The 144,179-nt window shown below is 43.7% G+C and overlaps 3 protein-coding genes across 7 annotated transcripts; 2 read left to right on the plus strand and 1 right to left on the minus strand.

The window, feature by feature from the left end:
* The first annotated feature begins 726 nt into the window (after positions 1–726).
* On the plus strand, positions 727–10,737 carry CNOT8 (CCR4-NOT transcription complex subunit 8). Of its 4 annotated transcripts, none has more exons than XM_083488518.1 (8): positions 728–913; positions 3,573–3,769; positions 4,430–4,612; positions 5,782–5,975; positions 7,138–7,299; positions 8,017–8,161; positions 9,327–9,437; positions 9,617–10,737. In XM_083488518.1, the coding sequence occupies exons 3-8, from the start codon at positions 4,496–4,498 to the stop codon at positions 9,764–9,766; spliced, it is 879 nt and encodes a 292-aa protein (XP_083344644.1). In that variant the 5' UTR covers positions 728–913; positions 3,573–3,769; positions 4,430–4,495; the 3' UTR covers positions 9,767–10,737. The 4 variants fall into 4 exon arrangements, with proteins under 4 accessions (XP_083344646.1, XP_083344644.1, XP_083344645.1 ...); XM_083488519.1 differs by lacking the exon at positions 728–913 and adding an exon at positions 1,008–1,138; XM_083488520.1 differs by lacking the exon at positions 3,573–3,769 and having other exon boundaries at positions 727–913.
* A 773-nt stretch (positions 10,738–11,510) lies between these two features.
* GEMIN5 (gem nuclear organelle associated protein 5) lies at positions 11,511–38,714 on the minus strand. 2 transcript variants are annotated; one of them, XM_083488306.1, is made up of 28 exons: positions 38,402–38,714; positions 37,473–37,627; positions 37,123–37,304; positions 35,048–35,199; positions 34,775–34,885; positions 34,004–34,136; positions 33,597–33,759; positions 32,420–32,632; positions 31,990–32,075; positions 31,284–31,366; positions 30,357–30,493; positions 26,483–26,556; positions 26,000–26,181; positions 24,730–24,869; positions 23,656–23,827; positions 23,109–23,336; positions 22,450–22,557; positions 21,606–21,734; positions 21,059–21,154; positions 20,539–20,676; positions 20,132–20,279; positions 19,242–19,361; positions 17,186–17,396; positions 16,025–16,282; positions 14,839–15,001; positions 13,234–13,747; positions 12,590–12,686; positions 11,511–11,915 (listed from the first exon to the last, which is right to left on the minus strand). In XM_083488306.1, exons 1-28 carry the CDS (start codon positions 38,697–38,699, stop codon positions 11,712–11,714), a joined length of 4,695 nt encoding a protein of 1,564 aa, XP_083344432.1. In that variant the 5' UTR covers positions 38,700–38,714; the 3' UTR covers positions 11,511–11,711. The 2 variants fall into 2 exon arrangements, with proteins under 2 accessions (XP_083344432.1, XP_083344431.1); XM_083488305.1 differs by having other exon boundaries at positions 34,775–34,888.
* Positions 38,715–38,721: 7 nt separating this feature from the next.
* Positions 38,722–51,405, plus strand: MRPL22 (mitochondrial ribosomal protein L22). Its single transcript, XM_083488548.1, has 7 exons — positions 38,722–38,833; positions 38,969–39,014; positions 44,081–44,216; positions 46,568–46,633; positions 47,637–47,714; positions 48,940–49,009; positions 51,129–51,405. The coding sequence occupies exons 1-7, from the start codon at positions 38,809–38,811 to the stop codon at positions 51,338–51,340; spliced, it is 633 nt and encodes a 210-aa protein (XP_083344674.1). The 5' UTR covers positions 38,722–38,808; the 3' UTR covers positions 51,341–51,405.
* The last annotated feature ends 92,774 nt before the right edge of the window (positions 51,406–144,179 follow it).

The raw sequence follows: 144,179 nt of genomic DNA on the forward strand, positions 1-144,179 counted from the left end.
TGCAACAGATCAATAAAGATCAAGCTTACTAGCTGCTTTGCTTCTCAATATTCTCTGGTTGGCCTCTGTTATTTTCTCCTACCAATAGGGAACCTATGTGAGGACTCTATATGGGCTCTTGGATACCCCATAAGGGAAAAGGGCATATTTTTATTTACAACACTTGGAAGCAAAGTCTTTACGGTTTCAAAATGCCTCGTGGTTAAAGACTGTAATGCAATTACTTGGGAATGACTCCCAGTGACCTGAAATGGATTTACTTCAAAGTCCAGAACCAGGTCTCAAGTGTGCTTAACATTACTGTCATGGCGTATTAGCATGCATTCTCACTCGGGAATAAATCTTATGGGAATGAATCCCACGGGGCTCAAGGAGGCTTATTATTATTCCCAAACCAGGCTGCTTTTCGGATTGCTGCCTCAATTGCTGAAGCAGAGCTTGCCAGAATAAAAACAAAACAGCTGGATCGCTTTCATAGCTGCCTCTCCTCCTTTCTGGGCAGCCTCTGCCGCCATTGAATCCTGCTCCATAACGCATAAAACAAAAAGCTCAGCCATCCCTTTCGACAGGACACGCGTTGCTCATTGGGTTTACCCAACGCCTCCCAGGCGCAGGCGCAGTTGGAACACAGCGGGGAGGAGGAGCCGCTGCAGGCAGCGTTCACGTGCAAAAGGGCGCCCTCTTTCCTCTTTCCGGCGTCTCTTACGGAAAGCCGGATGCTTCCTGCCCCAGAAAGGATCGCTTAGAGCGCATGCGTGTAGGGAGAAAAACAGAGCGATAGAGAGAAAAAGACGCCCAGCTCAGCAAACCATCGAGCGATGGAAAATCGGTAGCCTAGAAGGGACCCCACCAGAGGAAGACCAAGGCGGCGGAAAGGAGCAACGGCCCAGCGCTCGGTTTCCCCGCGCTCCTGGTGAGGCGTTGGGCTCGCATTTAGGCCTCAGACCAGGCGGGGGGAGGTTGGGGGCCGAGAGGGCGGGGAGGGGGAGGAGCCTCTGGAGGGTCTCGGGCGGGAAAGCTCCTTTGTTTGCTGACCGGATTTCCTGGTTGTGGGTGGTGTGTTTTTTTAAACCCTCCGTTCTCCCTTGCGTAGCTCCCAAGGTGGGGAAGGCAGAGCAGCGGCTCCAACACCTCAGAGGTTTGTGGCGCCGTCGTTTCCTCCTCCTCCTCCTCCCGCGCAAGGCACGTAGAAGCGAGGGCCTACAAGTTCCGCGCGGAGAGGTTTTTCTTGCATCGCTGGGGGCGGGCGAACAAACACACACGCACGCAAGTTGTCCTGCAAATGCTTCTTTCGTGAGAGAGAATATTCCCTCTCTGTTGGAAGGGATCAGGGACGAGAGAGGCTTCTGCTGCGAAGTCACATAGTCCAGGTCGGTCTAGATTTCGTCGCGACAAAAGACTCTCTTGCGTGTAGGAATATTGTGCTCTTTATTAAGCCGATTGGTGTCTTCGTCCTTGTTTCCTTACATTTCTAACCCCGGCCTCCTTCCCTGTTACGGAGATCGAAGGAGGCCTCGCATTTAAGCAGAAAATTGGTATTTTTTTACTCCAGTCTGTATTCCCGCTCGGGGGAGTTGAGACAGTAGCCGAAAAGTACAGGTGAACGAATGGAGGAGGGTGTTGGATGCGGGTGATGCTTGGAGGGGTGGAAGCTTCCAGGGCAAGGAGAGAACCAAAGATGGAGAGCAAAGGCTGCAAGAAAATACAGATATTTCTTAACTTCTGGGGTGGAGCATAGGAAGCTAATTCTGGCAAAGAAATGTCTGGGTGGATTGCCTTGTTAAAGGGGTTTGAGGGATGATTCAGAGCATAATTTGGAAATCCTGCTTTTTTGGATTTGTATAACTCACTGAAAGCAGAATGTGAAGTAGATTGATCAGTAAACAGTATTATCTGCTGTTTGGATGAGGCGGAACAGTCTGATTAAAATGATGTACTGTACAGTATTGTATTGCCTATTTTAGATGTAACACTGGAGTGTTGTGAAGAGTAATTAACAAATATACTAATATACTTGGAACTAGTGGACATAGTTTAAGAATTTTGAGATTGTTACATGAGGTTTTCTTTAAAGACTGTTGGGTTAAAAATGATTATACATAATGAAAGTTCTTAATATCTAAGATATAACTTGGTTTCATAGAATATTTTGGAAACAGCACAGTTTGAAGCATCTGTAGGAAGGCAAAGATTGTTCTTCTCAAACTTGTGAGGCAAAAATGATCCTGTTGATTTTTATGTATTTTTAGTACTGTTACTGCTACTCTGAAAAGCAAATATAAATAAGGAAATGCAAGAAGAATGTTCAGAATAATGGCATGGTTTTAGGGCAGATAATTTTACTGAAGGTTACTTGGGTTTAGAAAAAAATGCTGGCAGATTCATATAAAATAGTGAAAAGAATGTTCACTTGGTTGTGTTTAGGGACACTCAGAGCAGCAGGCTTAAAACAAAATCCTTGTTTCACAACAACCAATTCTGAGAAGCCTAAAGTTTTCATAGTCAAAAGGTTAGACAAAGTAGTGTGAAATATAGCACCATAAGAGAGGAAGCCAAGTTACTACTAGACCTTGAGACTGGAAGTACCGTATTTTTCGTCTCATAGGACGCTCCGTCCCATAGGACGCACCTAGTTTTTTGGGGGGAAATAAAGGAAATTTCCCCTCCGTTTATTTCCCCCCCAAAACCAGGTCGGGGAACAGCGGGTTGGTGCGCACCGAGCCCTCTTGCTCTCCAAGCTTCAGCGAAAGCCTATATTCGCTCCATAGGACGCACACAGATTTCCCCTTCATTTTTGGAGGGGAAAAAGTGTGTCCTATAGGGCGAAAAATACGGTAAATATCGTCACCAATCTTGTGGTAGTGAATTCCATAGTTTAACATTCTGTTACTGTATTACAAGAGAGGGAAAATGTGTTTTTATTTTTGATTTCTCTATACCGTGTTTAGTTTTTATAAACCTGTATTATGTTTCATCTTTCTTTTTCTAAATGGAAATATTTTTTTCCTGGTTAGTTAATACCAGTTCAGCCTCTATTGGTATATATATATGAAATTGATATTTTTTGCACCAAAGTTCATCATACTACTTTTAACAACTTCATTTGCCTCCTTCTTCTTTGGCGATCACTTGTAGCTGAGTAAGATTGTCTTCCATGAATATGGTCTTAATAGTGAGTCCATAAGTGACTGTGGAGGCCAATTCTTATATTGTTGTTTCACTCCATTCAGAAAGATCCTTTTGAAATGCTTTGTGATCTGTTTTGGTGTTCACTACTGTAAAAGAAATTGGTGCCACCCACAAACTTGGCCACATTGAATAACCCTGTTCTGTGAACCCAGCATAAATATTCTTCTCCCAAGTTCTTTGCCTTTGCATGGGAAGAAATAAGAGTGATTTTCAATGGACTTTTTCAGGAGGCAGAAGCAGCAATGCATGCCTTGTGCATTTTGAATTTCTTTTTTTAAAACACCAGTCTTTTAGGAATGTGCCTATCTTAACAGTCTTTTTGTACATTCTCTGGTCAAGATGCATATTTATTTACTAATTTTATATCCTATCCTTCGTTCCAGAGGAACCTGGGCAGCAAACAACAAGAGGCAAAACAGCAAAAATATCTTCAAAAATATCTTAACAACAGTTCTGATATGCACAAAATCAGACTGGAAAAGATCTCAACTTAAAAAGGCTGTTGAAAGAAGGTCTTCAGTAGTCACTGAAAAGATTACTGAAGACTTGTTTAATATTCAAGAGGAGGAAATTCCAAAGGGTAAGTGCCACAACACTTAAGGCCCAATTCCTGCATTGTGTGGAATGGATCTATTTAAATTGTAATATCCAAGATGCATTGGAAAATGTGTATGCTGTGGCAGAATTGTGTACAATGCCTGCTCAAAAAGAACATCCTGTGGCCAATATATAGAGCCTTGAAGGAATATGTCCTGTTTCTGTCTCTAGTTGCTGCAGTCTACAAGGATCCAGGGCACAAGCCTTATGCATAGTCTCTGGGGTGTTGCTGGAGAAAGCGGATCTGTCTTCCAGTCAGTATAAGAATTACACAAATGCTTGTTTCGAAACAGCAAAACACAAATGTAGAAAATGCAATAGTTTTAGTGTTTATACCCTTAAGGAAGATACAAAATACTGTAATAAACCACTGATAACCTTGCTCACCAGACAGTGGCTGCAGCTTTGCTATTGTTTCCCCTCAGAATCTGATCTGGGGGTTGGGGGGAGCCCCTAGAGCTGATTTTGAGGGTATGCAGGGAGAGAAAGGGGAAGTCTTGAGTGGAACTCTGCCATCTGTGACTTATTTCTAAGTAACCATGTATAGGATTGGACTCCCTGTCCCTGATGTTTTTCTCCCTGTTTTTCTCTGAAATGAATATCTTGCTGGAATAAGCACTTATCATTTTTCCTACATATTTAGGGTGGTTTATCTTGACATCTTGGTGTTCCCACCCTGCTCTTGTGATTGTGGTGCAAATCCCTCAGGATGCCAGCGGCACTTGCAGAAAACAGTCAGGTGATCTGCGAAGTATGGGCAAATAATCTAGAAGAGGAAATGAGAAAAATTCGGGAAATAGTTCTTAGTTACAGCTACATCGCAATGGTAAATATGTCTTCCAGTATTCAGCTTTCTAAATATAGGATTTATGGAGACAAATGAGTTATTATAGCTTAAATTGGTGTGTTCAGCTAATTGGTAGATGTGATATAACACCTGATGAAATTTAGGAGGATTTTCAGTGTCCTTAATGCAGATTGAGATATCAGATGAGCAAATGCCTAGCTTCATTGGTTTGGGCTGTAGGGGATAAAGCTATAAGCAAGTACAAAGTTCCCTTTGTAATGAGGTTAAACCTAAGAGAAGGTCCTTCCCAGCCAACTCATATGACGGCCTAGATTGATAAAAGACATGGTATGTGAAGATGCCATTAGCGTGCACCATAGCCTAGTTATTAAAAGATTGTAGAGTTTATGTAGATTAAATAGTCTCTAGTTCACTGAGTGACCACAACCTAAGATAACGGGTTCTTCTGTTCCAGAATCTGAAAATATGTAGTGTTCATGTGCGAAAGAGCCATGTCCTTTCCTCTTTAGCTTATGCAAATCCTATGTGAAACTGAAAAAATGTATTTCAGTCAGGAACAGTTCACATGTTCCGGAACATGGCTTAGAGTTGGGGGAGCAGGACTCTAATCAGTCTGAGGTTTGCTTTTTTACTTTTATTAAGCTAATTAGACTACTACAGTTTAATTTGTAGGCGAAGAAAACCTTTTTTTGTTGTTGTTGCATTCCTGTTGTCCTTCATTCCCTTGTCCCTCCCAGTCACCTTGTATCTCTACTCCTTCCGTTGAATTCAGGGGCAATGGCACATGAAGGATTCACTTTGCAGATAGTGCACAGATAGTGCCTGCAACAGGCTGGAAAAACAGCTGCCAAGGGCATCTGAATCACCATGTGACTCTGTATCCAGGGGGAGGAGTGGCTATGCAGTTGTAGTGCTGCAGGCATTCTCTCACTTTATCTCCCATTTTAGAATGGCTGGGGGCCCCCAGGTGTTTCAGCAAAGAAGGAAAAGGGCCACAAAAAGAGAAACTGCAGTTGGCTATAGGCATTATTTTATGCATGCTTAATTAACTTTTCGTGACGCTGATGCCAGGAAGCCGGCAACTGCAGAATTCAGGAGATAGTCTGTGGTGTTTATTGCATTGGTGTGTGTTATATCTGTGAATAGAACTTACAAGGTTTGGGTTGGACTTCTCTTTGTTTTTCTAGGACACAGAGTTTCCTGGGGTGGTTGTTCGACCAATAGGTGAATTTCGCAGCTCTATAGACTATCAGTATCAGTTGCTCCGATGCAATGTTGATCTGCTGAAAATCATCCAGCTAGGCCTGACCTTCACAAATGAGAAAGGCGAATACCCTGCTGGGATCAACACATGGCAGTTTAACTTCAAGTTCAATCTTACGTAAGTCTTCAAAGTTGGGGAATGTGTGAATCAGTTTTTCTCTGAAAGGTTGTTCCCACATAAGAGGAAGAGCTGTTTGCCAGCTGGGAAAAAATCCCATCTCAATATGAAGGGGTTATGTTTCAAATCAATGTGCCAAGCACAGAATGATGGGTTTTTTGTCAAAATGTTATAAAAAACTTTTAAACCTAGGATTATTGCCAAATTGTTCGGGCTTTAAGTCTTTAGCAGGCCCTTCACCCTAATCAGGAAAAAGTATTTCTTGTAAGTATCATTATAAATTTTTAATTTATGAATTGCCTTTTACATGCTTCTCATGGTAGTTTGGAAATATACCATACAAGCAGCACAAAAAACAATTCAAGGCAAATGTTTATTATTTTTAAACCTAAAGGAGATACTTTTTTATCCAGCTGGAAAATATTGTCAAAACAAAAATGTCTTCCATTTTTTTTTTACCCCAAGTATATGGCAAGAAGCTGGCATTTTTTATGGTAAATGTAGACATAGTGGCCCTGCATTTACTCAAATGTTCTGGGGCCTTTGTACTTACACACTCCCAGTCTCCTATTTCTTTGTGGACTTTCCTCTCTCATTCCCCAGTGAGGAGTTTAGGCTGGAGAGTCAGGAAGTTTGCACAGGGATAGCAGCTGTTCCTCATACAAGCCTGCCTGGGTTTTGATATCTTAGGGGGAGGCCCATCACCTTCACAGGCATGCTGTGTGGAGCCATGGGAGAGGGCCTTCTTGGTGGCTCCTCCCAGACTTGGGAACACCTTCCCTAGAGAAGCAAGACTGGCTCCCTTCTTGCTGTCCTTCTGAAGCAGGGTTGGGGTGGGTTTAAGACTTTCTTGCTCCAAGACGCTTTTGGGAATTGACTTCTTTTAATGAAAGGGCTACTGTCGTGCTGTTTCTGTTGTAATTATTTCCATGTTTTACCCTGATTTTATATATGTATATAGTTTTAATTCTATCAATATTTAATTGCTTTTAGATGATTGTTTTTCCCCTGTGTTTTTAGTGGTTCATGTTTTTATCTGTAATCTGTCTTGAGCCTCATGGGGAGAAAAGGAGGGTTATAAATAAATATTATAAAAGTTCCATTGATTCATTTAGGCACAGTGAAGACCTGATATATAACATTTATTTGCCCTTCTCACTAGGGAAGATATGTATTCTCAAGATTCAATAGACCTTCTTGCAAGCTCTGGATTGCAGTTTCAGAAGCATGAAGAGGAAGGGATTGATACCTTGCATTTTGCTGAACTACTTATGACCTCTGGTGTGGTGCTCTGTGACAATGTCAAGTGGCTTTCATTTCACAGGTTTGTCAAATAGCATTTCACTTCTAACATTTAGCCACTTTTATGTTATGTTGTGAAAAAATTATGCTTGATTGTAGAGTTTTGCATATCCCATAAAACTTACATTGGGGGCCTTTGACAGAGAAGCTGGGAGCAAGTGCTTTCCGCCCTCCCCTTCTGCTTAAGTCCCCTTAACTTGAACGGGTTATTGAGTGAGGTAATTATGAGAGATGGGAAAGGTGATGAAATTCTTTGTGCTAAAGTAAGACTCTACAGTGTAGGATTCTGCATCACTGTTCTGTGCCCTTTGCAAATAAATATAAGCTTATTAGTCGGCCCCCTGCAGAACAAAGCCTGCATTGTTGGGGGTTGACTAGATGACCCTCGGAGTCCTTCCAATCCTACAATTCTGTGAAGCATTGTCTTGTTTTTAGTTTTCAGAACTACCAGCACTCAAGTGCTTGCTGGTTGATTAAATTAAGTACATGATTCACTATGAATTCCAAAAAGACCCTATTTGGGAAATGTTCTTTCCCTGCCAGAAATCTGCAGTAGTTGAGCATTGAGCATGTACTGTTAATTAATGTTGATAATAATGATAACCTTGGCTCAAAGGTACCTTCTAGTAACTGCTTCTAGGATATCTCCTAGTAACAGCATTTTAGTAGTACCAGCCAGGTTTGAAAATAATGCATTTAAACCACTGGTTGATCTGTCTTTGCATAATTCCTTCCTCAGTGGCTATGACTTCGGTTATATGGTAAAACTTCTGACAGATTCAAGGCTTCCAGAAGAAGAACATGAGTTCTTTCATATCTTGAACCTTTTCTTTCCATCTATATATGACGTTAAGTACCTCATGAAGAGCTGCAAAAACCTAAAGGTACAGTACTTGATTTTATTGTAATTTGCAAAATTTGAGATACATTGGTTGCTGCTTTGTATAGATGTAAACAAAGTGAGCTGAAATATGGATTATTTGGTAGGTTTATGGCTTTTAAAATAATAAATAGTATAACAATAGTAGAATTGGTTTGAATTGCAACTCCCTCTTACTGCTGGGCTGGGTACATGACCAGCATCTTCACAGTGTTCCATCACTTCCTTCCTATTAACCAGACTACCAAATCTCCCTGATAGCAGAGCAGATGAGCTTTGCCAAGATGAGGGGTGTGTGTGGGAATCTTCCTTGCATTGAGAGGGTGTGTGGGCTGGTAACTGCAATGGAGGGTTGAATAGAGCTGAAGAAGGGACAGAAAGAGAGACTGGGGGTTGGGGACAGCTGAAAGCAGATAAAACCAAGCTGCCTTTATGCTTCCTTAGAGATGGGTATAGGGTGTGGAAAACAATGATGGAGAAAAAGAGCTGACACTGACTCAGCCTCAGCCACTGTTAATATGGCCCACAGAAAAATGGTTCCCTGCTACTGGCCTACTATTTGATGACCATTGTCACATGCTCCTAGCAATAAACAACCATTGTGTGAGTGGCAACCTACTGTACCATGGTGGCATTCAATACATACGGCAGAAGTGTGCACTCGATCCTTGCTCTCTGTGAGCAATCGTGCACATATGCCTCATTCACCAAGCTGTTTTCACACCAGTGTTATACGGAGTCTTCCTGTGATCTGAAGTGGTACTCTGAAAGAAGTTTGCAACTGGTCTCTGGCGACCTAGAATTTTTTTGTTTTGTTTTACATTTTGTGAACTGCACTTTTATTACTGTTCACTTAAATTTATGATTCATGGGTTGATCAAATTGAGTTTGGAGGCAAATGTCCAAATGCCAATCCTGAGGCATGTACTAAGATATGCCGATAGCAAAATTGAACTTGTTTGATAGCTCTGTGTTTGTATTGTAGTTTCTAAAGCTTGCTGGTATAGTAACTCTAAATTCTTGTCCAAGGTTAACCTTATTAATAAATACAAGTCTAACCCTTGGCCTTCGATTTGAAATTCTTGTAAAATGCTGTGAGCTCTCTAATTGCCATAGGCAGAGAAGACAAGAAGTGAGGTGGATTAGGTCTGATTTCTTCTCTCTTGCAGGGAGGCCTTCAGGAAGTTGCTGACCAGCTGGATTTACAGCGGATTGGACGGCAGCACCAAGCTGGATCAGACTCGCTACTCACTGGGATGGCATTCTTCAGAATGAAAGAGGTAGGCGTTTCTTGTCTCCTACCAAATAGTGAGAGTGTGCAGTAGCTTGCCAGCAAATTCTAACCACCTTGGTATCTCCAGCTTTCCTTTGACTAGACAGAGTTTCCCTTTCCATGGTTTCTGCAGTTGGTTAGTCATATGAAACAACTTGTGACGTGTATTTTTTTTCTGTTTTGCAGTTGTTCTTTGAGGACACAATTGATGATGCAAAGTACTGTGGGAGACTCTATGGCCTTGGTACGGGAGTGGCTCAGAAACAGAGTGAAGATGTAGAAGCAGCTCAAGAGAAAATGAGTATTCTGGCTATTATCAACAATTTGCAGCAGTGACAACAGAATGCTGTTCAACAGAACATGGGTCCATGGGGGCAAGCTTCCTCCTTTAAAGTGTTACATCTCAAACACATGGCAGAAGAACTAGCGTTTTTACAGAGGGCAAAAGGCATCTTTGCTATGAATCTTGGCTGATTCTAATCAGCAGTTTCATAATGGCTGGTAGAGTGTCATGCTCATAAGTAAAAACAGATACAAACTACAGTGTATATACCTCTTTTCTTTTAAAACTTGCTGAATTTGCAAGGCGCAGGTCATTTCAGAACTTTCAGCAGTGCTGCAGTTCTCTCATGCACTTGCAGATTTAGCTTTTGAAAGCTTATTTTAAACCTTTTTTTGCTCTCTGTGAGGGTGATGTGTTCCTAAGCCCTCTGCTAGCTTTTATCTTTTGTGTAAGTAATTCTGTGAAAGTGATCCATTCAGCCCTGGTGGTGGAGACATAATGCATGAGATGCTTACATCTTAGTAGCAGCCGTAAGGGTTGTGCTGGCTTGTACTATAGCTAGCTTCTCCTTTTAGATTGCCGGGCCATGTGTCATATAGCAGTATGCTTCATCTTAACTACCATAGAATCAAAACTGCCTGCATGATTGAGACTACAATAACAATGTGGACCGAAAATTAATTCCAAGTTACCCTTCTACCAAGTTGTTGAGTAAATGGATAAAATCGCACGTACCTACCAATGAAGGCTAGTTCAGCTTTTAGATGTCCCTTTTATAGTACTTTAAAGAGCAACCCAAAATTGTTAAATGGTTACAGACTAAAAGTGCATTTAATAGCAATTTTCATACAATCTTGAAAACCAAAATCTGTTTGAGGGAGAGACAAAATCCTGATAGTGTGGTATTTTTAACAAGCTTAATAACTCCCCATTATGTAAAAGTATTCACTGGTTGCAGTTAAATGCTCATGTATATATGATTGGTTCTTAATTTTGTAAAATAAAGAATTTTCTTAAGGCATGAGACTTTTTGACTTTTTCCACACTTCTTTTGAAATTGTGTTTTAAAAAGGTCTCCTAGATCAAAAGCTACAAAGCAAAGCTGGCAGCATGCCTTAATCTGCCAACTGAGTTCTGTGAGATAAGTTACCCCCCCCTTTCAGTAGTTTTAGCCAATTGAGTGATATCAAGCGAGTTTTTGGGATCTTTGGGGGTCTTAAAAGGCTGCTGTTTTCCACCCCGCCCTCAGCTAGTGGCTTCTGTCTCCTTAGATCTCCTAAGACTTGTGGCAAATATAATGTACAGTGGTACCTGAATGCCGCAAACCCAGAAGTGTTCCAGTTTGCAAACATTTTTTTGGAAGCCAAACCTCCATTTCGGCTGTTGGCATTGTTTCCGGGGCCAATTAACCGCACCTTGGTTTGTGAATGTTTTGGAAGTCGAAGAGACTTCCATAATGGATTGAGTTTGAGAACCAAGGTACCACTGTACTTACAGAAAATGGTATACTGAGGGGTGGTCAAGAATATCTTGCCTTACCTTATACGCAAGATTAATTGATATGCATACTACAATTAGCACCATCCATGCATGTTTTTTTTCTTTATTCCCCACCCTACGTTTGGTGTAAGATATCTTCACAAGGTTGCAACGATGAGCAGTCAACTGTGCTCTGTATCATCCATACTAGCATTTTTTAAAGGTGCCCTTGCAGGTCCCTTCGTGCAGCAGGCAGCATCCATCCTCAAATCTTTGCAAAATTTGCTTATGAAAGCAGTGTTGAAAAAATAAATTTCATTTTTAGAACATATACTATTTATTGGTCAATTGTCGTGCACAGAAAGTTCATAGAAACTATGTACGTTAGAGAATGTACATTGGAGAATCCTTCCACAGAGTATTGCCTCAAAATAGAAAATAAGTTGACAGCACTAGAAAAAAAAAATGGATACTTCTGGTAGGTTGGGTTTTCTTTCTGCACATTATTTCAGAAAGCTCTCACGGACCGACATGACTATGTAGAAGTATCTTGTTCATCCATTCTAGAATGATACATATTTCGTCCTTACAAATGTGAGTTCCTTTGTATTTTCTAAGTAGTTCTAATGACTTCTCCTGTAATTCTGGAACTACTTCATGGTGCTGGACACTCATGTGAAGCACAACAAGGCAGCACTCAAGTACGTCGGGGAAGGGAGAAACCTGGAAAAAAGAAAAAAAAAAGTATTTTTACACACTGGAAACTCCTATGTATAACTCCAAGCTGAGGTGATATAACGACATTGCCAGATTTAGTGCTATTCCAAAGAGCACAATATTTTAAAGCTACACTGTGCTGCTGCAGTAAGCAGCTTTTCAGCTGCATGGGTATCTTCAGTGATGACTGCTGCATATTTCAGGTGAACATAACTCACTCATAGGTTATCACACATGTATATTCTGGGGTCACATATTTTAGAATTCATTCACTTTTCCAACTTGAAGCTGTACAAGTCAGCTGTTTTGCCAACCAGTCATTGACATCATTGAAAGGGTAGCTTGAAACGAGTGCTATGCAGATTTTTAAACCAACTGATCTTGTAAAAAAACAGGATTTTGCCCTCCAGCTGTTGCTGGACTACAACTCCCATTCTCCCTGGCGAAATTGAATCTTAACATCTGTAGGGCCACAGGTTAGCCACCTACTGCTACAACAAAACAAGCATCTTCAAACATATCTTCAAGGAGACCCAAATCTCTTGATTTCCTTCTGTCAAGTTATAACAATAATCATTTATTATTTATACCCCGCCCATCTGGCTGAGTTTCCCACAAGCTTGTGCTGTTAAGTAAAGCAGGGAAACAAGGATTTTGCTCCATGTTAAAGTCAGACTTACCTTTATACTATCTGGGAACTCTGCCAGTTTCTGATTTGCTTCTGTTAGTTGTTTTGTCAAATCTAGCAGAGAAACTGGTTCATTCACTTGTTCCTTACTGTAAAGAAGTTTTAAGAGATCACAATGTCAAAAATACAAAAAAGTTAAATATTCCCAACCTGCCACTCACTTTAACTTAGAAATTAAAGTGTGATTATAAGGCTTGATAACTTTGTGTCATTAAACATTATGAAACTGACTTCCGTATAATAAATACCACTATAGAAGGAATGCAGCAACTTGTCTGAAGCAAAAAAACCAGATCAGTTTTTTGCGAAGTGTGTCAAAGGTTTCTCTTAGGGTTAGTGTATCAAATATTCACAGCCAAGGTCTCCCTGAAAAGCTCACACTGAGTGGAGAGACTATTAACACCTTTTCCATGTGTCATATCCAACTAAATCAATGCAAACATGGAACAACTTCTGTAAGTACAACAGAACTTCTCTCATCTGGTAATCCCAACCACACCATCAGAAGGTCTGAGGGTTTGCTTGGTTTTTTTTTACAACTATCACACAACAGAAATTTATGAATTGGGGCCTAGTTCAATGGGATTCCACAGCCAGCTTTGAGCACTACCATCATCACTAAAATGCACCACTTACTTCTGACTCTGGCTTGCTGGGGATTCAGCTAAATCCTGGCTGTTGGTGGCACTTTGGTGGAGGTTGTTTTTCTGATGTTGGTTGATCATGTCTGCCAAAGTCTGCTGAATTCTAGAGATCTCTCTCTTTGTACTTTGGATTGCAGCATATTCTTCTGAAAGGAGCACTCTACAGCCCCTCAGTTTTGCTTGTCTTTCCACTAAAAGGCTTGAGCTGGCTACTGAATCAGTCTCTGAGTGTGTGCAATTGTTATGTCCTCTTGAAAGCGGATCTTCAACTTCAGTTTCTTCAGGCAAAGAGACTCTTTCGATGTTACTCTGGCCAGGAGTGGACAGCTCAAAAGTGCAAGCCTCAGAGGTCAGCCCTGGTTGTTCCACGACACGCAAATCCACACGTTCCGGGTTCCACCAGAGATCGTATAGTTGCCCATAAGCTACAAATGCCTCCAGGCTTTTGCAGGCTGCCATACTTTGCAAATCTGTGCTGTCCAGCTTCTCTCTTAGATGAGCGCAACCTGTCAAAACATAATATATGCACAGTTGGAAAGGAACATGGGTTCACTTACCATACCTAGGCTGGCACAGTGAGGAAGGCATTCATGTGATGGGCTGCTTGCCCTGATTCACTCAGGAGGGACTACATGACAAGTGATTTAATGTAGAACTTCCTCCCCCTAGATACCCTCCAGTTTTTCATCTGTGACAGCGCTACAACTTAGTAGTATCCAAAAGAAGAAAACACAGAAGACATCCCCATCACTAAGCAGAGGCCAGTTCCCTTTTGACTGGTGGAAATGAAATACACAAGAAGTGTCATTGGAAGTGGCCTTGTAGATGCCTCACTATGCCAGCCTAATCAGGGCCAGATACAGAGTGGAATGTTAGTTATTTTTTAAAACAATGCCTTGGTTTACACAACAGAACTTCTCTAGAACACTGCGCTGATTATCCATAATCTGCATACTGTATAGAACAAGGAGGACGTAAGCAGTCCTCTCCCTTTCAACAGTTCAGTACAACTGCTTTGTTAATCTATTAATTATATTTAATTCTCTGCTAAACTTACTGATTGTGGTGTACCAGGGCAAAAAGTCATGGGTTGTATCCAACTAAATCATTACGTGAGCATGATGAAAATTTCCTTGCCTCTCGTCCTTCATGTGCCCTCACAGGGGAAGTTCCGATGCCCCAACAGTAGATGTTCTGTGTATGCAATGATTGAGATGGATACAAACTCATGGTCCTAGCTTCTGATGCAACACAGCTATCCCTTTCTTGATTTGCTTATCAACGTGCATCAAAGCTGGAGGAACATGGTTGCATGCAGAGTACGGTTTCTTAACCCAAGAACCTTGGCGTCCCATTACATGCAAATGCAGCCTCTGCTCAATATTGCTTAAGTGACAAATTGAACTATGCCCTTTTAATGAATAAAAGGGAAGCCAGAGGTGCCAATGATGGGATCCAAGAAAGCAAAATTCTTATAGGAAAGTTACCAGAATACCATCCTTGGATAGGAACTTTGTAAGTTGGGGGGCTCGAAGTCTTGATCTGTTCCAATGGATTTATATAAAAACTGACCTAAATGTGGGATGAGTTTTTATACCTGTAGGGAGGAGGAGGTTGCAGATTTCTTGCATAAGTCTGAAGTTTCCAGCATCGTAGCTACGGGTCACAGCTGCAAGAGTGGCTTTCACTGTCTCCTCCCAGGAAGCAGTCTGATGGCTCAGAATTGCCAGTGTGAGATCGTGGGAAATATGGAACAAAACCTAGAGAGAGAGGGGGGTGGGGTGGGAGGGACCGTGAAAACACAAAAGGTTTCTGAAGATCCGACATGGGGAACCTCTGGCCTATGGGCCAATTCAGGCCCAGCAGAGGTCTTAATCTGGTTTCCGCAAGTTGGTTCCTCCCCCTGAGTGATACGCATCTGCCCCAGACCCAGTGTCATGTGATGTCAGGTGTGGAACAGGCTGCAAAGGGACAACAAGGAGCCTTAAAATATGCCCCCAGTTGCTCCTTAGCAGTGAAGTTTGCATTTGGTGGCAACCTGGGAGCTCCAGAGTGTGGACTTTGACTGACCGTGGGTCAGTCAATGTGGACCAAAAAAGGGTAGCCACCCCTGCTGTAGAAAGTGGCTTGATGCTTTTAGCTGTGGTGATCACAGGGGCTGTTTTTAAAAGCACCGTTTTTACCAAAAAAATACGGTTTGGAAGCAGGAAATGAAGCTCTCTCTGTCTAGCTGTCTCTCCACTCCATGAACTATCACGCAAGCCTGTCCACAGGAGACAGTATGTGAAGGCTTGCACCATTAACTTAAGGGGCTGGCAACCAAAGAACCAGCCTGATATTCAGCAACATCATGCCTGCCTACTCAGAAGCAAGTCCCACTTAATTCAACAGGATACTGAATGTCCAGTGGGACATCTAGTCCTTGGGAGATGAGAGTCTCTTCACTTGGCTCACTCCTTCAAGACGCCCCTGCCTAGCAAACAACGCCAAATGATGGAAAACACGCAAGTCAAGAAAACTGATGCAAGCTCTCTCTCAAAGCACACAATGCATACATCATGAAGCATAAAGTCGCCTTACCAGTACTTTTCCTAAATACAGAAGGAACAAAATGGATTGATTGAAATGGGGATTTACAGCACTAACTTCTTGACCCATTTTGGAAAAGCATGGCTAAGAACTATGATTAATCCTGCACTGTACTCATGGCAGTGAGATCACCTTTCCTCACCCTTCTCTCCAATTCAGAGAGACCATACAGGCAGAGCCCACATGCAAATTACCTGCCTGGGATGACTATGGCTAGTAGCGGGAGGATACTCAATAGTTCGCAGCTGTTCAAGCAGGTTCTTGGACTGCTCAGCAGTATTGACACCAAATATGCTCTGCCACACATCGGCCACCATTTCTGTGAAAGGGCAGCCTTGCTTCACTGCCCAGCTGTGGTAGCAAGGTAGGGATGGGCTTCGGTTTTCCACCAGATTCTTTTCAGCAAGGCACTTTTGGAGCAATTCGTTGACGCTGAACACCAGCCTTTGTCCCTGTAGATTAAAACCATAGTCAGGAGGAACAAGGCACCCAGGGACCGATTCATTTAAACAGAAAAGGAAAAGCAATCCAGAACGTTTCTCGTAAAACTTGATGCAATGTATTCAATGGGGTTATATGGCTGAAAGGTAGGTGTCACATCACAAATACAAATGTCTCTTGGGAGAGTTAGGAATATTTTATCGGAAACTTAAATAATGAAGGTATTTCCTATTAGCAGAATTTTCCTATGGCAGGAACTGAAATTCTGATTTTACAACAATAAGGAAAAAATAAGACCACTGTATTGAATGAAGAGTACTTAGTAAGTATGTATTTGGACTGTAGCTTAAGGATTTCTGTTTGGCTCTGGTTGTATATATACACGTACAACAACTAAGTAGACCTGCATGAAGTGTCTAAAACTAATAAGCACTTCAGAGGCAAGTGCTAATAGTTGTGAAAACAGTGTTTCTACTTGAAGCAAGAAGTAGATTACCATGTTGAATGGTTGACTGTATTGTATAACTTGTCACATTTGAGATACTTCATCTCATAAGTTGTGTTATTGATAACTTTTCCATGAAAAAGCAGGCTTTAACTCTATTTGTAGTCATGGATTCTGTTTTCAAGCAATTAAGATGGTAGACTTTAATAAGTTATTTGAATTACAAAGAGATATACTATTTAAACCAATTATTTTAAATGACACAATATACATTAAAAAGAGCACTTTTAAAATTCAGATTTTTTGAAAAAGAAATCACTTTTTCACATTTACCCTGAGTAGGAATGATCACTTGGGCTTGCAAAGCTAACCAGTATCTCCCTCTGAACAAAAATGCACAGGACTGAACAGGTGATACAACTCCAGAGTCATCCATGGTGCAACAGTAAAAGGAGTAACACACACTGACCAACAAACTCTCATGCTGTTGGAGGACATCTTGTGCCCCAACCCAATTCTTGGAAGACAGAAGTTCTTGGGCGCATTTGAAGGAGAACATCGTTGACAGATCTTTCTCTCCAGCTATCAGAGCCAGCTCAGCAGCAGCTTTAAGGGAGGTGGTATCGGCCTTTTTAGCCAGCACTTTGGCTGCATCATAGGGAGAGGCAGCTCCCAGGTAACTGAAAGGGAACCATCAACAAAAGAAACTCTTATTTCACCAGCAGACACTTCGTTTCAAGACAACTTAACCACCCAAGTCAAAAGTTAAGTCTAATCTAGTGCAAAGAATCAATGCTTTCGAATTATGGTGCTGGAGGAGACTCTTGAGAGTCCCATGGACTGCAAGAAGATCAAACCTCTCCATTCTTAAGGAAATCAGCCCTGAGTGCTCACTGGAAGGACAGACCGTGAAGTTGAGGCTCCAATACTTTGGCCACCTCATGAGAAGAGAAGACTCCCTGGAAAAGACCCTGATGTTGGGAAAGATGGAGGGCACAAGGAGAAGGGGGCGACAGAGGACGAGATGGTTGGACAGTGTTCTCGAAGCTACTAACATGAGTCTGACCAAACTGCGGGTGGCAGGGGAAGACAGGAGTGCCTGGTGTGCTCTGGTCCATGGGGTCACGAAGAGTCGGACATGACTAAACAATAAGTGCAAAGGCCCTGTGGTTCAACTGCTGACTGGAGCAGAATATCAATGCCATGTTAAAACACTGCTGAAAGAATTGGACTCGCTACCAAGCTAGGTTCAGCATGCTGGTTCTGGTTGCAAAGTGCTACAGCAGCTTTAGAATGCCTAAATGAATGTCTCTCCCTTTAGACACCCAACCAATCTCTGTACGCTGCAGTGAACTGGACCCAGTGTGGCAGCACCCACCCTCTGCAACACCCAGCAGGTGCCCTCTCTTATTATCTTTACAGCACTTGATGAAGACCTTCCTCTTCCAGAAAGGTTTATAACTAGAGATTCTTATCCCAGTCTACATCTGTACCAAATCTGAAATTGTTTTTATTTTTAAAACATATGGGAAGCAATTCACAAATGAAAAAAAATCATTTTCACTTTCTTGAAGTACCTGATTTTATATCAAGGCTGGTTCAGGGGGTACTGGGTGACTCAAAATGAGATCACTAAAATGATTGCTTACGCTTGTCCAATTCTGATGGTCAAAATCAGATTTAAGATACATATGTGAATCAAGCTGGTTGAACAAACAAACAATGTCTGGCACCACCAGTGCAACATCCTGCTAAGACCCAGGTTCGCTTATGGCATGAAAGGGGCAAATCTTTATCTCCCTTGACCTTGATGGGCCAACTATTGACAGGTGAGCAGGACTACACACCTATCAAAAGTTGGCCCACCCAGGGTGGGGGGAGATACTCCTCAAGCCCATCACTGATACATGGGGAATTCATTCCTGTTTTATGCAGCATTTCCTGGTGGGAACTGGCTTGCATGATTCAACTGAGCAGGACTGATGTCCCTGCACAAAAGAAGCAATCAGAATAGAGGTATGTGTTTTAGTGCTCTTTGCTGAAACTTTGGGGCAATCCACACATTCCTAGAGGGAACGGAGCAGGATTCAACTCCTTATGCATCAGATCCATCCTGCTGTCTGCAGCTGGCATTTCTACCTTGCATATGATGTCAGGTGCAGGTGGCTGAATTTTGGAAAAATGACCTTGTGGGCCCAGTACGTCAGGCAACCTACAGGTTCCTCACCCCTGCCTAAGAAGCAGCTGAAGGGAAGCGATTCAATATTCACCATGGCCATTACTGCACATCACATTGAGGATGGCAAAGATCAGGTTGAAGTGAACAGCATTGAGCTGGCTGTCACATTCCAAAATCTGTGGATCACAGTTCTCCAGTACTCTGCACCAATTAAATGATTGTGCCCTCCAACATCTCATGTTGGAAGGAAGGCTCTCCAAAACAACCAAATTATTTAGCAGATCCTGGCTCTTAGGTTCAAAACAGCTCTCATTTAAAGTAAGAAAAGTGTTGCTTGCACCAATACCATTTGGCTGCCATGGAATAATGGCCGTCCTTCTCCAGCACTGCTGCCCAGCTGGTGTACAAATCCTTCAGAATGGGATCTTCAGGACGCAACCTAGCCTTGGCAACTGCAGTGGCTTCCCTGGAGGAAATGAGAAAACCATTTAGATACACCACACTAATGCACAGGAAAAACGAGCATGCTTCCGTTTACTTCAAAAGGAAGTTGATCCTAACAATGATCATGAATTGATTCTACTTCATTCAGATGCCAAGGCATTCACGAAACCAGCAACAGTCTAACTTGAATGACTTGTAGCACTGTTGCATTATCTGTGAACTTTACAGGCTCACATACACATGCACAGCAGTAGAGAAATCACACGATTGCTCAAAAGTTGGCAAGTCTTTCATGTATGTGTGAATTACTGTCACTGGAAGGATTTTATCTGCGTAGTAACAGGCATATATGACCTATCTATGACCATTCATCTGCAATGGTTCATGTACAAGCGAGTAATCACTTGATCTTTTGGGGCTTGAACACATGTGTGAATTGGGATTTACCAGGTGGGATAGAATACAGTGTTATTTAAAATGAGAAAAGCAACTACATCAGCTCCTTACGCAGCTCTAACACAACCGTTTATTACACCCTTGCGCTAAACTTGATATCCATCTTTGCCCACTGCCACTTAAAAGGCTGCCAGCTATGGATTTATCTGGCAATACATTTTCCTTCGTTACATATCCAGAAATGCAACTGAAGGAATGGATCTGAGTGTTCACTATTCCCAGGACTTTTAATATCTAGGATTTAATGTATTTTAGTTTTTAAGCGGCCGGGGGGGTGTGTGTGTGTGTGTGTGTGTTCTACATTGTAACCCATTAAAACAACAGGAGTATAGTAACCTGAAAAGGTTGTGTGATTTCAGCAGCTCCACAGCCTCATACACTTTATGAATGGAGAGGAGATGGGACGCGGCTTTAACGTACTGCTCTTGAAAAGAGAGCTGCTTTGCGAAGGCTTCTACAGTCCATGCCCAGGTCTGATAGCCAGCTGAAACAGTGACAGCAAAATTATAATACAACAATGAGGTGAACACATACAAGAAAGGACTTCCTACAAGAACGGAAAAACATTCTTGTCTTGTAGTGTAAAGATAACGCAGGATTCTTAACTGTGGGGGAGGAAACCACTTCTCCGGAGTCCAGCCACTAAGCCCTCAGAGTAGCCTGGTTTTGCTGTGTCTGGATTAAGCCTGCTTGGTAGCAAAGTAGCAGGTGCTTCTTTCGGGGTGAGGGATATCAAAACATACCCATTGGCGAAATGGCCACCAGCTGGTCTGTCAGCTCTCCCCTTTCTGCAGCGGACTGAAGAGCACTTTTCAGATCTCCTTTCCACAGCATGAGCTGCTGAAATAATTCCGGGTGTCCATTCTCCAAGTGGCTTTTTCCTGTGGGAAACAAAACGTGTTCCCTGGTTAGCGCCACAGAAGGAGAACGGAAAAATACGTACAGCAAAACAACGATAAAATATTCAAGTCACCACTGGAACACTTTCTACTATGAGCTCTTCAGTTTAATGGTGAAATTTTGAGACCATGCTGCCACCTCAGCCCCTTAAACACCCACCCTACCCACACCATCCTTATTTTCTGTAGTTGGAATGAATATTAGGCAATTTGTCATACAAGCGTACAAGAGAATGTAGAGGAGCCACTTATTTCAAGGTTAAAGCTTGATGGATTCACTAGGTACTAAACAGCCACACAAATATCACCCCCTCCCCCCCAAAAAAGAAGGTGGGAAAACCTGAGTTAGGATTCAAGGACTAACCTTCTGCTTCTATCATTCTGTACAGGGCAGGTCTGTCTGTGAATAGCCCCAAATGGATAGGATCCTTTGAACAAGAGGATATATCTTCATTCTGAGCTATAAGAAATAAAACAAAATCACCTTCTGTTTCACATATACGTTTATGTTCCTCATGACAGGGTAAAATATTTTGAGTAGTTTTACAGTTCTCGATTACTTATAAAGCACTATTAATATGCAAAGAACTCAGTGAAGTTTGCGGCCCGGCCTAAAACCATAATTACTTTAAGAACTCCCCCCCCCCACCCAAGAACAGATTCCAGATGACCACTCAGATTGAGGCTCTCCCATACACACATTCTTCTTATGTTCAGTTTGATGTCCTTTTATTCGCAAGTAGATTTTCTGCTTAATATCTGGAATGGCAATTTACTGTTTCATATGTATTCATCTATTAAAGACACCCTGGCCTACTTTGCATATTTTCAACCCGTGTTATTTAACAGCACACACATTTCAGCTGAGCACAGTCAAGCGTAGCCATCATTACTGAATTTGCTGCCCATACCTTTGGAGTGCAAGAAAGCTGCTAGTCTCATACAGTCCTGGTGCAGGTCTTCTTTTGACCTATGGTCCATAGATGTGCTGAGAGGTAGGATGGAGCGAGGCTTTTTCCTCTTCATAGAAGAATCTGATCCTGAGAAGAGAGTTGCCATAATATCGTTCTAGGCTACAAGTGGGAATCTCTAGCCACAGGCTTCAAGAAATTCATTTCCAAAACACACTGGACAGGATTTATGGGCACAGCATGCTGACATATTCACTGAATGGGAATAACTAAACTCAGGTTTGCCTACCATAAAGTACCATTATTTGAGAGCTAAAGTAGCCTTCCCTAACCTGGTGATCACCAAGTATTTTGGACTCCTATAAGCCCCAAGCAGCATGGATGACGGTCAGGTGCACTAAACCACTATTAGTAATACAGTGGTGCCTCGCAAGACGAAAAGAATCCGTTCTGTGATTCTCTTCGTCTAGCGTTTTTTTCGTCTTGCGAAGCAAGCCCATTGACGGATTAGCGGATTCGCGCTATTAGCGGCTTTTAGCGGCTTATCTGCTGATCGGATCAGCTGATAAGCGGCTTAGAAAAAGGGGCGGGGGGAGGAAAAAACCCCCGCAGGAACTCGCAAGGCATTTTCGTCTTGCAAAACAAGCCCATAGGAAATTCGTTTTGCGAAGCACCTCCAAAACGGAAAACTCTTTCGTCTAGCGAGTTTTCCGTCTTGCGAGGCATTCGTCTTGCGGGGCACCACTGTACAAGCAAATGTATTTCCTTTTTAAAGCAAAGAAGGCTTAACATGTCCCCATCCTATGTAGCCTCCCTAGATTTCTCCTACAGGATGCATACCTACCTGGTTTAAACTGATCCTTCCTCACAAGCGGGGTCTTGTGGATCACAGGTGGTTTTGGAATATCGGTCACACAGGCAAGCGGTGAACACACTGGAGAATCCTTATGAACTACAGTGAATAACAAAACTACATTTGCATAATGTTTAGCATAAAAATGGCCAACTTTATACATGCTATGGAAAAACCCCCTCAAAAAATAAATAAATAAAAGCTGGGCAAAATAGAACTAATGTTCACATGCTTCTTATTTCCTATGAAATATTTCATGGCCTCTGGCTTTCAACACTGGTTGAAAAACAGGGAAAGTGTAAGAGAGCTGAGAAGTGTAGGCCAACTTCCAGTTCAGTTTAGTTTACCTCAAAGATAACACAGTCTGATTTCAGAGCTACAGAAACTAAGAGCCCAGAGATCCTACTTGTGCCAGATGTCAAGGGTTCATCCTACTTTGTTTTCGGTATTCAAACTTCAAATAAAATGAATGAAGATGACAACCATTCTCATAACCACTTAAAAGGTAATCTCCGCTCTTTGAACTACTATGAAAATGATTATATCCACAGTTCCATTTGCAGACCAGAGAGGGACCTTCTGTTCTTTAAACAAGATCTGGGGAATCTTTGGACAGATGGTGTAAGAAAACGTAGAAACGAAGTAGTTACCTTCCATGGAAATCCTCTCAACTGTATCCTGCTCCTGTTGCTCCTTTTCTCCCTCTTGGTCTGACAGGCCATTCTCCTCTAAGAAAGACTCTTTTGCGTTCTCACCACCATTCACCCAGTCACTTACATCCGATATTGAAGGCACCTTTCCCAACGGCTTCTTCTTTTTCTTGGCTTTTGGTTTGAGCTGAGTGTTTCTCTTTTTCTCCAATTCAATGTTCTTCTTACCTACAAAATAACAGAAACGTCCTGAAAATAAAAGCTGTGTGCGTTCAAAATGCGCTTAGGAGAATAGCCACACACCCTCACTCAAGGAGGGTGCACCAGATGAATTGCACTGATGAGCTGTGCTCACCATCATTCTTTGGAGCTCTGTCTATGCTGCCAGGTGAGCTCTCATCTTCATCACACTTCATGAGGCCTCAATTCTTGCTGACTTAGGAACACTCACCAGGGCTACGTTTGAGAAACACTGAACTAAATGCATCTACTTCCCCTCACCCCCTTCCTAGTCCCCCTGGTGTCAACATATCAGCAATCTACTGACCTTGGGGAGGGCGGCTGTGCTCTTGCTTTGTAGCTACCCATTTATGAACACAGAAGTCATCTGCTCCAGTATAAATGGAGTCCGCTTCCACAGGTGACCACTGCACACAAAGCAGCCGGCCCCGGTGTCCCCTGTAGTTGTGCAACGGCTCTTCCTTCAGAACATTCCAAACCTGTAAACATAACCTCTCATTAAGAAAAGCAGTCAAAACTTTTCCTGTTTTCAGTAAGAAGGCTAATGCAACTGGGTCACCTCAGAGGAGGAGCATCTGAGTCTCCAGACCCCTCCACTTTGGAGTACAGCAAGCAGCACTTCCAACAGAGTCTGTGCAAAGATTGCCTACTATCTGTATAGGCATTCTCTTTACCCACATCCCAGTTTTCTTAATTCGGCATTTTTTGCTCATGGCATATTTGTACAAGGTCAGTTTCCTCTCTTTGTGTGTGTACCCCCCCCAAAAAAAGTACACTTCCTGTATTCTATATTTACACATGCACCAAAGTACAGTGGTACCTCGGGTTAAGTACTTAATTCATTCATAACCTGAAGCACCACTTTAGCTAATGGGGCCTCCTGCTGCCACCGGCCGCCGGAGCACGATTTCTGTTCTCATCCTGAAGCAAAGTTCTTAACCTGAAGCACTATTTCTGGGTTAGCGGAGTCTGTAACCTGAAGCGTATGTAACCTGAAGCGTATGTAACCCGAGGTACCACTGTACACTTAGGAAGAAACTTATGTTGTTTTTTCTTATTACTTATGTTTTGCAAGAAAGACAAAATACAAGAATGCACCCGTCTATAAAAGTGCTGATTTCACCTACAAAATATCATAAAGCAGGACCCTTTCATGGCAGCTGCCTCCATTTATTTACACAAGTGCCTCCTTAACACCTAACAAAGCACACAAATATTGCGTACTCTGTACAAAATGTAGCAAAAAAAGCCACTATTCAAGATACAACTCTCCCTGATTAAAAAGAAGAGCAAAATAGGCATCCCTAAATCCCTTATCTATTTAATTAGCAGCGGCAGAGGGAAGAACTGTACAAAAATCACAACCCTTTCACAATCATACCTGGGCAGTGCCATCATAGCAAGCAGATACGAGCCGCCCGTCATGATGTGGGCTCCAAGACAAGCTAGTAATCTTAGCTGTGTGCCCCGCCAAAGTACGGAAAGGTTCAGTTATTGTCACAGGTCTCTCTGGAGAGTTTTCTAAAGACAAAATACATGGTGTTGGAAGCAGCTGGACAAATGTCCCTAAACGCATGTCAGAGAATAAAAATTGCTTCTAAAGGTGCCAATGTTTTTTGGTCAGAGACCCTCGGCAGCGCAAGCACAAGGGAACAGTAGCCCATGTCCACACTCTAGAAATCTTCTGTCACAATGGCTAATGCCATACACACCAATGTGCTGTTAAGTAATGTGTTCCCAAGGATAGTTTTCTTGCACAGTTCTCTCAAGACAGCAACAATATTAATGCTTGAATTTCTGAAGAGTTTGACTTCAGTGGATTTAACACAACAATACTGGGGGGAAATGCAACCATCACAACATAAGGGAAGCAAAGCGTACTGTCAAAGCCAGGCATAGGCAAACTCGGCCCTCCAGATGTTTTGGGACTACAACTTCCAGCATCCCTAGCTAACAGGACCAGTGGTCAGGGATGATGGGAGTTGTAGTCCCAAAACATCTGGAGGGCCAAGTTTGCCTATTCCTGGTCAAAGCTAATGGTGACTCAATAACAATATACCCCTTGCATCCTATTTGCTCAGCAAATTTGAATCTACCAAGATTAATGGTTTCATCTGAGCAGGTATTACCAGTCCAGGATCACAATTTTGGTTGGGCATAACATAATTTCTGTCAAATCTCTGACTGCACAATCAGCTCCTGAACATGCTAGTTCTGTGTTACTGTCATCATTTCAGTTCTCCGTTACCCCATTAGTTCCAGTGCCCCCTCCCAAACCCAAGACAACATGCTAACATTAAGGCTAATTTTATCATATAGTTTACAGCTTTTTCAGAAATCTCCCATGAATGCCAAACTTCACTGAGAAAATAGTTTCACAGGAACACAGGTTTTTGCTGTACCACACAAAAAAACGAGGTTTCCAGACTTAGCTGCTGTTATCTCTTGACACTTCCATAAAAGCAGATCTGTGCAATGACACACATACACACAGAGCATTGCTCAAACAAACGGAGAAGGAAGAATCCTTTAGTGTTTGAAGCCACGAAGGAACCAACACTGCCCAGGAAGAGGAGAAATAGCAGCACCGCCAGTTTGCTGTCTGAACAGAGTGATTGATGGCAGGTTCTAAAAGCATGAGCAAGAGTTACCTATGACACTCTTGATATTGTGTACATAAATGACAGCATTGTTTGAGCCAGAAGCTATCATGTAACTCAGTTCTGGCTGTGCCCCATGATCGTGATGCCAGCGAATAGCATTGATGAGCTTGTGGTGCTGCTGGATGGTGCACAAGAGTTTCAAGTCAGGAGCCCGAAGTATTTCAATAGAACTGCAATATTAAAAATAAAGGAGGGGGAGAAAGGAAGAGATGATCAATTAACAAGTTGAATAATGTGGCAAACAAAAACGTTTGCCACCCGCCTTCCCAAAACAATATATGCAATGCCTTAGGCTAGCAAAAAAATAAATAAAAATTAAACAGCTTAGTACGTCCAAGTAAGCCACTTCTATTTTTGTCATGTTTAAAATTAAGTTAGATTTGGAAGGTTAAGTGCACCCTGTGCTGACCTTCAATCCACAATGCCTACTGCATATATAAAGTTAGCATGAACTTAAATGTTAGTACATACCCATCTTCATTACCAATAGCCAAGATGCTGCCATCTGGTTTCCAGCTGATCTCTGTGTGTGCTGGTAGTTTGTGCTAAAATGAAATAGACAAAGAAGTAGAGAGCTACCTCAATAGTCCCAACACTCTTTTTATATAACCAGCAAAAAAATAAAATACACAAGAACTGATTACTATTATTATTTGAATTCATATACCGCCCTATACGGTATAAGTCTCAGGGCGGTTCAAATAATAAAAGCAATGTATGAAACCACAAAATACACAATCAAAATGAAAACAACAACCCATTAACACCCCCCCCCAAACAAAAACCACACCCCACATTTTGAAAGGGCATAGGATGTCAATCAAATCAACCAAAGGTCTGGTTAAAAAGGAACATTTTTGCCTGGCATCTAAAGGTGGATAATGAAGGTGCCAGGTGAACTTCCCTGGGGACAGCATTCCACAGACGGGGAGCCACTGCAGAGAAGGCCCGTTCTCGTGTTGCCACCCTCCTGACCTCTCGAGGAGGAGACACACAAAGAAGTGGCCTCAGAAGATGATCTCAGGGACCAGTTTAAGTTCATATGGAAAGAGGCGGTCCGTGAGGCACTGCGGTCCTGAGCCATTTAAGGCTTAATTGGTCAAAGCCAGCACTTTGAATTGGGCCCGGAAACTAATTGGTAGCCAGTGCAATCGGACCAGGATCGGTGTAATATGCTCAAACCATCTTGCTCTGGTGAGCAACCTGGTGCTGAATTCTGCACTAGCTGAGGTTTCCAAACTGTCTTCAGAGGCAGCCCTACGTATAATACATTGCAGTAATCTAACCTTGAAGTTACCAGAGCATAGACAACATTAGTTAGGCTATCCCTGTCCAGATAAGGGCGTAGCTGGGCTACCAACCAAAGCTGATGGAAGGCACTGTGGGCCACTAAGGCCACCTGAGCCTCGAGCGACAGCAAAGAATCCAGGAGGACCCCCAAACTACGAACCTGCTCCTTCAGAGGAAGTGTAACCCCAACAAGAGCAGGTGATCTGCCACCTATCTGGTCTAGAGAACCACCCACTAACAGTGCCTCAGCTTTATCTGGATTGAGTATCAGTTTGTTGGCTCTCATCCAGTCCATTACTGAGACAAGACACTAGTCCAGCACTTCCACTGCCTCACCTGCAGATGTAAAGGAGAAATAGAGCCGAGTGTCATCAGCATACTGCTGACAATGTACTCTAAACCTCCAGATAACCCCACCCAGTGGTTTCATGTAGATGTTAAACAATGTAGGGGATAGGATTGAGCCCTGCAGAACCCCACATTGGAGGTTCCACGGGGCTGAAAAGCATTCCCCAAGCAACACCCGCTGGAAACGACCATCCAAGTAGGAATGAAACCACCACAAAGCGGTGCCACCCACCCCTAGTTCGGACTGTCGCTCCAGAAGGATACCATGGGTCGATGGTAAGAGCTGCTAAGAGGTTGAGAAGAACGGGGACATGTTTCCCTCGTCTCTCTCTCTCTCAACAGAGGTCATTATACAGGGCGACCAAAGCAGTTTCTGTGCCAAAACCAGGCCTAAACCCCGATTGAAATGGATCCAGAAAATCAGTTTCTTCCAAAATTGCCTGGGTTAAGAGAGGGGGCACATAGGAGATGGGAATCCATGAAATTCCTGCACCAATTTTCACAAGTGAACAATTTCAGTCAGCCAATATGCCAACATGGCCTGGCACAAGAAACACCAGCGAGGAAAAGCCATTTGTGGCCATATAACTACCACCTCCCTACAATCTCCTGAAACCATTTGATTACGTTTTTCCATTTGTAGTTGGATTTCCAAGCCATACATCTTGCCGCAGATGTGTGAAACCTATAAAGCAACTGCAACTTCTCCCTGAATGTAGAATGCTATGACAAAAGTAAACAGGAAAATTCAGGAGACACACCATTGTCTGACAAGCCAAAAGGGGGGAACTCAAAACCTCTGTTCCACCCCTGTTCTCTGGCCTCTCATTCCTTGCCTTATTTCCTTAATTCGCCAGAACGGCGTTAAGGACATTTGCTCACGCCAAGAAGGAGGCGCACACTATAGCTTTGAAACTAAATTATGAGTGTTTATAGACTATGAAAAGCTTCAGGCTAGCACCAGCCAACACATGGCTGGCCCAGAAGCCAAAGTCATGTCAATTGTTCATCCAGGCTTTCCTGTGCAAATAGGTTACAGAAGAGTAAGAACAATGGATGGCAGCCTCACCACAAGAGACGATGCAATGCCCCAACATGCAGAAAGAGAGCCCCAACAAGGGACAGATGTGCTGAGGTTTGGGGAGGTCTTTAAAACATCTGCTCAAGTTCATAATTGAAGGTTTGGAATTTCAAGTGTGCTAAATCTACAACAGATTTGCAATTGTGGGATGGATGGAAATCAGAGTAGCAGCCTGCAGCTTAAGAACTGGAAGTGTGAAATTCAGCCCCTTCGCCAGCAGCCTCTTACTTTGCTCTTGCAGTAATCCTCTCAGGGTTACTAAGTCATAGCGCTGTAGTGACAGCTGATGGCATTCTCCTCTCATTCACTCATCTGTCTATTTGTATGTAGCTTTCTTCCACAAGATTGTGCCCCAAATGGTCCACAATGTATCAAATAAATGGCAAATACATTTTTTTAAAAAAAAACCCTATATATAGTGAAAAACAACACCTCAAAGTTTTGTTTATCAGTCATACATCTTATTTGTATGCTGGTTTTCCACACACACAAAAACCATGCTCAAAGCGGCTTACAACAAAACAACAGATCCATGCAATGCTATATAAAATACAAATAAACTAATAATAAATTTAATAGCTGAAAGCTAGAAAGGAGCCTGCTGGATCAGTCCAATAGCCCATCTAGTCCAGCATCTTCTTCTCACAGTGGCCAACCAGATGCCTATGGGAAGCCTGCAAACAGGACCTGAGCTTAACAGAGCTCTCCTCTCCAGCAGTTTCCCAGCTACTGGTATTCAGAGACATACTGCCTCAGAGACATACTTAGTCATCAAGGGCAGCAGCCATCAATAGCCATGAATTTGTTTAATTCTCTTTTAAAGTCATCCAGGTTCATGGTCATCACTAGCACTTGTGGGAATAAATTCCATAGTTGAAAATTTAGAATAAAGCCTGACCAAAAAAAAAAGTAGTACAGAAGACCAAAAAGATGTCTTCCGGAAAGTGTCCCTACAATTAACCTACACAGCTTTCACTTCAATTGTGGCTGCTTTCCTCCCAGCACCTCTTCTTTGATTTCATTCTTCATTGCTCAACAAGGAAGGAAAAGATGGTTCTCTTTCCTCAGAGCCCCATAGACACTCATGGCGATGACACTGTGTGCACACTCCCTCCTCCATCAAACTTCCATTCCAGCTCTGGAATCTTAGGCCTAGCGATCCTTTGATCCTTTTACTCCCTTTCCTTCCCAATGCCTTCCTCCTAGTAGTCCACAATTCCCATTCCCCCTCATGCCTACGCTATTTCCCTGCTGTTCTAATTTAATCATGGTTTCACTTTTCTTCAGTTCCATGTTTCAAACCCCAAGCCTTTTCTTAGGTCTTTGCTTTTCAGATCACTTTGTTCCACCTCCTGAACTTAAGCATACTAGGTCTTCGGAGGCCCTGCCATTCCCTTGTCCTTCCTTCAGCCTCTTTGCCTCTGGACTCCCTCAGCTTCCCAACCCCCTGGAGGCTCTTCCTGGCCCACAGTTTTAATTCCAGCTGAACTGACAACTCTCTTTTCCTTCAGAAACTGTACTGCAAATTGTTCGGTTCCCTGAGCAGCAGCACACCTAACTCAGCCCATCAGTATCAAAGGCTGCACTGCCACGGGCACAACACAGAACACGTAAATTCTTACTCACTTTGACTGAATTAGTTTCTCTGATTAGTTTGTTGATGTCATGGGCTTCATCACCAAGTTTCCAAGGATTGTGTTGAAAGACAATTCCCTCTCCTGCACAACTATACAAAGTTGCTGAAGGTCTGTCACCATCCCCTCCTGCAAGAGAGAAACAAAGAAATTAAACCGGTTAGTCTTTTTAAAAGCAGACACTTTGAATACAGCTGGCAGAAAGAAGTGTGCTGACCAGCTTAGCAAAACATATCGAACAGGATTCAACTAACTAAATCCTGCTAGCAAAACCCCATGCAATGATGAACATTAATGCAACAGGGCTCTTCTCTCCACGACAACAAAATCACTGAAGAATTAAGCCAGATGCACTACTGCCCCACCCGATACTTAACAGGCAATGGCAATTTCTTTGACTCACCATTCACACTTGTGGCAACATTTTTAGACAGGGCACAAGGAATACCAATTTCTTAAACGTCAGTTGTTTTTCTTTGACCACAGTAATGTTGGAGAATGCAGGGACAGACGTACAGTTCATAGAATGTATCAGAAGTCATAGAACAAGGGACTCAAGGGTCATCTAGTCCAACCCCGCCATGCAGGAATCTAAGCTAAAGCATCCACAACAGATGGCCATCCAACCTTTGCTTAAAAACCTCCAAGGAAGGAGAGTCCACCGCCTCTCGTGGGAGTCTGTTCCACTGTCTAACAGTTCTTCCTGTCAAAAAGTCTCCCCCCCCCCCGAATGCTTAGTCGTAATCTCCTTTCTTGTAACTTGAATCCATTGCCTCAAGTCCTACCCTCCAGAGCAGGAGGAAACAAGTAGTGTACTATGCTTTGATTCTTAACACTGGAGACTATAGACACCCCACTGTCTGCTAGTTAGCTTCTTAAAGGCTATTTCAGCGATCCTAGATGGATTCCCCAGACTCACCAAAGGACAACGGAAGGACGGGAGGTCCCCAGGCTAACGTGTACACCGTTTTCTTGTGGAAGGTGCTGGAGATCTGTGGGGGCCTAAAGGAGAATTTGGGTGTCATATTTAACAGAAAGCTCACTGAGCATGCATTATCTGGTGTAAAATGCAAAGCATAATTGAAAAAGATTGCAAACAGAAATAAAAGTGGTAAAATGGCTAAGCAAGTTAGGAAGCAAAAGTTAGAACGGCAGAACTTTTCAATATACTTTTGCATTCCTCCACGGCAAATTTTAGGAGACTGTTGGTGCTCTGTTTTGCATATGCAATTTTTTATGCCGAGTCTCTATTCAGAGAATAGTAAATCACTGTGAGCTTTCCAATGTCAGTTTTGCTCAGATTTTAACCTTATGAATTATTTTAAATGAAGTAAATCACCTTAACAAAAAAGGTTTACATTTTATATTCAAAACAAATTCAAAGCTTTATTCAGAAAATTATGTTTACTCAAATATCTGTAAATATTTTTGGCATGACATTTCAGGAGTACACAGTTCCTTTCATTGCATTAGAATGTGAATTTTGTAGACTTCTATCATATCCACCTATAATCTCCTTAAAAAATACTCCCCCCCACCTTTATAACATTTCCTCAATTATTTTTTTTAGTTTGGTTATAATCTGCTGACTCACACAGATCAACAAAAGCCAAGTCATTTCTTACTTGTTGGAGTAGGTGTCATAGATGCCGACCTTCCCATCATCTGTTCCAAAAGCTAAACAGCCTTCTTTCTTTGGGTGCCAGGCCAACTGCAAACAGAAAGAGCCACAAGGCTTTCAACACTTTGTGGATGTCTGGGATTCATTTATATCTATACAAGGTGCTGCTTTCCACATTCGTCAGGTTATCAAAAGGCGAAAATTTTAATTGGAAAATCAATCATTTTAAATCAGATTTTCCATTTTAGAAAATGTATTTATTTTTACTATTACAAATCTGCCAGGTATTGGACTCTGCTACTCTAGGTGCTTCCATACATTCCTGGTACAGCAAGCATTAGTCGTACCCCCATTTAGGTTGCTACCAATATCAATCTCGGAATAATCAGAAGAACTTTTTTAAAAAACAGAGAAGCATCAAAGCACACACTTACAGCTGTGACCTTGGATTTAATGCCCTGCCAAAAGGTTTTCACATCATAGTGATTGTTGATAGACGTGGTGTTCCACACCCGAAGCATGCCGTCCCCAACTCCTACAGCAAGGCAGCCTGTATCCACGGGGGAAAAGGCCAAACAGTACACAAAACCCCCAAGAGAAGGCAACGTCCAGCAGCAATTTAAAGTTGCCAGGTCCCAGCACTTCACCTAAAGAGAGAGATTTGGGGGGGGGGGGAAGTTAAAAGTTTGGGGGGGAATTAACAAAATATTTCTCCAGAAGCATGCCGTTTACAAAAGGGGAGCAGTGCTGATAAGCAGATATCTGCTCCAAAGATGACTAAGTGGCCCTATATGGAATTTTAAGAACTTGCAGACCAAAATCATTTCCCTGTCTCCACAAAATACAAGACAGAAAAAAAAAGGCCAGGCTGGGTTTGATTATTTCCCGGCTGAAAACTTAAAAGATTACAGGACTTTCAATCACTTTTCGCTTCTATAAAATTGACATTATCAAGGAAACTAATTCTCAGAAGACAGAAAACAATCTCCAAAACCACAGGTAACACAAAAGACAGACAGTTGTTTGCACTGATAGCTGAGCTGTTAACAACTGAAGGCTGAAAAAGGCAAAGACCAGAGCAAATCATGGGAGGTCCAGAGACAATGTTAATGAGACAATAAAGCTGGAAAGTGAGTCAAGGTGAATTATGGGAACAGTTAACCCTGAAATGCCCTTGACAGACACCATATTAATTCATTCAGCACCCTCCCCTTCCGGAGTTATTTACAGTGGTACCTCGGGTTACATACGCTTGAGGTTACATACGCTTGAGGTTACAGACTCCGCTAACTCGGAAGTAGTATCTCGGGTTAAGAACTTTGCTTCAGGATGAGAACAGAAAACGTGCGGCGGCAGCACGGCAGGCCCCATTAGCCAAAGTGGTGCTTCAGGTTAAGAACAGTTTCAGGTTAAGAATGGACCTCTGGAACGAATTAAGTACGTAACCAGAGGTACCACTGTAATTATTTTGGAGAGATGTTGTGTGCTTTTGCATAATGCTAGAATACATGCCTGCTAGGAACAGATTCATGGCTACTGACAGCAACTTAGCAGGGTAACCCTGCAAAACAATAAAACTCTGGAATATTTTAAAAGACTTTTGGTTCTTACATCCCTGTCCATTGAAATGGAGAGAAGTAGCTGCCTAGCCTCTACTTGCAGGGAACACAAATTGAACGCTATTCTGGAGTGGTTTTGTCCTTCGGATGAAGCTCCCAGAAGTTCCCATTTCCGCTTCCCATGTTGAGTCAAATCCCACTGCAGCAGCTCACCTCTGTGAAGAAAAGAACAGCAAGACATGCCAAAAAAAACACTAGACATGGTAATGGTAATATACACGAAATCCTTCCATTAAGAATGGGAAAGACTGCACAAATCACATTCTATATATGACTCAGGCTGCCGAGAAAGGAGGAAGTCTCCAGAAATGGGGAGGCTACAGAATGCCAAGGAATTATTCCCAAATCCCATGCTTGCATTGAGTTTTCTATTACTGTTGCACTGCATTTAGTACTCACCCAAAGCAGCTGGATAAGATGTGTGTGGGCTGACTTGGGGGCCAATGTAGTGTTAACCAGAGGCGTTCTTTCACAGGTGTTTCAACACCTCCACCTCTTCTTTTCAAAAAAGGCAATTTCAGAGTCATTACCACTGCAGAAACAGAAGGAATGGTTACAGCATGCTTACCCACAAGTGCTGCCAGGCTCCACTGATATCAGGACAAGGGAGAGAACAGCTCGAAACAACTATCTTCCAAAATGAAAAGCTGACTCCTCACATGTATTTGAAGTGCACTTATGAATAACCAGGAACTTTATGAAATGTTCTTGCCTCAGTTCTTAGAATCCAATCTAACTCCTGGCCCTTGATTTTCTGGAGTACAAGGCACCAAAGCTTAGGACTAGCTAGGCCAGACTTAGTAGGTTTCAATTTCTTGCACACTTAGAAGGAAGAAAATCCATAGAATGCTTATTTCTGACTGAACATGCAAAGGATTGCATTTTCGGTTTAAGAGTATCCTTCACTTCAACCAAGGAACTGCTCTGTCTTCATGTTTCACTCAGTCTTGGATGACAACAGTGCCAGAAATTACATGGCATCAGAAGAGGTTTTGTCATACTTGCTTAGGGAAGCAAAACATTGCACGTCAGGGGTGCTAAATGCAGTTACAACATGTCAGTACTATGCCGTGAACTGTCAAAATGGTAATGCACAAAGCAAGCAAACTGAGAAACACACACAAAGCATGCCTTGCCAAAGAAAAACAAATCAAATTTTTATACACTTACCTCTGCTTCTGGCGCAGCTCCACACACGGATAGTCTGATCTTTGCTTCCTGATGCCAAGTAATAGCCTTTTGTTACAGCTGCCTCTTCCGTCACACCTCCAACAGCAGTGTCTTCTTCCAAGAGTACCATGAAATCAAGTTAAACAGTACCACTTTATTTTTGAATGAAAGATCTTCTACATAGTCTTCAGGCGCTCTTAGAGCACCCGATACATACAGGGTGATGATCACAAGAACAAACACTATCCCTTTGCCCCATGTACAGGAACATACCTTGGAAGTCATCTTGTCGACCACATATACCTTCCTCCCCAAGCTCAGGGCACCAAGCCAGAGAGTGTATTTCATCATCATGACCTCTCAGTCGATGAACAACCTCCCCCTTTCTGCTGATGTCAATCACAACCACTATTCCATCTTTATAGCTTAAAAGAAAGGACATACGTTAGGGGAGGGATGCCTGAATTCTCAAGCTACCAATAATGCTTTACCGAGTTAAGTCAGTACAAGATGCAACCCATAAATATTTTGTGCAGTCTACTGTCCCTCCTCCACACGCACATTCCTCTTTTCCCATTATACAAGGAAAGAAAGAGCAACATGTGTCTAGAACAGAGGTGGGGAACTGGATACAGCCAGTGGAATCTATACTTGATTTCCCCGCTGTTCATGGACAAAATACTGCCAGTCACCCAACATAATAAAGATCCCAGGCAACTGACAGTTGTCAACATTCAAAGGAGATCACTGTAACCAGCAAGTGCCTTCAAAGTGGCTTGATGTACCCAAAGATCAGCTGATCAGCCATTACCCTTCAAAGTCCACTCAGAGGATACAGACAACTCTGTTGGTGGTGGCCTGTTTAGCCTGGCAAAGGGGCATCACCACCCAATCCAAACCTCCTCCCACAGACTGGTGCAAAGACTTTGGAACCATTGGTACCCAATAAGGGAGGATGCAAATATAAAAATTTATAGAACATGAAGAACAGCTCATGAACAGTTCATGAAGAACTACAAACACACACTGCTGCCCAATTCATGAATGTTTACAGTTTACAGCAACTTAAGTCCCATTGTGATTAACTGGATTTGCTACAAAGTGAAGTGTGAATGGGGTTGCTACCTTAAGTTTCCCTGGTCTGTCAGAATGCTAAAATCAACCATTAATTTAACAAAATTTATATACTGCTTGCCTGCAGTAAAAACTCCAAGTGGTTTACAAGAAAATTACTTTGAGTTATTTGGAGCAATGCTTACTATCCTGGCCCAGAAGAGGATGCTTGCCTTATGATGGAGTGAATAAAAATCTCTAGAAGTGTTATGTGACACAAAATCTGAACAAACCCTGGCATAATACAGATGACCAACTTGCAAAGTGGCATAGTTTTCTGCCATGTTTTTGCTTTTCATCTATATTGACGAAAATGAGGTGAGAACTGTACCACCCTGTAGTTACCACTTAGTAAACTGGCAGGATGTATTAACTCTGAAAAGTTTCATTGTAGTTTACAGAATCCAAAAACAGGTGCAAAATATATAAGGATATCTAGAATGTGACATGTTAAAATTATTTTCTCTCAAATCATTTTTTCTTTCTCTACCAATGCCCCCCCCCACATGTGTTATAGGCATCTTCTAAAAGCAAAAGTCATTGCAAAAAAAGGCAACCACGGATTCATGAATTAGGGAATGCCAAGAACAGAGCTGAGTCCTTAAGTTCAGGCACTGATGATCAAACTACCGTAGTTTCATCTACGTTCCCCTGGTGAAAACTGAGTGAAACACGTAATCACTCAAGTCAGTGAGAATTTCATTTACCGTATTTTTCGCTCTATAACACGCACCAGACCATAACACGCACGTAGTTTTTAGAGGAGGAAAACAAGAAAAAAAATATTCTAAACGAAATAGTGGATATATGATTTTTGTGGTTCATGCTGTGGCCACAGACATGTGATCTGACAGTGAGTTTGGAGTAGCCCAATGCAAAAATCCTGAGGATCCATGTGGATCCATGCTTTGTAACCATGGAGGAGGGAAGGAAGGGGAACCATGGATCCTCTGCTCACGACTGCAGGAGATCCCCCCCGCCACCCGCAGGCATTCGCTCCATAACACGCACAGACATTTCCCATTACTTTCTAGGAGGAAAAAAGTGAGTGTTATGGTGCAAAAAATACGGTATTCTGTATTCCTCTTTCTGCAGGGCCAAGTAAATAATCTAACAGCACAATTCTATATGTCTACTAAGAAGTAAGTGCCAATGAGTTGCTCCCGGATAAACTAATAAGATTTTTTAATATAGAGCTGCATAGTAAATCATGTATGCAGCCTTAGTATACTTACCCAATGGCTACCAAATTCTCGTGGTGCAGAGAACAGGTGAGACAGAATATAGTTCTGGGCTCTGGGAAGAACTGCTGGCTGTCATTTCGATTATGCCAGTAGCAAATTACTATTCCCTTCTCATCACCAGACACAACCAAGTCTTTCATTTTCGGCGACCAGTGCACTGCAGAAATTGTATTCTTGGGGACGGGGGAGAGAATTGAGAAAGAAGATTAACATGGATGCTTTTTGGAAAGCTATATTGTATACACTGTTCTGTAGAGTAGACAACAGCAGCAGTTTCCCTGGAGAATGCCGCCGATTCTCCATTTGTCAAATGACAGTGGCACCGCAGTCAACTGCTTTACCTGATGCAACGTATGTTCAGTCATGACAGTCAATGTTTGTGTATCCCAGATTTTCACGGTTCCATCATCAGAGCTGCTGGCGCAGAAGCTGTTCTGACCAGGATAGGAACAAAACGAGAAACCCGAAACTCTTTCGGTGTGGCCGACTAGCTCCCCTGTGATGAGAAAACATTATGGCTGTAAAATAAAGCAATGTTTGGTTTCAAGCATTTTTTTTGGGGGGGGGGGAAACAAAGCTTATTATTAACATAGGCCTATTGTCTACACACTTTAACATAACTTCCAAATTATGTTTAAAGCTTCTGAACTCTCTCTTCTCTCTTTTTATTTAAAAATTATTTGTGAAAAGTTACAACCTATCTCCTGCTAAGGGAGGCACAATTATGCAAATGCTCTAGTATGGTTATTCTTAACCTTTTGGTTTCGGACTCCTAGAGAGTTCATGGACCACAACTTAGAAACCCTTGCTCTAGTAGCTATTCAATGAAGTCTTCTCATACAGTGCTTCTTACCCTTCCCCACATCGGTTTGACTAATTCTATATTCCATTCACTGTTAATCTCATTCTCGAATTGCCCCCCCCCTTTAAAAATCAAATTGCCCCCCCCCCCCCAGTTGGGAACCACGGCTTTAGAGTTTCAGGCAGGATCTTTCCCTCAGGGGCTGAACCAGAGACCTTCCACACTTGCAAAGGAAGGCGCATGCGGTCCTAAGTGTGCTTAGGGCTGCTGCACTGTAGGGCACGCTGGAAATAAGAGAGGGATCCCAAGTACTGTATCTGGTATACTGCCTCTGGACAAGGAGGCTCTACTTCAGCCGCTCCCCCAGAATTGAAAGCCCGCCCTGAGAACTCGGGCACGGAAGGAAAAGCCCGAAGTTTGAAGGGAGCCCCGCGCAGGATGCAGGCAGCGGAGGCGCCGGCTCCGTACCGTGGAAGGAGGGCGCGGAGGGGCGGATCTCCAGGAGGCACACGCTGTTGCGAGCCGCGAAGCCGAAGAGCCGCCCGTCCTGGGAGGTGTCGCTGCAGCGGCTGCAGTACCAGTTGGGCGAGGCCGTCAGCACCCGCTCGGCTGCCCCGGGGCGCCACGCCGCCGCCATCCTGTCTCCTTCTTCCCAGGCGGCTTCCCCCTCACGTTTTCTTTTTCGCTGCTCGCAGCCGCCGTCGCCCCGCGCCGCCGCAAAGCGCCGCCCAGCTGCGGCTCCTTCCCCGCGTGTGCCGCAAAGCATTTCGCGCCGAGCTACGGCGGCTGTTTGAGGACATTCCGGAGGGGAGTGGGGGGGGGGAAGCGCCCTTCTCTGCTGTCGTAAAATAGGCAGACGGGTTGTGGCTGCGAAGATGGCGGCGCCCGCAATGCTCGGGGGTGAGTTTGGCGGTGGGGAGGGAGGAAGAGGAAAACGACGGTGGAATGTGCACAGGGGGGCTGAACATTTCTCCACCACCCCACAAAACAAAACCACCAGCTTCCTGCCCTTAATGATTCGTTTCTCGTTTTTAGGGGCCGCCCGATTGTGGAGCTTCTTCAACTCCGTCCGGACCGGGAGGTGAGTCTGCCCTGCGAAAGGGTCTGGAGGCCGGTCGCTGTTGTGGCTGCGGAGGAGACCGCAGTATCTCTCTCTCTCTTTCTCTCAGGGTGATGAAGAGGCCTCTGGCGCACGAAAACAGCTAGTGCAAAGCTGTCATCATCTTCTTTTAAGGGCACTTTTTGTGCATTTGGTGGTGTAGAATTATGGCGCCCAATGCAGCACTTTGGTCGTAGTCAGTATCCAGGAGTTCGAGCGCATGACCAGCAGCAGTAACCACTGAGACTTAACAAACAAATCTTCCAAAGGTTTCTGTACTCCCAACAGCCTTGTATAGGGATTGTGGCTTAGGCAGTGCTGTTGCCGTCAGCTGGAGAAGAAAGGGCTAGGCTGTTTGTGCCTCCAAGGCCCAACCTGCCTCTAGAATCATGGAATTGTAGCACCCTGCTTGTGGTTAACGCTTAGCTGGAATGAAATATTCAACGCAGCAACAGAGAAATTAAAATAATAATTTATTTGTCAGACAAATAAATAAGAGGCACAGTGGTATATGGTTACCAAGCTCTGGCCTGGCCTCCTGCCATTATGGCCAGCACTTATATTCCCTTAATCCAGCCCCCTTTGCTCCTCCTGTGGCTGCCTCTGTTCAATCAGCCTGATTGAAATTTCTATTGGCTGATTGCTATAACCAATCTTAAAAGATATACCCATATCCTCCTGTCCTTATATGGAACACAAAGAGCTATATATTGTTACATCTATAAATGACAAATAAGTAGTAATATATCTTACATGTGTCTCAACAAGGAATCTTAATTACCAGCTCACCTCTTGCCCTCCTTGCCCTATTGCCTTCTAAAACAAATGGTTAATAATTTTAAATTTTTATCTTGAACAGATGTCAGAGACCTTGGGTTCATATTCTCATGCATCATCAATGAAATATCTCCTTTTGGAGGTCTTTAAACAAATGCCCGACAGCCATCCGTCATGAGCGCCCGATTGGCGTCTCGTTTCTGGCAGGGGGCTAGGCTGGCTGACTTAATTTCAGGATAAATCTAGCATTTCTTAAATCCTTTGCATAATTACATTTAAGCCAGCATATTTAAACTTCCTCAAAGTAAAAAGGAAGGAACAGTAGGAAGGAACAGTTTACAGCCTCAAAATAAAATAGGAAAAAAGCCTTTTCCCCTGTTTACACTTCCCCCCCTTCTCCAGCCAGTCGCTTTGTTTTCCATGTGCTCTTGGCCTTTTGACCTTAGGCTCAAGTTTAATGGAGGCACATGGTTTTATTTTACTATTTACCCATTCCTAATTATGTTTGGTCTATGTAACCTTGCTCTTCAGCCTGTAATTCCAGCTTTTACGACTTTGAGAATTGTTTTCTGCTATAGATCAAGGGGGGGGGGCCTTGTCTAGGAGGAAAAACATTGCCTGTGTCCTTTAAACAGCTGGCCTTCTTGCCTGGCATGAGAGATACAGATATTTTAAAATATATTTTAAGCTCATTTTAAGAATACAGATATCTGATCAAAATATAAGCCTTGATTAAAAATGCAGTCTATATTCAGATGCCACAGAATCAGAATTGTAGAGATGGAAGGAACCCTGAGGGTCAACTAGTCCAACCCCCAGCAATGCAGGTACAGTAGTACCTCAGGTTACATACGCTTCAGGTTACAGACTCCACTAACCCAGAAATAGTACCTGAACTTTGCTTCAGGATGAGAACAGAAATTGCGGCGCGGCGGCAGTGGGAGGCCCCATTAGCTAAAGTGGTGTCTAGGTTAAGAACAGTTTCAGGTTAAAGATGGACCTCCGGAACGACTTAAGTACGTAACCAGAGGTACCACTGTATATCAACTAAATCATCCATGACAGGTGGCCATTCAACCTCTCTGCTTTCTTAAATCAGTGCAGGAACAGAAAACTTATTCCATCAGCAGCTACTAGGCTGCCCGGCTGAGGAATTTGCAGCCTTGAAGTGACAGTATATAAATGCAATCAATCAATAGGAGTATCCACCTGATGGTGAAATGAAACACCCTCAGATTGTGCTTGAGTACAGATAATATTTAAGTGAATGAAGGTATGTGTAGAACGTCTTCACTCTCAGGTTATCATGCCTTGGACGTCATTTCTTGGTAACCTCTAGAATGGACTGCCTTGAAGAGGGTCCAACAATTTCATTTAGTTCACAGTATAGCTGCCAAATTGCCAGAAAGGACCAGGCACTATAAGTCAATTGCTCTGCTTCCTGATCAGTTTCTGGGCTCAGTTTAAATCCTTCACAATTTTGGACCAGAATATCTAAAGGATTGTGTCTCCCCACGTGTGGTTAAGATATGCATTAGAGGTTTTTCTTCAAGTTGACGTGCAGCAGGTGATTACTCTGGAAAGCTCCCCCCCCCCATCATCACTGAACACAGGAGCCTTTGATAGGGTACAAAAATGTTTATGAAACTTCACTCCTTGTCCCTCAGCTGCAGAGTTACTAGGAAAGAAAAGTGGAGGCCAGCATTTCATTAGGTGACCAGGAGGGAGCACACTTCTACCGCACAATGATTCAGTAGGGTATTACAGAAGAACAGTAGGGCTCTGATCTTCGTTAATGAAGAATCACAGGGGAAAGATTTGGGAAGAATAAAAACACATGCACAGTTTTTATTTTTTATTTCAGTGGGATTACACTTATCTGCATGGTTAATGAATCACACCTTTATATAAGATGGCTTTAATGAGTATAATCCAAAGCCAGTATTTTGCATCCTAATGGCAAAAATAAGCAATAGTTTCCATTTGTTTACTTTGTAGAAGTTAATTCTAGAGTTGAAATTCTTCTGGAATAATTCTGCTACTGGTCCAACCAACAGGATCTAACAAACTTGGGCTGTGCTGGGAGACAGCTTGTGCCTGCTTTTAATTTTACAGCCTGACTCTTGGTATTTGAATACCATTGTGAAGACACAAAATACAAATGTGCATGTGCATATTTTTATAGATGGAAAAAATGAACATTTCAGGAAACTTGATATGTAATAGATATATATATATATATTACAGACATTAACATGATTTGATAGTACTAGCTGAGACCCAAGGTGGATAAATGCTTTTTTAATTATGAAAATAATTTAAAAGATATGTATCTGTAAATACGAATAGCAATAGGTATTTCCTGTGTTCTCTCTATAGTGTCTTGAGCACTAGAGGGTGCCATCACCTAACAGTTTCTTGCACACGGGGAATTTGTTTCTGTTGAAATGTGACTGGATATGGAGACAGTGGACAGAAACTAAAGAAAAAATAAATATTCCAGTGCCCAAGTTGTGTTTCTCAGACAGAAATTCTCCTATGCTATATGGCAGCTTGCTTCTGAAATTGAGGAGGCTATAAAAAGAATTTTGCAACATTCCAGAAGCTTCTGTGCTTCAGAAACGAGTGGATTTGTTTTGCTTGTTTTAAATACCATTGATACTGCAGAAGCCTTAGTTATTTCTATGGGTCACAGCTGTGCGAATGGATCACATGGAACTACTGGTTGCATCTCACAGCCTGTGAATTGCATCCTACACTGCATGTGGGGAGTTCTGCTCACACAACAGGACTTCCCTTTCTGCTGCTCTCCCCGGGCACCCTTAAAATCGGCTTTGGGGGGGTCTTCCAACCCTCTGGAGCAGATTTTAAGGGGGGGTGCAGGGAAAGGAGGGAAATGTTCAATTGTGCAAGTGGAATTCTACCACACTAGTTGAGCAGCGGACGCGGGTGGCCCTGTGGGTAAAACCTCAGCGCCTAGGACTTGCTGATCGTATGGTCAGCGGTTCGAATCCCCGCGGCGGGGTGAGCTCCCGTCATTCGGTCCCAGCTCCTGCCCACCTAGCAGTTCAAAAGCACCCCTAAGTGCAAGTAGATAAATAGGTACCGCTTTATAGTGGGAAGGTAAATGGTGTTTCCATGTGCTGCGCTGGTGCTGGCTTGCCAGAGCAGCTTCGTCACGCTGGCCACGTGACCAGGAAGTGTCTCCGGACAGCACTGGCCCCCGGCCTCTTAAGTGAGATGGGCGCACAACCCTAGAGTCGGACACGACTGGCCCTTACGGGCAGGGGTACCTTTACCTTTACCTAGTTGAGCAGCAGTGTTGGATATGGCCCCATGTGAGCGTTTTATTCAGCCTTGGGACCTTTCCCTCTTTCTGCAAGTGGCAAGAACTGATGATGTAGCCCTGCAAAGAACAACTGGGCCTGAATTCTTGCATAGTCATTTCTGGGCATCAATAAGTTCTTACCGTGTTCCAGAGGGAAACTTAAAGGGCCTTAGTCTTAAGAAGATGCCATGCACACTTTGTATCATTAACAAATTCTAGGTCTGTGTCATTATCTGAACAAAATTATAAATAACTTGCACATATTCTACATGGCACCTGTACGTGCCCAATAAGGTAAACTCCATATGCATTGGAAATTTGCCTTCTCATAATACCTTTCATGCTATGAATGCCTGGCAGCTTTAGTGTCCCTCCCACAACTAACCAGTGTATAATCTTTTTCAAGGAAGTAAGCAAAGCTGAATTATAAAAACTGCTAATCACTGAAATTCTTTCCTTTCCCCCCAGAAAGACCCAGCTTTCTTATTTTCCTGTCTCCAATCCCAGTCCAGAAGTTAAATCATTTAGTTGGAATAATAAGAGAAGTACTGGGAGACATATGCCCAAATTAAAACGTTTAGTGTGTGGTTTCTGTTAGTTACTTCAAGCTCAGCTTTTCCCATATAGTGTATCTAACTGAATCAATACCACTTCATTTAGTAATTGATATTGAATATATTATTAGGAGCATATGCCCATAATGTATAAATAGGATAGCATTATGGATGCTGCCTATTGGGCTATCTTTGCCCCCTTTCCTTGCATTAGGCCTACTGCCCCTCAAACCAGCAGGGCAATTGAGCCATCTTGGAGTATGTTGCTCATTGGTTAGGAGAGACAATGAAAGAGCACATTCTGATAAGTTGGGATGAAAAGCATCTAGCAATCAACCTCTTAAGTGATTATTATAATCTTGGTGGAATGACAAATTCTTGTCTCACAGGTTACTAGCACCTTGCAGTGTTCCTCTTCTGTCAAATATCCACACAAGTGCATCTCTTGGGGATATTGGAAGATGGGAAAAGAAGAATAGGATGGTTTATCCTCCACAGCAACCAGGAGAACCTCGAAGACCTGCAGTAAGACTTACATCTATATATTACAGAATTGTAGAGCAATGAACAGGGGTTCATTTTGTTTATTTTTGCAAGGCTGTAATTTCCAAGAACAAGGCTAGCACTGCATTTGTATCAAACACACAGGCTTAAATGTTGGAAGCAATGACCCCCATTTTTTAAAAAAAATTGTTAATTTTTTTTGGGAAAAAATAAAAATGAATTCACAAAAAAAGGAAGCAGTGACTCCCAGACTTACCATATCCCAGCAGCTCTTTGGCACAATTAATGACTGAAATAAAACATGATTTGTTCAGGATCATTACTCAGTTTTCATCCACAAGCCTCTTTGAGTTCTGTCAGGGGAAAAGACAGGGTATTATTATTATTATTATTATTATTATTATTAATTCCAGCCTTCCGATTTTGATTTTGTCCTCCGTAATAGCCAGTCAGCATTTTCTTGCTATTTAGCATGTCAGTCCTCACTGGCTGGTTTTTTAAAAAGATTTTTTTAAAGTTTGTTTTTTTAAATGTAAGGTCAAAAGTACAAACGATGTAACTTTGCCTAGTAACTGTGGTTATGTTTTTCTGGTTTGTTTGTACCTTAGAATTTATATTAACAAAAAGCTCAGTGGCCGTTATTTTGTGTGTGTGTGTGTGTGTGTGTGTGTGTGTGTTGTTGTTTTTTTTGTTTCACTAAAGATGTACGGCACTTCTGCAGACCTTGTGGTTTTCCTGAACATGTTGAAACCTCCTTCCATTTTGGCTACATAAGGATCCAGTCTCAGGAAATTGCGTTTGCTGTTAGTATCTAGGATATGTGTGCTTGGCTAGATGGCCAAGCACATCATGCTAAGTTTTTAAAGTATCATTTATTTTATTCTCCCCTCTGGTAAACAAAAGAGATGCTAGATCTTGAATAGACATCATAGGATAAGGCATATGTATCCCTAATTCTGTAGAAATTGAGTCTCATTCTGTCTGCTGTGTACAGCTAATGGGTTTATTCTGGCCTGAATTTCACTGTGATCGCATCCTTATTTCTCCTGCCTTGGGCTGTACTTAGGAAACTGTAGCCGTAGTGGTACCCTTGTCAGCTTCCATTGTGTGCGGAACTAGATAAACTAAATATTAAAAGGCTGGTCACTGCAGGAAAGAGATGCTATTTTTAAAAAAGCTTGAAATCACTAGCTGGTAGCATGATATATGGGGCACTTGGGAGACTTGTATGAAAACTCTTTCAAGTTTTCCCATCAGGTATAGTAATCTTGGTCTTGCATTTTTTACAGCTTTTCTTTACCTTTAAATAATGAATTTACTGTCAGATGGTTTGGCTTGCTGCTGAGCGCAGCTAAAATGAAAAATGGTTTCACTGCAGACACATACAGTATTTATTTTTAAGTTCCTCATTTTTGTCTTCTGTGCGCATTTATCGGCTCTGCGAGCAATATGATTTGAAGTATACACACTATATTTTTGAGCAACAAAGCACACATGAAATTTCACTTCTCAAATGATTAATGTATCTGGGTGAATTTTGCTTCTCTTTTACAAAGCTTTTTTAAAAAAATATATAAAAATGCATTCCCATTCTTTAGCTGGTACTGGACCTTACGTGTGTTAGCAAAATAATAGTTGTGAAGAGATTATTATAAGCAAACAAACAAACAAAAGGTTATAATAAAAAAAAAATGTTCGTAAACCAAAATAATTGTTCGTAATCCTAAAAAACCGGCCGTAATCCAATTTTTTTTTTGCAAACTGGGACGCACACTTCTGGGTTTGGATTGGTCATAATCCAAAATGGTCGTAAACTAGGCTGTTCGCAAATCAAGGTACCACTGTACTAATGTGTGCCCACCTGAGAAGGGACTATAGCTTAGAGGTAGAGTGCATATTTTGCATGCAAAAGGTCCCAAATTCAATTCCTGGCAACCTCCAGTTAAAAATAAAGATATTTTCTAGCAAGCTCAGAAAATATATTTTCCTGAGAACCTGGAGAGATGCTGCCAAGTAGGGTAGGTGGGACAGCAGTGTGATGCACCATTTCTGATACCTTTTTAATCTGCACCAAGCCATTGCATAGCACTGTTTAAAGGCAGGGACAAGTCAGCCAGACTATAGTTGGTGACCATAAAGCTGCCCAGCGTTATTTATTATGTAGTAAGAGACAAATGACACAACATAGTTGGAATTAGTTTTCGCTGCTTCCATTCTTGCCTGTTGCTGCCATGTAAAGTCTGTCTGACATAATTTTTGGCAGGTGAAGGAGGAAATGTTTTCTGTTCTCAAAGTAGTAGAGGAACTGAGGGTGGTGGGGAGAAAACAAAAGACATTGTTGTCCCCAGAACATAAACATCTCTTTTATATAGGAAATATACCACTGTCGAAGACACATTAAATACAGTAAGGACAAGATGTGGTACCTGGCAAAACTGGTAAGAGGATTGATTTTTGTAGGCTTAATCTTGTTAGGATTATGAGATTTCTTTTCTTGGTGATGGCTGTATTTTCGTGCCCTCTTTACACGTGGTTGCATTTGATTTTTTTTTAAACCCTCTTTCCTTGTAAAATCCCTGGATAAAATGTTACGTAAGTTTACTTAAAGAAGCAGAGGATGCTTTGCGCTACTGTGCAAGAAGATCCTGCTCTGCCATTTTGTCCCGGTTGGGGGTGGGCGGGGAATATACCAGGAGGAGATTTAGATAATATAAACTTTTGGTGGGATGCATGGAGTGTAGCAAATACTGAAAAATGAAGAATTGCTTAAATTTCCTCTGGAAAAAGCATTGCAGGATCATTTGCAGAGGTCAAGTCAGGTCCCCTGTATCTGTTGACTATGGCTTTCTCATGTTACAGTTTCCACGTGGAAACCTTTTGAAACTCTCTTCATGCCCTAAACTGTTATTTATGTGTGGGAAACATTCTTAGTGACAGCTTATGCCAGGTGAAGGCAAGCCACATAGTGGGGGCTGATCATACAGCAATTGCATAGGTTGCTGTGTCAAGCAGCTGCACATGAAAATAGTTTTAAATAGCCTTTTCCTTTCTGCAAAACGCCAGCCAGCATGGCCAACAGTCGGGGATAATAGGAGTTGCAGTCCTTCAGCACTTGGCACGCCACAGTTTAGCCATATGTGCACAATAGATTTGAAAGCCTTATTCATCAGAAGCTTTCTATTTATTTATTTTGCAGTGCATTTGAGATTAGGAATTTTTCTTCTCGGTATCGATTTGGTAGTCCTTAATGCTCTTTGTCAGAGTTTTTGTTTGTTTTAGTTTTTTGTACTATAGCACTTCTATAAAACTGTGTAAAGCAACTCAGTGTTGCATAGTTCGTCTACACTGAAACTGATGCTTATGATGCAGTTTGTTTCACTATATATGAATTATATACTGTATTGAGAATTTCTCCCATCTCTGTGTTGCTTTTCATTTCAGATACGAGGCATGTCCATAGATCAGGCACTAGCTCAGTTGGAATTCAATGACAAAAAGGGAGCAAAAGTGATAAAAGAGGTATGTTACAAGTTTCTCCAGAATTTAATTTACCATTCTCTATTAAATCCATATATTTCTATCTTTTAGATGATATTTCTGGGCTAGTTCATATTGTTTATAACTGGTTTATTCTTTTATAAGCCTTGGGTTGTATGCTGTATTTTTGAACAAGTTGGTGAACTGCTTAGAGAACTTTGTTAACTGCAACACACACACACACACACACACACACACACACGGGATGTGTGTGGCTGAGAGCTTGCATAGTATCTTGCAGAAGTCTCTCATCCTCACTCAGTGTTGTGCTAGTTGATGTGGGTATATCTAATTTTCCTGGCAGGATTTTTATGCCTGATCTCAGTGTCCGGGCTGAACGATGGGGGTGGAGACGCTCCTTCAGGTATACAGGACTGAGGCCGTTTAGGGCTTTAAAGGTCAGCATCAACATTTTGAATTGTGCTCGGAAACGTACTGGGAGCCAATGTAGGTCTTTCAAGACCGGTGTTATATGGTCTCGGCGGCCGCTCCCAGTCACCAGTCTAGCTGCCGCATTCTGGATTAGTTGTAGTTTCTGGGTCACCTTCAAAGGTAGCCCCACGTAGAGCGCATTGCAGTAGTCCAAGCGGGAGATAACCAGAGCATGCACCACTCTGGCGAGACAGTCTGCAGGCAGATAGGGTCTCAGCCTACGTACCAGATGGAGCTGGTAAACAGCTGTCCTGGATACAGATTTGACCTGTGCCTCCATGGACAGCCGTGAGTCCAAAATGACTCCCAGGCTGCGCACCTGGTCCTTCAGGGGCACAGTTACCCCATTCAGGACCAGGGAATCCTCCACACCTGCCCGCCTCCTGTCCCCCAAAAACAGTACTTCTGTCTTGTCAGGATTCAACCTCAATCGGTTAGCCGCCATTATATTGTTTGGCACCTGTGGCAGGGAAGCCTCTGACTCTGGATGCAGTGGCACAGAATGTAGAGCGATTTGGGGAACTAGACTGTTTGCAGTCCTACTTCTGTGTGGGAAAAGAAAGTTTTCAGTTTGGCTGGGGTTAAAATCTGCCACAGGACATGTTGCCATGAGGTAGGGAAGCTAATAAGCAAAGTACCCTAAGGCAAGCAAGTTGAAAAAATACATTGTTTCCTTTTTTAATTTAAAGGTGAGTAGGTATTGCTGTGCATATGAAAACTCCAGGATTAAAAATTTACATAATCTTAATTTGTAATTTTTCCTTTTTTACAATAGGTCCTTCTAGAAGCCCAAGAAATGGCGGTGAGGAAGCATAATGTAGAATTTAGATCCAACTTACACATTGGTAAATAGTTTATTATTATAGACCATCCCTTTCTCTGCCCTGCAACCACCTTTGCCCCTAGAAAAGCCTCTCTGGAAGGTTGACAGGCCATTCTGAACAATTAGGGATGGGTTACATAAGGTTTGGAGGGTGGTGAAAGCTCAGACTCCTGAAAGTGAACTTGATAAGGTAAGGAAGGTCCGTCGTCCCCCGGCACTTCCTGTGTCCATCTAACTTTGCTCAACGGGGCCCAACCAGAGCTTTGTGTATCCAATGTGTTCCATAGTTTGGCATCTCTGAGTAATAATAATAAAAAATAATAGCCTTGGCATGAGAAAATTTCTCTACTGGAAGGTCACATTAAAAAAATTCAAATTAAATGTTGGGTTTTTAAAAAATGTAATCCATGCTAAGGATGATTGATTGATTCCCACTCCAATCAAATATTTTGGTTCAAATATTATTGTTTATTGGAAAAACTTCCATTTGTACAGCAAGTAAAATACACACGGCATATCCCCCACCCCCAGTATGCTTACTAAACACAACCTAACTGATCCCAGGTGATTAAGGGCACCAGAAAATGTTGTGATTTTTTTTATTCCTGCCCCCCTCACAAAGAAAAATCCCACAAAAATTCGAAGAAAGCTTCAAAATGGAGGGTTTTGTATGTCTCTCAGTGTCCTGCAGTTTCTTGGTTTATTAAGTACTGAAATGTCATGAGAGCTATTACATAAAAATCAGTGGGATATGTCTAAGATGAGGATGTCAGATTCATTGTGTTGATTTTGAGTATCTGTGTGCTTAGATAGGGGAAAGGTTTAATCAACACAACATGTAAAGCCTACTGATTACCTGTATACACAAGACTTCACAAGTTTTACTGAGTGCTTTCAACTTCAATGGGAGTTCTTGGCCTACTAGCCATTTTATGTAGAGTACAGATTCCTTGGAACAAATATATTTCATTTCTCAAATTCTGGCAAGGAGTAGACTTGCCTGATGACATCTTCCAATAGATTAAAGATAGGCTTCTAATTTCCTAGCACTGTTGGGGATAGCAGCAATTTTACAATCAGCATACTTTACCGATAGCTTCATAAAAAGTAGGGTAGACCTTTTAAAAGTTATTCAACCTGCATGTGGATTAAGTATAACCTCAGTTCTTGCAGCTGTGGTTGTTTGACATTACTTGCCCTAGCATTTGTATACATGAAAAGTGCATTATTCCATATAGGTCTTAAACACAATAATCCATTTTTCATCATCAGCCCATTTCTGTTGGTTTGTAATTCATTTTGCTGTGGCAGGTTAGCCAGCAGTTCACACTTCACTTCCCAGCAACTGGTCATCTTTCAACCTTTAATTGAGGTAAAAAGGTTCTAAATTAAGTGCATTTAGATCTGGCATTTAGGTATAGCTCTCTGAGTTCTCCATATCAAATGGACCCTTTTAACTTACCTTTATAATGCTGCTGTCATAGGAAGCTCATTTCTCTTTTAAACATATGATGACAAAAAGCAGTATAGAAATGGCTTCTAGCAAAGGGGGAAATAAAATGTCACTTTGTCATGATTCATAACGCCTCGAGTGGACATTCTAGGGCAAAGTGACTGACCAGCTTAGTGAATTATGCTTTCCTAGGGGAAGGCTTAAAATGGGTGGGGTGGGTTTTGGCTGCACAAAAACCTTTGATAGATGAAACTCACAGTTATAGAAGAAATACTTAGTGAAAAATGAGTAACAGTAGTAGTTTTCATTAATTTGTTTAATGTTTTTGCTGCTGGTTGTCACAGGTCCTGTTTTTTCACCCATTTTTAAAAAATATATATTTTCTTGTGTACTAATTTCTTCTATGCCATGTTGTTACCACACTTCTTTAATAAAGTTAGTGGTCTGCCTAAATGGGGGTTGGGGCATTCTGAAGGTAAAGGATTTACATATATCTTTATTGTAGGCCCAGATAAATAAACAGGACCGGTACATTTTTCCATGGTTTGTTTTGTAATTTTTGATGTGGCACATTAAAAAGAGAATTCCAGGTCTGTCAAGGCATTGAGTGAGCCAGATTTTTTAAAATAGAATTTATGTTATGGCCTGCATTCTCCCTTTCTTTTAACGTCTATTTTATGTCTTCTAGCTGAATCCTTCTCTGGAAAAGGGCACTACCTGAAAAGGATCCGTTACCATGGCAAAGGCTTTTTTGGCATTATGGACAAAGTCAAGTGCCATTACTTTGTGAAATTAGTTGAAGGCCCACCTCCACCTCCAGAGAAACCAAAGACTGCTTTAGATCACGCAAAGGAGTACGTGCAGCAGCTGCGTAGCCGAACCATTACTAACACATTGTAATATTCCCCACTGCGTTGTTCCCTTTTTTGTGATAACCGTGTAAATAAAGTACATTTTAAAAATCAGTTTCTAATTAGGCTCAGGTGTCTCCTATAGACAGAAAAATGTGTACGGTGACTAGGAAAGAATACCAAGCACTAGGCACGTACAGTGCCTCAGATCTAGATGATACTTCAGAAAAGTGGTAGGGAATGGTCCCAAATGAGGAAACTACAATCTGATTTTTCAGTTTGCATCATTCCCAGTAGCACTTTCACTGGGAGTATTGCCTTTCTTGATCTTTTAGTCTGCAAGTATGCTTTAGCACATGCTGAGAATGCAAAAAAGATTTAATGGGATATCCAATCTAAAGGGGGCTTGCATTGACAGAAGTGCTTTTAGCTACTGGAATGATAGTAAATGGATTCTGCCCTAGTTCAATTAATGGTGGTTTGGGTTTGTAGCTATTTTAGATTTCCGCCCTGTAGTTGAAACACTTTTAAAGCATTATAGATCTACTTCATTAAAGTGTCCCAGCCTGAACATGGGGCATATGCTTAACGCTAGTTACAAATTTGTGAGGGGTGAATGTCTCAAATTACAATATTTTCTGAAGGCACTTGATTCAGCTGCCATGCTGTAGTCAAGGAGCTTTGGTTATTGTCAGCACCTGGATGAGAGACTTGCCTAGGAACTGTACGTACACACGATTTGAATTCCATCAGGAAATGCAGGGAATAAAAAGCAAACAAAAACACCAACTGTTCGTGTTCAACTAGCAGGCAAAGCTCTGTGAGTGCAACTGCCTTTTCTTCATTCTTTTCTTTTGCGTAATATTTCATTAAAGAATATGGAATAGGCAGTCAGTTTTGTTCACTGACAAGAATTGGCAGGGAATATGCATTTGGTTTGATGATTGCTTTTGATATCTTCTCATGCATCGCAGAAGGGGGGGGGGAATGTTTCCGAGCAGCTGCACAGTAAACAAGTAATGAGGAGAAATTTCAGTTTAGTACAGTGTAACTGCAGATAATGCTACTGTTCATTTTCTGGGGGTACATAAAGAAATATGGAAAACTTGCAGCCCTTCTTAGTTGCCTCTTGGCACTCAGTTGCACTAAGAAGTCCCTGATATGTGCAGAAGCCAGTTAATCTCTGAGGAAATGACATGCTTACAGTAATAGAGCATGTGCACCTAGATTACAAAAGGAAATTGTCAGTGATTATACAGTTCTTTATTTTTGATGGGAAGCAACTTACTCTATGCATTTTGTGCTCTTAGCTGCGTATAACAGAGCAGCCTTCTCTTCCAGCTCCAAAGTCGGATAATGATGCATTTTGTTTCAGGTCAGGGGTGAGGAGGCTTAGGGACCGAATGCAACCCACCAAGCCTGCCCATCGGGCCCCTGTGATTCTCCCTAGGCTACACTTCCTCAGCCGCACCTGTCTGTCTAGGTCCCACTTCCTACCAGCCCTACTTTTGAGTGTTTGCCTGGCTGGAATCTATCCTGGAACTCTGACAACTCCTCTTGCTTATCTGGATGGAGGATAGAGTGTAAAACTAACCTAATACACAAAGTTTACAATTGTTGCTCTTCCTACTTTGCCTCTGGCGTCACCTACCACTGCCATGGGCTCCAACCATGCTGACGGGAATGTGGGTTTCAGTCTGAAAAGTTTTCCTACTCCTGTTTTAGATGGTGAGGTAATCTAATCTACTTTTAGCTTTTTGTTTAATTGTAACCAGCTGGGTTAAAGAAAACGTATAGCTGTAGGAACTGAAATTTGTGTGACCTATATATTATTGAGCGACCTTTCTTAGTCTAGAGCAAGCTTGAAATCCTCAAAAGTTGGCTCGGGTAACTTGATTTTTGAGGATTTAAAACTTCCTCCCTCAAACAGAGACAGTTCTAGGGGAGTCGCACCAGGTACAGAGCTTCTGGGGCACCAGAGCAGGCGCCACCACTATTACTCCAATTGAAGGCTTGGAGGGGGGAGGCCGCCAGATTTTGGCGTTTCACCAGGCGCCCCTGAAATTTGAGATGTCAAGGTCCACCAAAGGCAACATGTGGAAGGTGCTTCAGGGAGAGTAAGCAAAGATAGTTTCACTGTGTTCCCATGTAAACTTCCAGGCCTTTAGCTAGAATCCTCCACAGAAAGCCTTTATATCCAGTGCTAGAACCACACTCTTCTCCCCACCTCCTTCCTTCCAGCTACCATAAGCTAAATACTGGTTTCCAACAAAGTTGTAGATTGTTCCATGTTGCCTTCCTTTTTCGTAAACAACCCAGCTTCTCAAAGTCTGAGGGGAAAGAAGTTATTCCTTCGCTCCTTGCCAAGTGCCTGCTAGACCACTGAAAAAATCCCTCCCTTTTGTAAATAGCTCTCCTTTGTTATTAAAGTGGGGTGTCTAGGAGTTTTGCTGCTGCCTAAACATGATGCAGAAAAAATAGAATTTTTTTATTTGCTAATCGTTGGTAGGCTGATTTCATCTGATGGCTTCCAAGGAAGCTGACAAGACAATGCAATAATTGAAAAATGACAAAACACAAGCAATAAAAAACAAATGGTAGAAGTAAAATTTATCCATGGAAAGGTAGGAACCTCTTTGCACAGTGCCAGAAAGCAAAATCATTGACAGCCAAGTGTCTCTCTGGAGAACAATCTACAACTGAGGTACCATCACTGAAAAGGTCCCATCTCTGAAATAGGGCTTCTGATGTAGATCTTGACAAACTGGTGGGCTTATATGGGCTAGGTGATTATATGGATGTGTAGGGCTTTAAAAGTTAATACCAACATCTTGACTGGAAACAAATTTAGAATTTGTCAATATTTTTTAATACTGGCAAGCTCTGTTCAAAATAGCCAGTGGTGGTTAGCAACCTGGCTGTTGTGTTTTGAACCAGCCTAAGTTTCTAAATAGCTTTTAAGGTCCACTCCTCCCCTCTGTTCCAATATACCGAAGCAACCTAGTTCAAATGTTTACTAGATCATAGATACCTGTAGCAAGACTTCTGTCCATGAGGCAATTTGTGCCATGGATATTATTTGGTAATATAAGTGAAGCACTGGATCTAACAGCATCTGCAAAAAACATACTTGATTCTAGGGAGAGTTCATTGCTCAAGAGCAGATTGAAGACAATCTCTAAAGCCCATCATCAACGGTACCTTCATCTTGACTGGGCTGGGCTTATTAGCTATCATCTAGTCAGTTACAGACTGCCGGGACCTGATCTACATTCCAGTGACTCACCTGGTTCAGCTGAGACCTGTTATCCTTGCAGAAAAATAGGTAAAAACAAGCTCTCCACCTCTTCAAAATATCCCCAGCAGCAGAAGGCAGTAAGCACACATAAGGCATCATTTTGCTTGCTTGCTTGCTTGCGTTGTTACTGGGAAAACAAATACTTTTCAAAAACCTTCAAGACTACAGTGAGAGGAGAAGTGTGCTGTCTGGTGCTGATTTTGCACTCCGCCAATACAACCAGCCACTAGGACTTTGCATTCTCTCACCTGTTTTCCTGCAAAAGGATCCTATACAGTGGGGTGCGGGAGGGAGGCTAGCCTGCTGCCTTCTAGATGTTGAACTCCCAGTTCCCATCCTCCTTAACCATTGGCCATGATGGCTAGGGCTGATGGGAGTTGGAGGCCAACAACCTCTGGAGGGCCACAGATTAACCACTGCTGCTTTGGGAACAAGGGGACCTGCCCTTTTTCATACAAAAAGGATTGGGCAGGTTTGAGGACTTTGGTGTTTGAGGATTTGTGCCCTCTGATGCATATCCGTAAGAATCCAAAGCCATCACCTGCACCAAAATATCACTTTGGTGTCAAAGAGCCTTCCAAGCAGTAAAGTGAAGATGGGAATAATTGGCTGCATCCTTACAGCCCAAATCCTTTCTCTCCCCAAAAAGCAATTTCTCCTTTCCTGCCCAAGGCTAATCGTGGTGGAAAGTACCACCCATGGATTTACATAGATCCCTTCCTTCCTGCATTCTTATTCTAATAATCACCCACAAACTAGGCTATGTTTTATTTAAAGCAATTTTGCCAGAAAGCAAAGGCAATTTGTTCGTATTTTCTGTGCACGTGTGGCAAAAACTCCCTAATGAGTACAGCTCCGGCAAGGAATTGCTTGTCAATCAATATCCATAATTTTCTTTGATCATCCAGTTTTTCAAAGTCATTTTCAGAAGGTTCAGCTATTTTTCTTTGATATTGACATACATTGAGCTTATCTTCAATAGTGGTCAATATTTTTTATAATACTCTTGTCACATGGGTAGGTTCTATCTGGATGAGGCATGTATATTTCACTTTTTCATCGTCAGGGCTGCTGATTCCATCTGAGAGATGCTTAAGCATGCAATATCTTTCCTCCGAATGTGTTTAGTTTATATTTAACAAGCACATCTCTGCCCCAAATTGTATTCTTACTTACATGTTTAAAAATGGAAAAATGTGAAGTGCCAACCTTCCTCGTGTCATTTTGCATTGCCATACCTCAGAGAGATTTCGGCATGATGAGACTTCAGAGGAAGAGGATCACATTCCATCAAATTACCCAGCCCATTTAGCCTAAGGCGTTTATTAGCATCCTCTAGTCAAGGGAAGAAAGTTGTCTAAAGTGCTTCTTATGCAACTAAAAAGCACAGTTTTAGTCACTGGTCAGGCAGATAAGCTTTGATTAACCAGTATTGTAGTTTATTGCTCGTAGTTCAATTCAACATTGAAAAGCTATTTATATCACACAATGTGATTGTTTTCTAAATTATATGAGCTTGCCACATGGGTGTAGCCAGGATTTATTTTTTGTGAGGGAGGGCAGGCTTTATGTTGGGGGGGAGGGGGACAGACCTGAGTTATCTGTGACACAATTGTTCAGTTAGTTATTTTCATTTATTGATAGGGGGCAGCTGCCCCCTCCTCCCCGTGGCTACGCCCATGCCTTTCCAGAATATGTGTTTGCCTGCATATGCATGGTGTGAAAATGGTATTCGTAATGGTAATATGAAAAGCAACCTGTGAATGAGGATGAGGTTCAGATAAATGGAATACCACTTGGGTGGTAAAGCTTTCCAAAATCTTGCATGTGGTAGGATGAGGACCTCATAGCTTTTGGAGGCATCTCTTATTAGATTTTTTTTGCCTATTATTTCAAATTTTCCTATTTCTAAATAAAAGCATGTATAATCATATATATATAGAGAGAGAGAGAGGCTTACACAAGTAAAATAAGGCAACAAAATTAAAAAACATAAAAAGAGTGAATAAAAACTAGCAGGAATAAAATTATCACAGTTTTAACTATCAAAAGCCTCAGACAAAAGGTCTTTCCTAAAAAGATAGCAAAGTTGCTAGTAGGTAAGCCTTCTTGGGTAGAGTATTCTGTATTCTGTCGTGGAGAAAGGCCTCTCTATGCTGCCACCCTAAATCACTTCTAACAGCGGAAGCCTCAGTTTATTATCTCAGCATATGAGCAGGCTGATATGGAGGCAGGCATGCCTTCAGATACCCTGTTCCCAACCCATGTGGGCACCACCACTCTAAATTGTTATAGAATCATGGAATCAGAACTGTAGAGTTGGAAGGGACCCTGAGGACCATCTAGTTCAACGAAAGAATATACAGCTGTTCCCATACAGCTTGGCGTTATTAGCCTCACACTCTAACCAACTGAACTATGGAGCATGGTTTTAACTATGGAAAGGCAGCATACAAAATGAAATGACGAGGATGATAAATTGTGCACAAAAGTGCACCAGTGGCTAAAGTTTAAGAACCTGTGAAATGTATTCCAGTCTCAAAGCCAATGCAAATAGATAGATCATGGATGGGATAAAAAGCTTAAAATAACCAAGCAGTATAAAAGCAAGTTTGCCATCTTGCCCTGAGTTGAAATGTTGAAAAATGCAAAGCTTGGATTCTCAGTGGTGCAAACATAAATGTGATTATGAGGTTTTAACATGGCACTCCAAGTGCATCTGTGAGATGTGTTCCCACCTATTGGTCTTGGTCCAAAGCCTTGCAGCTGCATTTAGGGAAATCATAATCAACGTCTTGTATACATGACCGGCCTACCCTCCTGATGAATACGCTCCTGTGTATCATGTTCAAACCTGAACTACAGAACATATGGCTCTTAACCTACAATGGCAAAGCATAGCTTGTTCAGCAGGAGTGTCAGTGGGGAAGACTTTAAACTGACAAGGGAACAAGCTATCTTGAATCTTCTTGTAGATATTTTATTCCCTTGTGATATACTTTAGCTGATAACACAGAGATAGGTTTCCTGATGTTCTAATTTCTCAGTCATTAACATGCCTGTATTTGAGTTGAGTATCTGAGTCCTAATTATGGAAGAAAATCCTCTGCTAAGAATGGTAGCAGACCTTTAGCAGACGGTGATCATTAATAGTGTGACCTCCAATAAAGGAGTTATTTCAAGAAGGATCCTACTGGGGTCAGTGTTTTGGGTCTCTACTGCCTACTAATTGTATTAATCAGATGCAGAGAACAACGTAGATTCAGCATTATGTATATCTGCTGATCATACAAAAATTGAAGAGCAAGCATGCATGAAGGCAGACTAGGCTTTGAGAAGAGACAGATTAAAGCTGTAAACTGTGCTTGGTATAATGAAGTTTAATGTAAGGAAAAATGAAACTTCAATGAAACTTCTATTTGAGTCTGATTCCAACTCTGACAGTCTTAAATGCTCCAGTAAAAAAAATCAATGCAATGTTATGCAAGTCTGTTTAGAAGTCCCATTGATTTCAGAAGGATAATCCCAAGTAAACTGATACAGAATTGTAGTGTGCACAACTATATGGAAGTTCCCTCGCTGCGAGAAGTGAGCTTACAGGGAACCAGGCAGAGGGCCTTCTCGGTAGTGGCGCCTGCCCTGTGGAACGCCCTCCCACCAGATGTCAATGAGAAAAACAACTACCAGACTTTTAGAAGACATCTGAAGGCAGCTCTGTTTAGGGAAGCTTTTAATCTTTAATACAGTATTGTATTTTAATATTTTGTTGGAAGCTGCCCAGATGGGCGGGGTATAAATAATAAATTCTTCTTCTTCTTCTTCTTCTTCTTCTTCTTCTTCTTCTTCTTCTTCTTCTTCTTCTTCCAACGAACTAAATAGTGCTTACTTCTGCACAGCTATTACAAGATTACACTGTTAACCACTTGCCAACAAAAAACACAAATCCACTGATTTCAGCGGGTCTACTCAGTTTAGGCCCCTTCACCTTGTCGTGGTGAAGGGGCTTGAATGACTCCAAGAAGCTATGATCTATGCCATACAGGGCCACCCAAGACGGACAGGTCATAGCCGAGAGTTTAGACTAAATGTGATCCACCTGGAGAAGGAACTGGCAAACCACTCCAGTATTTTGCCAAGAAAACTCCATGGACATTAAAAAGGAGAAGCTTTGAGAAGAAAGTGAGAGTTTCCAAGGCATGCTCTGGTTCATGGGGTCACGGAGAGTCAAACATGACTAAGACGTCGAAACAACTCAGTGTAGGACTTAGTTGGGTCTCACCTCAATTATCAATTTTTAACTGGTAATCATTGTTACTTATCACCTTAATATACATTTTATCCTCAAAACAGCCCAGTGAGGTAGCTTGGGCACAAAACCTTTTGGGTCAGTGGACACATTTGAAAACTTTAAAAAGTGCTGTGGGTGCCAGTCATAACTGGGTTGCTACAGGGGCATAGCATATTACAAAATGGCTGCTGTGAGGCATGACATGAAACAAATTGGCTGCCACAAAGAGGTGGTTTTAGCAGACTTTGCAGCTTGGGTAAATTGGATTGAAAAGATCACTTAGAGTTTCTGGGGTTCAAAGGCTTTACTCATGCAGAAGCTGTTTATAGGATGGGTAGAGACGAGAGAGAGGAACAGCAGACATCTTGCCTGGAGAGAATAACAAAATGGCTCAACATCTAGGGAAGAAGCTAACAGACAGAAAAGCTACAAACGGGGTGACTAGATCACTAGACCAACAGTGCCCTCTTGTGGGTTAAAGTAACATATGCATAGATTACAAACTCAGGAGAAGGAAATGTATTTACTTTTCTCCAACAGGTGGCACATCTAAAATAGCAGAAAAAGAGGAGAATTAAATGGAGTGAGCATGTAGCCCATCAGTAGGAAAAAGGCACTTGCATAAACCGCCACCACCATGCTCACACCCAAAGTGCTCTTTGCACCTTTCCTCTGTTCAGACTAGATGGGAAGGTGGGCATTCAGTCATGGCATCCAGTGAAATGTGGTCATCATGTTTATGGGGTGTATGAGTCCATGCAAACAGGAACCAAGGAGGAAGAACAAACAGTCTCTCTTTCACTGTGGATTTTTGAGGGCATATTCAGAACATATAACAAGAGCCTGCTGGATCAGGCCAATGGCCCATCAAGTCCAGCTTCCTGTTCTCACACTGGCCTTCCATTGGTGACCTTCCATGGGTGCCCTAGAAGGTACTGATGGGCCACAACATACTGGCATTTTAGTTTGCTTTCCTGGTGGTTCCATTGCTTCTCATCATTGCAACTCAAATTAGCTAGATATGAGTGGCACGCTGGGATTGACTCCTGTTCAAGTTTAGTGAGCCTGTCTAATTAAGGACCAACGTGCAGAGTAGCTGAAAACTGGGCTTGGCTACAGAGAGAGCCTAATGCACATTAGAGTACAACACATGGCCAGATTTATTTTCAGTTGCTAATGATACTGATTGTATTTCCCACACACTTCGTCATGGGCTGAAAATCAATTTGGCCCCACAAAAGAGCAATCAGATAACTACTTGGCTGTGCAGCAAGCTCTAATGCACAGTGAATTCTCTCAGCAGCCAGGGCTGGTTTTTTTGGTTAAATGCACTGGCCTTAAGAGTTGTCTTTGGCTTCCTTGATTACAGCTCGTATCTGTGACTGACAGTAGTAAGATCCAAGGATATAAAGCATTAGTGTCTGGAAAGGAAAAGCAAAAGTTCAGTCATAGAGAGAGAAAGAGGTCATATCTCCACAACTACTCTAGTGGGTGGTTACCAGATGTTCAACAGTTTCAGCACTGATTATTGTAGATCAAGTGTAAATTCTCTCTCCACCCCCCCACTAGGTATTAATATACAGCTGTTCACGTACAAGGAATGTAATAATCACTGGCTTGTTGAGCACAATTTTGTGAAGGGCCAAATTGTGTAGATCACATGCTCTGCATGCAGAAGGTCACTTGTTCCATCTGGCAGCTCCAGGTAGGCTTGGGAAAGATCTTGATTCAAAAATCTGGGGAGGCACTGCCAGATTCTACCAAGCTACAGCGATCAATGGTCTGACATGATAGAAAGCAGCTCCCTGTGTTCCTAGTAATGGGAGCTAGTACATCTACAGAAAAGAGGCCTTACGCAAATCATGTGGTAGTGTGTTTATTTACACATGTATGCAAAGTCAGTTATTTAGGCTATAATATATTTGGGTCCCAAACCATTTAGGGCTTTAAACATCAAAATAAGCACCTTGAATTGGTCCTGCAAAGCAATTGGCAACCAGCATAGCTGGTTTATTTATTTATAAATACTACATATATTTATTATAATTACTATAATACTTCTGCTCTTTCAGCCCCTCATGGGCTGGCAACATTTGCTTCTCTCCTCATATTAGAGAACTAAGGTTAATACAATTCAAATATCCACAATGAACAACAGAAATCAAGCATGGCAACTGTCACCACACACTCCACAAGCCTCAGAAATATATCCTCCTGTAATGTTGGCTCGCTCAAGAACAAAATCCTGATGGCTGAGCCACATTAATCCAGCTGCACTTCAACCACATGTAATTTAAAATAATTACTAATTAAACAGAAATAAAAGTGAGCCTATAATAACAACAATAATAATCAGTGCAGCTTTTGGTTATTACCCAAGTCACTGCTTGGAGACTTTCCTGGGGAAAATAACTTAAAAGAAAGGGAACAATAACAACAACAAAATGTAAATCTTTGGAGCTGGTGCCAGAGACTGATTTGTTGAACATTAACACTCAAATAAGAACCGGAATATCTCAAGGGCATGAGCTGCATCAACAGGACTGATTTTATATTCTGTGGACAACATCAACAATCTCTTCTTGTTTCAAGAATTCAAGCCCAGATACAAAGGGCAGGCTGCCATTGACTGGAGCAGGCACAGGACAGCTGTGCTTTCTCCTCGATGGTCTGCCATCCACCTCAGAGACTCTCACTGAGGAAAATAATCTCTGTCTAAGCACCTCTTTGCTGATTTACCCCAGACCTGATGCATCAGTCAGTGGGACTGGAAATGGTGCCGCCAGCTTGAGTTTCTGTTTGTCGCCACATTTGTACACCACACAAAAAGTCTGTGTTGGTTTATATTAATATTTCTAGGCTGCTTTTCAACCTGAGGGCCTGCCAAGTGGCTTACAAAGTAAACAATTTAAAATCAACTTGAAACAAAATAGAATCCATAGCGGGGGGGGGCACAGCGGCGAGGGGTGGCGAGGAAGTAAAATTGAAGGATACAACACAAGATAGAATGATAAAAAAGAAGAAGATAAAGAACTAGGGGACAAATAATTCTAAACCAAAAGCACCATGAACTAAAACGGTCTTTACAGACCATTGGGAGAAATATGAATTTCTAAAGGGAGAGAGTTCTATAACTTGCACTGTAGCTGGGTTGGGAATTAATGACCATGGGTCTATCTCAAATGGTCACCAGCCCAAGTAGGGCATACAATTCATGTAGTCTTTGCCCCAAGTGATATGAGGGGTGGCCTGAAGGTTGGCGTGTGCATGTAGTGCATCCTGTTGTCGTGCTCTGACCAAGTTCTGTTGAAGTTTGGATTGGCGGCGGCAATTCTGCTCTGCAAGGGCAGTAGACCTGTTCATATGGGCTGCCCCCAGAGACTGGTGGATTGCTGAATGCTCTGGGAGATTTTCCAGAAAGCTGATGGGCCTGCTGAAGCCCTGGTCTTGTCTCGCTATGGAATGGCAAGAGGTACACCTGCACCTTCAGTGGCAGCCGGTAGCAGATGCGGGGGGCGGGAGAGACCTCCTAGCAGAGGAGCCTCTGCTGCTAACTGCAAGGGAGAGGAATGAGGTGGTACAGAGATCAGTGCAAGCAGGAATGTTGCATTGTCTCCACTTGTGTGTTCACACCACACCAACCTCATTCCCACCTTGCCCTTCCCAGTAAGCAGTAGTTATTCACCTGCTGGGAGGTTAGGTAAGCGCCTCCATCCCCCCCCCAACCTGCTGCTTTCTGACCGCTTTGAATTGAGGTGGACTCCCAAACTTCATACCTGTTCCTTCATGGGAACCTTCACCCAGAACCAACCATTTATCCGATTTCTAGACTCAGGAGCCCTAGAGAAGTCCACTAATTCTCTTCCCTTGATCTTTATTGCTAACCAGTTTAAAGCATTTTTATTTCGGGTTGCGTTTCAGCTGGTTATCTGTTAAATATATGATGGCATGTTGCTAAGCATGCTTTTACATCTGTTTATTTTGTGCTTTCATTTTAGCTATTTGGCTATTTCAGTGATTTGGATACAATCCTGTACATGGTTGCCTGAGAATGAACAGAGCGGGACTTACGTTTCTGTATACACTTCACATCTTGCACCACACATCTTGTTTCATTCTATATATTTTTGAATGCTTTAACTTAAATTAGTTCGTATTTATCCATTTTGAATATTATTATTTTTAGAAAGCCAACTCATAAGTGGCTATGCGTATAAATATACATGCACAAATATATTTCAACTACACTGCTAAAAATGAGATAAAAAGCATTGAAAGTATTTCTGTACCTGCGTGATTAGTCCCCGAGTGTAACATTTTCTCATTAATTATTTGCTTCAGAAGATGGCAAATGCAATCCCTTCTTTCAGTAAACTGCCTGCATAAATAAAGATTGAATTAAATGAAAAATAGAATGGACTGCATGATCTACGACACTGGCTGTTAGAGGACTGCTCTTCATAATTTACTGGTTAAGGTGTCCGCACACCTTGTGCCTCTCTCTGCTTTTTCTCCTTCTCTACAGTAATTCCCAATAGGGCATTAAGATGAATGCTGTAGTTAGTAAATTCCCCCCTGTGCATTTTACAAGCTCAAGGTTATGGGTTAGGACAAGGGCTGTCATGCCATAAATCAAGCATAATAGAACAGCTTGAGAGCATGAGCCATAGTGCTTCACGCTGTGCTATATTTCTCAAAACGGAGGAGGCATTAACAAGCCCAGCTCCAATGCTCTGATTTTTCTAATTGTAATGTATTGTGAAATGCAGTGTTTGCAGCTTAACATCGTGTGAGGTCTAGAACCTTTCATCTTGGTTTACCAGTGGACAACTGGGGGTAGAAAATCAGTGCTGTTTTTATATTAGCATGCCTTGATTCTCTGAACAGAAATGAGTAACTTTTGTATTATGCCGATAATGTTCCCTCCTTGCTTCTCGGCCAGGGGTAGGCAACCTAAGGCCCGTGGGCCGGATCTGGCCCAATCGCCTTCTCAATCTGGTCCGTGGACGGTCCAGGAATCAGTGTGTTTTTACATGAGTAGAATGTGCGCTTTTATTTAAAATGCATCTCTGGGTTATTTGTGGGGCATAGGAATTCATTAACCCCCCCCCCTAATATAGTATGGCCTACCACATAGTCTGAGGGACAGAGGACCGGCCCGTGGCTGAAAAAGGTTGCTGACCCCCGCTATAAATAATAAATAAATATTTTTTTATTTATACCCTGCCCTTCCCTGTTCAGAAAACCGGGTTCCGGGTGGCTAACAACAAATTTAAAACACTTCATTTATGCAACAAAAAACAACTTAAAATACAGCATAAAAAGTGAATAACAATAAATTCAGAATTCAAAAATCAGTTTAGGGGGGAAATCCATCCAGTAAGCATTAGATTATCACCAGGGCTACCTGGCTAAATTAATCCTATTTGGGCCAGCGAGGAGACCAGGGGAGAATTAGCTGTGGGATCCCAGAGCGGGTAATCTTCATAAAAAGGGGAAGATTTCTATCCTTAAAGACTTTCTATCCTTATGGAAACCTTATCACATCAAAGAAGGAACGCCTTTCAAAGAAGAAACTCCTGAACATCTGACATGGAAGTCCTGTATGTTAGAGAGGATTTGGGAGCCAAATCATGAGGAGGCTTTTGGGTCTGGCAGCTGTGCATTGCAGAGGAAGATGTTTAAGGCTGCTTGTTTACCATCACCAACCCCTTTATATAAGACCTCTGACAAGCTCCAGAGGTTCCTGGGAACACAGTTTGAAAACTACTGTGATGGGAGACATCAATAACTTCTATGATTTGCACATGCTAATTTCCACCATGTAGTTCCAGAGACAATAGTGAGAGGAGAGGGGCCTGGAGTATATACATCATGTCCAATCACATTTCTGTCATGTTCCTTTCCTCTCTGAGAAAGAAAACTGCCAACAGACCAAAATCTGGTGATCCCATTTACTTATGCCTAAAGGATGATCTGGGTTTTATCCTGGGTTTTCTCTGGCTATTGCAACCCTCTGCCTCCCTCCAATCTGCACCTTGAACAGATTTGTAGTCTCTCATCCATAGTTTTAAACTTGGCTGGTTGTGTGGATCTAAATTATGGTCTAAGCATGCAGAGAGAGAGAAAAAAAAGGAAAAGAAGAAATGAATAAAAGGGGGAGAAAGGGAGCTTGACTTCACCAGTCTGGTTTACTTTTCAATGAATTACACTGAAAATTGGAAATTGCTGCCTGTTTCCAGCAGCAACGAGATGAGCTATTTTTTCTCTGTACCGTTTTTTGGAGCATATCAGTGTCACATCAGGTCCCATATTTCTTTATTCTGTGGGGGTAGTTGGATTTGAACAGATTACTTTGCTTGTCTCTCCCCATCTGTTCTTCTGCCAGATATTTGCGTCTTAGGGGCCTTCTGCGTGTAGAATGGGGATATTTCCCCCCTCTTTTCAGTGTGGAGAGATTTATATTTTAATGAGTATTTGTTTTATCTATCACATGCTAGACTTATTCATTTGATAGCTGTAATCTCCCCGCAACTTAGCCAGCTTTTGCATCTTGTCTTGATGGAGAGCACAGGGATTTTCATCCTTCTTTCGGTGGAGGGTTTTGATCAGATTGTTAGCAGAGATCAGTGTGATGTGGCTCTGAGTGCCCTGCCAGCCATGGTGGGTCACTGTGCAAATGCTTTCAAATTAGGCGCATAGCATTTGTAGGATTGTCACTTCATCATTCTTGGAGGAAGTGTCTTAACAGATTGTGATGCTATCTGTTGCTTCTCTTTGCTATGGTTGGGGCTTTTTCAAAAGTAGGACTTAAATCCACCTGTGTAATACAGTACTGTACAAACACAAAGCACTGGCAACAACATACATCCCCTTTCTCTTTCCTACCTTCTATGCCAGCATTTCCCAATCTGTGGGCTGCAACATACAAGTGAATCTCAGAGCCTCTGCAAGTGGGTAACCCAAAATAATGGCTTGCAATCTTTAACTGGTTTGACGAATCCCTTTTACAAACTGGCATTAACAGAACAATGAATAACTTTGTAAGTACTATAACTATTTCAACAAATTTCATTTTTAATAGGGGTGTTAAGGACATTATTTGCTTGGATGCCTCATGTTAAAGGTAAAGGACCCCTGACAGCTAAGTCCAGTCACAAATGACTCTGGGGTTGCGACGCTCATCTCGCTTTACTGGCTGAGGGAGCCGACATTTGTCCGCAGACAGTTTTTCCGCCTCATGTAGCGGCTATAAAATAGGCAGTCTTGAAGTTAAAATGCACAAAACCAATGGCTGCTGAAGACTTAAATCCAAATTCATGGGACAAAAAAATGTTAAGCCATCATACCAAGTGAATTTGGACTTCTGGATCACCATACCAAAAAGACTGGGAACTGGTGTTCTATATAATTGCATGGCTCAAGTAATGGGAAATAGATGGAAAATCACTCCTATTTAATGTTTTCTGTGAAAACATTCTTGGGGCTCTTTCAGGCAGCCTGTTTATTGAGCATTCACCCAGATTTGTATGCAGGGAGATTAGATGATGGTGGCTATTTGAGGAGGATTCCTTCTGATTTGTTTGCAGGGAGACTAGACAACACTGCTTCAAGAGCAAGTCTTATCCAGCACTTTCCGCCATCACTTTCCTTATTGCAAAAGTAAGAGGCTTCAGTGTGTTGAGGGCCAGCAAGATTAATTCATCATTAGAGACCTTTCTCTGGGTAGACGTAAATGACAGCAGCCTGTTGAGGAGTCCGTTTGAGCGAGCTAACCTTGCCCATGGAAAGCAAATAGAAGAACTTTGCCACGGTTGCAGCTGTTTCCAGGGAGAAGCCTATTTACTTGGAGGCTGTGTGTAACGAGAGTGAGGGCACCCCCCTTGGACAATTGTTTGTGGGTCGGCTTGTTCCTGGATAAGAAATGGGAGAAGTCGGGGTGGGTGACGGCAAATTTGATTCAATCTGATTTCCAAGTCAGTGCTAGAGATGTGTTTGCGGGACAGCACAAATTTAGTTCACAAATGTATGTGATTGATGGTAAATCTGGGTTTGTTTGTTTTTTGCTATGCCATATTTTTATTGATCTGTTGTATTTATTTACTGGACTTTTCTACTTGTAGTGGCTGTGTTTTCATTGCATTTTCTTTCATATTAATCTGTTAACCACTTGGGGGCTAAAAAGCAAGATATGAATGAATCAATGAATGGATGAATATATATATCTATATATCTGGAGGGCCGCAGGGAGAGGTTCCCCACCCCTGCCCTCTTGGAACTGACAAGCACATAACTGAGAGGTCCTTGAGAACTGCCTAGCTCTGTTCCCGTTTGACTCGCATAATCCATCCTTCCTCAACCGGGAAAGGAAATGGCATTATCTTCCTAATTGAAGACTGTCCTCCAGCTCCCCAGTGCTGTCAGCAGCAAAACAGCCTGATGTACTACTTCCTTCCTGTGACAGAGATGAAGTGGTTATTAAACGCAATAGAAACCATTCAGGCCCCTTTTCACTCTTATGTTTAGGTCTCAACATTCCTTGGAACCAAACCAGGCAGAATTACACGACGAAGTCGAAAATCCTAGAACGTTTGGTAACCTTTTTCTTTATACCAGCATACAGCTACCCTTTTATGCTGGGCTATGAAAGTCTTTGCCTCTTCCACATTCTCACACCATCATCCTGGGAGGCAAGTCTTTAGAATCTGTTGCTTTTAAGTTAGGATGAAAGCTACAGGGTACCTGAATGGGAGCTTCTCCTGCTTCCAGAAACCAAAGCTTGCACTGTATCCTGGATTATGTGGACAATCCCACATTAGTTTTGATACTCCATGGTTGTAGACATTGAATATTTTATAAACTGGGCTAGATGCATGCTCCAAAGGCGTTCTTTATAAGAAAAAGGATCTTTCACCTTGCCCTCCTTCCTCCCACTAAAATATGAAATGCTGCCAAATGCATAGTTAGCTACACCCCCATTTGGGTTTACTAATACAGTGGTACCTCGAAAGTCGAATAGAATCCATTCTGGAAGTCCATTCAACTTCTGAAATGTTCAGAAACCAAGCTCCTGCATCCAATCGGAAGCTGCGGAAGTCACGTCAGACATTCGGGTTCCAAAGAATGTTCACAAACTGGAACTCTCACTTCTGGGTTTGCGGCATTCGGGATCCAAAACCTTTGACTCACAAGGCGTTTGGGATCCAAGGTACGACTGTATGTAAATTGTATTGGGTTACACCATCAATCTTATATTCGGCTCTCGGCTTAGGTTTTGAGCATATTATTATTATTATTATTATTTACCACTTATGTCACAATGAATTCTTAGCAGTTTACAAATCAATCTACAGTTGAAATACAGAATAATATTTAAACACCATTTAATTAAACTATACATTAAAACAAGCAGTTTAAAAACAGTGGAACGGACTCCCTCGAAAGGTGGTGGATTCTCCTTCATTTTAGTTTATAAAGCTGACATTTGGTGGCCATCTGCCATGGATGCTTTAGTTGGGATTCCTACATTGAAGGGGACTGGACTAGATGACCCTTGGGATCCCTCCCAGTTCTACAATTCTATGATAATTGTTATGTACTGAAGTTCTCACCCTGGGCCAGCAGGGGGATACTGTAGATAGTTATGCAAATGAAGGATCGAAAAGTGACGTTCAGTGTTTGGATAGTTTTGTATGCAAATGAAGGATTGAAAAGTGACATTCAGTGATTGGATAGTTTTAGAACGTTGCAGCAGTTACAATTGTTCTGTAGCTCTATATAAGCAGGCTGACTGAGCTCCTCAGCTTAGTTCTGTTCCAGATTACAAAATAAAGAGCTGCTTTGGAGAAATCGCTGTGTCGTCTGCTATGTCAACCCACAACTTAACACTGGCGACGAAGGTGGGATCGATGAACATCAGAGCACAGCCAGATGCAGCCATCCTCTGAACTGAGCTGAATCACTGAGCTGAATCACAGAGCGAAATCACTGAGCAAAATCACTGGACAGAACCAATTCAGAGCTGACTGTTCTGGCTAGAGCACTGTGTTCCATCCATCGCCCTTCATGCCGGCATCGGAATCATGGCTTCACTTGTGCCTCTACCGCCGTTTGCACCAGCCTCTGAATCATGGGACTTCTACCTTGCTCGGTTCGACTGCTACCTCCAAGCCAACGAGCTGACAGCTGTATCAAAGGAACGGAAGCGGGGCCTATTCCTCAGCCTCTGTGGGCCTGAGGTGTTTGAGACGGCCCAAGCATTGGTTGCGCCGGAAGCAGTCCAGGCAACACCATGGGACACAATCCAAGAGAAGCTCCACAACCACTACGCGCCAAAGCCGTCCAAGATTGCTGCCCGCCATGCGTTTTACCACCGGAACCAGGCAGAGGGGGAGTCAATCAACAACTACACCACTGCCCTCAGACAAGCTGCAATGCACTGCGAGTTCCAAAACTTAGACGATGCCCTGATGGATCGAATCGTCTGCAGGGTCCGGGACATCCATCTGCAACGGCGTCTCCTCGCCAAGCCAGACCTCACACTACAGAAAGCCATTGAGGAGGCTGTGGCCTCAGAAGCTGCCGAACCCAGCAGCCCAGGAGATCCGCAAGTCCAGCAGCCCGCATCTTGCTAGGAAGCCAGTTCCAGTGCATCACGAAGAGGCCAGCAGTGATGAGGCATCCTCCAGTGAAGACGATGACGTGCACCAGACAAAGCGGGAGTGCAGGAAATTCCAACAGAAGTCCAAGGGCCAACCAGAATGTGCCGGCTGCGGAGGCAACCATTCCCGTGCCAAGTGTCGATTCAGAGATGCTATCTGTCGGAAGTGTTCCAGAAGGGGCCACATCGCTAAGGTCTTCCGATCGGCTCCGTCTGACACCCCCCCTTCACCAACTCACAAGTCCAAGTCTTCACTCCAGTCTGCCAAGGAAAGCTGTTTCGCTCTCACCAACTGCCGCTGCCCGTCTGGAACCACGATTGGCCAAACCAACTCGCCTACGCGACGCAAGCTGAACGTCACGGTGCTCATTGAAGGAGCTCCATGTGACATGGAGATCGACACCGGGTCTGCCCTGTCCATAGTGTCTTGGAGCTCCATCAAAAGACTGGTACCCAGAGTGTACAATAGGCAACTCGACTCTCACTGCGTACACCTGAGAGACTACCAGGGAAACAACATTCCCGTGGTAGGCGTTGGCCGGTTCCAGATCGCCTTCAAGGATTTTTCGGGCCTGCTCCGGTTTGTGGTGGTCGAAGGTCAGCGGCCAAGCCTTCTAGGGCTAGACTGGTTTGATGTCCTTGGCCTGGAAGTCACCGGCATCAACTACATCTCTAACGCAGAGACTGAGGGTCTGGTCAAAGACTTTGCCGAGGTTTTTGACGGCACTTTGGGACAATACACAGGTACGCCCATCTCCTTTAGCCTTGATCCACAAGTCGCCCCCATCAAGCTAAAGCCACGCTGGGTTCCCTTTGCTCTCAAGTCTAAGGTGGACAAACAACTGGACAAGCTGATCGCCCAAGGAGTTTTGGAGCCGGTTAACCACGCCAAGTGGGAAACCCCCATCGTCACTCCTGTCAAGCCAGATGGGTCAGTGAGAATCTGCGCTGACTACAAGTGCATGATCAACAAGGCACTTCAGCAGCACACTTATCCGGTTCCTGTTGTCCAACACCTGCTGCATTCCCTGGGTGAGGGTAAGGTCTTCGCTAAGCTGGACCTTGCCCAAGCCTATCAACAACTGCCCATCGATGATGCCACTGCTGAAGCCCAGACGATCGTCACCCACCGAGGGGCATTCCGTTGCCGCCGGTTGCAGTTCGGGGTGAGTGTGGCTCCTGGCATCTTCCAAAGCCTTATGGAGCGTCTCCTGCAAGGGCTTCTGGGCGTGGTACCATATTTTGATGATGTCTTGGTGTCCGCAGACTCACACCAGCAGCTGTTCGAGTGCCTCCGTGCTGTGCTGACCAGATTCCAAGAGGCCGGGATCAAGGTAAAGAGGGAGAAGTGCCAGATCGCCGTTCCACAGGTAGAGTTCCTGGGCTATCTTATCGACGCCTCTGGCCTTCACCCGACCACATCCAAGATCCGCGCTATCCAGCAGGCCCCCATCCCAAAGAACAAGACGGAATTGCAGGCGTTCCTGGGGCTGCTGAACTTTTATAACATGTTCCTGCCCCACAAAGCCATGGTGGCTGAGCCTCTTCACCGACTCCTCAGCACAAAGACGCCTTGGTCCTGGGGTCATCGGGAGACGGCGGCCTTCAACACTGTCAAGGCTCTCCTTTCATCGGACAGTGTGCTGGTACAGTACAGTGAATCCAGGCCGCTGGTCCTTGCCTGCGACGCCTCACCTTTCGGCATCGGCGCTGTCCTTAGTCACCGTTTTCCAGACGGAAGAGAAGCACCGCTCGCCTACTTTTCCAGGACGCTATCTCCAACGGAACGGAATTACAGCCAGCTCGACAAGGAGGCACTGGCACTTGTGGCTGGAGTGAAGAGATTCCATGAAGGACTTTTGGCAGGACTTTTGACCTCATCACTGACCACAAGCCGCTCCTGGGCCTCCTCGCCGGTGATCGTCCAACTCCACCGGTCCTCTCGCCACGCATGCTGCAATGGACTGTTTCCCTGGCTGCCTACCACTACCGGCTCGTCCATCGCCCAGGGAAATCGATGGGCCATGCCGACGCCCTCAGCCGTTGCCCTCTTCCAGCGTTTGTGGAAGACCCGGCTCCAGCTTCATCGCTCCTCCTGATTGAGGATCTTCCGGCAGCACCTGTATCGGCTGCCACTGGCCTCCGCATCTGCCCAGGATCGCACCATCAGCCGTGTGCTCAACTGGGTGTGGAGGGGGTGGCCACAAGGGCCTTTTGCATTGGAGTTCCAGCCCTTCGCAACCAGACAACATGAACTCTCGGCTCATTGCGGCTGTCTGCTGTGGGGAGACAGCATTGTGATTCCCCAAAGACTCCGTGAATGCGTCCTGTAGGCTCTGCAAGTTGGCCACCCGGGAATTGTCAAAATGAAGGCGTTGGCTCGGTGTTACGTCTGGTGGCCTAACATGGACGATGCCATCACTGCCTGGGTGTCCGCCTGTCAAGCGTGCCAAGAATCGAGGCCTGCACCACCGGCAGCTAAGGGACACACCTGGGAGACGCCAAAGACACCCTGGTCGAGGGTCACATCAATCTGGCCGGCCCCTTTCACGGCCGGACCTTTATGGTAGTGGTAGACGCCTATTCCAAATGGCTGGATGTGGCCCTGATGCCCTCCACCACTACCAAGGCCGTCATCCGGGTGCTGCGAGGCCTGTTTGGGATGCATGGGTGTCCTGATGTCCTTGTCTCCGACAACGGACCACAGTTCACGTCAGGCACTTTTGAGCGGTATCTTTGGGGACTGAGCATCCGCCATGCCCTAACGGCACCATTTCATCCATCCAGCAACGGGTAAGCGGAGAGAATGGTGCGCTCAGCAAAAGAGGCACTGGCACGCCTGGACCGGGGAGACTGGCACAAGCGGGTCACCAAATACTTGTTCGTGCAACACATCACCCCTCATGCAGCCACAGGGCTGAACTGCTTATGGGCCGCTGCCTCAGGTCACCGCTCGACCGGCTGCACCCGGACTTTGCCGTGGCCGAACCCCCAGGCTGTGCCAACGCGCCACGGTCATTTGTTCCAGGAAACCAGGTCTTTGCCCGGAACTATGTGGGGGACATTCCTTGGGTGCCAGCCACAGTAGTGGGAGTCACTGGACCTCGCTCATACCAGGTGGCACTCGAAGACGGACACTTGTGGCGCCGGCACATAGACCAGCTTAGGTGCAGGGTTGGGGACTTGGACACTACTGTGGTGCCCCCAACTGCGCTCATGGCTCCAGAAGAGACACTTACAGACGGCAAGGCTCCACCTACACCTCCCTCGCAAACTGCCAGCGTGGAGCCGAACCAAGCCACTTCAGAGGGTCTGCCAGACTTACCACAGGCTCAGACCACTCCACTTGCGGAGGCTCCACCCACAGCAGTGGATCCAGGGAATTTGGTTTCAACGCCACCTAGGGTCGCACCACAGCCTCAGCAAGAATTGTGTGGCCCCCCGGACTTGGCTACTAGTCCCCGGCGGTCTGGCAGAGTTTCCAAGCGCCCAACTTATTTAAAGGACTATGTTGTTGGACATGTATCACTGTTGGTCTAAGTATGGGAAATGTAACCGATATGCTTTTGTGCCTAATTGAACCATTACGTGTAGTGCTGTATATAAGGAAACTATTACGATTGTAACTAACGCCTTATCTCGGTGGGGAGGGGTGTTATGTACTGAAGTTCTCACCCTGGACCAGCAGGGGGATACTGTAGATAGTTATGCAAATGAAGGATCGAAAAGTGACGTTCAGTGATTGGATAGTTTTGTATGCAAATGAAGGATCGAAAAGTGACGTTCAGTGATTGGATAGTTTTAGAACGTTGCAACAGTTACAATTGTTCTGTAGCTCTATATAAGCAGGCTGACTGAGCTCCTCAGCTTAGTTCTGTTCCAGATTACAAAATAAAGAGCTGCTTTGGAGAAATCGCTGTGTCGTCTGCTATGTCAACCCACAACTTAACAATAACAATTGGAAGAGTTAAAATAATCAAATCACAATTTCAGTTGAGGGGAATGCTTGCCCAAACAGGTGTATCTTGTTCAAAACCCTTTATTGGTACTGATCAAAACCCTGTGATACTCAGCGATACAAAGCACTGAGAACTGCTGAAATGGGGTAGAGGGAAATGCAAAACATTGTGATATCACGCCTATGTGATATCAAGGATGAGGAGAGGGCTTAGCTTGTTTGGTGGAACATTAGCTTTGCTGGTCCCTGGTTCAATCCCTGGCAACTCCAGGGGCAGCTGGGAAAGACACTTGCTTGAATCCCTGGAGAGCAGCTGCCCATCAGACAATTCTGGAGCTCGATGGACTGTATAAGGCAGCTTCCTATGCAAGGAAGGGTGGACTGGAAACAAGGCCATTTTTGATAACAGGTGTGGATTGGATTTGTCCCTGAGTCCTTTAATAATTCAGTCATTCCCTGTGCTACCTAATGACTTTAAAATGTGTGTGTGTGTTTACTTTGCTAAGACAGCAGAAAATATCTTCCACCTTCCCTATTTTGATTTATTTCACACAGCGTCCCTCAAGCCACTCTCCCATGGGAAATAGCAAAAGCAACGGCATTGCCCCTCTGGCCTCTAAATTAAAAAATGAAACACAAATCAGACCAGAGCAACTCTATTTCAGTAAAGGACCCTCAAGACATGGTCTGCAGTTACCACAAAGCCGTTTCACTTTCTGCATTAGGGTTTTCTTTCAATGTGTGTGAGGGATACAAGATGGGATGTACTAATCAAAACGCTACCTCTCCAAGGGGTTTATTTAGATGAACAATGGACCCCTACAGAAGTAGAAAAAGTTGTCTCCTTTGTCAAACTCAAGCCAATTTGTTTGACCCTATCCTCCTTAATTTGGCAGTGCAGACTGGGCACAATAAGGTATAGAACTCTCCAGATTTGGAACCAATATCCTCTCTTATTGAATATACTCCAGAAAGCTGAAATGCTTGCACATTCTTCTTCCTCCTCCTCCTCCTCTTCATATCATCACCACATCACCCACCTATTCATTATTAAGGATGCATCTCTAAAGTTGATTTCACGGTGCTTCTGGCTGATGCTGGCAAGACAGAAAATCAGAAGACGATTCTGGGGACATTTCCAGCTCAATTTTTCTGGCTAAAGCACTTGGTATATTTAGGTCAGCCCTAGCCGGTAACAAATCATTTTTTTTTTTTTAAAAAAAAGCCCTCACTATCCAAAATGATGACATAGTTGTAAATAGCGCTCATTTCTTCCTCTAGCATGGCCCACGCAATGGTAAGGTGGGAAGCTGGCAACCAGCCAATCCATCTGTAATGCTACAGTTAGTCTGGTGTTGTGCGTAGAAAACAAAAACAAAGTGGTGCGTTGATCGCAGAAATGAATTTGCTCTCTGCCGCCTCCGTAGAGCATAGTTCATGGGAAGCTGTGCTGCAAGAAGATAAATAGGACATCTGTCAATATAGCGTGAATGAGACTTTATGATCCAATGGCACAATCAATCTGTTCTTTTAAAAAGACTAAGGTCTAGTACCTCAAGATTAATTTTCTAAGACCCAATTTCAAGTGCACTCTGCACATCAGAGACAATGGATACAAATTTGTCTTTTTTAGAATAAAAAGGTGTTTAATAATAATAATTCCCCCCCCTGAAAAATGTTATGCTTCAAGTAAAAAAATAGACCCTTTCAAAATGGAATTAGACTTCCAGGCAATTGGATTCAGGAGTGTGGCATGAAAGCTCCTTTTTGAAATGTATTTATTCCAAATGAATGAACTAGCACTATCTAAGCTGATGCTGGGTTTTTACAACTGATACTCCCCAGCCAACCTGTTTGGGGACCAGTTTCCTTCCTGACCAAAATCTCACATGTCATATATATATACCCTGATGATGCCTCAGGATGACAAACCTTTCCTGTACTAAATGAGAGGATGTCCCAGAGACCTCTGTGAGCATATAGAAGCCCTTTTGGTGTCCTTTCCAGCAATATGCAGGAACCCACCTTATAATGTGTCTGATCTCTGGTTCATTTAGCTCAGTATAATCTACATTATCTGACAATGCCTTTCCAGGATCTATTCTGACAACAAGGGAAGCTGTCGTGCTGAGCCGGACAAACATTGGACCATCTCCCTCACTATTGTCTGCACCAACTCCTGGGTTTCACACTGGGGTCTTTCCTAGCCTACCTGAGATGCCAGGGACTGAACCTGGTACCTTTTGCATGTAAAACTGAACTATAGCTCTCCCCCTCATTTTGTGCTAGGAAGGCTGCCACTAGCTTGACTTGGCCAGCACTTTTTTTTGGAACAAAGTTGTTGAAGAAGGTTGCGCTGTTCAAGTCAGCCCCTGCAAGAATCATGGTGTGCCCTGGTTGCAACTTCTGATCTTCTGGCCATTGCTGGTCTAAGTTGCTGGACACAGGGCTGGATCTAGAGCAGGCTTCCTCAACCTCAGCCCTCCAGATGTTTTTGGCCTACAACCCCCATGATCCCTAGCTAGCAGGACCAGTGGTCAGGGATGCTGGGAATTGTAGTCTCAAAACATCTGGAGGGCTGAGGCTGAGGAAGCCTAATATAGAGGGACATCATTTGCTTGGAGGCAGGTGTTTCTTTCTCAGAAAATGAGGACTTCCTCTGGAGGAAGCTCATTTGGATTCAGCTGATATAGGGCACCAAAAGGTTGGTGTCTGGGGTTTTATTCCTAGTCATGGTATCCTGTCCTAAACCATGTCCTGTCCTAAGTGCTGTCCTGTCAGGAGTTCAAGGCAACCTGCAGGACGTTGAAGAGCTCCCAGGATGCAAGTGTTATTTGTGTAAACATCTAGCTAGAACTAAAGTCTTGACATTGTCTGGACTTGTAGTGCAGTAAGACCTGCCTCCCAAGGGTTGCTGGCTGGCTGGCTATTTCAGGGCTCTCAGTCTTTGATTCTGCAGGGGTATGAAGGGAAACATCTCCTCTGAATCAGAGAAGGACAACAAAACTCTATCCTCTGCTTGGGAGGGTCTTGAGGACCATCCTGGCTGCTCTTTCCCCAGAGACAAAGTTGTAGCTTCATCTTCCACTGAGTGCATGGTCTCTGGGTTGTGGGTCATGACATTCACTGAATGTGCCATTTCATAATGGACATGCCATAGTGTGCGTTTTGTATTCAAGAACACAAGAAAATGCCAAGGACCAGAAGTAAAGGCTGTGCTGGTTCTTTGCCTCTGAGACTCCCCCATCTCTTCTGCTTCTCCCATTTCCCCAGTGTGTTGAATAAGTTTGGCGTTTATATTGAACTGTTTTTCTTTTGTAAGAACAATTGCATTCTTGACTCTCTGTTTATTACTAAAGTGAACTTCAGGTGAATTTTGCAGAGCGTCCCCTGGAAGGTTTGCCCAACTGGAGCTATTGAAGTGGCGGTTATTGTGGCCTTGCTGTATTGTAAATAAAATCTATTTCATGTAGCCTGTTGCAGTCTACTGGTGCAGAACGACTCTTCATTCAGGGATGAAATTAACTTGGGAACTCACATGGGTCTACTTTATGAATGATAGGTATGTGCAGCTGGTTTGGATGTTGTCATAGACGTCTACAGCAGGCCCTTGATCACCTCAGCGAGAACCTGCCTAGAGAAGCAATAAATCTATTTCCCAGTAAGTTGAATATAGCTTTTGGGACAATCTGCTCCTCTTTAGAAATTTTAAATAGATGCCAGATTGGAATGTTTTGCCATAGATTACAAGGCAGCTCGTACCCTTTTGTTCTTTAGGAAAACATGGCACGGAAGGCATTAGCCAAACTGCACACATTCAGATAAAGCAAGTACAGTGGGAAAGCAGGAAATATTTTCATGCAAATCGGCCAAATTAAAAAGCAAAGGGAGTGTCTAATATTATTCATGCATACTTTTGATGGTAATTACAGCAATTTCACAGCAAAGAACCCCTCAGCGCTTAGAGGAAATTATTGTGTATAAAGATATTGTTGATTAAACATACAGTTACTGGTTTGGAGTGTGGGTTTTTGTTTTTTGTTTTAATTTGCAAGAGGAGCTGTGTGTTGTGTTCAGTTTGAGGCCAATATAAATGAAAGGTGATACCATGAGGAAGGTGGCAGTGCATGGCTTTGAGACAAAGAGAAGCCTGATGTATGCAACAAGCACAGGAGGTAGCTACACAATTTGAAAGAGGGTATGACAGAATAAAATTTGTCTACCAATCTGGCCACTGGTAACCAGTAACATGGAGAGTACCGTATTGGCCTAAATATGAGCAGCACTCCCACCCCCCCAAAAAAATTCTGACCGTGGGAAGTTAAAGTGCAGCTTATATTCGCGACCTCACGGTATGCAGCCAGGAGCGTGGGGCAAACAGTGCCAGGAGCATGGCAAAGCGGCGCCTGCCCCATGCATAGTGGCCTTTCCTCTCCCCCAAGCCAGAGAAGGGAGAGAGCAAGGAAGGGGAACAGCCGCTGGCAATACAGCGCAGCCCCCCCCCCAGTACGCAGCCAGGAGCAGCGAGGAATGGAGTGGCTTATATTTGGGTATTTTTTCTTTCTCTCTCCCCCCCCCCCAAATTTTAAAGGTGCAGCTTATATTCAGGTACAGCTTATGTTCAGGCCAATACAGTATCTCTAAAAATAGGGGCACACCACACTCTCTCATCGTAGGGCGTCCTTGCATTGAAAGCAGGAAGGCAGTCATGCTGAGGGTTAAGGGCCATAGGTCAGTGGTAAAACAGGGGCAAAAGGTCAGATACTTGGCATGTATGAGACCAGAGGTCCCAGGTTCAATGCCTGGCTTCTCCACTTAAAAGCTCGGCAGTAACAAGACTGGGAAGGCATACCCTCCAACATGTCCAGGCTCAAAACTGAGACAGGCTATTGTGACCCTCTGAAATTAACCATAGAGTAAAAAAGGGAAAGGGACCCCTGACCATTAGGTCCAGTCGTGGCTGACTCTGGGGTTGCGGCACTCATCTCGCTTTATTGGCCGAGGGAGCCAGCTTACAGCTTCCGGGTCATGTGGCCAGCATGACTAAGCTGCTTCTGGCGAACCAGAGCAGTGCAAGGAAATGCCATTTACCTTCCCACCTGAGCGGTACCTATTTATCTACTTGCACTTTGACGTGCTTTCAAACTGCTAGGTTGGCAGGAGCAGGGACTGAGCAGCGGGAGCTCACCCTGTTGCGGGGATTCGAACCGCTGACCTTCTGATCGGCAAGTCCTAGGCTCTGTGGTTTAACCCACAGCTCCACCTGCGTCCCAACCATAGAGTAGCAAGAGCTAATTGAAAAAAGTCAGGCCAAAATGCAGAAGAGGCATGTATACAGTGCACATCTACATGTCTTCCACATATTATTATCATTATCACCACCATTTTTAAAGGAGAGGTTCCTTCTGAGAATCCTTCTCCTCTGAATAGCTAAACTGCTGTGAAATTTCGGCCCACTGCCTGTCACGGCAAAAATGGCCGCTGTTTCTTTAATGTGAATAAAGCTGGGTCAGCATGACTCAGCGGCTTGCAGCAGGCTGTATATATAGGTGAGAACTGTTGGCTGGTGTCGTGTTGGCTGGTGTTTGGGTTGGTTGGTGCTGGTGTGTTTCAGTCGTGGTATTCAGTCATGTTTTGCACAAAGACTTTTAATAAAACTCTGCAAGGATATTCCCGTGGACTCTTTTTGTGCCGACAAGGAGGCTGAGAAGATAAAGGGAAGTCAGAACCCTTTCCTTCTTTTTTTGCTTTTTTACAAACACTGACAGGTTATGGGCCCAGTGTTTCTGAGCATGTGCAGAGTGCAAAACGACTAACAGCATTTCAGCAAGGAGCTGGTGAGTCCTGGTGGTGTACGGAGACAGTGGCTGTGCGTTGGAGCAGTCGGTGGCAAGCTGTAACTGTCTGCAGCGACGCTGGAGCGGCTAGGATCTGAGGATCAGGAAAGCACTCAGCGTCGGCTACTGGAACAGTTTGAACTGCTAGAGGACCACAGTAGGCGACTCACAGAGCGGCTACACCAGTTGCAGAGCCAGGCGGGACCTGAGGGTCAACAGAGGCAGCAGCTAGAAGCCGGTGAGTGCCAGCCAGGACCATCTAGTTGGACTCTAAAGAGAGAGTCAGGAGAGATTGCTGGAGGCCCCACAGAAGGGGCTCAGCAAGCACCAGCAGAGATGGCAGATTTCCAGTCTTCCCAAGTTATAAATATTGGGGGAGGCATCCCTTTTGAACTTCTCTCAGAAAGCAACTGGCTGAGTTGGTCAATTAAAATGCAGCAGTTGTTAAGGAGAGATGGACTATGGGACTGTGTCGAAACTGAGGTTTTGAGACGGGACTCTGCTGAGAAAAAACGGCTAGATGAAAGGGCCCGTGCCCAAATTATGCTGTGTTTGAGCAACTCTCAGTTATTGCATGTAGCAAATGCCAGCACAGCGTTTGAGTGCTGGAATTTATTAAGGGCAATGCATGTCAGAGAAACTGCTGGAACTATCATTTCTCTGACCAGAAGGCTCTTCAGGACTGTTATGAAAGAAGGTGAGAGTTTGGCAACTCATCTTCAAACGCTGAAATCTCTGTTTCTTCAACTACAGCAGAGAGGTAAGCGTTATGATGAGACTGACCAAACCTACATTATCCTTTCAAGTTTGCCTGAAAGCTGGTTGCCTGTGATTAACAGCATGGAGAGTATGCGTCCCCGAGATCTGACCCTTGAGTATGTGGTTGGCAGATTGACCGAAGAAGCAGAAAGAAGGTCAGATAGACAGGCTGAACTCCAAGAACGGAGGAGTTACAGCCGAGGGGGCCAGCAGCAGAATCTGCCAATGGAGCAACGCCAAGGTTTGGACTTGGCCATGGCGGTGAGGAGATGCTATAGATGCAACCAACCCGGGCATCTCCAACGTCAATGCAGGGCAAGACTTCCAGGAGACGACATGGAGCAGAGACAGCAATCGACACAGAAACGTAAGCAGAAGGGGTTCTCTTCAGGGAAGAAGAACACGCGTTCTGCTCAGTTTGTGTCTGCATTTTCTCGGGAGGAGAGGAAGATACCTCGAGGAACATGGTTGCTGGACTCTGGCAGCAGCAGGATTATCTGCAATAGTCGGGAGGACTTTAAGACCCTGGAGAAGCCAGCTGATGGAAAAGACTCAATTTATCTTGCTGATGGTCGTAGAAGCAAGATTGATGGCCAGGGAACATGTTTCCTGCAGTGCTTGAACACTACTCTACCAGAGACTCTGTTTGTCAGCAGTTTGGACTACTGTTTACTGTCTGTAAGCTGTTTGATTAATGCAGGGTATAGTGTTAAGTTCACGCAGGATGGCTGTCTGATAAAGAATGGAACTCAGGTATGTGGCCATGCAAAGTTGGAAAATGGGTTATATGTAATGCAGGACAAGCCTGTTAAAGCAGCCCAGGTGGTTCAGGATAATTTGCCAGTTCATAAGGGGTGTGTACACCAACTGCACAGAAAACTGGGTCACGCCAATTTCCGTGTGCTTTCAGAAATGCAAAAGGTGTGCAAGAACCTAAAAGTAAATAGCTGTAACTGTTTCCTAGATTGCAATGTATGTAAAATAGCCAAATCTAAGAGGAAGCCTGTGGCTTCTAAAAGCGACAGAGTATCTAAAGAGGTTTTAGAACTTGTCCATTGTGACGTGATAGGCCCTTTTCCACAGAAGACTGAAGGGGGCGCCAGATATGCTTTTCTGGTAATAGATGACAAATCACGTTTTAGTTGGCTGTTTTTGTTAAAGCAGAAATCTGAGTGTTTCCCCACATTCAGAGAATGGGTTGCCCAAGCTGAAAAACTCTTCGCTCGCCCTGTTGTGCAGCTGCAAACAGATAGGGGCGGAGAATTTCTGAACAAACAATTTGGGGCATGGTTGCGACGTAAGGGGATCACTCACCGTTTGACTAACCCTTATAGCCCTGCTGAAAATGGTCTGTGTGAAAGACGTGGGGCTGTGATACAGTCAGTAAAGGACTGCCTGCTAGTGGATGCAGGATTGGGCCACAACCATAGGCTGTGGGGCGAGGCTTTTCTGACTGCGAACTTTTTGATTAATAGAACCTGGTCTAGCTCTATAAAAGATATTCCATATCGTGTGTTGTTTGGGAAAGAACCAGAGTGGACAATGCTCCATAATTGGGGTTCTTGGGCACATGTAAACATTCCCAAAGCTCAGCGTCAGAAAGGGGGCGCTAGAGCGCAGAAACTGCGGTTTGTGGGATACCAGTCCTATGGCAAAGGGTGGCGTTTCAATTTACGCCCAGGACGCGTGGTTCTGTCACGAAGTGCAGACTTCGCTGACCAGGACAGATGGACTGCGATCCATGCCAACCCTGATTGCCTACTGCCCCTGCAAGTAAGAGAAGAGGCTTCTTCTCAGCCATTGGCAACACAGGAGCAGAATGAGGAGGAGGCACAGATTTCCCCAAAAGATGTGGCAATAGATAATACTTCTCTAGAGGAAGAGGAAGAAGAGCCAGAGATAAGGGGGGAAGAAGAAGTAGTTGTGCCTAGGCGCTCCCAGCGTTCAAACAAGGGTGTACCTCCTCAGCGTTTGACCCTAGGAGGAGTGAGAGTATGCAGTGTGAGTTGTGTGGAACCACAAAGTTATAATGAAGTCTTAGACTTACCCCCTGGGGAACGTGCTTTGTGGGAACAAGCTATGAAAGAAGAAATGGACTCTTTTAAACGTAACAAAGTGTTTGAGGTCATAATGCCGCCACCTGGTGGCAGAGTGGTGTCATGCAAGTGGGTTTACAAAAGGAAAACCCTTGCATCTGGGGAACCACGTTTTCGAGCCAGATTAGTAGCCAGAGGGTTCACTCAAATTAAAGGGGAGAGTTATGATGAAGTGTTTTCTCCCACTGTAAAGAGTGAAACTTTTCGTTTAATGCTTTCCATTGCTGCTGTAAGACAACTAGCAGTGCACCATTTTGATGTTGAAGCAGCATATCTACATGCAAATTTAGACCATGAGGTGTTAATGAGACAACCCCCTGGGTTTGAAGAGGAGAATGGTGCAGTCTGGCGTTTGAGAAAGGCTGTTTACGGTCTCAAACAAAGTGGAAGGTGTTGGAACCAGTGTTTAAATGAAGCCCTTGTAAAACTTGGCTTTAAAAGGAGTGTGGCTGATCCATGCTTGTACACCAAGGGGACAGGCAACAAATATCTAATGCTCTTAGTCTTTGTTGATGACTTGCTTGTGGCAGGGAGTTCCACAGATGAGATCCAGAAGCTCACAAGTCAACTAGAAAAGAGGTTTAAGCTTAAAGCCTTAGGGCCTGTAAGCAATTACTTGGGAGTAGAAGTAAGGCAGGAAGCAGATGGAAGCTTCCTATTGAGCCAGAAAGAGAAAATTCTTCATTTGATAGAGCAGTTTGGCATGGAAAACTGCAAGCCAGTTCAGACTCCCATGACACCAGATTTCCCAAAGACAGTGTGTGATGATGAATTTGATCAGCCTGAGTTGTATCACTCAAAAATAGGATCACTGTTGTATTTAAGCCAGTGGTCAAGGCCAGACATTGCATGTGCTACAAATGTTCTGAGCCAACGTGTATCTAAACCCAGTACTGCTGATTGGTGTGCTTTGAAAAGGCTTATCAGATATCTAAAGGGGACATTAAATGTATGTTTAAAGATATCTAGTACACAAGATGAAAAACTAGAAGTATTTGTTGATGCGGACTGGGGAAGCTGTGTAGCTACTAGAAAATCTACAAGTGGAATGGTTATAATGTTTGCCAATTCCATAATTGGATGGAGGTCAAAGAAACAAGGATTTGTTGCAGCCTCATCCTGTGAGGCAGAATATGGGAGCCTGTCGCTAGCATGCAATGAAATCATGTGGTTTATACAGATACTAAAAGATCTAGATTGTAAAGTAGATTTGCCTATCCAAGTGTATGAAGATAGCCAATCGTGCATTGCATTAGCGGGCTCGGAAATAATGAAATCCGCATCAAAACATATTGCTATCCGTCATGCGAATGTGAGAGATTGTGTACAGAATGGGGTAATCAAACTGGAGTATTGTCAGTCACAAGATAATATTGCTGATTTGTTTACCAAGCCCTTGCCAGCAACATGCCATAATGAATTGATGACAAAACTGGGTTTATGTATATAATGTATTGTTGTAATGTATGGTTTCTGTTGGGGTTTTTCGCATTTAAGAAACAGAAGGGGTGTCACGGCAAAAATGGCCGCTGTTTCTTTAATGTGAATAAAGCTGGGTCAGCATGACTCAGCGGCTTGCAGCAGGCTGTATATATAGGTGAGAACTGTTGGCTGGTGTCGTGTTGGCTGGTGTTTGGGTTGGTTGGTGCTGGTGTGTTTCAGTCGTGGTATTCAGTCGTGTTTTGCACAAAGACTTTTAATAAAACTCTGCAAGGATATTCCCGTGGACTCTTTTTGTGCCGACAAGGAGGCTGAGAAGATAAAGGGAAGTCAGAACCCTTTCCTTCTTTTTTTGCTTTTTTACAAACACTGACACTGCCCAGTTTTTAAAAGCAGGATTCTGGATGAGATCTGATCCAGCCAGGCTCTTCTTATGATCTATCTATACTGCTCATACGTTTCATACATTTTGATTATTAGAGCAGGATTTTTGAGGAGCATGCAGGCTGCTGGGGTTCACAAATGGGGAGAGTGCTGTGGCTTCCCACTGGGATCTGGTTAGCCACTGTCAGAAATGTTGGTGGGTTAGATGGGCTTTTAAAGGCCTGATGCAGCAGAACTCTCCTTATACTTCTTTCCACGCTTCTCAATATCTGCTACTCTTCTGCTAAGATATTCTCCCTAATTTGGGTTTCCCATCTGTGCAGAGAGGTTGTTATTCCCCTGTCAGTATCGCTATGTTCTGCCACCTGTTCTGTAACCTAGCCTTCCCTCATTCTCTCTCCCTCTCCTTTTCTGCTGCATCGCTCCAGCCTTCAGATACAAGTCTCGTAATTCAAACAGCTCACAACCTTTATCAGCCCAACTGGTGTGATGTCCCTCTCCTGACCTTTCCACACATACACTTTGGAATTCACTTCCCCTCAGTTCAAGCATCCATCTTTGCAGAAACAACTCTACATATTGGCTGTAATCAAGAGGAAGAACTGTGTACTATTCTTTGTGTAGTCTGTTGTCATTGTCACCCCCATCCCTGCCCCCATTTTCATGAACCTCTTTCCATGAACCTTTCCCTCAATAATTTCCAACAAACTGTTTTCCCACACCGGCCAACTAATTTCCTCGGCAGCTAATATTCAGAGACATATGCTACAGAATGTAAGACATAGCTACTGTGACTAGTGGCCATTGATAGCCTTATCCTCCATGAATTAATGTAATCTCTTTAAAAGATACCCAAGCTACATCTTGTGGAAGCAAATTGCATAGTTTAACATGAAATCCAGTTTCACTTCCATTTGAATGATGGCAACTCACTGAAAACATATTTACAACTTCCATAGTGATTTGTGCTACAGATGTTTTCGACTTGTTCTTCAACACTGTGATTTATTTGGGAGACTTTTTAAAAAAGAAGATTAAAGATACAATAGGTAATGACAATCTTATTTAATCAGGGTGGGGGAGGGAGGAATACATTTCCCACATAAATAAGATCTAAAAATAAAGATACAAAAAATAATATAATCAACGGCAACAAACCTCCCTAAACAATACCCCCAATATTTCAGTCCACACGCCATATCTTAAAATGCTGTTGTTTTGAGAGGTAGAAAATAAAATGCTAGGCTATTGACTTGTACTGACTGATACTGGCATATGATGACAATTTGTTTACTGTCCAAAATGTTAGATCAATGGAAATGTAAAGAGATTGAAGGTACATTTTTTCACCTTTGGTGGACGTGCCCAAGGATCAAGGCCTTCTGGGAAATGATATATAATGAACTGAAAAAGGTCTTTAAATATACTTTCCCGAAGAAACCAGAGGCCTTCCTCCTGGGCATAGTGGACCAATCGGTGTTAAAGATGGACAGAACCTTTTTCATGTATGCTACAGCCGCAGCAAGAATTCTCATCGCAAAGCATTGGAAGACACAAGATTTACCCACCATGGAAGATTGGCAGATGCAACTAATAGACTACATGGAGATGGCAGAAATGACTGGCAGAATCCGAGACCAGGGAGAGGAGTCGGTCAAGGAAGACTGGAGGAAATTTAAGATTTATTTTCAGAAACATTGTAAAATTTTTGAATGTTGATGACATTGAAATGATTCGCAGGGGTTCTAGCAACAAAGTAAAATGTAAGATTGGATCAATAATAGATGAATTAATAGGATATGAATTTGCTGAATTAATTTTTAAAAGGGATACAATAACGGGAGACGTGAGGAAGTCGGGAAAATAAGTTAATTGAAGATGTGAAATTAAGAAAGAGGGAATTTTTGTTTTTTGTTATTACATGTGCTTTTATCACTTTTTTCTTTTCTTCTTTTTTCTCTTTTTCCTCCGTTGTGTTTAATGTTTGTATTTTTGTACTGTATTTTGTGACTTTGTATCCTTCTTGTTTTTTGTATTTTTTCTTGAATTTTTTCTTATTTGTTAAAACTCAATAAAATATTTATATATAAAAAAATGTTAGATCAAGTCTGACACACCACTATTATAAAGTGAATAAAAATACAGGAGATTTAGCAAGACTTTGTCATTTGGCACATGCAATTTCCTAATGGCGACCTCAGGCCAGGCAAAAGAGCTTTTTGTCCAAAGCCCTCTTGGTGGAAAAACACATTTTGGCATAGAAATGTCAGTCCATTATTATGACTGATTTCCTTTCCAAGCACCAGATTCTTAACATTTATAATTTAGAGCGCTTCAGAAGGAAATGACAATTTGTCTTTTCAAAAGCAAAGGAGAAAATGGGCTTTCATTAATTATTCTTTCTTAGGTGATGCCATACAGATCTTGTGATGGCATAAAGCCTTTTTTTTCTTTTTTTAGTTTAGTGGACAAACAAAAGGTCATTATACTGAGATGCAGAATAACCTGCCAGACACTTTTTGGAAAAAAATGAGACAAGGTTACTTTTGATTGACACCCACTCCAAATATACAATTGCCTGCCTTGAAACAACAGAGGATATTGTTCAGTGTTTCACAGCAACTAGTCTCTTTTGAAATATTTATTGACAAGTTTCTGCTTTACAGGACCCTAGGCATCTTCTTCCAAAAAAGACACCCTTTGGGAAGGTGATCCAATTTCTTGAGGGGTGTAGCAGCCATGAGCACCACTCCATAGAAACAAATGTTATTTCTTGTCACATCTGAAAAAAAGATGATCAGCCCTAATACAGATAATATAAACTTTTATATGTGCATATGCGAGGATGCAGCTAAAAGCTAACCAGCTAACTAAAACGTATATCTTGCAACAAGCCTAATTGCATATGAAATACCTTTAAACCAAAATACCTTATGATTTATTAATGTATATGAATGTATATTTACTCTTGCACAGCTTTGTGAACACAATATGACAAAGAGTTCTGTAGTCATTAAGCATATTTTTGTCATTATCAGAATGATGTCATCTGTTTTGGAGTCTGTTTTCCCAGTTCCCTTAATTTTGTGTATGTATGTACAGTGGTACCTCGGGTTACAGATGCTTCAGGTTACAGATGCTTCATGTTATAGACTCCGCTAACCCAAAAATAGTACCTCGGGTTAAGAACTTTGCTTCAGGATGAGAACAGAAATTGCGCGGCGGCAGCAGGAGGCCCCATTAGCTAAAGTGCTACCTCGGGTTAAGAACAGTTTCAGGTTAAGAACGGACCTCCAGAATGAATTAATTTCTTAACCCGAGGTACCACTGTATGTACGATATGTATGTATGTATGTATGTATGTATGTATGATAATCCCAGGGACTACAGTTGGGGAAGGGAGGTTAATGCTTGCCTCCCCAGCTGCATTCTGAAGGAAGATCACACCCTCCCTCCAATTAAGTTTGCTATGTGTGTAGCAAATGCATGTGTGTGTGTGTGTGTGTGTGTGTGTGTGTGTGGTGCCCATGACACTTTCTAAGCCAGCTCCTGCACAGCTAACAATTTGCAATGTTAATAAAGCTGTGGCCCAATTTTGTCCATATTGCCTCCTTATTCTGAGCACATGGACATAAATAGTACTCTCACTAATGTGACGTGTGGGGAGCTCCATGGTTCTGTCCTGGGTCTGTTGTTGTTCAATATCTTTATAAATTACTTGGATGACTAACTGTCAGGAAGAACTTTCTGATGGTAAGAGCTGTACAGCAGTGGAAGGAACTCCTTGAAAATTCTCCTTCTTTGGAGGTTTTTAAGTAGAGATTAAGTAGGATGCTTGAGTTGAGACTTCTGCATTGTAAGGGGTTGGGCTGGATGACCCTCAGGGTCTCTTCCAATTCTACAATTCTACGGTTCTATGTTGATGCAGATTGTCTATTATATTGGTTTGCTCATAAAAGATGAACTGGTCAGAAATCAACTGACAAAGGAGTTCTGTTTTCCCTCCAGCATTCAGCTTGCTAAAAAGAGAAGGGAAAAGAAAAGAAAAGATGAACTATAACCTATTTGTATTCCTGGAGAGATAGTTATTGTATACAAGGGCTTTTTCTTCATCACTGAAGAATCTGCCCCTCTCCATCTCATCTCTTTCCCTTGTCAGGTTCCCCCTGCAAGCCAGGTTCTTTTCTCCCCTTGCAACTAGCAGCGCTGAACAACCTTGTTCCTATCTAAGTTAAGAAGCAAGGAAGTTTCATCCTTTCTATTTTGTATCTGCTTTATTTGGTACATTAACCTTTAGCCGATGCACTTATTTACTTTGCTGCTGCTGCTGCTGTTTTAAAAAATAAGTAATAAGGTCACAATAAATTTTTGGTGTGTGTAGCATTTTGAATGCTCAAAGCAATAAATCATATACTGTCTCGTGCTTACCCAGGAGCTCAGGAACGGAAGAAATCCCATTTGGCCTATACCGCGAAGGCCAAATAACAATGGGTATCAGTGAGCAGAAGCTTTGATGTATGGCTCTGGAAGAAGAAGCTCCAGACTTCTTCTCTATAAATTAACAGCTATTTTGCAGTGCTGATGTTTGGAACAGATTCTGCCTCTGGCTTCCTTCCCTTTCCAGCCTCTTGATCTTTTCTGAAAACCTAAAAGGTGGGGGTGGGGAACCTTCAAAATCACACCAGTCCAAATATACTATTTAACACAGAGAAAGAACAGAGGATTATTAACAAATCCCCTGAAGCCAGTGTACCATCTTCAGCCTAGGAAAAACCAGTGGTTTACTCCAGCTGTGTCCTAGGTATAGAATTTAGGCTTCAACCCTACACTCACTGACCTGGCAGGAAGTCCCACTGAGGGTCAACGAGGCTTACTTCCAAGTGGACACACAGTGTAAGGGTTTAAATGTGTGGATTATATACAGGCAAGTGTATGTAACAGAGAGCCAGTGTGGTGTAGTGGTTAAGAGCGGTAGCCTCTTAATCTGGGGAACCGGGTTCACGTCTCTGCTCCTCCACATGCAGCTGCTGGGTGACCTTGGGCTAGTCACACTTCTTTGAAGTCTCTCAGCCCCACTCACCTCACAGAGTGTTTGTTGTGGGGGAGGAAGGGAAAGGAGATTGTTAGCCGCTTTGAGACTCCTTAAAGGGAGTGAAAGGCAGGATATCAAATCCAAACTCTTCTTCTTCTTTGTCTTCTGTCTGGATGGACCTTTTCTGGTTTGAAAAGCTGCTTTGAGATGTGTCAATGGAAGTGGAGAAGCTACCTGGTCCTCAGGTAACAGGTTGCAACTGAGTTCAGGTTGGGAGACAGTATGAAATACAGATATCAGTGCTAGGCTTTATTTCTATTGCTAGGCCCAGTAGGGAGCACAGGAAGCCCACACATCATGGAGAGCTCTCCACAGAATTATTTAGGAAGCTACCTTACACCAAGTCTGGACATTGGTCCATCTAGTTCAGTATTGTCTACACTGACTGTCAGCTGCTCCCCAGAATTACACATGGGGGTCTCTGCTAGACCTACCCATACCCCTCAACAGTCTGGATGGCCACGATTCTCCTACAGTCAACACGGTTTCAGCCATGCTGCCATGGTGCCCTGATTTATTCTGGCCCGAAGACAGCGTTGAGAAGGAGGCATGAGGGCTCCTTTCCAAAACCTAGTTAGCAGCAAGAGAAATGTTGAGAACAGAGATGCTCCTTGTACATCACCTTCATACACTTGGTGAAGACATTTTAACCTCATCAGCTGAAAAGGACTCTTCAGTCTGCTCAGCAAGAGAGGATGCCCACCTAAGCTTCACAAAATGACCCTGTCCTTTCATGAGAACACACATGGTACCATCCAGTATGATGGTTTACCTTCAGATACCTTCTCTAAAGGGATGTGGGTGGTGCTGTGGGTTAAAGCACAGAGCCTAGGGCTTGCTGATCAGAAGGTCAGCAGTTCAAATCCCTGCGACAGGATGAGCTCCCGTTGCTCGGACCCAGCTCCTGCCAATCTAGCAGGCCAAAGTATTGGAGCCTCAGCTTCAGGATCTGTCCTTCCAGTGAGCACTCAGGGCTGATTTCCTTAAGAATGGATAGGTTTGATCTTCTTGCAGTCCATAGGACTCTCAAGAGTCTCCTCCAGCACCATAATTCAAAATACAGACACAGCAGGCACTATAACACTCCAATGTTTTGACTTTATCCCGGATGCCACACTCTTCCATTGTCTCTCAAGACAGACAAATGACAACATTAATATATGAGCAGTGCACTGACCCTCTTTGCATGGATGAATTTCATACCCAAGTGTTTTTGACTTAAGTGATGTTTTTGAGAGATGTACATACTGGCAGGAAACTACAGTGCTAAGCTGTCCTGCATGGCGATTCCTCTCTGTCTGTAATACAAGAAGAGTGAGATTGATTACCCCCTTTTTGCTGACTGACCATATCCCTAATTTCATATCTCCTCTGTTAAACTCTACTTCAGCCAGTTTAGTGAAAGGTGCATTTTTTGAAACAGAAGTAGAACACTCCATATTTTAAGGAGGCACATACTGATTTGCTTGAGGGCAAAACTAGTTGTGATGTTAAGTGCTTATTTGCCTTCAACGTGAATTTTTTAAAAATGCAAATAGCTTCTGTGGGGTGAAAGTGGGAAGCTGATAAGGATGAGGATCTCTGCAGGTGGGGCAGGGGAATCTAACCCTTTCCTTTCCCGCTATAGCGTTATTATCTGGAAAATTGCTCTTCAGAAACAATTTGCATTGAGAGGAACTCCCCCCTTGAAACAGCCCTGGCTACCCCTCAAAAATCCTGGAAGGTTAGTTTGTTAAGAGTGTTGAGGGTTGCTAGGAGATTCTCTTCACAGAACTACAGTTCTCAGAGTTCCATGGGAAGAGAAATAGTTTGTTAAACCACTCTGGCACTCATCACGGTGTCCTGTTGTGCCAGAAGCAGTTTAATCATGCTGGCCACATGACCCGGAAAGCTGTCTGTGGACAAACACCGGCTCCCTTGGCCTGAAGCGAGATGAGCGCTGCACTCCATAGTCAAGTTTGACTGGACTTAACCGTCCAGGGGTCCTTTACCTTTACCTTAACACCTTTTGGAAACTTTGGAGGCAGGCTGCCACAGTGTTAACTACTGTCGGATTTATTTCCACTTCTCTGCCAGATGGAACTCTTTCCTCAACTTGTGTATTGTATTGCATTTGAACATGATGGAGGGCTCAAGCCACTGACCAATCTTTAAGTGACATGGCGGGGTGTGGCAGAAGTGCCCCACAACATTTCACTGGCAGGTCAATATCCCCCTGTCTTTTCTTGTATTATAAGGCTTGCTCTCCAATGACTAATTTTCCATACTTTCACAGCCCTGTGGCAGCTCTTGTTAGAGTATGATCCATGACACCTACACAAAATTAATTATTTGCTATGGTAGTCTGCCTCATTTGAAAGGTTTCTTTATTAAGTGCAATTGTACATATAAAATTATGGCAGCGTGTGGCCCCAAGCTCTTAATTAATATTGGTTTGGGCACACTGCGTAGTCATCCTAGCAGAATTGTTCATCTCTGTTTTGCCATACACACCCACTCCATAGGAAGTATGGGGAGTTGCATTTCCCAAAGTGTTATTGTGCCTCTTGCAACAATTTGAAGCCTTGTTTTCTTTGGTTTCATTATATCCATGGTCCATGCCTTAGCATTGTGAGAACCCATTTACCATAGATAACCTGCAGTCATTAGACCTAGTTACATCATGTTACTGACATGCCCTCAACCTCAAAATTGGCTCTGGGGCATCTGGAGAATCCCCAGAACAGTACATGTAGTGAGGAGAGGGGAGATCATTCTCTGGAGAAAGCTGAAATGTTTGTGCTGGGATGACCAGAAGAGTGTCATGTTGATTGTGTGGCCTCCTATTTTCCATGGAAATAAGGATTGTTTAAATGTAATAGTATGCTAGATAAAATAAAGACATCTGCAATGCTTCAGTTACTCTTCTTGTTATCCTTCCATGCAACTGAGTCTTGAAAGGAGCTCTCTCTTTCTCTAGCAGTGCAGCACTTGCAAAGCTGCTCTTCTCTATGCTGTTAATAGTAATGATAAGCATCATCTGGCCAAAGTTAAGTGATTCTAAGCCCCATTGATTTCTACTGAAAAGATTTAAGCACAGGCTTATTCTCCCATTGAAACCAACAAGGCTTAGTAGTACTAAACTGAGATTGGATCAGGTCCACAAAATCAAAAACCTCAGTGAAGGTAGGTTACTAGAGGCAGAGGCAGCTTTGCACGTTCATATAGATCTGCCTCTACAATAGCAATTTATTTCCCAAAGTGATGTTGTACCCAGTGAATTGGTTTTGTCTCTTGAATGAGAAGATGTTGATGGGACTTTTAAATGGAGGAAACTGGATGCATGCTGTGATTGAGGGGCAATAAATCTTCAGTGGAGAGATGTGGTGCTTTTCCTACTTCTTTGGCACCATTTCTCCACATTAAAGAGACAGCATTGAAATGAACATCATTTGAGTGTTTCACTGTATTAGAAATGCAATTTGCTGTATCAAATGTAAGGAATTCAGAATTCTAGTGAACTGTAAATCACTAGAAGCTCTTAAAAACCAAAGGCAGGTTCCTTCTCAAGGTGACTTTGTTAATCTAGGTTTTACCGCCTAATCACAGGAAAAGACAAAGAGAAGTCAATAATGGCTGCATGTGGCCCCTGTTAGGAAGTCCAGCAGGCAGCAATAGTATGTGAAACTGAATACTTTCCATCTAAAATTAATTAAATTAGCTGCGATTCCATAAATAATACGCTTGGATCCCAGTGCATCTCCCAGGAGAAACAAGTTCTGAGTGGAGTGTACCAGGAGACCATTTGTGGAAATTAGGCAATTATTAGTTTAACATAGTCATCAAATTAATTTTGCAGAAGCAGAAAAATGCCAAGCATTAGAGGAAGACAGCACTGACATGGTGTATGGCCTGTGAAATGCTTTAAATTAATTGGACTGGAACTCAGTGGAGATTGCCAAGACAGACCACAGCATACTTTGTTTGCCTTTAGGGTCCAAGCAGAAGGTCTATGCCCCCCCTTTTTAAAGCAAGCAAACAAAAAATAGTCCATGTCATGTATTCATTCATACCTTATGGTATGAATGGTACACATTTTCCCTAATTATATGAAAAAGAGTCATATGAAGCAGTTCTTAGACCAAAGCTACTAACAGATATATTTTGAGCTTTCATTTCCCATGTTTTATCACCCTTCAGGATAGTCAGTGATAAAAATCTGCTTCAGGCTAGATCAACGGAATGCTCAGCAGTGCCCAGCATGAGGTTATACCACAATAACAGAAGCATATGCTGACATTCTTCCAGAGCAGGGATGGTCAGGTGCCTTATGTTCTTCTGAAGGCGACACTCTGGGAACTGACTCTACCTATCAGATCTCATGATGGATAGAAGATATGAAGACTATTGTTATGACTCTTTCCGTGCTAGCCTAAATTATTCAGCTTTTCACGACTAACTAGAGATTTTTTTTTGTAATGAATATCCTAACCAAATCTGCTACAAGATGGAAAATTGTGGGGTTTTTTAGGTTAGTATATCAGAACACAGGAAGAGCTATCTAGTCCCACCCATAGATCGTCAGGAACTAATCTCAGCTGTGGAAAAAACATGTTCCCCTCTTGGGCTCTCTTGGGCGCAGGAAATTAACCTTAACTATTTACCATTTTTGTTTAACCTGCAAGAAAGAAGGGCTTTCCCGCTGGCTAGGTTCAATTCTAATCCTTCTAACCTCCTTTGGGGTAGGTTTGCGGGTATGGCAGAAGGAGATAGGATCTGCCCATGTGATGCCCACCTGGTGGAAACTCTAGCTCACATGGCCCTTAAATGTAAACTGTATGGTGATCTCCGCCAACAATTTTTAGACCATCTATGTATTCCAACATGGAAACCAGAGACAGAGGTTATACACTTCTTATTATAGGGGAGAGACCAGGAGCTCACCAAGACAGTAGCTAAGTTCCTCTATTTGATTTTTTGTCGCCGAAGTACACTACAGGATCCTGCCCTTGCTGGAGACCCACAGAGATGAAATAGATTGCTTGCCTCTTCTTCCCTTTGGCAAATGACTGTACTGTTGAAATGGTGATGAGATCGCACTGGCTTATTTATTCTGTACGTTTGTAAGTGATGCCAATAAAGGTTTGATGATGATGATCTAGTCCCACCACCTTACAGTGGCCAAGCAAGTCCCTGTGGGAAACCCGCAAGCAGGACCTGAGCACAAGAGCACTCTCCCCTCTTGTGCTTTCCAGCAACTGGTATTCAGAAGCATTCCTGCCTCCAACCATGGAGGCAGGGCATAGCCATCATGGCGAGCAGCTATTGATAATCTTGTCCTCCATGAATTTATCTAATCCTCTTTTAAAGCCATCCATGTTGGTGCCCATCACTGCCTCCAGTGGGAGCATGTTCCATAGTTTACCTATGCATAATAATAATAATAATAATAATAATAATAATAATAATAATAATTTATTATTTATACCCCGCCCATCTGGCTGGGCTTCCCCAGCCACTCTGGGCAGCTTCCAACAAAATATTAAAATACAGCATTGCATGAATAAGTACTTTTTAAAATCTGTCCTACATCTCCCAACATTCAGCTTGATTGGATGTCCACGAAGTCTAACATTATTGGAAATGGAGAAAAACTTTTCTGCATCCACTTTCTCTATGCCACTTTTTCTTCTATTGTGTCGTATCTTAGACACCTTTTCTCTGAATGAAAACCCCCCGAATGCTGCATTCTTTCTTCCTAGGAGAGTTGCTTCACCCCCTTGGTGATTTTTGGTTGCTCTTTTCTCTATTTTGCTTGCTATCACCATAGTTAAAATCCTTGTCCGCTAGGCATTACAGAGGCTTAAGCTTGTCAACTTACCGTACCTGATGGATGGGAGTCCACTTTATTCAAGGATTCTATTGTGTTATTGACCTACTGTGACCTACACCTAAAAATGGAGGAACAGCAGAAACCTGACTGTAATCCACTGGACAAACAAAGTTTATAGGCACTTTTTCTATTGTAAAACCCAAGCAATGAACAAACATTATCTATATTCCCTGCATTAATGGAATAGGGCAAGCTTTACTGACACACACATGATTAGGTCACCGTATTTGCTTCAAGTACACCTTGAACAGGTAACTTTTTATGACTGCCACCTCCACCCATGCTTGAAGCCAAATGAGACACAAAGGAGTGCTTAGAAGACAAATATTCTGCATGGTGTGAGGTGTCATTAGCTGCCCAACCTGAACGCTTTTATTACTAATGACAGTGGGTTCGTTGTCTCCTTGTGCACCAAGCTGTAAAAAGATCCTCTTGGGGCAGTGAGGGGTTCCTCTGAGACTCCCTCTTGGCTCTTCTGACATTGTGGTGATCATTTGCCTCACCACAGAATATGCTTTGCTGCTCTTTCGTATCAAGTTGTCATTATCATGCAGCATCCAGTGAATGTCTAGATTTAGTTTGAAAGTGTGTGAATTGTCACGTCATTCCCCTCGTCACTATAACCAGATGGGCAAATCGGAATGGTTATTGCATTCTAAGTGAACTTGAGAAATACATAAATGTTCCTACACTGCCTGAGTTACAGAAATCCCTGAAGCAAAAGCAAGGAAGGAGGTTTTTCAGCCAAGCCACTCTACTGAAATATGACCTCTGCATAATTGTCCTGTTGGTGGGGTCTCACAAGGTAGGACTGGGCACGAAATTCAGTTTAGTCTTTGCTAAATCTGAGATTTATCCATGCTTAGCAGTAAAAGTGCATGGACAATGAGGATGCACACAAGTGTTCCATTTTACTTTACATGCTATTCAGTTTCATTGGAAGTACCTCGTTGTAGTAGAGAGGTTTCTGAAGTTGTTTCATCACAGGCTCAAGATGATTTGGGGGCCACACTATGAGATTCATGATCGAATCTCTCTATATTTACTTTAAAAAATAAATAAAACCAGAGCAGTTGTAGATTGGGGGTAACTGGATTATGACCCCTGAACAGGAGTGGGGAATTAACACTTCCCCTTACCCCATTTTTCATATGTCTACTCCAATATCTACTCCAAAGCTGCTGTTTGCTCTGCTGGAGGAAACAAATTGGTAGTTCTCTACATCTCTCTCTACTTATTACCAATGCATGAACATTTTGGGAAGAAAGTCGGTAGGCTTCCAGAGGCAGTTATTTCCCATCTTATGGATCATGGCCTTTGTGTTTTGCTGTCATACACATTGTGGTCCAAATTATTTTTGGCATGATAACTACTAAATTTAGCATTATTTCATGATGGATTAATTTGGCCCCCAGAGTTATTTTCTTGCCCAGTTAAGCATGTTTACTTACTTTTGTTAAACAACAACAACAAAACAATACGATGCATGAAAATTGCTTTATTACAAGAAAGAGAAGTTTGCAATAAAACCTGTCTCCTTGGGTGTGCTAATTCCATTTTACAAAGGAATAACATATTGTTTTAATTAATCATATGAAAGCAAAATTAGCATGATTACGTGAAAGGTGTTGTAAATCATTCTGATCCACTTCACTAAACAAAGAGCATCTAGTTATTCCAGAGTTGTTAAAGATTTTATCTATCCAAGTGAAAATTCAATTAGCACTATCCCGTCTCATATTACAAAAACGACAACCATAGGATTCCAACAGCAGGGAGGAACAAACGTTCTATGCCTGTGAATCCTACCTTGTGCCAGTATGATAAATTACTGTAATTAACAGTATCCCACGCAAACTAAACAATATTTACAGAATGGCTGTTCCAAGAATACCCTGCCCCTATTGCAGGGGCAGACTTTGGTATTTCAAATTTCAGTGGCACCCTTTGTGAGCCCCAAATTTGGGACCCCCCACCTCTCACTTTCCATTCACTACATCACAGTTGCAACATCCTATGGTACCCACTAGGCTTGGCACCCATTGAAGTGGAACTGGTTGTGATGCCTTAAACATGCCTCTTCCCATTGTTCTAAAGACTACTACATAACGGCTCCAACTGTTCTCAAAATCTCCTTATGGGTGTTGTTTTTAAAGCAAGGAACAAGCAAATGTATAAAAGTCCATTTCCATCTATTCCCATAATTCCCTAACTGTATGCCACAAGAGAAGACAAAGTGCCTCAGGAAATTAAGTGAATGTGTTTGATTGTTTATTACCATTATAGCCCCCCCTTTTGTCCATGATAGGATTCAAGGTAGGACACCAAAAGTTCCCAGGCTGTCTCTGACCAAACCCAGTGCATCGTGTGCCTTCTGGACCAGGCCCTCTTCTGTGCCCTTCAGAGTGCCAAGTCCCTGAGCAGCAGTGATTCCAGCCTTGCCCACACATCACATCACATCAGGAGAAGTAAGTAAGAATGCACAGAGATTCCTAGGCATGGCCTGCAGTCTACACTTGAAAGCTGTGGCGAAATCTCAGAGGCATCATTTTTGCCCCAGGAAGTATGAACCCAACCCCTGAGCCCTGGCCTAATGCACAAAGAGGCGGCTAGGGTGCTGGGAGGCAATATTAATGGGCTATCCCATAGTTGTAAGGAGGATATATTTCCTTTGTTCTGGGATCTGATTAAGAAAATATGATACGAGTGAAGTGTGCATCTGGTCTGATTCCTCAAAAACACTGTACCCAATCTTTCAAAAGGTTGGGAAATGCCAGTTTTATGGAACAGAACCAGGCACAACTTGTAGAACAGTTTGGTAAAGTGATTCACAATGAACTAGGCAACTGAGGGCAGAATAAACTGTCCCGAGAGGCACAGAGTGATATCCTCTTTCTTGGCTTCCATTTCCATTCTGCCCGGTATTGGTCACATGCAGCCTGTTTCCGTTCCACTGCAATTCAGCTTCCAAAAACCCCTATGGCATTCAACTCACTGTCTGCTATGGGTGAAATCTGACATAATTAATTTCATTGTCATTACATTATTCCACGCCATTAATTTGAGTGCCAGCGAAAAACGGTGCAAATTACCTATATATCATTTGCAGACGAAAAACAAGAGTGAATACCAATTGCAGTCGCTGGATTGATTTCCATTCCACACACAGGACAAATAAGTGAACAAAGGCAATTTCCACTCCCATTTCCATTTTTGTCAAAATTCTCTGACATCCCTACTTGTGGATGAATTCATTAATGACATTTTAATATCACATTTGGGCTAGTCCCTTTTATTTCTTGTTGCTTACAATTTTAGGCATGGGGGTGACTTGAAACTTAAATGGCACTGCACAAAATAGGCTATTAGCATAGTTTAAACCCATCCCTGTGAACTAAGGACCAGTTAAGAATAACTTGTATGTGTCTGCTGGTCTGTTTATTTTATATAAGGGCTGAAAGCTCTGATTCAAGTGTGCGAATGAGTTGTTAGAAGCTGTATCCCAAGTTTCTGTGGAAGGACTCATACAGCAGTTACAAATACCTTTGCTCCAGCTGAGGTAGGCTTCTGCTCATAGAAAGTGGGGGTAGTGCGGTGATTTTTATTGATTTATGGTTATAATGAGGTTGTGTGTCCTGTTTTAATTTTGTCTGTTTTGCTATGCATGTTGCCTAGAGAATAGTTTTATTAGATGGACGTAAATTGAAACAAATAAAAGGTTTTTGTAGATTCCCCTCTGTGTCGGGGGCTGGCTGGATGACCAAGAATGGTGGGAGGCCCCAGCTGAGGAACCCTCTAGGGAAGCCACAGAGGAAGAAGACTCAGCCCCAGGGCAGTGGTGGTGGGACACAGATCAGACGAGGAAGCTGAGGGGTGGAAGACACAAGAGGCTTGAGTGAACAAGAAGGTCCAGAGGCAGGATGTTCTGCAAGGACAGGATGCAGGAGAGAAACATTTCAAGCTCAGAATATGAAGGAGAGGACAGAGAGGAGGAAGGCACTGCAGCAGCTTCACAGCAGCTGCCCGATCCTTCTGCCTTGAGCTCCCTTTGACTCTGAGGTCTTGCAGAGTGTTACATTTAGGTGAACAGAAAGTTAGAAAAGCCCAAGGAAGGGAGCCCTCCTATTTGCTGGAGTTGGTGTCTGCTTGGAAGTTGTCCAGAAGAGGAAGGGTAGCAGGAAGAGGAGGTGCCAAGAGCCAGTCTTGGCAACATCTTCATGGAGGCAGCCATGTCTGTGTGATCTCTGTTGTATACAGTGGTACCTCGGGTTACAAACACTTCAGGTTACAAACGCTTCAGGTTACAGACTCCGCTAACCCAGGAGTAGTACCTCGGGTAAGAACAGAAATTGTGCAGCGGTGGGAGGCCCCATCAGCTAAAGTGGTACCTCAGGTTAAGGACAGTTTCAGGTTAAGAACGGACCTCCAGAACGAATTAAGTTCTTAACCAGAGGTACCACTGTACTAATTTCCTAAATAAAACCACTAACTTTACTTCAAGTCTCCCTTCTGACCTGTTGAGGAACCTGCTCTCCCTGACAGCCACCTGACACTCTGCAGCCTCCTGTGCTCCCCTCCCCCCATCCCAATCCTGTCCAGACCGTCACAACTCCATGGGAGGTGGCACAGAACCTCAAAGGAGGAGAAATCATCAACAACATAAATGATTTTCAGCCTCCTGTTAGAATGTGCCAACCCGGGGCGCTCTTTATGTGAATGGAACTTCGTCCATGGGGAATTTGCACCCAACCCACTGTCCCGCAAGTGCAAATGATAATTCCACATGCCCTTGCTCAACCAACTTTATAATTGATTGTAGTGGTGCACCGTAACACAGTTTTTGTTGTGTCACAGTGCTGTTACAACCTCTTTGCAAGGCACCACAGAATCTTGCTTTGACAGGAAAGTGGGTCCCTGTATGCAATGGGTTTTGCGAATAAGAGTTAAGAGGGAGTTTTTTTTTAACTGGACCAGTTCCATATGAATCATTCTGGACACAAAGTCTTGCACACCATTTTGTCTTAGTGCTAAGCTGAGAATTCATCTGTCTCATCGCCAATTCAGAGGGAAGAGCACCAGCGAAAGCATCACTTAGGTAATTTCTGGCAAACTCCCAAACTCGTAATGACCTGGCCATGATCATTTGATTGTAGTCCAAGAACAAAATGTCCACATATCCATTCGGTGTAATTTTCAGTGCTTGCACCAGCTGTGAGGATCTGGGCCCCAGTTTAGAAAGTAAAGATGTAAGCCAATTTTTTTTTTTTAAATGTTGGTAATGGACAACAAAAGGTACAGTTGGCAGCAGAGTCAGCCAATGTGAATATAAATTTGACATGCTGTATGAGGAAGGAAGGGGATGCTACAGAACATTTGCAGCAGCTGTCACTGTAATTTAGATTATTTAACTGGAAAACATTTACCCAAAAGAAAAGTAAAAGCCTTGGCAGCTGATTGGTGCATTTTGAGAAACTTATACGGGATGGAGGAATTTCCCCCCTGCATATTTCTTTTTTTAATAAAATTGTTTGCTATGTTGTCATTTATAAGCTGACTGCTGCTTGAGGCTGTACAGTTCCCTCCTGACTCATGGCTAGAGATGGGGGAGAAATGCAATTTGGCTTCTATTTAAAGGTGAACCTACCAAATTTGTGTGAGTTATCTTTTGAAATTTTCACTTCTCCAAATTTTGCAGTGCAGCTCTCCTGCCAAGTTAGGTGCAGAAATATGTGTATACTAAAAATGCAAGTATTAGTGAAAATAGCATGCAGAAATACATTATAGTAGGGGAAATTGCTTAAAAAAATGTGTATTTTAGGCAAAAGTGCATGCAAAAGTGTCTATTAGGAGAAATATACATTACATTAGGAGAAATACATGTTTTTCCTGATCCAGATTAGCCCCTAAGAAAGCATGTTTAGGACCATAGACTTCATTATTTCTTTTATTTTTGCATTTATATATTTCATTTTTATCCAAGGAGCTCAAGGTTGTATGTATAGCGTGGGTTGTCAGCAGCAAGGCAAGTAATTTGCGCCCCCTAACCCGTGGATTTGCGCCCCTAACCCGTGGATTTGCGCCCCCTAACCTGTGGATTTGCGCCCCCTAACCCTAACCCCCAGATGTTGCACCCGGTGCGGCCGGCCCCCCCTGCACCCCCCACGCTACGCCACTGTATGTATAGCTCTCTACCTCTTCATTTTATCCTAATAATAATAATAATAATAATAATAATAATAATAATAATTTATTTATACCCCGCCCATCTGGCTGGGCTTCCCCAGCCACTCTGGGCGGCTTCCAAAAGAATATTAAAATACTGTGATACATCAAACATTAAAAGCTTCCCTAAAAAGGGCTGCCTTCACAAGAACACTGTGAGGAAAGTTAGGCTGAGAGATGGTAGCCAAGGTCACCCAATGAGTTTCTTGACTTTCGTGGGGATTTGAACTAGGAATATGTAGGTACAAGATTTGCTTGGATTCAGTGCTTTGGAGAATAGCTCACCTCAGCCCAAAGCACTTTGTAGACTGACAGATTTGGCTCAGGATCCATTTGAATCTGCCCTAGGTCCAAGGGTTTTAGTGCTAGGCCCTAAAGTTGAACTAAAGTTGAAAGTTGTTGGGGGTTTTTAAAAACTATTAAAAAAAGTATTTTAAAGTATTTTTTTAAAAAAACCAATTGTCAGGGGTTTAGGAGCAGAGGCACGGGCAAGGGAGGAAACAGAGAGCGAAGGGGAGGAGGCAGAAGAAAAGATGAGTGATGACGACGACCCGAGATCTCCTAGTCTTTCCAGTGAATCAGAGGATTCACAGAAAGGAGCACCAGTGGCCAGGGCAAGGGGGGAGTCTAGGGGGGCACCCCAGGAAGATAGAGCCAGAGGGGACTCAGGGGGGAGCAGCTGGAAATCGGGACCAGCGTCACCGCCAGGGAGCAGGGAAGAGGAAGGGAGCCAGGGGGGAAGCGCTGGCAGCTCACCACAGGAGGGAGGGCATGAGTCAGGAGTGGCCACACCTCCATCGGGGAGCGAAGAAACGGTTAAGAGGAAAGTGGAAGGTTGGGCGCGCGCGCCAAGTTCAAATGCAGAGGAAGGCGGCGCAGTAAGCAGCCCCGAAAGGGAGCCAGGTCCTAAAGCCCGGCGCAAGGAGGCAGGAGGGTCCGGGTCAGCGTCAGAAGAATCCCGGAAGGAAGAAACCCCGGGGGGTAGAGGGACCCAGAGGAGGACAGTCAGGCGGAAAAGGTGGAGCAAGGCTAGGATATTAAGTTGGTGCACACGGGGCGGAGACTCAGACGGAGCTTCGCCGATCTAGCTACTAGACGTAGAGTTGCGCGCAGCAGCGTGAGAATGGAAACTGTAATTCAATAAAGACTTTTACTTAATGATCGCTGGCTAGCGTGATCCTCTGTGAGCTAGGATCTTCAAGCAACTCTGACAGTAAGCTCCGTCTCCCGATTGTGGGCATCTACAGCCTCGAGGAGGGGAGAGAAACAGGTGCCTACTAGCGAGCTCACGAACGGCAGACGACATGACGGCTGAGCAGCAGATAGAGGAACTCAGAAAAGCAGTGGCACAACTGAATGCCGAGGCTCTCGCATCCAGGAAGAGAGAGGACGAGGCAGCTGCCGCCTGCAGGGATCTCCAGGTCAGGTTAGACGTGCTGACAAAGCAGACACCCCGGCAGGAGGGAATTGGGTTGGCGAGACGGACAGGCGGGCTGGTCTCTCACTTCGATGGGAACCTGCAACAGTATCCCAACTTTAGAGCCGACGTACTGTGCGCACTGCAACTGCTGCATAAAGACTTTAGAGATGAGCAAGAGAGAGTGGGATTCATCATGTCCCATTTGCATGGGGATGCTAAAGCATGGCTACGCAATTTATGGAGAGATAAGGATCCGGCGCTCCAGAATGCAGATGCCTTTATTAAAGCGATGGATGGGTGTTTTTTATCAAGTATTGACGTGGATCTTGCACGGAAGGAGGTGCATGGGCTGAGACAAGGGAGGGCCAGCGTCAGGCAGTATCATGCCCGCTTTTTCGCCTTGGTCAGTGCCCTGGAATGGGACAGAGATTCGGCTCCTGTAAGAGACCTCTTTTGGGAGGGGCTGCACAACTCGATTAAAGATGAGATCGCGAGGGGGGAGAGACCCCGAACCACCCAGGAGGTCGTTCAGAGGGCACTGGCAGTGGGGGTGAGGCTGGAAGGACGTCCGTGGAGCAGGGACGAAGGGCGTGGAGGGCGCGAACCAGCCAGGGGCCCCTCCTTCCTTCCCAGAGAAGCAGTGCGGGCGCAATCCACGCCTCCGCCAGGAGGAGGAGCCGAACCTATGGAGGTTGGAGGTGCAAGGGCTCAGTCAGCAACCAGAGCCCTAGCACCGGCAGCAGTGAAAGCGAAGCCTCCTAGAGGGAACAGGAAGTGTTACGTCTGTGAGGAGCCAGGGCATATGGCAAAAGAGTGTCCCCAGAGGCTCCACAAGCTTACTGCAGCCTCGGCAATGGTGACTGCAGCAACGCAGCAAGGAGAACCACAGCAGGGAAACGACGCAGTCTGGCTGGAGGAAGAGGCCCTGGGGCCCAGCCAGACGTGTTAGTGACGCAGTCCCCAGAGGTTTTACAGCCCGTGAACCCCCTCCCGCCCAAACCAGTGGTGAGGCTCACCGCATCTCTCCAGCTGCCCAATGGAATCACCATTGACGTGCCCATCACAGTTGACTCGGGCAGCAACGCGGACTTTATAGGGCAGGACTTTGTCGACAAGCACGCTATACAGTCGCTGCCGGCCACACTGCCCCTGCAGGTTGTCACGGTGGATGGCAGGGAGTTGCTAGGGGGGCAAGTGGTGAAGCAGACGCCGCCCATGGCGATGCGACTTGGAAATCACAAAGAAATCATCAGCTTCAATGTCACTCAACTATCGGATACGCCCATTGTATTGGGAATGAGTTGGCTGGACAAGCACAGCCCAACGCTGGCTTGGTACCAGAGGCAGCTGATCTTCGGCTCTTCCTTTTGTGCTGAACACTGCATCGTGCCCCGGCAGGAAGGAGAGGAAGAGGAGTCACAGCTGCTGCTAGGCACGCTGCAAGCGATTCCCCACAAGTACGCAGAATTTTTGGAAGTTTTCTGCGAGAAGGAGGCAGACAAGCTACCCCCTCACAGACCATATGACTGCAAGATTGACCTGCTGCCGGGGGCGGCGCTGCCTAAAGGGAAACTGTATTCCATGTCAGAGGACGAACTGCAAGAACTCAAAGAGTTCATAGATCATAATTTGGAGCGCGGTTTCATCCGAGAGTCCAAGGCAGCGGGGGGCAGTCCAGTATTCTTTGTTAAAAAGCGAGACACGCCCCCAAAAAGACTGGTCGTGGACTATCGCATTTTAAACAATGGGACCAAGCCGTCGGACTTCCCCATGCCCCGAATCGACGACCTTCTGGCGAAGGTGCGGAAGGGAAAAGTGTTCACCAAGTTAGACCTGCGAGGGGCGTACAACCTCATTCGTATGCGGGAGGGAGATGAGTGGAAGACGGCCATGTTCACGCCACTGGGTACCTACGAATACAGAGTTATGCCCTTTGGATTGCAAAATGGCTCCCACGTTTTTCAAGCTTTCATGCATCACGTGTTGGCGGGACTTCTCTACAAGACGTGCGTCTGTTTCCTAGATGACATCCTGATCTTTTCGGAATCGCAGCAGGAGCATGACAGACACGTCAGGGAAGTGCTGACCAGACTAAAGCAACATAGGCTCTACGCCAAGCTGGAGAAGTGCCAATTTGACGTGACGGAGGTGGATTTTCTGGGCTACAAGTTGTCTGACAAGGGGCTCGCCATGGACAGCGCCAAGGTTCGCGCGGTATTGGATTGGAAGAGTCCACGCAACCGGAAGGAGGTCCAGAGGTTTGTCGGCTTTGCGAACTTCTATCGCAAGTTTATCAAGGGCTTCGCTATGCAGACAGCGGCCATCACAGACACGCTTAGCTCCAAGAAAAAGAAGTTCGTTTGGACAGAGGAGGCGGAGCAGTCCTTTCAGGCACTCAAGCGTCTCTTCGCGTCGGAAGAGCAGCTGCTTCACGTCAACCCCAGCAGGCCGATGAGGGTGGAGACAGACGCCTCGGACAGAGCCGTGGGGGCGGTCCTGCTGCAAAAGGACCAGCAGGGGGTGTGGCGACCGGCAGCGTTTTACTCCAGGAAGCTCAGCAAGTCCGAGCAGAACTACACCATCTGGGACAGGGAGTTGCTGGCCATTCATGCAGCGTTCAAAGCGTGGAGGCACTTCCTGATCGGCGCCAAGCACACGGTGCAGGTTTGCACGGACCACAAGAATCTGGAGCACTGGCGCACGGCACAGTTCCTAAACCAGAGGCAGATACGTTGGGCTGAGTTTTTTGCGAACTTCGACTTCCGCATAGAGTATGTCCCGGGGGACACTAACATCATGGCGGACGCCCTCTCCCGTAAGCCACAGTATCTGGAGGACGCAACGCCAGCGGCCGCCATGCACATCTTCGCACCAACAGTATGGGCGTGCGCCGCGGCCACCGTGGACCTGGAGGCGGTGCGACGGGCGTTGCAGGATGACTCCTTCGCGCAAGCAAAGATGGCAGAGGTGCAAAGGGGCTCGGCTGCGGCCGACGGTTTCCAGCTACGAGATGGATTGCTCATCCGTAAAGGGGCCATCTACGTGCCGGGAGACGACCTTCGCGCCAAGGTGCTGCAGCAGCTGCACGACGCGCCCACGGCCGGGCACTTTGGCAAGGAGAAGACGGTGGAATTAGTAGCCAGGGATTTCTGGTGGCCTGGAATGAGAGGGGAGGTCGCAGACTACGTGGCGAGGTGTGACACCTGCCAGAGGGCCAAACCAGTGCACAAACCGCCGGCCGGACTGTTGGAACCGCTGCAAACTCCGGTCGAACCTTGGGAAAGGGTGGCCCTGGACTTTGTCACGGATCTGCCCAGCTCGAGGGGCAAGACGGCAGTGCTGGTGGTGGTGGACCTGTTTTCCAAGATGGCGCATTTCATTCCGTGTGCTAAGGTGGCCACGGCGGAGCAAACCGCCAAACTGTTCATAGACCACGTGTTCAAGGTTCACGGTCTGCCACGGTCTATTCTGTCCGACCGGGGGCGGCAGTTCATCTCGAATTTCTGGCAGAAGCTGATGGGCTTCCTGAACGTCAAGATCAACCTGGCGTCGGCGAGACACCCGCAGACCAACGGGCAAGCGGAGCGGGTCAATGCCATCATGCAGCAGTACCTGAGATGTTATGCAAATCAACAGCCTGCGACGTGGGTGGATTACCTGCCGCTTGCCGAGTTCGCCTACAACAACACGAAGCACGTGTCCACGGGGGTCACGCCGTTCTTCACCAACAACGGGAGGCACCCCAGAACCTTCCCGGGACTGGAAAGAATGGGGGAGGGGGAGCCGCAGACAGCAGATGCGTTCGCGTCGGAGCTGCAGGAAGTCCACGATCAGCTGAGGCGCCACCTGGAGCTGGCCAAGCACGCATACAAGGTACAAGCGGACAAGCACAGAAGGGTTGGCGAAGAGCTCCACGTGGGAGACTGGGTCTGGTTAGCAGCCCACGCAGTGCCGGCCAGGTCGTTGGCCAAGAAGAAACTAGGGCATAAACAACTGGGGCCCTACCAAGTCGAAGAGCAGGTCAACCCGGTAGCTTTCAGACTGGCACTTCCGGAGGGTTCCAGAATGCATCCGGTATTCCACAGATCGGTGCTCACTCCCTACAAGGCACCGCACAGGTTCCAGGAACCCGGAACGGCACCGAGTCCGGTCAGAGACAGAACAGGGCACGCGGGAGTGGCACAGAAGGAGCGCATCAACGAAGTCACGGAGATTTTGGACTCCAGATGGGGGGAAGAGGGGGTAGAATACTTTCTCGCCAAGGAGGGCACCCCGGCCAGTGCGAACAGCTGGGTGCCGGGCTACGCCTTGGACGAACCTCTCCTCAAAGACGAGTTTCATGCCCTCTTCCCCCATAGACCTATGCCAGCAGACTTTTTCGACGACTGGCTTTTCACGCCCACGCTTTCGGCCAGCACTTTCCGGGGGTTCGACTCGGACGAGGACCCGACACAAGACGTCCGTTCCCCGGAGGGGTCACCCTCGGGATCTGCATCAGAACCCTCGTATTGGTGGGACGATAGGCCAGAGGAGCAGTTCCGCAGAAGGTGGCTGGAAGGCCCAGGACGAGCAACGCCGCCAGGAGGAAGTGAGGGAGAGACGGACATGGACGTTTTCGGGGACGACCCTGGTTTCGAGCACGGCGGCACAGAGATGGAAGCGGAGGTGACCGTTGTCGACGAGAGCAGGGAGGAAGACCCGCGAGACTTCAGATGGAGGCCCGCCACGGGAAGCGACCGATATCCGACGTTCGTCCCTTTGCAACAGCAGCCCCCAGCTCCAGCACCGGAAGGAGGGGAGGGGGGAATGGGGGGCTTCGAGGGGGGGATGGATGTCAGGGGTTTAGGAGCAGAGGCACGGGCAAGGGAGGAAACAGAGAGCGAAGGGGAGGAGGCAGAAGAAAAGATGAGTGATGACGACGACCCGAGATCTCCTAGTCTTTCCAGTGAATCAGAGGATTCACAGAAAGGAGCACCAGTGGCCAGGGCAAGGGGGGAGTCTAGGGGGGCACCCCAGGAAGATAGAGCCAGAGGGGACTCAGGGGGGAGCAGCTGGAAATCGGGACCAGCGTCACCGCCAGGGAGCAGGGAAGAGGAAGGGAGCCAGGGGGGAAGCGCTGGCAGCTCACCACAGGAGGGAGGGCATGAGTCAGGAGTGGCCACACCTCCATCGGGGAGCGAAGAAACGGTTAAGAGGAAAGTGGAAGGTTGGGCGCGCGCGCCAAGTTCAAATGCAGAGGAAGGCGGCGCAGTAAGCAGCCCCGAAAGGGAGCCAGGTCCTAAAGCCCGGCGCAAGGAGGCAGGAGGGTCCGGGTCAGCGTCAGAAGAATCCCGGAAGGAAGAAACCCCGGGGGGTAGAGGGACCCAGAGGAGGACAGTCAGGCGGAAAAGGTGGAGCAAGGCTAGGATATTAAGTTGGTGCACACGGGGCGGAGACTCAGACGGAGCTTCGCCGATCTAGCTACTAGACGTAGAGTTGCGCGCAGCAGCGTGAGAATGGAAACTGTAATTCAATAAAGACTTTTACTTAATGATCGCTGGCTAGCGTGATCCTCTGTGAGCTAGGATCTTCAAGCAACTCTGACACCAATATATATTTTTAAAAAATTACTGGAAATATTTATTGAGGATATACAGTGAAATAAAAGGGGGAAAGAAAAGAAAAGAAATACAGTGGTACCTTGGTTTTCGAACGTAATCTGTTCCAGAAGACCGTTTGAGTTCTGAAATGTTTGAAAACAAAAAACTCAATACAGAAGCCTCAATACAATACGGAAAACTCACAATGGAAGCCACATGGCATGTTTGACTTCTGAAAAGTGTTCGGAAACCAAAGCATTCACGTCCGGGTTTACGGCGTCCGAGTTCCGAAATCGAAACGTTCAAAAACCGAGGCACCACTGTATTTGAAATTGTGATACAATATATGGGTATCTAAATAATACAATTATTCCAACAAGTGTAAAATTATTAACAAGCCATTATACTTTTTTAAAAAATGGATTCCAGTTTGCTTTTGGGGTGGGAAGAATTAAATGGATTTGCTTTCCCTGTAAAATGTGATTATAAACTAGGTCTGCCAGTCACACACAGAGCCATCGTTCTCTTCTCTCTAGTGTTTGCTCTGTATTCCCTCATCAGCCCATCTGGGTGCTATGGCAAACTTAGACGCATTTCCCCTCCCCCCCCCTTTACCTCACCACATCTCAAAAATTATGCACTGCTGAGGCATGATGAAACACTTCAGGGATTTTCACTTTGACTTGTGCTCCTTTGTAAAGACTCCACTTTGCCCCTGACAGGCAAAAAAACAAAAAACAAAACAAAATAACAACTCTCTGAGGCACACCCCCTAGCCTGGTCAGAAAAGTTTCTATTAGAAGTTCTTAAAATTAGCTGGACTGTTTGCTAAGCCACTTGGTCTAGTTATGCCTGAGTCCTCTGGGCAAGAAAGATGCAGAGAACTGAAATTCTGAGGACAAATACTACTATAATAGACACTTTAATAAATAGCTCAGAGCATTCCACCGCAGAATGACTCATAAAGAGCAGTGTGTGCAGAGGGTGTGGGGAACTCTTGTCATTCGTTGAAACGGAATAGTGCCAAGGACAAGCATGATGAAGGTGATACTGCAAGGAAGTACAGCATGTATCATGTTGTGAAAAATGTTAACTCTGAGCCATATAAGGCTCTTGGGTTATAGAGGACACTATACACCTTTTTAGTTTCTTTCATATTTTTTACGTTCTGCATAAAAAAGCCCTTCTGGATAGTGCTAATCTAAATACCATTGTAGTCAATAACGGTCTCCTCCCTTACTACTGTGAGATCGATTTTAAGACTCTTGTCTGTGTTGGATCCAATCCAATTGCTGCACAAGTGTTAGTTATGAGGCATTCCCTCAACCCTACCCCAGTCTGAATGATTCCTTGATCAACACTGCTGAACAATCTTTCAACGCCTAACTTTATTTCACTAGGTTTGCTCAGTGGTAAAGGAGTTAAGGAGTATGTAATGGAAAAAGATCTGGGCCACAGCCAAACTGCAGCCTCACCAAGAATGAAATGCCTCCTTTCCCTCCCTGAAAGAAGGGGGGGGGGATAACATGACAACAACCCACTTTTTTGTGGCTCAGTTGAGCTAGACAGAAGGTGAGCTATAGCACTAGCGCAGCAGAACTGATGGTTGTGCCTAGTGTTGGGAACTGAAATGGATCCCAGCATGAGCAAGATGTGTTAAATATTCTGTTCACACACTTATCACTTCCCTAAGCCTTCCAGGGGCAGCTGTGCAGGGTTTAATTTCCTTCAGTTGAGAGCACTCCTGGAATTGATGGAGCTCTCCATAATGATATTTGCATCATTTACAAATATTCAAGTGGAACTCTCTTATATTGGAAGCAGATCTCCCAGACTCCTTCATGGGAAGACAGATTTTGTACCCTGAGTTGTTTTAGCTTCAGCCTTAACACATCTCTCTCCCCCAGCAAACCTGTTGCTATGTTTCACATACATTGTCCATTAAAAAACAATAACATTTCCAATCATTAAAGAGCATAAAGGTCCTTTTTGTGTCACATCCCTAACTCCCATTGTGGGTCACTTTAGGCAAAAACCATTGAAAGCCAGGCCATTTCCAGAATCAATTTTAAGAAAATTTAAAAGAGATTTTCTAGCTGCTGCAGAAAAGTGTTGATGGCACAGGGACTCTTTTAGGTCACCTCACCTAGAATGCCTCACTCTGAGTGGGGCAGAAAGGAAGAAGAAGTGGAGGCAGATTGACAGGGTGCTGCCGTATTAATGGCAGCAAAACCTTTCAAATTCTAGGAGGGAGAGGAAGAAGAGGAAAGTGTGGGATAACACTTGCTTTGATGCAATGACATATAACCTCTCCACAGACAAACCAGGAACTCAGCTAGATTGGTAAAGAGAAAGCGTTTTATATGCGTTGTGTATGTATTATAACACTGTGACACCAGATGGCGCTGCGGAGTTACGTTTTTGCCAACCCGATTTCTCACACAAAGTTTACAGCGTGTTTAATAGCTAATGTCATCTAATGTCGCCATAAACAAATCGGGATGAATGCTCAATAGATAGGTCATCTGGAAGTAGTCCTGCAGAGATAACAATAACTATTGCAGGCATTTATATGGTCAGTGTCCACATACATTGCTGGGCCCACAGTTCGATCTCCTTGGCAAATGCCAGGCTTACCCATGCCATGAACATGGAATTGCACTGTAGCATCAACCCTATGGTTTGCAGTTCCATAGTTTTTATTGCTTATTCTCCCTTTCAATGTCACGGGCAAGCCCGTTGATAAAGAAAATAAATCCAGGGGAAGGGGAGAGTGGCATAGTGTTTTTATAAAATATTTTTTATTGAATTTTATCTTAATAATAGGTATTACAACAAACCAAAACCACAAAATTACAGAACAAAAGAGAGTACATCATGAAAACATAAACAATTCATCATTTTGCCACAAATGAGCAACTGTGGATAAAACACAAAAGATTAAAAATAGGAGCATTAGTTTGATATTAAACCTAACCATAATTGTCCATGTTTACAATGAGGTTTCTTTAAAAAAAGAAAAATGGAGCCAGCTGTATTTATATGTGGGATACTGTTTTTACTATGCCCACAAAAGAATCTTGCAAACATGAGAAGGGTATGTGTCCTTCAGTGGATAGCGTACCAAATACTAACAAAGTAAACTTTAAAAATCCAGAAGACAAACTCCAGAATGTTCAACTATATTTAATTAAAGAAGGCTGCTAGAACCTTTACGGATTACAGAGCATAGGTAAGTGGGATTTACAGGGTGGAGTATTTGTGTCCCTGCTCTAAGGAGTGCATGCAGGCATATTCAGCAACGAGAGATTAACACGTAACAGATCCATGTCAACATCTGAAAACTGTCGTTTATGTATTCTGACTTGGGAGGCATTCCATTGCATTTATCAGTTGTGGCATCTAGCAGAGAGATTATCTTCCATGTCTGTATGACATTTCATTCTACAAAGGCTCCTTTAGTACATATCTGGAACTAAAGGAAGTACTTTCCAAAGTGCACCTGGACATGGATATTTCATATCAGATGTAGACCAGACTTTAGTTTGTGAGTGTGTGCATTTGGCAAGCTGAAGTCTTGGTGTTCACTATTATAGGCAGGGGTACCATATGGTGTAGCTGGTAGCAATTAGTCAGCTGGAAGGGCCTGTGAGACAGCTATGCAGCCTTTTTGATACGAGTAAACAACAGAGTGTACATCCAGGTTTCTCAAACATCTTACAATAAAGGGCAGCTTCACTGAGAAGAGGAATAACCTTCACACCTTCGGTATCCAGGCTCTGAACCTGAAAGCAGTGCAAAAGGGTACGCTATGTTTGAAACTTTGGAAACTACAGACACGCCAAGGTGACCTCCTTCAGAAAAGCACATTTGTGACTGGATTTGAAATGAAAGGCATTTCCCAGGCCCTTTAAGTTTCTTTCAAACATAAGGACTAGAAGGCATGAACTAAATGTAAGACATTGTTTTGCCTTGCAGGGTTCATGGCAGAATTTCTTCACCTTGGGAGTGCTCGATACAATGCAAGAGGGAGATTAACAGCAAATAGACTCATGGAAGACATGCCTACAAGGGTATAGCGCTGGAAAGCCCTGGAATATGGGAAGCCAAGTATTTCAATGCCGGCAATTTAATTCAAGACAAGAAATCAATGGGGGATGCTCCGGGGCAGTTCCCCACTTGATGTGGCATACATGATTGGTGTGGGTATTCTGCCGCAAACACATACAGAGTGGATGATATATCTGCATCTTTTTCAACAGCCGTGCTTCAGTGCTGAGGAACCCTAACCCTACCAGTGCTGTCTTGTATATGTAAACAGGTGTTTAAAGACACACAACGTATCATTTATATGTTACTTCCTTTCTGCAGGAAACATCTACAGCAATTGTGAGCCACCACCAGCTTTTTCTGTACTGCAACATTTCTAGAGTCAATTTTATGCAGTTTGAATGTGCATCAGTCATGGCTTATTTGCCTTTCATAGTCTGCTGCTTGCCGTGTTTTGTGTGCATTCCATTTTAAAAAATTGTTTGTTTGAATATTATTGGCTTATGGTGGATATCACCTAGAATGCAATTGGTTCCTTTTGTTTCCTCTCCAATGTGTGTTGAAAACAGTTCAATGGTGCATATAGAGGGACAGCACTATCACAACAACCTTCAAACGTCTATAGTAAGTCATATGGTAAATTTGCATGGGCATACTATCATGAAACAAACTATAGCAAGAGTGGAAAGCTCCATTAATCAAATGCAAAGTGGGCTCACAAAGGTGTGAATATCACTCTTTGTACTAAGGAAATAGTGACAGGAGCATTGCAGGGAGGAAGCACTGAGGCATGCCATATCATCTCACAAAGGTGAATAGCACATTTGGTTTCACCATAGCATTTACATCCACCTCAATCCACAACAGGTGTTGATGTGCATTTTGCAGATACTGCAGGTTAGAGGCATCTTAATTACATCTTTAATTGGTATTAATGCACAATGTGCTTTCTGTGAAGTCTTAGTGGATTAGAGCTTGAAGAAAGAAAGAAAGAAAGAAAGAAAGAAAGAAAGAAAGAAAGAAAGAAAGAAAGATGCAGAATCTAGAATTGCCCAGCATATTCAGAGTCAGAACATAGGAAGATGCCTTATACCAAGACAGTGGCTGTCCAGGGTTGAACCTAGGACTTTATGCATAAAAAAGGATGTGCTCTTCCACTTCTAATTGAGATCTTTGGCCAATGGAATGTGATTGGAAGCTATTTCCTTGTCATCGTTTTCCTGAAAGATAGAATGGGGTAAGAAATTTTCAGGAAGTCCACACTAGTTTTTTGTAATCATGGAAGCAAGTGGAGTTGCATTATGTATAGATAAAGGGAGCCCTGGCCATTAGGTCCAGTCGTGACCAACTCTGGGGTTGCGGTGCTCATCTCGCTTTATTTGCCGAGGGAGCCAGCGTACATGTAGCCAGCATGATTAAGCTGCTTCTGGCGAACCGGAGCAGCGCACGGAAACACCATTTACTTTCCTGCTGGAGCTGTACCTATTTATCTACTTGCACATTTTGACGTGCTTTCAAACTGCTAGGTTGGCAGGAGCAGGGACTGAAAAATGGGAGCTTACCCCGTCGTGGGGATTCGAACCGCCAACCTTCTGATTGGAAAGTCCTAGGCTCTGTGGTTTAACCCACAGCGCCACAATATATCTCTGCCTAGTTATTGGCCTGAGCAGTAGTTGCAAAGCAACTTAGGGCAAAACTTTAGAGTTGAAAAACAGTAAGCATGTAAATTTTAGGGAAAGGAGTGGTTTGGTTTAAGTTGGTCAGTTCTTATTTTCTTAGCTTTTGATAAATTTTCATTTGCACCTTTTTTTTTTTTTGTCCAACCCCACTGTTCTCTCTGCTCTTCCCGCCCAAGGAACTGCTTGCAAAAAAATATAAATTTACAAAATGGCTGTCACTCCTAGTGACTGACAAAAGAAAGGGCATTTGTCCTTCTGCGTCACAGCATGATGAGCAAATGGCGGATCCACAACCACTCATTTGCATTCAGAGTGGACCATTTCATTAAGAATTTCATTAAGATGGTAATGTTTAATGTTTCCTGGAAAAAATTAGTTTTTTGAGGGGGGGAGTTGTTCAATTATATAATTAAAGTTGGGGAATTAAGGGAAGATTGCAAAGTGCTTGCATAATGTTTAATGGTAAAACTTGTAAATAAGTTTAAAAGGAAATTAGGGTTTGAAAGTTCTTTTGTGTATGTGTGTGTCTATTACTTGACTTGAATTAAGTTTTCCACAAGTCAGGGAACACAAGAGATATAGGGTGCAGCAGAGAACTTGATAATGTAGGACACTAGAAACCATTTGTAGGCAGGACTGATTTATATTCGTAATCTGGAGCTAAGAGACATGCTGGCCTGGTTACACTTAGAACATAATGTGATCTATAGACTCAGGAATGGAATGCAACCCAAACCCTAGTCTGGAAGATAGGGACACAGACCCACCCTAGGCATCAGCTTCCATAAGATGGACAGCTCTTTCATATGCATCCCAAGGGAAAGGAATTGTCATGAGAAGACATGTGGACTTCTAGTCACCACATTCCGAAGCAGCTGAAATTGCTTTTCGGAGGCAGCCCAAATCAAAGCACATTAAAGACTTCTACCTTGAAAGTTATCTGGGCATGAATTATTGCAGCAAAATTACTCTTTTTTGCCCAGATGCCACCATTGCTACCAGCCAGACTTGATAAAAGGCACTTTTGGTTATGGCATCACTTGGGAACAGCTGGGTCTAACAGCATCTCTCGACAGTAAAACCTGAAGCTTAAGGTAAAGTACAGACCTATTAAAGTAATGCTTGAACACCATCACCACCTCCATCTTCCCTGCACTGGGTTTCAGATTTTTAGCCTACAATCAGTCCATACCGACTCCAAGACACCTTCTACAACACCTGAATCAGCATCCTGATAGCACCATGACCTCACATCAGATCACTGATTGGGGGACCATACAGAATCCCACTTGGAGCTCTCCTCTTATGGGGCCTTTTCAGATCAGGAATCAAGGGCTGAAATCTAAACGGAGACCAATTACACAATGGCATCCCTGCTACACTTGGATAATCCTGTTGACTTCTTTTTCCTTTTGAGTTTCAAGGTTCATTTCTTAACAAGAAATGCAAGGGAATTTTTTTGGCAGTTGTGATTTTTCTCATCGTATTACTATACTGTTGGAAGAACCTGTATCTCGTGGAAATTTCCTTTCTTGTGCAACTCTTCAAGGTAGGAGGTGGTCTCTCACAGCCTTGACCCGCCAACTGTATCTTCCGATAGAGATTACAGCTCCATTACATGGATTTTCCAAACTCTGTTATCATAAATTCGCTTTGTGCTAGGATTGAAAAAGGAACATAAAACTGAATTTATTGGGAAGGATTCCCAGCAGAAGCTTTAGCAATGTAACACCTAAAAAAGAGATGTTGACCTACACATGCAGCACTAATAAATCATGTGTTATATATGCTTGTAGAATTTAATGCCCACTACATCTGCTTTCAGTGGATAGTTGTGTTAGGTGCACCACTATTCTTTATGTCCAGTAAAGATATAAACCTTGTAATCTTACTGTTGAGTTGTGTAAAATGAACCCAACCACTTTCGAAAGGTCTTTAACACTTTTTTTCTTTATGCAGTTTAGCATCTCATCAAATATATGTTAAGTGACCTAATAAATCATGAGAATATAAGAATTGCTTTCCTGGGTGATACCAATAGCCAGCCAGTCAAATCCAGTATTCTGTTTCCAATAGTGAACAGCTGGATGCCTCTGGGGAGGATATGAAGAGGTCATTGAAGTAACAGCTACCCTCTGTTATTTGTCCCCAGGATCTAGTATTCAGATCCTGTGAACTAGTGCTATGCCAAAACCTGTCTTCCAGAGTCTGGAGAGCTTTCTTTCTTAGCGTAGGAGGCTTCCATTTCTTGGCTGCCCATGCTTCCTTATCTGAAAAAAACCCATAGGAGGAGTTACCTCATGAAGTTTTTTCCGGGGCTTTGATTGTAGTGTGAGCACCCAGGAAGACTGCAGAGTACAGCCCATTCATAAGATTATTTGTAGAAATTAAATATCCACCATCTACTTCAGATGTAAGATAAGCGTGTAAAAAATAATAATATCCTGCACCCCAACAATGCAAATGTCAGAGTTTTCTCTCCCTCTTTAAAATTTTGAAATGCAATTTCAAAGCTGCTTTTCAGTTAAAAGTCAGATAACTTTATCATAGGGATCATAATTTTTCAACCTTAAGTGCTGCTTGTGAAATGCCCAAAGCCCAAACTCTGGCGTTATTTTTGTGTGTGCGTATTTTGTGTTCTTATATTTGTTTACAGTGTTGCTTTTATTTATTTGTTTGTATATCTTAATATATTGTTATGTACCATTCTGGGAGCCTTAGGACTGAAGGGCACAATGCAAATTCAATTAACCCTCCTCTGGAAACTCTTTCCTTCACTTTGGACTCTTGTGTGACATAATGGTTTGTGCATGCTTGGTAATTTCCTTCCTTTTTATAACTTGAGACTTTTTCTTGAATTCTGGGGTTATCCTCACTTTAACCTGGAACTTAAAGCTGCAAAATGTTTATATTTAATACAATTAAGGGCTGAGATATTTGTGCCAGAGCAAAAGGCTAATATTCAGGTATTTTGACAATGAGTAAATACTACCAGCGAAAGTTGTGTGCCAGTACTCAGTAAACTAGTTTCAAACGTATTTAGCAGTAAGATGAGAGTTTACTTGGAGTCTAATTTCTCATTCTGACAGGTTTCCCTATCAGATCTAGCTTGGGAGTTATGAAGGGCCAGTAAGGCATCTTAGCTCCTAAGCATGTCACTTTAGATGAATAGCTCTTCAAAAATGGGAACACCTTCCAGATCCTTCTTCCCAGGTTCAGAGTTATGCAATAGTTACTGTTCTGAGCCCCCTTTCAACCTGGTCAGAAGAGAAATGTCCTCTAAGATGTTAACAAATGGGAGCTTAGTCTGCCACAGAGGCAACAAAGTTCTTCCAAAGTCATGAAGTGGAGTAAGACACTTCCCTCCACATCTTGTTATTATTCCAACGTATGAAGAGGCACTTTTTTCTGGCTGAAATTTATGGAGAAGACCTACAGTCATTTTAATTATGCACAACATACTGGTGCCTGCTTCGCTGATCATAATTGCAACTTTGACCTGTTTTATTTTGTGATTTAGGTGTCTCCTCTTAAGCATTGCTCTGGGGTGTGATTTACAGGAGGAAGATGCTGGAAATGAGGAGGCAACCATTCACAGTGGAGCCTTGGCCACCAGAGAGGAAAATGTGGCCACCATGCTTCACGGTGTAAAATGAGTGCAGGTGGCCTGAGCGCATTAGAATCTTTATCCTGATTCTAATTTTAATCAAAGGCATTTCTGAATTGCATAATATTTTAATAAGGACTACGTGTTGTATAAAAATGCATGTTTTTTCCATGTCACTCTCTGTGCCACAAACAACATTTTCAATGAGCATAAGAGTCTTTCTCCTTGCAAAAGGGCACCCAAGCCATGGGTAACGAAGATGATAGATGATGATAGAGTGGTGATAATATTAACAACAACTTTGACTGAAAGTTGTTCTAGGAGAATCTCCTCTTCATAATATGTATAGAAGGACAACAGGGCAGAAGCAGCAATTCACAGGGAAAACTCCATCATCATCATCATCATCATCATCATCATCATCTATTAGATTAATATACCACCCTTCATCTCAAGATCTCAAGGCAGTTCAAAGGGTAAAAAGACAAGGTAAAAACGAAGTGAATAGTTAAAACAAAAACAACAAAACAATACTCCCCTCCCACAGGTCTTTACTCCATTACCCCTGGTAATGTGATCTCCGGTGTTGTGTGTTTCTTGGAGAGCAAAGGTTTCAGGAGAAAGTGTTAACAGCATTCTTGCTACATTAAAGATGCAACAGCCACAGAAATCTGCTTCTTGTCAAACAAGGTAATACGGACACACGATGGCTTCGGCAGCGGTTCTGCTTGTCCCGGCCATGATTTAATTCTCTAAGTGACTTGCCAGGTTGCTGTGTCACTCTCATTTATTGGCAGAAGTGTCAGCTGAACAAGTCTTATGTGGGCTGTTAGTGCCACATTGTTGTGTGTGAGAGAAAACGTAGCATATGTGCACAGGTATGTGTTGGCCCCTGGACTGGATTCAATAGGCAAGAGAGGAATGGATTGTAGCAGTGGATACAATAGCCTAAGAGCTGACTCCACTGCCAGTCGTTCTAGCTATTTATTTATTACTAAATTTATATGCCACCCTGTATCCAAGGATATCAGGGCAGTTTACAGTATAAAAACACAAAAATACGTAACATTAAGAAACCAAACCAATGCTCCCCACCCGTTGTCAGTTCTCCCACTGAATGCATGGAGGGGGAGGGGGATCACTGTCACCACTCCCAACCCCCAGGCATGCAGCCAAAGGTCTGAACAGAGCCTATGCATGAGCATAAGTCCTGCACACCTAATCAGAGACTGTCCCCTTTGAGAGAGAATGTGTACAATATGCACACACACAGGCTCTGTTCAGACCTTTTACTGACTTTGTAGAGCTTCACAATTCCGCTCCCTCCTTCCCACTGCGGTGAGAGCAGGGCAACAGTATTTTTCAGTAGACTTCAGTGTCACAAAATGCTCATGCAATATGTGTGTTCTTCCTTGTTGTGGAAATCAATGTTCATCTACATGAGAACATGGAGCAGCTGTGCCTCTGTATCATTTTCTTTCCAGAATAACTAGAAATCGGGAGCAACAATATTAAATAAAAAACATTGCTAATTAGTGTTACATGGAAGCACTTTCCCCTTCCTCCTTCCTCCTTCTCTTTTGCAGAACGGCCTCTGCTGCTTACTTCTGCTATATAGGAATAAGCTCACTGTTTCTGTCACACCAAGCTGGAAGCAAAAGCCTTGCTCGCTTCATCCAGAATCAAATGATGGTGAAAATGGCAGGTTCTCAAAGTGAATGTGACACTTACAAGAGGGCACATCAACCGGATGGTGCCACTAGAGCCAAACGTGACAGTTACAAGGCATTCTCTCAGTCCTGCCCTCAAGCATTAGAGCTCCTGAGAACATCTCAAGTGCAAAGTAAGCTATGAATCATTGACTAATAAGTGGGTTTCTGCTGTAGAGATTACTACAAGCCTGCTTTACCAAGTTCAGTTGTCTCCCGACTTGCTCTGCATCACAGAATACACACAAGGGCAGTAGTCATTAGTTATTAGGCAGAATGCATCTTGGCAGGATTCTATTTGAGCAATCTATTTCTCCTTAATATGGCTATCACGACATTCACGGGCAGTGGCTTCGTAATATGCTTTCTAGCAGGGCTGTGTACCAGATTCTGCTGTGTAGGAAACCAAATGAGGCTTCTTTGGAGGGATCTGAGCATCAGTCAAGTCAGGCTGAGACACCCGTTTTCTACAGGTCAGGTTGGGTGGCCCAGGGTGCACTGGGGCTGCAAGTGGGCAGGATGTCAGACAGGAAGGAGAGGTGGGCATAAGCAGGAAGAAGGAGAAACTGCAAAAAAGATGGACCTACTGGGAAGCTGCAGCCTCATGGGAGAAGGTAAAGATTAGTATCTTTCCTTACTTGACCTCTCCTTACTGTCCGCTGAAGCAGGATTGTACAGGATCTAATCCTCTCATAAGTGGGAATATTTGATCCTCTATAGTGCTGGTTCCTGCTCCAACCCGAGTGACTTCCCCTGCAGAACAACAGCATTTTGCAGGATTGAAGCCTCCCATTTTCCAGTGCAGCAATCCTTTGTGAGTGGCTTCTGAAGGAGAACTTGTGTGTTCCTTTCCTTTTCTACCATGTGTTAAAGAAAAAGCTGTAGCCCTGCTCCCATATTTCTACTTTCCCATTAACACTCAGTCTGTTGCTAACTAAATCCCAACACTTCTCAGTATTCCCAGAATTCCATTCCTTTTTATATCACCATAGTGTAATTTACTTTGCCATTGTGCATGGTCTTGACTTTTGTGGCTGCCTGCTCTTTGGCCCCTGTTTCCCCACGCTTTCTTTACTTCTTAACTCTGCTTAATTTTTACCATTTGTCAGACTGATTGCATTATTTCTCTTTTATGCTCTTTCTCCCCTGACTTCTTCTTTTCTCTTCTTCAAGACACACAAATGTCTCCATTCACTCTGCTTCTTTTCCCCTTGTTCTATAAGTACCTTTCAATCCACTGGTACCAATTTCATTGTGAAATCCAGAATTATTTTTGCCCCCTCTCACCTCTGTCCCTTTTCTCTAGCTTCTCACTGTCATTATAATTCTCTGTCACCAGATCTCTGCTTTGCCTCTTCTTAAGAATCCTTTTTCTCCCTCTCCAACTTTTTTGAAATAATAATCCTCATTGCTTTCCCTTCTTTCCTTCCTTCTTTCTTCTCCTTTTCTTCCTTTACAATGCAGGGAACTGTCTTAACTTTTTAAATCATGTCGACCCCCAAGCTAATTCTTAGGTGTTCTGTACATAATAATAATTTTATTGCACATTGGCAGTGAACAAAGAACTGCTATAATATTTCTGACTGAAACCTGGTGGGAAATCAAGATATCTTGACTCCCTTAGGCCACATGGAGAAACTGCATGGCTTACCTTGCGAGTGGAAAGTTTCTTTTTCACAGGAGACACCAGAAGTGTAGGACAAAAATGCACTAACCACTTGTATATCCTCTGCTACTGCTTTTGTGGTGCAAACTATTGAAGGTCAGAGACCTTAAAAGTAATTATTCTAGCAGAGTTACAATACACAGCACCTGAGGCTGCTATCACCCAGCCTGTTTTGAGCCAATCACTTCCTTTGCCTACAGCACAGTTTTAAAAACCCATCCAATTTTCTGAATATCTTGATACTGGCTCAAACAGATATGACTTTCACCTCTTTGACTTATTTGAGCTTTCTGAGACAGTTTGGGGGTGTGCTCTCTCCTGACTCACAGCATTCAAGTTTTGCAGGATCCATTTGGCTTACACATTTTGCCTCATGGACAGCCTGACTTAATGCAACCTACATCTGGGTGCGCAGAGAGATATGCTTGAATTTCCCTTCACTCAGGCTGAGTGGTCAGTTGAACAATAGCCATTTTAAATAGGTCACAGTTGGTGCATAACATACTGCCTCTGCAACTTCCACAGACGCAATGGAGAACATCCAGTGACAAATGCATTGCTCAAAGCTCACAGCAGAGTTATTGCACATGGTGATTAAGCAATTCCTAATGCAGCTTATGACAAAGCATCTGTTTGGTTTGGAAGCCTTGGCTCATGAGCACGTCCAGCCAACAGTCCTGATGCATTATTGATACTGTTTTAGAGAAGTTGGAAAGCTGAACTTGGCCAGCTAATAAGATAGAGGGTTGTGAATTTGAAGCATCTCGCTTGGACCAGGTTTTAAGTCATCTGGAGACACCAAAGACAGCTGCTCCTTTTACTCTGACTGCACAGCCATTAGGACACCTCAGCCTTGTTTCATACAGCCTTGTTTCATGCTGGGTTTGTAACTGTATTTTGTGAAGAAAGAAGGGACTATCGGTATGAAAGGAAGTGATACATATTGCTATGCCTCTCTTTTCCTCTCAGTATTGAACTTCGTCTTGCTTCCCTTTTCAGCACTCTTTACACATTATGTTGAACACACACAGGGAGTAGGAAAAACAGGGTGGTGCCAGGGGTTCAGTGTCTCTCCTCTAATGGCCAGAGACAGTACCGTGGTTTTGTCAGCCCAGCCATATTCTAAATAAATATTTTGCTGCCCCTGTATAACTATTGCACCTGACCTGATTCCTCAGTCTGAGAAATATGTTGATGAGATAATGTGCTAAACAGATTTGCCATGCCATAACTTGCCTGCCCTGCCGTGGAACTAGACCCACAATCCTTCTTTGGCAACATCATCTGCCTCTGGTCCTCTGGATCTTTGCTTGCCTGTTCCAGAACCTGATCAGAACCTGATCACACCATTTGCCTCTGAATTTGCTGGGCCCCAGCATCTATGCACATGCACCAATGCACATTTCTGTACAATATTGTGTATGCATAGGTAGGTGTGTGAGCAGGAGTAGGCACAAAACCTTCCAATTTCATGCAGTGTGTGTTTTATTGCTTAGCATCACACCCACAATGAGAGTTAACTTTAAAAAGCCATTTCAAACCATAGCTTCAAACCATAGCTTGAAATGGCTCTCAAATGGTGCTTTAAAGTTCATTCTTGTACGCATTCAACCTGGCACAGATATACTGCTAATCATAGTTAGTTTGTGCAGAAAACAAGGCAACATCTTTTCTAACCAGCTTCTTGTCATGAGACTCCAGCTCTAAGTTACCTTCCTGGACAGCTCCTCAGCTGTTTTCTGCAGCCTGGCTCTGACACCAGATCCTTGCTGTGCTGGACAGCTCCCCTGCCAAACTGGAAGATAGGGATCCAAGACCATTTGAATCTTTTAGGTGTGGTTTTAAAATGATTTTAGATGTTGTGAACTCCTTCGGTCATATTGGTGAGGCAGCATACCAGCGGAACATGTACTCATGTTGTCAGGGGTTTAGGAGCAGAAGCACGGGCAAGGGAGGAAACAGAGAGCGAAGGGGAGGAGGCAGAAGAAAAGATGAGTGACGACGACGACCCGAGATCTCCTAGTCTTTCCAGTGAATCAGAGGATTCACAGAAAGGAGCACCAGTGGCGAGGGCAAGGGGGGAGTCTAGGGGGGCACCCCAGGAAGACAGAGCCAGAGAGGACTCAGGGGGGAGCAGCTGGAAATCGGGACCAGCGTCACCGCCAGGAAGCAGGGAAGAGGAAGGGAGCCAGGGGGGAAGCGCTGGCAGCTCACCACAGGAGGGAGGACATGAGTCAGGAGTGGCCACACCTCCACAGGAGGGAGGACATGAGTCGGGGATGGCCACACCTCCATCGGGGAGCGAAGAAACGGTTGAGAGGAAAGTGGAAGGTTGGGCGCGCGCGCCAAGTTCAAATGCAGAGGAAGGCGGCGCAGTAAGCAGCCCCGAAAGAGAGCCAGGTCCTAAAGCCCGGCGCAAGGAGGCAGGAGGGTCTGGGTCAGCGTCAGAAGAATCCTGGAAGGAAGAAGCCCCGGGGGGTAGAGGGACCCAGAGGAGGACAGTCAGGAGGAAAAGGTGGAGCAAGGCTAGGATATTAAGTTGGTGCACACAGGGCGGAGACTCAGACGGAGCTTCGCCGACCTAGCTACTAGGCGTAGAGTTGCGCGCAGCAGCGTGAGAATGGAAACTGTAATTCAATAAAGACTTTTACTTAATGACCGCTGGCTAGCGTGATCCTCTGTGAGCTAGGATCTTCAAGCAGCTCTGACAGTAAGCTCCGTCTCCACTTGTGGGCATCTACAGCCTCGAGGAGGGGAGAGACACAGGTGCCTACTAGCAAGCTCACGAACGGCAGACGACATGACGGCTGAGCAGCAGATAGAGGAACTCAGAAACGCGGTGGCACAACTGAACGCCGAGGCTCTAGCATCCAGGAAGAGGGAGGAGGAAGCAGCCGCAGCCTGCAGGGATCTCCAGGTCAGGTTAGACGTGCTGACAAAGCAGACACCCCGGCAGGAGGGCATTGGGTTGGCGAGACGGACAGGCGGGCTGGTCTCTCACTTCGATGGGAACCTGCAACAGTATCCCAACTTTAGAGCCGACGTACTGTGCGCACTGCAACTGCTGCATAAAGACTTTAGAGATGAGCAGGAGAGAGTGGGGTTCATCATGTCCCATCTGCATGGGGATGCGAGAGCATGGCTACGCAATTTATGGAGAGATAAGGATCCGGCGCTACAGAATGCAGATGCCTTTATTAAAGCAATGGATGGGTGTTTTTTATCAAGTATTGACGTGGATCTTGCACGGAAGGAGGTGCATGGGCTGAGACAAGGGAGGGCCAGCGTCAGGCAGTACCATGCCCGCTTTTTCGCCTTGGTCAGTGCCCTGGAATGGGACAGAGATTCGGCTCCTGTAAGAGACCTCTTTTGGGAGGGGCTGCATAACTCGATTAAAGATGAGATCGCCAGGGGGGAGAGACCCCGAACCACCCAGGAGGTCGTTCAGAGGGCACTGGCAGTGGGGGTGAGGCTGGAAGGACGTCCGTGGAACAGGGACGAAGGGCGTGGAGGGCGCGAACCAGCCGGGGGCCCCTCCTTCTTTCCCAGGGAAGCAGCGCGGGCGCAATCCACGCCTCCGCCAGGAGGAGGAGCCGAACCTATGGAGGTGGGAGGTGCAAGGGCTCAGTCAGCAACCAGAGCCCTAGCACCAGCAGCAGTGAAAGCGAAGCCTCCTAGAGGGAACAGGAAGTGTTACGTCTGTGAGGAGCCAGGGCATATGGCGAAAGAGTGTCCCCAGAGGCCCCACAAGCTCACTGCAGCCTCAGCAATGGTGACTGCAGCAACACAGCAAGGAGGACCACAGCAGGGAAACGAGGCTGTCTGGCTGGAGGAAGAGGCACTGGGGCCCAGCCAGACGTGTTAGTGACGCAGTCCCCAGCGATTTTACAGCCCGTGAACCCCCTCCCGCCCAAACCAGTAGTGAGGCTCACAGCGTCTCTCCAACTGCCCAATGGAATCACCATGGACGTGCCAATCACCATTGACTCAGGCAGCAATGCGGAATTTATAGGGCAGGACTTTGTCGACAGGCACGCTGTGCAGTTGCTGCCGGCCACACTGCCCCTGCAGGTTGTCACGGTGGATGGCAGGGAGCTGCTCGGGGGGCAAGTGGTGAAGCAGACGCCACCAATGGTGATGCGACTTGGGAATCACAGAGAAATCATCAGCTTCAACGTCACTCGACTATCTGACACGCCCATTGTATTGGGCATGAGTTGGCTGGACAAGCACAGCCCAGCGATGGCTTGGTACCAGAGGCAGCTGACCTTCGGCTCTTCCTTTTGTGCTGAACACTGCATCGTGCCCAGGCAGGAAGGAGAGGAAGAGGAGTCACAGCTGCTGCTAGGCACGCTGCAAGCGATTCCACACAAGTACGCTGAATTTTTGGAAGTTTTCTGCGAGAAGGAGGCAGACAGGCTACCCCCTCACAGACCATATGACTGCAAAATTGACCTGCTGCCGGGGGCGGCGCTGCCTAAAGGGAAACTGTATTCCATGTCAGAGGACGAACTGCAGGAACTCAAAGAGTTCATTGACCATAATTTGCAACGCGGCTTCACCCGGGAGTCCAGGGCAGTGGGGGGCAGTCCCGTATTCTTTGTTAAGAAGCGGGACACGCCCCAGAAAAGACTGGTAGTGGATTACAGGATTTTGAACAGTCTGACGAGGCCATCGGACTTCCCCATGCCCCGTATTGACGACCTCCTCGCAAAGGTACGGAAGGGCAGAGTGTTCACCAAGTTGGACCTGCGGGGGGCGTACAACCTCATTCGCATGCGGGAAGGAGATGAGTGGAAGACAGCCATGTTCACGCCACTGGGGACCTACGAATATAGAGTTATGCCTTTTGGATTGCAAAATGGCTCCCACGTTTTTCAAGCGTTTATGCATCACGTGTTGGCGGGACTTCTCTACAAGACGTGCGTCTGTTTCTTAGATGACATCCTGATCTTTTCGGAGTCGCAGCAAGAGCATGACGGACACGTCAAGGAAGTGCTGAGCAGGCTAAAGCAACATAGGCTCTACGCCAAGCTGGAGAAGTGCCAATTTGACGTGCCGGAGGTGGATTTTCTGAGCTACAAGCTGTCTGACAAGGGGCTCGCCATGGACAGCGCCAAGGTTCGAGCGGTGTTGGATTGGAAGAGTCCGCGCAACCGGAAGGAGGTCCAACGGTTTGTCGGCTTTGCGAACTTCTATCGCAAGTTTATCAAGGGCTTCGCGATGCAGACAGCGGCCATCACTGACACGCTTAGCTCCAAGAAGAAGAAGTTCGTTTGGACAGCGCAGGCGGAGCAGTCCTTTCAGGCACTCAAGCGTCTCTTCGCGTCGGAAGAGCAGCTGCTTCATGTCAACCCCAGCAAGCCGATGAGGGTGGAGACAGACGCCTCGGACAGAGCCGTGGGGGCGGTCCTGTTGCAGAAAGACCCGCAGGGGGTGTTTTACTCCAGGAAGCTCAGCAAGTCCGAACAGAACTACACCATCTGGGACAGGGAGTTGCTGGCCATTCACGCAGCGTTCAAGGCGTGGAGGCACTTTCTGATCGGCGCCAAGCACGCATACAAGGTACAAGCGGACAAGCACAGAAGGGTTGGCGAAGAGCTCCACGTGGGAGACTGGGTTTGGTTAGCAGCCCACGCAGTGCCGGCCAGGTCGTTGGCCAAGAAGAAACTAGGGCATAAGCAACTGGGGCCCTACCAAGTCGAAGAGCAGGTCAACCCGGTAGCTTTCAGACTGGCACTTCCGGAGGGTTCCAGAATGCATCCGGTATTCCACAGATCGGTGCTCACTCCCTACAAGGCACCGCACAGGTTCCAAGAACCCGGAACAGCGCCGAGTCCGGTCAGAGACAGAACAGGGCACGCGGAAGTGGCACAGAAGGAGCGCATCAACGAAGTCACTGAGATTTTGGACTCCAGATGGGGGGAAGAGGGGGTAGAATACTTTCTCGCCAAGGAGGGCACCCCGGCCAGTGCGAACAGCTGGGTGCCGGGCTACGCCTTGGACGAACCTCTCCTCAAAGACGAGTTTCATGCCCTCTTTCCCCATAGACCTATGCCAGCAGAATATTTTGACGACTGGCTTTTCACGCCCACACTTTCGGCCAGCACTTTCCGGGGGTTCGACTCGGACGAGGACCCGACACAAGACGTCCGTTCCCCGGAGGGGTCACCCTCGGGATCTGCATCAGAACCCTCGTATTGGTGGGACGATAGGCCAGAGGAGCAGTGGCGCAGACGGTGGCTGGAAGGCCCAGGACGAGCAACACCGACAGGAGGAAGTGAGGGAGAGACGGACATGGACGTTTTCGGGGACGACCCTGGTTTCGAGCACGGCGGCACAGAGATGGAAGCGGAGGTGACTGTCGTCGACGAGAGCGGGGAGGAAGACCCGGGAGACTTCAGATGGAGGCCTGCCACGGGAAGCGACCGATACCCGACGTTCGTCCCTTTGCAACAGCAGCCCCCAGCTCCAGCACCGGAAGGAGGGGAGGGGGGAATGGGGGGCTTCGAGGGGGGGATGGATGTCAGGGGTTTAGGAGCAGAAGCACGGGCAAGGGAGGAAACAGAGAGCGAAGGGGAGGAGGCAGAAGAAAAGATGAGTGACGACGACGACCCGAGATCTCCTAGTCTTTCCAGTGAATCAGAGGATTCACAGAAAGGAGCACCAGTGGCGAGGGCAAGGGGGGAGTCTAGGGGGGCACCCCAGGAAGACAGAGCCAGAGAGGACTCAGGGGGGAGCAGCTGGAAATCGGGACCAGCGTCACCGCCAGGAAGCAGGGAAGAGGAAGGGAGCCAGGGGGGAAGCGCTGGCAGCTCACCACAGGAGGGAGGACATGAGTCAGGAGTGGCCACACCTCCACAGGAGGGAGGACATGAGTCGGGGATGGCCACACCTCCATCGGGGAGCGAAGAAACGGTTGAGAGGAAAGTGGAAGGTTGGGCGCGCGCGCCAAGTTCAAATGCAGAGGAAGGCGGCGCAGTAAGCAGCCCCGAAAGAGAGCCAGGTCCTAAAGCCCGGCGCAAGGAGGCAGGAGGGTCTGGGTCAGCGTCAGAAGAATCCTGGAAGGAAGAAGCCCCGGGGGGTAGAGGGACCCAGAGGAGGACAGTCAGGAGGAAAAGGTGGAGCAAGGCTAGGATATTAAGTTGGTGCACACAGGGCGGAGACTCAGACGGAGCTTCGCCGACCTAGCTACTAGGCGTAGAGTTGCGCGCAGCAGCGTGAGAATGGAAACTGTAATTCAATAAAGACTTTTACTTAATGACCGCTGGCTAGCGTGATCCTCTGTGAGCTAGGATCTTCAAGCAGCTCTGACACATGTATTTTAGCTCCCATTTCTGGCCCCATGTAAATGCTGCAATCAAACCCTGCAACCATCCATAACGTTGCAAAATATTACCAAAACCTCTCCAGCCCATTTCTGTACCTCGACCCTTCTCACTAGACATCTTCCTCCCTCCAGGCTTCCCTTCACTGTGGGGAACACCAGCTCATAGCCCACCTGCTCTCTTCTACCCTAACACGACTTCTCCAAATGCCTCCAATACAGTAGGCAATGTTAAAACAGCTGCAGCTCAAATATTGGTATATGTTTACTTCTGTTATTGTCTATGAGATATTACCAAGCATCTAGAATATATATGTATATGCATATGTACAGTATATGTTTGTATGTATGCATGTATATAGTCCCCACTCCACCACCATAATCTGCTATCATTTGTGCATTTTATTTTATTAATCAATTATTTTACTGTCCAGGGGGGTGGGGGTGCTATTTTTATTTTTGCTGCAAACATTTGAAGACACAATTTCTCGAGCAAAACAATAAGCTTGCACCTCTGTCACTGCACACCCTGTAGCCCCAGGCCTCTTACTCTATCTCAGGTGTGAGGAACCTGTGGCCCTGAACATTGGCTACGTTTATTTATTTTTTTCATATATATTCAGAATGGAAATGTGTGGTTGTAAAAGTTAAATTATATGGAGCTGATCTGCTTGGGATTGCTATGATTGGAGCAATAATCTAGCTCATAGCTTTCCAAACTGTGTGTCACGACACATTAGGGTGTCGGCTACAGTGTGTAGGTGTGTCGTGAGAACACTCCTCGCACTCCTCCCGGGGCTGGAAAAAGGTTGGTTTAACCTCTGGTTTGCTACTAAAGCGGAAATACTGTGTCGCGAAATGATGCAAGTCTAAAAAGTGCGGCGCCAACATGAAAAGTTTGGGAAACTGATCTAGCTCCTTCTTTGCTTTTGTGGGTCTGTAAACAGTACAGTGCTGTATTATGTGCCACATGGAACTGCAGTAATAGACTTAGTTGATTGTAATAGTCCAGTTTATTGTAGCAAAGCAATGTATTTTCTGCACAAAAGAACCTTTGCATGAGAGCTGCCACTCTTTCTCCCCGCTCCCCGCTTAGGCCAGTCACTGCCTCTCAGTCCAACCTACCTCACAGGGGATTAAATGAGGAGGGGTACATCATATTGAGTTCCTTGGAGAAAAATATGGGCTATAAACGCTATATGCTACAACTTCCCCTGTTCCCATTAGAGCCAACTTGCAATCTCCAAACATCCATCAAACACCATCACAACTTTTAGGACATGTGGGTTTTTTATGTAGCTTATGGTGGAAGGACTATACTACCTCCCTCACTCAGGTCTCTTCAAGAGCTTGCAGTTCATTATCTCTGCGTTTTCAAGTGCTCACAGTAGCTACCCTCTCCTAAAATGCTATGGTGCATGGCTGATGAGCTCCATGTAGACCAGGGGAAGTGGTTAGCTCCTAGGGGAAAGCAGGGAGGGGCAGAAAGATCAATCTAGATTGCCTCAACATTTGTTTCATGCTGGAAGGATAAATGGTTTGTGCTTACCCGGCAATGCCTTTGCGTTGTCAGCTTGCTGGCTGTGATGTGCCTTCTGAAATGCTAGTTTGATTATTCCAAGTGGCACTTGAGTTACAACAGCAGCTTTCGTGGTAGGAGAGAGAAAGTGAGCAAGCATACACACAACGGCCACCCAGGGACAGGTTGAAATTGTCACTTCACTCTTTAATGGAGACAGGGAATGTAATTAACAGCCAGCATTGTGTACAAATTTGTATTTCATGGGGAAGATGACTCATTTTGGCTTCGAGCAGAAACAAGAAGGAAATTAAACTAACGTCTGCTGTCATGCCAGGTAGTCTGGGTGCAATAAAAATGCCTTCTCTACTTGTACCTGCTGCAGAAGTGAGTGAATTGGAGGGACTTCTTTGAATAGAAGCATTCTTCCTCCCTCTGAAGTTAGAGCAGAAAACTGAAGGTGCAACTGGCAGGGCTGATTCGCACACTTAAAAAAAAAAATAGACAAGTGTGCTAAAGAAGTGGCCTTTCATGCCATGCACTGTAGTTTCCAGGTCTTAATTATTTCTGCCTGTATAAAACAGTTAATACAGGGTTTATTATTTTTTATTTAAAAGCATTTCTAAACCACTTAATACTTTAAAAATCTGTAGACAGGAGTGCAGAAAGAAGAAATTGATGGTACACCTGCATCAGCACAATGGACACCTTTAGCTGTCACACCTGCAACAAAGCATGTCTCTTCCATATTGGTCTTTACAGCCACAGCAGGCACTGTAACTCTCTAATGGTTTAACTTCACCCCCGAAGGTGCACTCTTCCATTGCCTCTCGAGACAGACAGATGCCAGCCATGAATTACAGGTAACCTTGTCCTAACTTGTTCAGGGCATTCCATTCCTGTAACAAGACCTTGGACATGGCCTGGCAACACATCAGATTTACAGAAAACGCCACCATTTATCATCAGTATCATCAGCTCTACATAGGATGACAATATTCAGGTTTTACACAGGAAATACTTTTGTGTTGGGGAATGAAGAAACAGTATGGGCAACTGCTGGAACTTTGCTACCACTTGTCAGGGATTGGAATTTGACCCATACTTAGATTTTCAACAAGGCTCTGTACTTTCCAGGAAGGTTTATAATTGGTGTGTAACAGTTAAAAGTTGGCAAAATGTGTTTTAGATTAGTAAGACAGCAGACATGACATGCAAAAGGAATTTGGCAGTTGTGTGAGCACAGTGATGTTATCTTTCCTTGTGTGAGCACAGTGATGTTATCTCAAGCATACACATTAACTAGTCTTGAAATGATCCAGATTGCTGCTAATAAAATTCTTTCCATGTAGGGCTGGATCTTGATTATCCTTCCCTGTTGCCCAAGTTGCTGCTCCGTGTCGCGCTTGGTGACATAGGGTCACGTCAAACTACAGAACGCGCCTGAATGCACTTGGAATTAACAAACAGCCTTTTGCCAAGGTAAAGACCTTTACAAAGGACTCACCTTAGAAACTTTAATAGAAGGGGTGGCGGGAGAAGAGGGGGAAACACATTTTCTGTCACTCACTCCACAGAATAGAAGTCAGCATAGCACATAGGTTGTTTGGATGACCGGAATAATCTGTATTCATTTCTCACGGAAAACATCAGTCGGACTGTGAATGATAAAGGAATCAGAAGGGTTTTCGTTTTTGTTGTTGTTAAAGGCAGGCATAGAACCCAAAGAGCATGGCTCTTCATGTTAGGCACATACACAAAGTGCCATGACCTGCTTCAGTCCAACCTGCAAAGAGTTGCCACTTACAGTGCTCTCACTGTTTGGGAAGTGGTGAGCTATTTGTACCCTGTCTCTTAACGTTTGGAATGACTTCCAATGCAGATAGTTGACACCATTATACAGTAAGTTTCTGTGTCCCTTCTCACTTTGACAGCTGCGGGGTGGGGGGAAGAATGAAAATTGACAATGTCATGGCAGTGACTGGTGTGATATGTAATTGATACTGGCTAATTTGACCAGGGGGTTAGTAAGCCTGGACAGTTTCGACACTTTTGTGGCACTTCTCTTCCCATGCCTTAAAAGTATTTTCCATAAATGCTCCCTTATCACAACAGCAGAACCAATAACTATAGGGGAACATTCTACACAATAAATGAGTGTCCACTTTTAGAAACTAGATATTCACTCATTTTTTATAGTCACATTATAATTGGGGTGAAATCAGCGTTGTGAGAGTGAACTTCTGCTTGCTCAACAGTACATCCACTTCCTCTCCTTCCCCCATTCCTAAATCTGCTCTGGAGGATCCTTCAACCCTGTGGAGCAAATTTTGGGATAATGTGAGGGGCTTGCAATGGAGAAGAGGGCGGTGATGTTCTGCTGTGTGAGTGGAATTCTGTTCTGCTTGTGCACAATTACCACTGGATATCACCCATAATACTCATACACTGTAACCCACCCCAACTATTTACAAAAAGACATTATGGTAACCTAGGACTTCAGTATCACACCTATCATATTGCCTCTCGTTCTCAATTTCTCAGAAATCTCATAACTACATAAAGGCCACGTCCGATCCTTTTGAAATCCAACTTTTGTCTAACATAGCAATTAATATTAAGGGTTTGAAAAAATAAAAATTCCCAGTGCCATCCAGAAAGGTCCCATTGGTTGGATGCTTTGAATGTCTCTTAAAAACCAAGTTGCTGCCATTTCAAAACCATAGCCTTGAGCAGTCACTCATTCCATCATTGGTTCTTCCCCTGGTCTACATGTGTTCAAGGTGCCATTTACAAAGGGACCTATGCATATATACCCAAATTCATGTAAAACTTCCTGTGCATTATTTTTTTATTATTATCAGGCAACAGATAATGGGTGGGAAACCACCCCTATCTCTTTTCTTTCCATCATATAATAAAAAATGAACAACTGCACAGGACTTACATTTTCGGCACATCTTCTATTTGTTTTAATGTAAACCACTTTAAGATACTTCCCCCCTTAAAAAATATAAAGCGATATAGAAATGAAATGACTAATAATAAATAAATAACCTCACCATCATTGATAATGGGTTTTCCAAGCCTTGAAGACAAAAGTTCCATTTCATACCGTTAACTTAGATGAAGATGCCACAAGGAATGGAGACGATGACAAACAAAGTAAAATGATTTAGAGCAACATATTCATCATTCAGTGACATAAATGTGCTCCACCATTTATTATCCTTGATGAGAAATGGCAGCTGACAAAATTCTCCTATTAGAATGGCTTTGTCCTAAAGTCAGAGCTGCTCAGGGTCTTATTCATTCTGCATACACTTTTCTTTCTTTCCCCCTGAACAATACATTGAATATCTGATCAGCTCCCTGTGTTTATATCTGCCAACTGGCCATCCAACCCTAGAGAGATGCAGGCAACTAGTAGAGCATCCACCCAACCACTGATCTTGATAACTATAAATGCTCCAGTAAATCACTATGGCCAAGAACTGAGCTGGGGCTCTAGTGCTCTTTCAGCTTCAACAGAGTGACAAAACAAACAAATAAATAATAACCATGTTATGCTCCAAGAAACATGTTGAAAAATGATCTTAGCCTGAGAATCTTACCTTCTCATCAATCGATGTGCTTCCCAAGCTCCCATGTTATGGTGTGTCTATAGAGATGAAGCATATAGCATACTACGAGGGAGGGCTAGGCAATGCCTTTTTGGTGCTGGCCCTGTGTCTGTAGAATTCCATCCCCTCTGACATGTATCTGCCACCATCATTACATTCTTTCAAGAAGCAGGTTGGGGTGAATCATTTTTGGCAGGCTTTTGAAGGAAGGATAAGATGAAGGATTGTTTCTTGATTGCCAACAGTTAGATCAGTTAGATTCAGTTAGATTCATATGGAAGTGATAGAGTAGTGTAATGCTGCCTTTTCCTATTGTATCTTTGAGTTATGGAATTATTTATACCATATTAATATTTTTATTGATATACAGTGGTACCTCAGGTTACAGACAATTCAGGTTACAGACGCTTCAGGCTACATACTCTGCTAACCCAGAAATAGTACCTTGGGTTAAGAACTTAGCTTTAGGATGAGAACAGAAATCGCGTGGCGGCAGCTGGAGGGCCCATTAGCTAAAGTGGTACCTCAGGTTAAGAACAGTTTCAGGTTAAGAATGGACCTCCGGAACAAATTAAGTTCTTAAGCCGAAGTATCACTGTACATTACCTCATCTTACAGGAGGTATGTAAGACTGATAAATAAATTGTTGAGATTTCATTCCAAAGAGATTAAAAAAATAATAATAATCTAGTCTTAGCTCAATAACAGCAGTTGAATTTCTATGTCACCTCCATTCAATTAGATTTGTTAACAGCTCATATTTCATTTAAAAAATGATGTAAGAATGGGTGAACCTTTCACCATTCTCTCTGTTTAGTCATCTCTTGGACTAAAAAGTGCCTTATTCTAAGTGACTATCCAACTTACCATGACATTATTCTGGGTGAAAACAGGCAGTGAAAGTAATTCCAGACATGCAACTTTCCAGAAGAGCCAGAAACCAGGAGTCAATTCTCATCACTCTTTTAGACTGATAACATTGTCCCATCAAGTGCTGCCATTACTGGTTCTCAAGCACTGAACTTACCAATTAAATTTGCTGGATTTTTGCAGTTCTCAACCATCTGGCATGACTGTCTCTCACTGTCATGAGAATTTATTTAGAGGCTAGGTCCACCACTGTAATCATTCTGCTCTCATATAAATAACTGGACAGTTTTCAGCTAGCTGAGGCAGTGTGGAAAAGGGATTAAACTAAAAGTGTGCCTTCAGAAACAAAACGCAAGAGATTTGTCTGTGGACGGTTTCCAGAGAAGTGGTCTGATCAGAGATGCTTTAGGAGGTACTGTTGCTCTGCTCAGAATATAGTGTTTGTCACATATGCATTCCCTCCCCAGTCTGTTACACATAGTGATATGCAGGCCTGCCTGTCCTTACTGAAGTAGACAGTAAGAAATACAAACAGCAAGGGCCCTGGGAATGTGAAATCTTTCAGTGCCTTGTTTCCCACCCAGTAGGAATGATTTCACATGAGAAAGCTGTGATGTAGAGTGTCAGCCTGGGGAGAGCAAGGTTCAAATAGCCATGAAGCTCACTTGGACCAGTTACCAACTCTAGGTTCACCTACCTCACAGAGTAGTTGTGAGTATAAAATGGGTACAGTGTGGGATAATCAGCCTCATATAACCAACATGCTTAAGCCTAAGTAATGCATGAAGGGGTTGAGCCCATAGAGGAAGCTATCCTGCCAAACTTAGCTAGGTCACTCCCCCTCACCTTGGGAAGAAGGGTTACCATGCTTTTGTTCTTCCATTCCACCTTGTGAACTCTACCAGTAAAGAGAGGTCTGAACTGGTTGCTCCAAGCTCAGACCAAATAATTCTATACAAATAATTTAGAAACATTCACCACTTTGGAACCTAAGTTTTATTGCCTGTGTTTCTCTGACTGCTGTGTAGAAAAAGCACATGAACATGAGCTTTGAAGAGTTTGTAAGGAAACCATTTTTAACTTAGGAAATGTGTGGTCTCTTTCTATGCTGAGGGAAGAGGAGGACTTTGGAAGCTACTTAGAAGGGGATATTGTAAAGGTCTAACGGCTTATATTTTTTATGCTTTACTTTGCTGCATATTTTGTGATTTTAAATCTCTGCTTGGGTTCTCTCCCCAAAGAGTACTTGCCCCAAACTTGGATCTAGGCACACAGGAATTCTCTTTTGATATACCTATTTTTCTTTCCCAATCAACATAAAGCGCTTTGAGCTTCTTGAAGAAATAGAATGTAACATAGCAGGATAAAATGTAACAAGCAAACAATGGTAGTACTCTTATTTTCTCACCTTTCAGGCCTTACAGGAGAGTTTTAAAGAAAAGAAGAGACACTTGTGAGTGATAGGGGCACCACAGCAATGAGTGCTATAAAGCACTATGGACAGAGAAGATGTGATCTTAAAAGATATAACGGTTGTTTCAAGATCTTAGAAATGTAGCCTATGAGCATAGGCTGGACAAGAGTTCAAAATAAAGAAGGATAAAAGTGTGTCTCTAGTTAGCCTGTGAGTTCTTTGCAGAGGGCAGGCTGCCATTTAAGGCTTGAGGGAAACCAATTTGATAAAAGGAAGGGACACTTTTAAATAATGTTTCTCTGACTGGATGAAGGATAAACCAGTCCATAGTTTTATTGTAGTGAGAACAAAATTAGGCTAACAACGGCAGGAGACCAGAAGGGAAAGGTTACAGTGCAAAGCAAATGGAGCTAAAAACAGAAAAGGAAGCGCTAACAGGTGGTCACAGACAATGAAGGATGGAGATTTTTGAAAGGCACTGAATAGAAATGTGATTGCATTTGTTAGCAAGGGGTTTTTCATATAATGGGGAAAAGATGTTGGGAGTAATATAAACCTTATAAAGATCTGTTTAAAGAGTATTGTTCCCAGGAAACTGTAATCAATCTAACTGACATGCAGAAAGGTCTGTTTAAATTACAGGTTTTACCCCTTCCATCCAAACAAACTGGAGAATAAATGCTGAACTTGTCGCCCACCCCCACAAACAATATGAAGTTGCATTTTAAATCTTAATTGCACATTTTGCTTTCATTTACTACCACATATCCGGGTCCATTTTTTGAGTAAAGAATCCTCTGGAAAATACTAACTCTGAAAACCAAATGTCTTCCTTCCTTGTCTCTGAGGTAAATTCCCACCCACCAGTGCCATTTATCTGAATGGAAAGAACAGAGGATATGTTGCTAATGTAATAAAAGCATAATTAGAGGTTAATCATTTAGGGATTAAGCAATTAATGAAAGAATAGGCCACATTATACTATGTTTAACAGCCAACTTTTTGCTGAAACTTTCATAGAACTGTTTACTCAAGAGCCCCTCTGAGTTTGAGGATAGAATACCAGGCTTAGGAGGCTGGTGTTCAAAAACCTTGATTTGATTCATTTATTATTTGTCTTTATAACCTGTCTTTTACTAAATGTTTGAATTAAAACAAGTACAATTTACATTAACATAATAAAATAAAACAGCAAAATTGCAAAACAGTAGCACAGAACAGAAACACAGGAGGAAATAATAAAACATTGATTGGCTGGGGTTCCCCTATATGAGGATATAGTGAACTAAGATGAGACAGCAGAAAATTATGATTGGGTCTATTAGAATTTTAAAAATGGCAGATATAGTTGCACGGATGTGTGTGATTCAGCTCAGAACCATGACTCTGTGGTATATCTTAATAATAATAATAATAATAATAATAATAATAATAATAATAATAATAATAATAATAACTCTTTCCTATCCTTGTTTTCCTGGTGGAAAACCTTCCCCAAAACTGCTATTTGCTCTGTGGGGCAAAATATACAGGTATCATACAGAGGTGCTTAAGTTCACTTCAGGTGTTACCTCCCCTGCCCCAAAATAGCAGCACTATGATACTGGTGATTGTCTGCTAGGATGCATATCTGGGTAAAGAAAAAGGTAAATTCCACACTAGATTTCATTTCCCCAGAAGACAAGGTTGAGCTCAGTGCCTGTTGCCTCTTCTATTTTCTCCTATGCAGCATAAAGAAGTAATGCAGCACTTCTTTGAATTCAATGGTTCTTTCTTCTTCCTATATGAATCTTTTCCATCAGAGGGAGTGCAATTCCCCCCAAGATTTATCATCTTCCTCATTCTCAGAAATGGGAAGTGCCTACCCAACAGCACCTCCATGCTATTCATATTCAGTCTCTGTTCATAGGCCCCAAAATGCTGGACTAGATAGGCTTTTGGTCTGATCCAATAAGGCTCTTCTTATGTAAATGATATCTACATATGGCTAGCTGGACACAGGAGTTTGAAAGAGAAAATTCAATGAAGTCTATGAAGTCTGACCTCTTTCTACAATGCTTTTTGTTATGTACTGAAGTTCTCACCCTGGGCCAGCAGAGGGATACTGTAGATAGTTTTCACTCAGGTCCACATATGCAAATAAGGGATTGAAAGTGACGTTCAGTGATTGGTTAGTTACAGAAAATGGTTACTGTTGCATTCTAGTGGAGCTCTATATAAGCAGGCTGGCTGAACCCTTCAGTTCAGTTCTGTTCTGGCCTGTGAATAAACAAGAGCTGTTTGAAGAATCGCTGTATCGTCTGATATGTTTACCCACAACTTAACCCTTTTAGTTTTTTAGGGTAACAACCAGGTTGCACCTTCAGAAAATGGTGGATGGTAAAAATACCTAAAATAAATTCTGGCAAATGAGTATCGTATTTGAGTACTAATATGCAATTACAAAAAATCTGTCAGATTCACATTCAAGATTCTAATGAAAGCAGGATCTTATTTTGACTGGTGATGTATGTAATTCTGAGAAACAGACCACATTAAGCTTGCTCTTAAATGATACCAAATAAATTCACTGCAATCTTGAGGTTCTTAACAATGTGCTTTAATCAAAGGTTTCAGAAGTAACCCTCACTGATCTAAACTTAGTTTTGAAGACAATCTTTTCTTTACCTTGCTTTTTAACAAGGAAAAGTTTTAGGAATCTGTTCCATTACTGACTTTTCCTTATTTTTGATTGAAGTTGTTGCTCTTTCCTCAAGATATTGATTTAAAACGAAACTGTTGTGTTAAGACAATAATTAGGCTATTTTTTTCTTCTTTAGCTCAGGGACATGACAGTGTCTGTTATCCTCTCAGTCAAGCAGATCAGATATTCGGCTCTTCTATTTGGTGGAAACACATTCATTTTGGACTTCTCTATTTTAGAGAATGGTTCCTATCTGAGCAAGCTTTCTTTCTAATTTTGGCTACTGACTTTGATTGATGCCATTTATTTGTTTTGGGTGCTAACTAATTACACCTATTCTAACAGATCTGTTGGCTTTGGCTCTGTGTGTGTGAGAGAGAAAGAGAGTGTGAAAATGTTATCTTGAGTCTGAAATGGTGCCTATCATTAAACGGTTACTTTTTCTTTCTTTTTTCTTTTTTTAAAAAAGGCATAGCCTTGAACAACATACATTCAAGTGAAAAACACTATTCTATTTTTTGTAATATTTTGCCTTGTATTTAAGGTGCACAAGTTTTCAAGAGAGTATTTCCTTAAGTGAACTCTGGACCTGATCTGCACCCTCAGAAAAAAAGTATGTGAAATAAACATCTTTGGACTGTACCAATTCAGAATGCAGAACAAATGGCTAGACTAGAATTATTCCAGCATACTAGGCAGGGGTAGGGATTTTTTTGAAGTTTGTAAGGATTAAGTCATGTGATCCTCCACATTTGTTCTGGTGGTAGATTCCTAAATGAACTATAACAAGCGTTTCTCTCTGAATGTGCACGATACATTATCACTAAATAGAGGAGAAGTAGGTGCCTTAAATAACAAAAGGAAAGTTTTTCCAGGCATGGAGAACACCATGGCAGAAGAGATGGAAATGAAAATGGAAGAAGGAAGAAACTAGATATGTTCATATCGTCTAGAGAGCACACAAATGGATGGCATAGCCATTATGAGAAAACATATGAAGAAGAACAGTGAACCAAAAAAATAATAGTTCTAGATGTGATAAGAAGCTAATGGACAAATAAAAGGGATTAGTACATACAGGTTTCTGATGGCTGAATTTTTAACACACAAAGGATTTTTTCAGAGTGTAGTGTAGTATCACTCGCAAAATACAATGCTGGTTGTGTTTATGAGGTTTTAGACATAACATGGTTCAGTTCCCTCCTTTCAAAATAGGTGTTTAAAAGAATGCCTCTCCCCTTGTGGGGATACTGTGAAGAAAATTAACTAAGGGAAGCCCTTCATTACCTAAGAAAGATGAATGTCCAGTCATTGAGTATTGATACATTGAATATTGATACATATCTTTGAGCAGGCCTTCAGTCAGACAAAGTATGCTGTACTTCCTACCTCTCTCTTTCATTCTTTGTTATGTACACTTTCAGAAGAACCTTTCAGGTGGTGGGTTGAATTCTGGATTTATTCTGGATCAACAGTGAAGGTAAAAACACTGATGTCTAACCTTGCTCCTGGAAACCAAGGAGAAGTTCAACCATAGTTTATTTCAATTCATCTCAGAGTTCAATATGCCTGTTCTTTCACGAATGTTTCCCTTTCCTTGTCTATCTGTTATGTCAAGTTTTGTTAGCGTGTAGGTTCTTTGATGCTGTTTAAAACAGTAAAATGGGGATGAAAAACCTGCATCTGGGAATGAAGCGCACATTGTCTTCTCATAAACAGCTGTCTCCATATCCTGAAGTGAGGGCACTTAGAAAACAGAGCAGATGTTGCTTGTGTTTATTCTTCCAAATCAGCCAGTCAGTCATTCAGTGAGTTGGCAAGGCGGCCATCAGGGAAGTGGATGTGCAGAAAAATTCAAGCAGCATTTCTTTCCTTTGCCTTTACTGTGGGGAGAGAAAAGTTGTAGCATGGGGTTGGATTGTGTGACACACAGTAAATACTGTATGTTTAAAGTGAATCCTCCAATCCCACATGACTACTGTTAGCCCTGGTCAAAAGCCTGATGAGGACTTAGTCGGGTAGGGTACCCTGGCATTTGTTCAGTTGGGTTGGAGAGATTCTGTGAGGTTTTCCTTATGGATTAAGTTACAGCCTGTAAGCCTTTAAAAACAGCTCTTTAAGGCTCACTGTTCAGGTACGTGTGAGCAGTACTTCATGTTCTGGATTTGTACTGATACAGCCCAAGCAGCAAAACAGACACAAAAGACTTGAGAAAACCCAACCAAATGGGCTATGTCAACTATATATAACCAATAGCGTATGTAAATTATTTTGATCTAACTGTCCAAACAGGCTTTCTCCTCTGTTTTATCATGCATACTTTCTTGGCATATCAAAAAGCCTTTTTACAGTTGGGATGGTGGGATTGTAAGCATTTGTTGAGGGAGACTATAGACAAATCCCCAAGTGCAAACATGTAGCTGTGTGACCTCTCTGGTGTGACCTCAAAGCTGTGTGACCTCAAAGACCACACAAAACCCATCCCTGTTTAAAGGAGAGCATAATAATCTTAACAAAAGGCAGGGCACTTCTGCTGCAGAGATATACCTATACTCTAATTAGCCCCTTTTAGAAACTGAGAATTATGCAGCTAGTACTGGAGGAATGGGTGGAGGAAGAATTCCATGTATTCAAAGAGCTAAGTAAAAGTGATATTTTTAAAAATAAATAAGATGATGAGGAATTAATATAAAGGAGAAAGGGAAAACCTTCATCCTTTTTAGAGAGCTATGTGAGTAATCCCAAACCTGTCTTCCAAAGAGCTATGTGAGGAATCCCAAATATGTCTCCTAGTATAAAACTTAATTTTCACAAAATAGTATAGGTACAAGGAGGAGGAGATTTATGACATACTACCATGCCCTGCAAGTGTCCCAGAAAAAACAGAACATCTTGTTTTCTCCTGCAAGAGCACAGCAGGTATTTGGGCCATTGTGATCTCGCATGATTTCAGGGTTGCGATCTTGTGCAGGTCACATGAATCACATGGGAGCATGGATGCAAAGTCCTGGTTTTGGGAATCAACATGTTGGAGGGTATGTACTACTACAGTGATGATGTCAGGGATGTTGTCCAGTAGCAGCCTTTAACTCTTGCAAAACCACATTCCACATCAGTTTCCAGAGTCTCGGTGGTAGAGCAACAAATATGTAGGAGGGAAGAGTGTATTTCCTCAAACACAAAATATTGCTCTGGGATCTGGGGAAAAAGTAATATTCCCACATCAGAAACTCTAGAATGTGCTTTGAGGAAAGACAACTGAATCCCCTGGAAATGTTAGTGGAGCACCAAATATACATTCATTACAGATGAGGAAAAAATATTCCACCTGAACACATAAAGAAAAATTGCTCCTGCTGGGGAAAAATGGGAGCATAACTCTAAACTAGAGAAGTGTTGGATCTAAACACAATCCATTTGGAGTGCAATGATTAGCTTAATGAAATGTTGCTTGAAGCAATACGGTTAATGAAATGTATGCAAACAAGCTTTCCCAAATGCCCTTCCTCTCAGGACAGAGGGTTTCCCTTTTTCTCTCTGCCGAGTGCTAGCAGATATAATGGATCCTTCCATGAAGGCTGGCAAAGCCTCTGATTTTCTTCCACCAAGCCAGCTGTCACCTGGGATGCCCAGCAGAATCAGTCATGGTGTTTCTCAGTAATTGGTCTTTGCCAGGTAAGAAGTAAATAAAAGATGCCCAGCAAGAATTGCCCCATTGCGTAGATTTTCACAAACAGAAAGCATATTAGCTTCTGACAGCTCCATTTCTCCATGGACAAAAAAACCCAACAAAACAAAGCAAAAAAAAACAACAACAACAAAGCAAAAACCTGTGTTCCTAGAAGCAAAGTACTTCACTGGTATACCTGAATTCGAACAGTAAAGAAAACGCCTCCCACATGCTTACTGTCATCCACACCTGGGCAAAGAGGAATAAAAGGTTACCCCTCTGACTTGAATCCTGATGTGCATAGGTGGACAGGAAGCAGTCTGCAAATTGCTTCTTCTAGGAGACAAATCTTTGAAGGGAATATGTGCTTGCACCTTGCAAAAAAAGAAAAAGAAAAGAAGTAAAGTTGGTTAGTTGGTTTCTCCTTCTTTAATATTTGTTTGTTCTGCTTGTTTAATATTTAAAGATCTGATGGACTATTTGTGCAAAGCAATTCATGGATCAGCAGTGACAACCCCTCTGCTCAGTAGAGAATTACTGACGATCCTTTGCTGTTCAGCCTTTTCCATGGCCCATAGGAGATACGTAGGAGGCACAGAAATCACACAGGGCTGCATCCAGACTTAGTCATGTCTAGTTTAGATCCACCTAATGCCTAGACACTTGGTCATACCTAGGCTTCTGGGTGCACTCTTCTGATGGGTAGGGCTCCTTTACATTCTCAAGCCTAAGCATGCCTGCTGGCAGAAACCATCAATTTTTAGGAATATGTTTGTGGCAACTTGAAGAGTGGGTCATGCATGGACTTCAAAGCTTGACTTTGATTGCAGATTCAAGATTCTCCCGACCTACTCACTCACATACATTGTCCTATCTCTCACCTATGAAATTCTGTCCAAGTACTTTCTTAGGCTTAAGAATTCAGTTTTCTTTCTCCATCCCATTGCACCAGTAATGGCACCTACCAGCGTACACTCACAAACTGGTGGTACTGGCTGGCTGCAATATTTGATTGTTCTGTTTTCCAACCTTTTAAGCATGTATCTTCCTTCTACAGCCCAAGAAAGTATCCATACATTCCATCTTCATGGTTCTCTCGCTCTCTTTGCCTAAATTAAGTACTGTATATAAAACAAATTGGCTTATTCATGTATTCATCTGCATATTGCCCTTCATTGGAAATTCCAGAGTGATTTGTGACAATCTCCATAAAAATCAGTACAATAAAAACGGAAAATGTGCACAGTAGGTTGTTGAATGCATAGTCTGAATGGCCTTAGTTACACATCTAATCTACCGATTGCTTATACTGAAATGAACCTGGCAACTCCTTGGTTCAATGGAAAAGTCCATTTAAATAGATGCCTTTTATGAAAGACAATGACTACAATCAACAACAGACATAGCTGATTTAAATGGACTGCAATCATAGTGAGTTTATGCCTGTGCTTTTTGAAGGAGAAAGAATGCATTGTATTTGCATCCCCAGTTGTGTTTATTAAAACTCTTATGTTATTTAGGTCCTGTCACTGTACTATTACAGTGGTACCTCGGGTTAAGTACTTAATTCGTTCCGGAGGTCCATTCTTAACCTGAAACTGTTCTTAACCTGAAGCACCACTTTAGCTAATGGGGCCTCCTGCACCACCGGAGCATGATTTCTGTTCTCATCCTGAAGCAAAGTTCTTAACCCGAGGTGCTATTTCTGGGTTAGCGGAGTCTGTAACCTGAAGCGTATGTAACCTGAAGCGTATGTAACCTGAGGTACCACTGCACTAATAAAAGAGTATTGTCAGGTGGACATTGGCTTGAATTCCTAATGCCTTTAGCACTTTTTACCAATCTTTTTTTAGAAGAAGAAGAATAAACTTTATTACAGTAATAGTACAGCATAAGAGAAACAAATGAATAAAATAGCAGTTAGGATTTAAACAGGTAATTGTTACGGCAAATAAGAACAAAGAAACAAGCATAGGCTAAAACATGATTAGAGTACGAGATTAAAGACAGATAATTGATGAATAAGAACTGATAATGAAAACAGATAAGAACTAGAAAACACGCAGTTAAAACAACTATAAGGGGTGGAGCTTAGGGGAATTGCACTACAGGCCTTCTGTTTAGGACTGGTTTGTAGCACAAACCATCCTTCTGCAAATATCCATC

The sequence above is a fragment of the Podarcis liolepis genome (genome assembly GCF_965112155.1).
Source record: "Podarcis liolepis genome assembly, chromosome: 2".
In the NCBI taxonomy this organism is placed as follows: domain Eukaryota; kingdom Metazoa; phylum Chordata; class Lepidosauria; order Squamata; family Lacertidae; genus Podarcis; species Podarcis liolepis.

Bases quoted from the DNA above. Each gene is read 5' to 3' on its own strand.
- CNOT8 (XM_083488520.1), top strand. From the start codon at position 4,496: ATGCCAGCGGCACTTGCAGAAAACAGTCAGGTGATCTGCGAAGTATGG. The intron at 8,162-9,326 runs GTACAGTACTTG...TCTCTCTTGCAG, and splicing joins AGAGCTGCAAAAACCTAAAG to GGAGGCCTTCAGGAAGTTGC. The intron at 9,438-9,616 runs GTAGGCGTTTCT...TCTGTTTTGCAG, and splicing joins CATTCTTCAGAATGAAAGAG to TTGTTCTTTGAGGACACAAT.
- GEMIN5 (XM_083488305.1), bottom strand. From the start codon at position 38,699: ATGCTTTGCGGCACACGCGGGGAAGGAGCCGCAGCTGGGCGGCGCTTT. The intron at 32,633-33,596 runs GTAAGAACCAAA...CTCTCTCTTTAG, and splicing joins CCATTTCAATGGACAGGGAT to GTGAAGTGCTGGGACCTGGC. The intron at 31,367-31,989 runs GTAAGAAATGAC...ATTCTCCTTTAG, and splicing joins TATGACACCTACTCCAACAA to GCCCCCACAGATCTCCAGCA.
- MRPL22 (XM_083488548.1), top strand. From the start codon at position 38,809: ATGGCGGCGCCCGCAATGCTCGGGG. The intron at 38,834-38,968 runs GTGAGTTTGGCG...TCTCGTTTTTAG, and splicing joins GGCGCCCGCAATGCTCGGGG to GGGCCGCCCGATTGTGGAGC. The intron at 49,010-51,128 runs GTAAATAGTTTA...TATGTCTTCTAG, and splicing joins TAGATCCAACTTACACATTG to CTGAATCCTTCTCTGGAAAA.